The sequence below is a fragment of the Miniopterus natalensis genome, chromosome 9, assembly GCF_054644295.1.
Source record: "Miniopterus natalensis isolate mMinNat1 chromosome 9, mMinNat1.hap1, whole genome shotgun sequence".
NCBI classification, from domain to species: Eukaryota; Metazoa; Chordata; class Mammalia; order Chiroptera; family Miniopteridae; genus Miniopterus; species Miniopterus natalensis.
In genome coordinates, this window is record NC_142089.1 from 16288625 (window position 1) to 16430871 (window position 142247).

The 142247-nt window shown below is 50.8% G+C and overlaps 1 protein-coding gene across 2 annotated transcripts; it reads left to right on the plus strand.

Annotated features, from left to right (window-relative positions):
• The first annotated feature begins 329 nt into the window (after positions 1 to 329).
• Positions 330 to 75623, plus strand: PTPRU (protein tyrosine phosphatase receptor type U). Of its 2 annotated transcripts, none has more exons than XM_087820257.1 (30): positions 330 to 432; positions 15848 to 15979; positions 18775 to 19046; positions 19561 to 19642; positions 19747 to 19862; positions 20198 to 20372; positions 21015 to 21308; positions 31370 to 31678; positions 34788 to 34897; positions 35232 to 35433; positions 35787 to 35889; positions 38408 to 38681; positions 39704 to 39740; positions 40531 to 40669; positions 47729 to 47886; positions 57289 to 57479; positions 58203 to 58278; positions 58729 to 58805; positions 64135 to 64171; positions 64800 to 64897; positions 64984 to 65100; positions 65870 to 66024; positions 67944 to 68079; positions 68592 to 68741; positions 69466 to 69639; positions 71675 to 71815; positions 72593 to 72718; positions 72798 to 73009; positions 74024 to 74159; positions 74416 to 75623. In XM_087820257.1, exons 1-30 carry the CDS (start codon positions 360 to 362, stop codon positions 74476 to 74478), a joined length of 4365 nt encoding a protein of 1454 aa, XP_087676383.1. In that variant the 5' UTR covers positions 330 to 359; the 3' UTR covers positions 74479 to 75623. The 2 variants fall into 2 exon arrangements, with proteins under 2 accessions (XP_087676383.1, XP_087676384.1); XM_087820258.1 differs by having other exon boundaries at positions 72852 to 73009.
• The last annotated feature ends 66624 nt before the right edge of the window (positions 75624 to 142247 follow it).

Genomic DNA, 142247 nt, shown 5'->3' on the forward strand with positions numbered 1-142247 from the left:
AGCGAGCTCACTTGAGAAAGTGGATGCCAGCTCAGGGCAGAGGCCGGCGAGTGGGGTCCAGGCCGGGTCTCCGGTCTCCGGCCTCCTAGAGGTGCAGGAGTGGGGGAGGGGCGCGCCCAAGCAGCTCGAGACCCGACCCGGCGACAACGTGCGCAGCTGCCAGCAGGGGGCGCCTCGAGACCGCGGAACCCGAAGCCGGCCTGACGTCAGCGCCCCGCTTGCTAAGGCTCCCGCTCTCGACTCGGCGCCAGTCCCGCTCCGCGCCGCGCTGCTTCGCTCTGGCTCTAGCTCTTCCAAGGCTCGGCTCGGGCTCCGGCGGCGCCCCCTGCGCCGGGCCCCGGAGCAGGCGGCGGCGCACCATGGCCCGCGCCCAGGCTCTCGTCCTGGCGCTCACCTTCCAGCTCTGTGCGCCGGAGACAGAGACTCCCGCAGGTAAGTGCGCGTCGGTCGGACCCGGCTTGCCCTGCGGAGTCCCCGGGCCGGTGGCGTAGCTCGGAAGAAAGTGTGAGTTTTGGGTGACCGGGCGCTAGGAGCCTGCTCCCTGTGTGTGTGTGAGTGTTGGATGTGCGATCTTGTGCTCACGGTATACTGTGTCTGCCAATGTTGTGTATCCATGAGTTGTGTGTGCAAGAAAAGGTGCTGTGTGTGTTGTGTTTCCGCGAGTTCATTGGGGGTGAATGTTGTGTGCATCGAGGCACTAGGTAGGCGCTGAGGGTCTGTGTGTCTGCCAGTGTGTAGTGTTTGTGCAGCCGAGTAGGTTGTGTGTGCATCAGAGTTTGGTCGTGTGGCTGGAGTTGTATCTGCTATGTGTTGCATTTGTTTGCATTTTGTATGCCTTGGCAGGGAGTGCTGTTTGTTGTGTGTCTGAGAATGTGTTGTGTGTTTGTGTTATGCGTGTGACCGGGAGTGCTCTGTGGATTCTGCCAGCGTGTGGATCAGGGAATGCGTGTGTGGTGTGTGTGCTTGTGAGATCCGTGTACGTGTGCGACGGCGTGAGAACGGGTCCGGAACGTGTGTGTCCGTGCGCTGTGTGAGCGAGATGTACGTGTGAGAGTGTCTGGGGTCGGTGGTGTGCTTCGCTGGGGGCTGCGTGGGTCCGAGTGAGTGCCAAGTGTGCTGGGAATGCGTGTGTAGGAGCGTGTCTGGAGCGGATGTGAGTGTGTGAGTGTGTCCGTGCGTGCTGGCTGCGTGTCCAGGAATGTGGGGAGTGTGGTGCGCGCTGAGTGTGTGCCCGGGGCCCGGGGCCAGGGGCCCAGGGCCGCCCGAGGGGGCGGTGGCAGGATGTGTGTGTGTGTGTGTGTGTGTGTGTGTGTGTGTGTGTTCCCCGCGTGTGTGCGTGTGTGGTGCGCGAGCCCGGAACAAGTTGCCGCGCGCATCTCCCCAGCCCCTCCCGGGCCGGGCCGGGCCGGGCCGGGCCGGGCCGGAGGCTCGGGAGGGAGGGATGGGGCCCCGCGGCCGCCCACTCCGACATGTCGGGCCGTTTGTTGTTTCGCAAGTTCAGCGCGGCGCTGGCGGGCAGCTGATCCGGGCGGCGCCGCGGCCGCGGGGCGCCGGGCGGGTGGTGGGGCGAGCTCGGCGCGGACGGCGGAGGCGAGGGGCGGGCGGGCGCGCGCTCCTGGGGGGGCCGGGCCCGGGCGGGGCTGCGACGGCGGGGCGAGCGCGGGGCCCGGCCCTCGGCCTTGGGACGGCTGCCCCTCCGGCCGCTCGCGGGAGGCGCCGCGGACTCCGGGTCTCCCGGGACGCTGCCTCGGTCGACTCCGCAACTTCGCGCGGCCTCCCAGCCGCCAGGACCGCCGCGTGCGTGAGAGTGTGCACACGGGCCTCTGTGCTGCGTGCGGGAGCGCGCCGCCTCTGGGTGCGTTTTGGAGTCTGGCGTCTTTTGGGGTGTGTGTGTGTGTGTGTGTGTGTGTGTAGGAGTACGTGTGATCGGATATCAACGTATGTGTATCAGCGTGTCTGTGGGTCCGTGTGTGCTGTGGACCGTGTGTCGGCTGGGTGTGTGCGTGTGTCTGTGCCCCCCATCCCACCCGGAGGCCTAGGGCCCCAGGCTGAGGACCCCTTCAGCAGAGTTGTGCCCGACCCCTCCCCTGGGGCAAGGGTGGCCGGTCCTCCTTCCCCGGGCCTCAGCCCCCCCCACTCCCGCCGGTTGGGCGGCTCCAGCCTGGTACCCAGGGCGCCGAGGAACAGGGAGACGCCCCGGGGCGCGGGGTCAGCACCGGGCAGGGGGCAGCACGGAGCCGCCTAGGCCCTGGCCCCGAGAGAGACTAGGGGGAGACTGCCCCTGGCCGGCGGCCTCCGGGAACTGGCCTCCCCGGGGCAGAGTTCGCGGCCCCGCCGTCCTCTGGCCTTTCGAGCGCTGCTCCCCGGCTCCCAGCTGCCGCGGCTCGTCCCGCCTGCGCCTGGCTCAGAGCCGGGGACTAGCCCTGAGGCCAGGGGCGTCCGGTGCAGCTTTAGCTTTGACCTGCTGGTGCCCCAGAGGACGCCACGACGACCTCCCGCCGTCCCCTCCCCCAAACCCGCTCTCATCCCGCAGCAACGCTGCCCCCTCCCCAGCCCTGAGATTAAACCCCAGAGGTGCAATACGCTCCCCCACCCCTATCACCTTCACCTTCACCCCAAGAACCCTCAGGTGCCCCAACTCCTGCCAGCAAGAGCCATTGTCAAGAACGGAGGTTTTGGGAGTGAGACCTTGAGCAAATTACTTCCATTTAGGCCTCAGTTTCCTCATATGCCTCATGGGCATCATAATAATGGTGTATGGTACTTGGTGGTTTGTAAAGTAAAGCTCTATCCGTGAGTGCCAGGGAACAAAAGAAGGTTTTGAGGACTGTTACAGAGTCCCAGGGGCTGTGATTTGAAGCTGGGGGACCTGGTTCAAATTCTGCCTCCACCACTTGCTGTCCTTGTGACCTTGGGCAGGTCACTTCACTGCTCACAAGTTCCTGGCACCCTTGTAGCTATTACTTACTGTTAGAACTTAATTAAGGAGCTCTCAGTAGAAGGCATGAGATCAGCCCTGGGCCCCCAGCTCCCTGAATGCCTTGAGTCTCCCTCCCTTCCTTAGGCTGGGTGTGTGATGTCTCTCAGCCGTGTAAATCTGGCACTAATTTATTCCTCTGCATTCTAGCTGATTTTGTCCTTTTGGTTGCTAGAGTTGTGGACAGCAGGAATGAGGGAGAGGCTGCCCAGTGGTTTCAAGTCGGGCAATAAAGGCTTGTCTGGGCAGCTGGTCCCTCTCCCTGGGCCTAGGGGAGGGGACTCAGCGGGAAGCCCCGAGAGTAGCCACAGTGAGAGTGCTAAGCTTCTGGGCAGCTTCCTGCCCAGCTCAGGTGTCAGGGAAAATCCAGGGTGGGCACCCTGCTTACTCCAGGCATGAAATCCTTCCATGCTTTCATCAGCTAAGCTGGACTCGCAGGGCTGGGTTAGCTAGAGTTGCAGGGGTGCCTATGTTCTCCTCCCTCCCTCCCCCCTCCCCTCCCCTCCCCTCCCCTCCCCTCCCCTCCCCTCCCCTCCCCTCCCCTCCCCTCCCCTCCCCTCCCCTCCCCTCCCCTCCCCTCCCCTCCCCCCTCCCCCCTCCCCCCTCCCCCCTCCTCCCTCCCTCCTTCCTTCCCTTCCCTCCTCCAAGCCCTCTTCCTGCATCCTGATGCACTCTACCCTTACCCTCTCTCAGGATCTCTCTCATCTGTCCCCTTCTCTCCATCTCCAGTCATCCCTCACCTACAAGAAGGCTCCAGCCTCTTTCCTCTATTCCTTCCTCCATGGTGCCAGGGATCTTCCTAAAATGAAAATGCATGTTTGGAACCCCAGTTTGAAACCCTTTGAAGGCTCCCCATTGCCTTCAGGGATAAGCCCCTCTCCCTTGGCCTCATTGCCTGCTCTAGGCCCTGCTTGCCTGTCCAGCCCCTTCGCATTTTGTGCCCCTTGTCCCTCCATTGTTTGCTCTGGCCAGTCTGACCCACTTATCAGCATCCCATAAAGACCCATGGCCCTCCATCTCCTCTTTGGGCCTTTGTGTTTTCTAACTCCATCTCTTTACTTGGTGAGCTCCTGCTCCTTTTTCCGGTCTCAGCTTAGATATCACATCCTCCCTGGTCTTCCTTGGTTACTCCCTGTTCTAGCCTAGGAAGGGAAGGGGGGAGGGGTTGATTGGATTTTTTCATACCATTTGCAATTATTGTAATTACTGTTTATTGGTCCTTTCTCCCTACAGACCATGAGCTCTGTGAGGACAGGGACTGAGTATGTAGTTCACCTCTGAATCCTTAGTGCCAGGCACAAGGCCTGGCCCACTGGTGCTGAGTAAAAGTATATGGCATGAAAGAATGAATGAAGTCCAGTGGGTCAAGTTCTGAGCTGGAGGTGCCAGATGGGGGCGCAGTGATTCCACTGAAAGTAGAGATTAAAGAAATAGATTTCCCTCCAGGAATCTGGAAAATTCTGCTGGGGGATCACATTGTGTGTGAAAAGGCCAGGCAGAGTGTCATCAGGGAGCTGTGAGTTTGGGGAGGTTAAGTCCCTGGCAGAGAGAAAGTGAGCAGGTCTCTGCCTGCCAGCCCCTCCCCCCTGCTCCTGCATTGCCTCCCACCTCTCTCAACCCCACCCCCAGCAGCTGGCCAGGCCTGTCAGTGGACAGGCCTTTGTGCTGGGGGCCTGGCAGTTGGCGAAAGACATTGAGTTCCAACCGTCAGTGAGACTGTCTGGGGAGGGGGCCGGGAAAGAGGGGGCTTGCATCAAGAGAGGGAGACTCTTCCTCAGACCCATGTCTTGGAGTTGGCAGGTGGGGTCTCTGCCTCTGTCCTGGTTCCTTGTGAACCTGAGGGAAGGGAGGAGAGCTGCTCCCTGTGGTGACCCCTGCAGGTGGGGTAAGGCCAGCTGAGTTGTGTGCAGGTGAGATTCTGGCAACTGGACAGAGTGGGGAGTGTGTGTGTGTATGATTGTGGTTGTATGATTATAGCCCGGGGCACAGGATATGTGTCAGAGTGTCTAGCCACCTGGTTACTCTGTGTGGCAGCATCTGAGTTTGGGGTAGGGAGGTGACCAGCTGCTTTGACCCTTGGGGGAGCCTGATGCTAGGGTATCTGGGTATGTAAGTGGTAAATTCCTGGAGTTTGGTTGAGGAGCTGTTTGGGTGGGTTGTGGTTCAGTATGTAGGTGTGGGTCTCCCAGTGCCAGGATATGGAGGATCAGGGTGTGCCAACGTAAGGATATCCTAGCGTCTCTGTAAGCAGAGGTGGGTGTATCCAGGTGTCTGGGAGTCCTCAGATTAATGGGTGTCCAAGTGCAGGGGTGTTTCTGTGTTGTGTCCAGCTGTGGGCTGTCCCAGTGCTTGGGTGTCTGGGTGTGGGGTCTGCAAGTGTCTGGATATCTGAATGTGGGGTATCTCTGTATCCAGCAATGAGGTACCCATGCATTTGACTGCTGGGTGTTTCTGAGTCTGACTATGGGATGCCCTGTGGTGAGTGTGCCTATTTGTATGTTTAGGTGTGTATGTCTCCAGGAAAGGGATGTGCATGTGTTGGGTGGGGAATGTCCTGGTGACTGTGCCCAGCTGTGGACCAGGAACTGGGACTGTGCCAGCTCAGCTTGTGACAACCCCTTCCCCGGGGCTTGCCTTCTGATCTCCCTTTAGACCCCAAGGCCAGGAGCCTCTGGAGGAGGCCCCAATGGCTCTGTTTTTCTGTGGTTAGTCAGTCTAGAGCTGCACATTCCAATAGAACTTTGTTGCAATGATGGAGATGTTCTCTCCCTGCACTCTCTAATATGGTGGCCATTTATTCACATGTAGTTATTAGATTTAAGTTAGTTAAAATTCATTAAAGTAAAAATTCGTCCCTTAGTCTCATCAGCCAGATGTCAAGTCCTCAAGAGTCACAGGTTGCTGGTGGCTGTCATATTGGTCAGTGCGGGTAGAGAACATTTCTAAATGACAGAAAGTTCTATGGACAGTGCTGGTCTAGGGGTGCAAGGCCTGCAGCATCTTCAGTGAGGCCTGGACACCTCAGGGAGGGGAATGGGGCTGGATGGACCATCACGCAGCAGCCATTGAAGAAGCTCTGGTTGAATCTATGACCCCTTCTCCTCAGCTCCATCATTTCTTGCCTGGACTATTGCAGTAGCCCCCTCCTTGGTCTTTATTCTGCCATCAGCATTCCAGTACTTCCATTGCCCTGAGACCTGTGTGACTTCTCTCAGGCAGACATAGGATGCTGCCATGCCGTTGCTTTGAGGCTCTCCAGCACCCAGGGGGCAAAACCCAAGCCCCAGCATGGTAGGTGAGGCCTTGCATGACCCAGTCTCTGCTTTCCATGACAGCTTCAAGCTTATGCCTCTCCTCCCTGACCCCACTCCTCCCTAGCCATACCTTGTGATCCAGGGTCACTAGGCCAGTGCTGATCCCAGAACCTGCCCAGGCCCTTTCACAGCTCTCTACCTTTGCATATACTCTGCTTCCTTACCCCCTGGGGCCTGCCTACTTTTTTCAGCATCTTCAGCATCTAGCTCTGATGTCACTTCCCCATCCCTCCCAACACAGCAGGTCAGAGTTTTCCCAAATGCCGTATGACAGTGTTTGGCAGTTGTTTTCTATCTCCTCTACTAGGCTGGGAGCTCCTGAGGGCTGGGCAAGCCTTTGTCATCTCCTGTCCCCAGGCCTTGCACATGGCAGGTGCCACTCAGTGTTTGCATTGATGTGAGCCCCTGGGTACACAGGGAAGGCTCAGTGGGGGTGGAAGGTGGAGCCGGGGCTCCAGAGGGTGGTCATGGATGGGGACTGGTATGCTCCCTTGGCTGGCTCTTGGCAGGGGCTGCCACTGCCTGCAGAATAGCTAGGGGAGGACCCCTGGTGTGGACACCTCAAAAGAGGCTGTTATGACTCAGGAAATTTTGGGCAGATTCCCAGGGTGCAGAAGGTATGAGGAGAAAGGGAACTTAGAGAGGTCATTGAGGTTTTGGAGTTGATTATAGAAGTGTATGGGGGGAAGGAGTGGGATAGGGAAGTTGGGTGTTGTTGGAGCATACAACATATGAGATGGTCAAGATCACAACTGGGGGATGGGGGACAATTGGGGGATGAGAGATCACTAGGGATGAAGATATCTGGGGGATAAGGACAGCTGGGAGTGAGGGGACAGGTGATATTGGGCAAACAACTGAGGGCTGGGGGACATATGAGGGATAGAGAGAAGGGGGATGTGGGACAGTTGGGGGTAAGAGGTGACAACTGGGAGGTGTCAGAAGCCTATCTGGACAGCATAGGTGGGTCTCATCTGAGAGAGCGGGAAATGAATTTCTCAGAAAGTGTGTGTGTATGTGTGTGTGTACATGTGAGTATGTGTGCACCCTGGTGGTTGTGCATGTGTATAAATATGTGTTTTACCTAGAGTGTGGTGGTTAAGATCATGGGCTTGGGAGCCAGATCATCTGGGCTCTAATCTTATCTCTGATAGCTGTTTAACACTTGCACAAGTTACTTGACCTCTCTGGGCTTTAGTGTTCTCATCCGTGAGATGGGGTAATGATAGAATACACTGCATGGGGTTGCCGTGAGGGTGTATTTTGTATACATATGTATATAGTTTAGAACAGGTCGTGGCCCATAGTAAGTACTGTGTAAGTGTTAGCTGTTATTAAGGGTGTGTTCTTGGCTTCTGATGAAGTCCAGGCCTGGGAGGGGTAATGTGGTGGAAAGGGCAAGAGTGACCAGTCAGATTGGTTGGGTCTGGCTTGCCTCTCACTTCCACCTCGCTGTTTATCCCACTTGCTGCCCACCCTGTACCAGGCCTAATCCGATATGTCTCCCTCTCTGCCTCTCCCCTGCTCAGCCCTACACTGCTCTGCCCTGGGCTGGGGGCCAGGGGATGTGATTTAATTGTCCAAAAGCTTTTTAGCAGAATCTGAATTCATTGTTTGCCTGCCAGTGCATTGGGGCCCTGCTCAGAGATAAGTACCTGGACAATGTGCTCAGTTCTGGCTGCCCGTCCTGTGGGCAGCAGTGGTTTAGTCCAGTGCCCTTGGAGAGTCACTGGAGTGGAAGGTGTTGGGGGTTGGGGGATGGGGCAGAGGATGCCTCAGCTCCTAACCCATGGGGTAGCCAGTTCAGCCTGACGGAGCTTCGGGCACAGGGTTTTCCAGGGCTTTGGGCTCCCTGCTCTCCAGGGCGTCACAGGGAAGCATGTGCAACCCTCCCCACACTTGCAGTGTGCCACATTTTGCCTCACACTAATAACTGTGCTGTGTCATGGCTCTAGACTGCTCTGAGTGTGTGCTGTCTGGAGTTCACAGATCCAGCTCCTCAGGACTGGGCCACAGCGCCCTGCATCTCAGCCCTACATGGCGCGACCCGGCCAGGATTCTGCGCTGCACTGGCTGTGTGTCTGTAGGCTCCGCTTTGCACTGTCCCATGGTACTGCACTTCCACCCTGCAGTTGTACCGCCATTTGTGTCTTTGCAACTGTCTTCTGTGCTATGTTACTCTCCAATGCATTGTTGCATTGGGCTTGTGGACTCTCCTAGGATTTGGACATAGCTCCTAGCTATGCACCACTGTGCTGTGCCAACAGATGGCATGCCACCACAGCACTGCATCTTTGCATCACATGGCATCTCTGCACTGAGCTGCACTGGATGTGTGCCTGCTCCTGGCCCAGCCCTTGTCACTGCACCACTGCCTCTGTAATGCTTCCCTTTTGCAGTATGACTGCTCAGGCGTCCGCTGGTGGCCTTTCCCAGGTTCCTGCTGGCAGTTCCAGTTGAACAACATCTTTGCGTGGGATGCCATCCCTGCATGCACGTCCTTGCACACTGCTCAGGGGGCCTGTACTTATAGTGTAACTTAGGGCCTCCTTGTTGGGCTTGGAGACTGGCCTGGGTTTTCATGGGCAGCACTTTGCACAGTACCCAGCTCTGCATGTGTGCACTGCCAGGGTTACCTCCCAGACTCTACCCTGCACTGTGTCTGCTCATTGTTGGGTCACATGCACTCTACTGGGTCCAGAGCCCTGCACTGAGTTCACTGTTCCACATGCACCTTCACTGAACTCCATGCTGGTGGCGCTTTCTACTCCTGCTCTCGTGTCTCTACCTACTCTGCTCCTTGGGACGGTGCTGAGCCTGCACTCCACACCCAGCAGTTCCTTCTGCACTGCACCCACCCTTCTCTTCCCTGTATTTCTGTGCTGTTCTGCAGGCCTATACTGCACACATTCTTTCTGTGAGGACTCAAGGAATGCCAACTGTGTGCCTGGCCCTGTGCTCGAGTCTGGAGGGAAGAATTAGTAAGGCTTGAACTTAGCACTTGGGCATTCCTCATACACCCGTCACACTGCGCTGGTGCGCTGTGCCTCCGTGAAGTTCTGGGTCATGTCCATGATGGATGTGGCATCTCTACGTTGCATCATGGCACTGACCAGTTGGGCCTTGCTGTTTCAGGTGTCTGTACTGGGCCCTGCATGCTGTGTGCTCTGCTCCACTGCGTTCATGTAACTGCGTTTCGCCTCTGCACAGTGCGGAGCTGCTGCCTCGCACCCTCAGCACACCACACTGTGGCGCTACATAGCCCTCTCCCTCTGCCGGACTGTTAGAAAGTATAGATCTCAGCACTACATGGTCTGTGCACAGCCCTGTGCTTCTCTGCTCTGCACTGTGGGTTTATATGATGCAGGGGTGTGCTCTGCAGGGGTCTGTGTACCCTTTGCCCACTGTGCATCTACGCAGCACAGTCCTCCATTCAGCCCTTTGCCTCTCTGTGGAGTCCTGCCCCATCCTGTGTCTCTCCCTTACACTGCCAATATGGCAGCCCTGTTAACCTTGGGATTTGGGCTACATATCGATCAGGGAGATGGGGAGTGGGCCTGGCCTGCTTCCCTTGCTCTAGTTGGCTTCCTTCTATACTCAGTGGAGACGGAGGATGTTGTATCGCTGATTGCTGGCCTCTGCGTTGGCTGCTGTGGGGGGACCAGCTCAGCTTACTCTCCCTGTGGTCAGCCCTGGGTGATCCTCCTGGCTGCTACTGCACTGAAGCCGGTATAATTAGAAAGTGGACATATTGCTGCCAGCCCTGCCCTTAATTAATTGCTCATCAATTATTCAGGGCTCTGGAGAGCAGCTCCAGAGAGGCCTGGCTGAGTTCTGGATGTGCTGATCTGGACAAGGAGAACAGTGAGGTGGGCTGGGTCAGGTCTCTGGGCTGGAGTCATGGTCTTTGAGCCTGAGTGGGGTTGGTTGGGGTCAGACTTTCTGGAATCATAAATCTAGCCATCTATTCTACACAGGGCTTGGGGATGGTCTTCAAAGGTATAAGAGACAGTCCTTAACCTCAGGAAGGGAGGCGGTAGGGGTTAGATGGGCCTGAGATGGAGGTGCAGTTGGGGTAAAGAGCCTGGGGTAGGGCTGGGCTGGGCAAGAATGTCCAGAGGTGAGGCCATTGTTGGTGTCCAGGGTTGGTCTGGGCTACCTAGAATAGGGGTGTGCCTTCGGATGATGAAATAGACCTGTGTTGTCATTGGGGTTGTACAATTATTTGGGTTCCCCAGGCCTGGGCTGGGGCTGTGCTGGCGGTTGGGTGTGACCTCAGCCTTTAAATTTGTAATCTTGGGAGAAGTTTCATTTCTCTTGGGCCACCCTTGGGAACTGGATGTTCTGTTGACAAACTAAAAGGAACAGAAATCTCACTGCATACAAACTCTGTTTACCTGGGTCTTTAGAAAACACTAGTGCAGCCACAGTTGGCACAGAGCACCGTCCCCTGTCTGGTGAGGAGGAAAGTCTGGTGCTCACATGCTTGTGGTCAAGCTCACATGCACACACATGTACATGCACAACTCCCCTCCACCCCACCATGTAACTCCCCTCCCCTTAGGCACACGCTTATCACTGAATATGCTCCTGTACCTCTGCATAGAAATGTACACCCACACCCACAGCTCCTGCACACCCACAGCTTCACAGCACACTGCCCGGGGACCGCACTTCGAGATACCCATGCTTGCTTTCCCCTTTCCCTCATAGTATCAATCTCTGCCCTCAAGTAATTTGTGCTCACATGCATACTCACACAAATGGAATCAGAATTCTGGAGGTGGAATCCATGGTCACCTGGTTCCCCATTTGCATTTCATAAGTGAGAAAGCAGGGATTCAGAGAGGGTAAGCCACCTGCCCATGGACACACAGGGTGTTAGAGGCTCAGCAGCAGTGAGATCCAGGTCTTCTGCCTCCACTTGAGTACTTATAAGTCAGTACCAGGCTGTCAGTCTCACAGCCATGTGTGTACACACACACACACACACACACACACACACACACACACACACACACAGCATATGGAAACACATGCAATGGAGTGGTGGAGACCCTCACACCAGGGAGACCCCCTCCCACACTCTGGCTCCTCCTGCAGAGGTTGCTTTGCCCCTCATGTCACCCCATCTAGAGCCCAGCCGGATGTGGATAAACCATCCTCTTGCCTTCCCAAATTGTGGCTGACGGTTGCTCAGGCAACCGCCTGCCAGATTGGGGAGATTAGCTGAGGAATGTAGCTGGGCCAGTTTGAGCTGGGGTTGGGGGAGCTCCTGGTGGTCCTGCTTTGATTAAGCCCACCCTCTCAGGGAGGTCCTGGCAGAGACGCCGTACCCAGGGAGGGGCCTGGTTTTCTTCCTGTCCCTAGGCCAGTTGAGACTGTGTCCCTAGGCTGGGGTAAGGGAGTGTGTGCATGAACATTGTGTGTGTGTGTGAACATTTGAGTGTGGGGCTGTGTGTGTGTGAACATTTGAGTGTGTGGCTGTGTGTGTGAACATTTGAGTGTGTGGCTGTGTGTGTGTGAACATTTGAGTGTGGGGCTGTGTGTGTGTGAACATTTGAGAATGTGTGTGAGCATCTGAGTGTGGGGCTGTGTGTGTGTGAACATTTGAGTGTGTGGGTATATGTATGTGTGTGTGAACATTTGAGGGTGGGGGTGTGTATGTATATGTGAACATTTGAGTGTGGGGCTGTGTGTGTGTGTGTGTTGTGCATCTCTCTGAGCAAGAGATTGGAGACTTGAGGCCCCTTTTCTCACTAGTCCCTGACATTTGACTCCCAACCCCTTGGTGGCTTGTCCCACTCCTGATCCTGTAGTGCCCTCTAGAGAAGCCACCTGCCCTCCTCATGGCTTGTAGAGTATATCACTTGTCTCATTGGAATCCAGGTGCTCTCCTGCTCAAACACCCACTGTGGCTTCCCAACTCAAAAGGAGGCCAAACTTTTCACTGTGGCACTCAAGGCCTCCTTGATGTAGCTTTAACCCCCTCCCTCCAGTCTCATCTCTCATTACTTCAGGCAATCTTGGCTCCTTTCTGTGCTCTGAAGAACTGTGTGTTTACTTCCTGCCTGCCTTTGCCACTGCTGGGCCCACTGCCTTAGATGCCCTCCCACCCATCTCTACTGGCCAGAGTGACACCCATCTTTCCAGGCTCTGTTCAGGTGTACCTGCCTCCAGGAACCTTTCCTCTGCACTTCTTTTGGATGCCCCCATGGCCTATTAGTTGTCATTTGTCCCTCACCCCCTACTCATACTGGGAGGTCTGAGGGTAGGGCAGTCTTAACATCCTTGTGCCTCTAATAGCACCAGCCTGGGACCTGCTTTGCTGTGTCGGTTAAGAAATGTCCAGCGAATGGCACTGAACTAACACATGTGGTGGTGATATTCAGGGCCTGACTTTGTTTGTGCCTCACCTTCAATAAGATAGGTGGCTTCAGACCCAGCTTCTGGGACTTAAGGTGTGGCCTTGGGCAAGCCACGTCATCTCTCAGTGCCCCAGTTTCCATCTGTAAATAGGAATAATAATATACTTACCTTCTGAGTTACTGTGAGGGTTCACCAGCATAGGTGGTCATGGTGGTAAGTGGCAGCCCCCTTGTGGTAATGTTGACATGTGTGTACATGTCTGTGTCCACATCTGTGTTGATGGAGCTGAGAGGGATTTCTGGCTACCATTCTTGCTCTGAAACCAAAGTTTGATCTAGTTTTTTCTCCTGGGCTAGTGGCCCCTAGCAGGAGTTGGGTCTCTAGCAGGAGCTGGAACTTGGCTTTGGGGCTCTTGGCTCCTGAGCCATTCAGACTGGAGGTGATGGGGTTTTTCCCAGGGTCCAGAAGGGCAGATTGTTCCCATCCCAAGATGAGCTGGGAAGGAGGTGGGGGTGGGGTTCTCCTTGGGGAGCCTGGCCCCAGAGATATTACCTGCTAAGGGCTGTGGCTGGAATGGGCCTGGCCCAGAGATACAGGACTGGGGATGGGCATGGACCAGGGAGAGGAAGTCATTCTGCCTCAGGGGGCACTCTGGATGGAGTCAGTCAGCTGAGGAGGTCACCTTGGCTCTGGTCAGTTATAGGAGTTATTTGGCAGAGGTCAAAGGTCAGTCAGTTAGTCTGGTGGTCATTCTGGCTGAAGTCAGATGGCCTGATAGCTATCTGGATGACAGTGGGGACACTCTGGTTCAGGTCTGTGTGGAGTCACTGACCTGGGTCAGTCAGTCTGGGGGCTACTCTGGTTAAGGTCCGATAGTCTGGAGGTCTCTCCAACCAGGTCTGTCAGTTTGGGAGTCCTGGCAGTTCATGAAGGAAGGAGCTGGCACTTCAGGCTTGTCCCAGGGCTGTGGGCGAGACATCTGGGGCAGTTGCCTTGTTACTTGGGAAGGAACAGGAAGGGCCTGAGCCCTAGCTGGGGCTCTAAATCCTGCCTTCCCTTTATGGCAATCCCTCTGCCTCATGGAGGCTTTGGTTAAGACCCTCAGGAGCAGACTCAGCTCAGGCTGAATGAAGCCACTTGTCCCTTCCTCCAGGAAGTCCTTCCTGACCATCTCTGCTGGCCATGTCCTCTCTCTGTTCTGTGGATCATTTTCTAGCTGGAAAGCTAAGAACTTCTCGGCACTGATGGGATTAAAACCCACCTCCCACGGGCCACAGGCCAGGATACTGACCAGGGATTTTACACAAAGGGACAAAATGCTCAGCCCAGGTATTGCCCCAGCTCTGGGGAGAGGCTTCTGTTATTTCCTCGCATCCACTTGCTGCCAGCCTCATGCCCACTTCTCATCATTTTACACTATGATAGGGTCCAAGAAGAGGAAAGGAAAACCCCCAACAATGGCGAGCCCCTGTGCGCCTGGCTGTGCTGGGTGTGTTTCCATATGCTACTTTATGTGATCCTCATAACAACCTAGAGAAGTCCCTGCTGCAGGTGAAATGAGGGCTTCCTAAAGCGAAGTCACTGGCTGCATGTGCAAAGTCACCACTGTTCCTGGCACGTGGCACTCACTCCTCAATTACTATTTCTCTTCCCTCCTCTTCTTGAGCCTGGGAAGCAGCTCGGGTTTGCCCCTTTTCATAGTGCAGGCTTTTCTGGAGGCAGATGTGGACTTTGGCAGCTGACCGAGATGGGTTCCAATCCAGCTTGCTACTCATGCGGGCTCACGTGGGGTGTGAGAGGAGCTGCTGTTTCCTGAGCCTCCATGAGGCTCCAATGTGCTAAGTGGGCCCACATTGAATCCTCAACAGTCCATGTGTGGATGGGGAAACTAAGGCTCAGAAAGGAGAAGTGACTTGCCCACAGACAAAAGGGTTGGCAAACTGCAGAGTCAAGATTCACTCCTGAGTCTGTCTGATACCAAAGGCACTCACTTATCTACCGAGTTACGCTGTGGACGAACCTTTTACCCTCTGAGCCTCAGTCACCTTGTCTGTCAAATGCAGGCACCCAGGACAGTGCCAACACGATTTCTGCCTGCTTCCTCGCCACTTGCTCAGGTGTTTTGCAGGTCTCAGATGCTTCAGACTACCCCTCATGGGATTCCAAACACTGAGGTTCGGGAGTGCGGGGACCAGTGTACAGTTACTTTCTGAACCAGTGGCATTTTTATTAGGCGCCCAACTTAGGGCTTTGATGAGCTTGCTAAGATTTATGGGCCTCATTACCAACCAAAGGCCTCACATCTATTTCAATCCCCTCTTCCTTCCTCCTCTTTTCATTGAAACTGTAAATATTTGTTCCAAATCATGATTTGCTTCCTCTACTCATGTGTGTGCCCAATCCACACATGACTGTGCCTTTACATGTCACATTCCTGCAGGCAGAGACTTAAGTTGGGTGACTGGGCAATGACTGAATCTCTCAAGTTCATCTGTCAAGCAGGAATAACAGTGGTACCTGTTCAGAAGGCAAGGCCTAAATGCGAGTCTGCACCCAAAGTGTTTAGCACTGGTCAGGGCTTGTCGTAAGCCTGAGATGATCTGTTGCTAGGGCTGGCTTAGGCCATTCATGACCCTGCCAGTCCAGGGCCCACTGTTTGTCCTCTATGTGAAGATAGAGGGGCAGGTGGTGGGATCCTGACTAGCAGTTGGAAGATCTCGGTTCAAACCTTACCTCTGCCACTAACCAGCTGTGTGACCTTAAGAAAGTCATTCTGCCTCTTTGGGCCTCAGTTTCCTCATCTGTAAAATGGGGATAATTTTAGTCCTGATCTCATGAGTTGTTGTGAGGCTCTAATGATATAGTAGTGACAGTTTTTGTTGAGGAAGTTCTTCGATGGGTGGTTGAACAGTGGGGGGCGGCGGTCCTGGGGAGTCCTGGGGGAGTGGGCAGTGTCTCGAGGTCTGGTATTGGAGGAGGCAATGAAAAGAGGGCCTTGGTAGAGGGAGAGGGTGGAGGAGGGAGAGTTTTGTTGGAGGGAGCAGTGAGGGGAGGGCCTGGGTAGAGGGAGGGGAGTGGGTGGACCTGGGTAGGAGGGGACAGTGTGGAGGCACCTGAAGGTAGCCTAGGAGCCCTCCTGGCCAGCAGCCCTGCCTTAGCCTTGGCTAACCAGCCCCTGTTCTCACAGCTGGCTGCACCTTTGAGGAGGCAAGTGACTCAGCAGTGCCCTGTGAGTACAGCCAGGCCCAGTACGATGACTTCCAGTGGGAGCAGGTGCGGATCCAGCCTGGTACCCGGGCTCCTGCGGACCTGCCCCATGGTGAGTCTACTCTCAGTCACCATTCCCCATTTGTCTCTTTCTAAGGACATTCTACTCCTCTGCTATGTGACCTTGGGTACATTACTTAACCTCTCTGGGCCTCATCTGCTTTGGCATCTGTAATGACATATATGACACTGTGAAGGACAGTGCCTAACTGTGTACATCAGGTAGTTTTCCCTGTAAAATGGGTGCAGGTTCAAGCAATCAAATACCTTATCTTCTCACTGAGAGCCTCTGAATCCTGGTCTCCCAGGACTTGAAGATGCTGAAAGAGCAGTAACATTGGGGGCTGGATGTGTATAAAACCTCCCTTCCTCTGCCCCCTTTTTCCTGCAAGTCCCAGATCCTTCTCAACTTCCACAATGCCTTGCCCCTATTTCAGGATGGGGCACTTTTGGCATTACAAGCCCTGGACTGGGAGTCAGGAGGCCAATTACATGGATTCTAGTACTGGCTTCCTACTCTGACGACGGCCCTAGAGGACTGGTTCCAGAATCATGAAGACTGGGCTTCAAATCCTGGCATTGCCACTTTATCAGCTGTGTGACCCTGGGCAAGTCACTTAACTTCTTTGAGCTTCCATTTTCTTCAGTGTAAAATGGGGAGAATAATTTATTTCATAGGGGTTATTAGATAATGCCTATAAAGTATATAACATGGGGTGGCATGTAGGGGTTCAATTAATGTTTAGTTGCTATTGCTGGAGGTATTTGAGGGGGCCCAATTACTAGCACCCCTCTTCACTCTGTGCAGAATCAACTGGGAGTTAAGAAAAGGATAAGACAGAAGCCAAATTATTAACTTTATTATCAATAAAGCCTGGATAGGAGGAGATAGCATAGTGTGAGAACCACATGGGCTTGCTGAGGGAACCTCAGAATTGGACAGCCTACAGATCCCTTCCTCTTTGTCTTATCACAGTAGTGGGCCAGGGTCTAGCTGCTTAGCTCTCAGCAAGGCCAGGATTGCAATTGCTGTCAAGGGTGAGGGGAAGGGTAGCAAAGATTCTCCGTGGTGGGACCGGGAGTTGAAGCCAGCAGGAGAGGCCCTGGATGACCTTGCATGGGCAGACTCTATATACTCATCTCCTATCACTGACTGCCTCCTGGAGGCTTCCCTGCCTCCCCCTTCTGTGCCTTCCTGGGGCTTTCATCTCTGCCTTTGCAGGGCTCTCAGCTCCTAGTTTGACCTTAGTACTACCAAGTATCAAGGCCTGATTTGTGGGACAGCCATCTATCAAGGTGTCCCCATGGTAGGACACTGTGTAGGCTGTCTCTGTATCCCCAGGGCCCAGTCTCAGTCTGGTACACGGTTGGCACTCAGGTACGAGGTGATTTGAATTCACCTCTAACAGTCCCCACCACCCTGTATGGGCTCTGCCTCTCTCTCTCACACACACAAGCAGAGGCATATCCAGTAAAAGGAGAAAGAAATTTGCAAATAACATGGGCCTTGTGCTGGATCCCAGGGATGCAGTGGCCAGCAAGATAGGCACAGTCTCTGCTTTCTTGGTGCTCTCCTTTTAGGGGAGGGTGTTGGGGGTGGAGAGAGAAGGAAGGAGGGGGATTCACACTCAGTGACAGAGGGCAGGAGAGAGAAGGGAGAGCCACGGGACTGAAGGGGGTGGGGGGTACAGAGTGAGAAAAACCTGGGGAAAAAGAGAGAGGCAGAGGGAGCAGAAGGAAGAGGCAAGAACAAAGTATCAGATTGAAAGGGGGAGAAAGACACACAGCTGCTCACAGGGAGAAAGGAGAACTGGGGAATGGGCCAAGACAGACTGTTGGGGGCTGGGATCTGCCCCTTCCTGAGTGGGGATGGGGACCTGGGGTTTTGTTTACTACCCCACCAGGACTGAACCAGGAGCAGCCTTCACAGACTTTTGGCTCACAGAGATGAATGAGATCCCCTCCTCGGAGTCCCTGGAGTGTCTTCCCAGAGCTGGGAACTGAATGAGCTTGTGTTGGCTGGCAGCCAAGCCCAGGAGGAGGCAGCGCTGGGTGGCTGTGGGCACCCCCTTGGCAGCTGCTGGGGCCTTCTCCCCACAGAAGGGAAGCCATAATCCCTCAGCCAGGTTCTGAGGAGTCCAGCCCACTCCCTCACCCCACCCCCAGGCCAGCACACAGCCTGGATCTCTGGGGAAGGAGCAGGGAGGGCTGCCTTTCTCCAGGTTGGAAATCAAGAGAAGTGTAGACTGAGGAGGTGGGGGCTGGAAGGGAAGTTAGAGTCCTTTCATTCAGTCTATTCTATACATTCAGTTGGCTTGGGTTCAGAGCCTGTGCTGGGGACACAGTGGAGCCCCGAGGCATCACAGGCTGGTGGGAAACAAACACACCTTTATTAATGATCTAAGGGCCAGGATAGAAGCCCATAGAGGGATTGGGGGGGGGGGGGAGGACTTCAGAAGAGGTGGCCTCTGAGAGCTTGTTGTGCTAGACTCTTGACTGCTGAGATGAGTGACATAGCCCCTGCCTCCAAGGACAGCTCAGAACTGGGGAAAGCCTTGGATCAGCATGAGCCTGGATTGTGATCATAGGTGGTGAGAAACAAGAAAGGGCTTTCATAAAGTCAGACTCGTTTTTTGCTGCTCCAACTCTCTCCTTTGGGAGACAGATGTAGGGAAGTGAAGGGACTTACCCAGTGAATCAGAGCTGGGACCAGAACTCAGAACCCGGGTCTCATGGTGGGTCCAAATGCCTGGAGCCCTTTGTTTCTGCCCTCTCCTCTGTGCCCACATGACCCTGGTCCTCCCCCAACGTCTCCTCAGCTCCTGACTCTTCCTCCTCTCTTTCCAGGTTCCTACTTGATGGTCAATGCTTCCCAGCATGCCCCAGGCCAGCGGGCCCATGTCATTTTCCAGAGCCTGAGTGAGAATGACACCCACTGTGTGCAGTTCAGCTACTTCCTGTACAGCCGGGATGGGCACAGCCCAGGCACACTGGGCATCTACGTGCGGGTCAATGGAGGTCCCCTAGGCAGCGCTGTCTGGAATATGACTGGATCCCATGGCCGTCAGTGGCACCAGGCTGAGATGGCTGTCAGCACCTTCTGGCCCAATGAATATCAGGTGGGCTGAGTTCAGTCTGTGGTCAGCTTATGCTTGAGGGCTGGGGCAGAGGGGTGTCAGCTTGTGGCCAGAGTAAGCAAGTGGCTGAGGGTGGAATTAGTTTGTGTTCAGCAGCAGGAGTCGATGTGTGGTCAAGGTCAGGGGCCAGTCTGTGGTCAATATTGGGTCAATATTCAGTGACTGGTTCAGTCTGGGTTCAGCATCAGAGCCAGGGTCAAGGGTAAGTTGGAACTGTGCTGACCTGGAGTCCCTGTCTGGCTGGGAAGAGTTTTGCTACTTGAAGGTAACAGTCCAGCGTTGGGATGGACCCTCTGGCCTTGACCTTGTTAGCTCTGCGTGCTTACACCCCCTCCCACAACTATCTGGCTTGGTTGGGAGGGTCATTGTGAGCTGGGCTGACCTCTCCTGGTTTGAGGATGGGGCTGGAGCAGAGCTGAAAGGGGGCTCTTGTGGACACCTCCCAGGCAGGGCTGGAGGAATGTCAGTATGACAGGGACCCTCCCGCCTCCCCCAGGTGCTGTTTGAGGCCCTCATCTCCCCAGACCGCAGGGGCTACATGGGCCTAGACGACATCCTGCTCCTCAGCTACCCCTGCGGTGAGTCCCAGCCCACTGGGGTGCAAGGTGAGGGGTGTGGGCGGGCAAGGCTCCTGCCTGCAGGGGGCGCAGGCCCAGCTCACGCCGCGGCTACATTCCCGCAGCAAAGGCCCCGCACTTCTCCCGCCTGGGCGACGTGGAGGTCAACGCGGGCCAGAACGCCTCGTTCCAGTGCATGGCGGCGGGCAGAGCGGCGGAGGCGGAACATTTCCTCCTGCAGGTGAGGAGGGCGGGGACCTTGGCCAAAGTTGGGGGCTTCTACGGGGCCCCGGTCCTGCTCTGCCCTCTGGGGTGCCTCCATCCCCCCAGGACAGAGCGCGGCTCCAGGATCCCCCAACCACACTCTCCATCCGAGGCAGAGCGACTCCCTTACTTTAATCAGCTCCGCACCTTCCTGTGGCAGAGCCGGGTCCAGGAACCCCGTGTGTTCCCAGGGGAGTAGGGATGGCTAAATGGGGCCAGGACAGTTACACTGCTCCCTTCGCCCGGGGTGGAGCGAGACTGGGGCGCTCTCTTCCCGGCGCCCCTGATCCTGTCTCCCTTCTCCTCGAGTAGCGGCAGAGCGGGGCGCTGGTGCCCGCGGCCGGCGTGCGGCACATCAGCCACCGTCGCTTCCTGGCCACCTTCCCGCTGGCCGCGGTGGGCCGCGAGGAGCAGGACCTGTACCGCTGTGTGTCCCAGGCGCCCCGCGGCGCCGGCGTCTCCAACTTCGCGGAGCTCATAGTCAAGGGTCAGTGCGCGCGACCCGGCGGAGGGCGGGGCCGACGGGGCGCGGGAGCCGGGTCCTTCCCGCACCGGCCCTGACTGGGAAACGCGCCTGCGGAGGGCGCAGCGTCTCTCCAGAGGAGGGGTCTGATCCAGGGGGCGGAGTCCGACGGAGAGACCCGCCTGCTGGGGGTGGGGGGGTTGGGGGTTGGGGGTGGGGTGGGTGGGGTGGGGGGATTGGGGGGTGGGGGTGGGGTTGGGGGTTGGGGTTGGGGGTGGGGTGGGGGGTTGGGGTTGGGGGTGGGGTGGGGGTGGGGGTGGGGGGCAGGCAGGGTCAAGGTGTGAGCCCCGCGAGGTGATGTCCAGGCTGTAGGAACCCGGGGTTGACCCGAGTTGGCCTGCGATTACCCCCTGGAGGACTTGGGGATTCCCAGGGGAGTGAGGGAGATGTGGGCTGGGAGGTGAGGACCGGTTAGCCTTGGAGTGGGGCGCCCCTAGGGCCTGGGCATTTAATGGGGGCGGGAGAAGTGTTCTGGTTGAGGACCTGGGGACTACAGGGGAGGAGGGCGAGGGCTCTTGGCGATTAGGGTGTGATGGGATGCGGAGCGGGGGCCCAGGGCCTCACAGCAGCACCCGTTGGCTCCGCCTCTACCCCGCGTCCTCGCAGAGCCCCCCACTCCCATCGCGCCCCCGCAGCTGCTGCGCGCAGGCCCCACCTACCTCATCATCCAGCTCAACACCAACTCCATCATTGGCGACGGGCCGATCGTGCGCAAGGAGATTGAGTACCGCATGTCGCGTGGCCCGTGGGCGGAGGTGCACGCTGTCAACCTGCAGACCTACAAGCTGTGGCACTTGGACCCCGACACCGAGTATGAGATCAGCGTGCTGCTCACACGCCCGGGTGACGGTGGCACTGGCCGCCCGGGGCCGCCCCTCGTCAGCCGCACCAAGTGCGCAGGTGGGTTCCTCGCCGCCGCACTCCTTCCCCGGGACACCTCGGTCCGTGGGCTCCGGGCATCCAAGGGGGGAAGTGGCACATTCAGAGAGGCAGTGTGCTCTGCATCTGTGCTTCTAAAACTTTCTAAAACACGACTTTTCCTCAGACCTTGTTATGGTAAAGATAATAATAATAGCTAACATTTTGTGCCAGACACATACATATGTTCTCTCCCTCATTCTCTCTCTCTCTCCCCCCCCCCCGTCTCCCTGTCTCTGTCTCTGTCTCTGTCTCTGTCTCTGTCTCTCTCTCTCTCTCTCATGGATATAAAACTCACAACAACACGCAAAAACCTGTACACGAATATTCATAGCAATACTGTTCATAATAGCCATAATATAGCCATAACTCTTGTCTTACCCATTTTATAGATGAAGTGACTGAGGTACAAAGAGATAAATTACTGGCCCAAAGTCACACAGCTAGTAAAGTGGCAGAGCTGACATTGGAACCCTTGACTGGCTGGCTCCAGAATCTGTGTTCATAATTCTACATTATGTTATCTAGATACAATAAACAACTAAACGCCATCAAATGAAAGTGTGTTATTAAGTTGTAGCTGGATTCTCTTGTCTGTGCGTTTGAGCCTGAGGTCTGCTTTTCCACGTTGAAAGGGTATAGCGTCTGTTGGGAGTGATGGCACGCCTGCACCAGAGGAGACTTTTTTTAATCCGAAGAGAAATTGAGAACAGAACAATTTTCTCACTCTGTGATTTAAGCTTTTTTTTTTTTTTTAAATTGGATTTTTTATTGCAATAATTGTAGGTTTATATGCAGTTGTAAGAAAAAAATACAGAGAGAATTCCCTATACACTCTACCCATTTTCTGCAATGGTAACATTTTGCAAAACTGTAGTATAATATCACAGTCAAGATATTGACATTGATACAATCCACAGATCTTATTCAGACTTCTCCAGTTTCACTTGTTGTCATTTGTGTGTATGTTTAGTTCTATTCAGCTTTATCACATGTGTAGGTTTGTGTATTTACCACCACAGTCAAGATACTGACAGTTCAATCAACTTAAGAATCCTTGAGGTTGATTTATTTAGTTATTTATTATATAAATTAAAAAAAATGTCGTTATTGATTTCAGAAAGAGGAAGGGAGAGGGAGAGAGAGAAATATCAGTGATGAGAGAACCATTGATGGGCTGCCGCCTGCATGCCCCTTTCTGGGGATCGAGCCTGTAACCTAGGGATGTGCCCTGACTGGGAATCGAACTCCGAACTCCTGGATCATAGGTTGATGCTCAACCGCTGAATCACGCTGGCCCGGCCTTGATGTTGGTTTTTTATATTCACACTTACCTCCATTCCTTCCTCCTCTCCAACCCCTGATAAGCACTAATCTGTCCTTCATTTCTAAGATTTTGTCATTTCAGATGTTATATAAATCATGAAGTCATACAGTGCATAACCTTTTGGAATTGATTTTTAAATTTGGTACCATTTTTATTGAGATATAATTCACATCTCATACAATTCACTCATCAGAATGTACAGTTCAGTGGTTTTTAGTATATTCAGAGCTGTGCAACCGTCACCACAACCATTTTAGCACATTTTCATCGCTCCAAAGGAAACCTTGTACCCTTTAGCAGTCCACCCCTCATTTCTTCCCAACACCTCCAGCACTAGGCAAACACTAATTTACTTTGTCTCTATAGATTAACCTCTTTGTGGACATTTCATAGAAATGAAATCTCACAATATATAGTGTTTTTGTGACTGGCTTCTTTCATCTAGGATAATGTTTTTAAGGTTTATCCATGTTGCGGCATTTATTAGTACTTTTTTCCTTCTTAATGCTGAATAATATTCTGTTGTATGGACAAGTACCACAATTTACCCATTCATCAGTTGATGGACATTTGGGTTGTTTATACATTTTAGCTATGATAAACAGTATTGCTGTGAATATTCATGTACAGGGTTTTGCGTGGGCATGTGTTTTCACTTCTGGTTATATAGCATATATATCATATGGTAACTATGTTTAACTTTTGAGGAACTGCTGTTTTACGTTCCCATCAGTAGTGTATGAGGGTTCCAATTTCTCTATATTCTTGTCAACACTTGTTATTATCTGTCTTCTTATTATAACCCTCCTAGTGGGTGTGAAGTATCTCATTGTCATTTTGATTTGCATTTCCTTGATGGTTAATGATATCGAACATTTTTTTCATGTGCTTATTGGCCATTGGTGTGCCTTCTCCGTAGAAATGTTTATTCAGATCCTTTACCCATTTTTAAGTTTTTTTTTCTTGTTATTGATTTGTAGGCGTTCTTCATATATTCTAGATACTAGACCTTTATCAGATGCATTTGCAAACATTTTCTTCCATTTTGCGGGTGTCTTAATTTTCTTGATGATGTCCTTTGAAGCAAAAAAGTTTTAAATCCTGATGAAGCGCAGTTTATGTATTTTTTCTTTTGTCGTTTGTGCTTTTGATGTCCTATCTAAAAAAACCCCCCAAACTATTGCCTAACTCAAAGTCATGAAGATTTACCCCTATTTTTTTCTAAGAGTTTTATAGTTTTAGCTCTCACATTTAGGCCCTTGATCCACTTTGAGTTAATTTTTGTATATGGTGTGAATTAAGGGTCCGGCCTCACTCTTTTGCATGTGGATGTCCAGTTGTCCCAGCACTATTTATCGAAAAGACTATTCTTTTCCCATTGAATTGTCTTGGCACTGAGTTTGGGCTTTTTGCTCAGCACAATTCCCTGGAGATTCACCCAAGTTGTGTATATCAATAGTTCATTCCTTTTGTTGCTGAGCAGTATTCTGTGGTATGGGTATGCTATAGTTTGTTAGTTTTTCACCTCTTGAAGGACATCTGGACTGGTACCACTTTTTGACTGTTACAAGTAAAGCTGCTATGAACATTTGTGTATAGGTTTTTCATGAACATAAACTTTAATGTTTCTGAGATAAATGCCCAAGGGTGCAGCTGATGGGTCATATGGTAAGAGCATACTTAGTTTATCCAAAATTGCCAGAGTGGGTATATTTTTTACAGTTTCACCAGCAATGTATGAGTGATCCGGTCTTTTGCATCCTTGCCAACATTTGGTGGTGTCATAATTTTTGTTATTTTAGCCAGTTTGAGAGGTGTATAGTAATATCCCATCCTGGTCTTAATTTGCATTTCCTTAATGCCTAGTGATGTTGAAGATCTTTTCATATGCTATTTACCATCTGTATTCCTCTTTGGTGAGTCGTTTGTGTCTTTGTACATTTTCTAACTGGATTATTCATATTTGACTGTTGAGTTTTGAGCGTTCTTCACACATTCTAGATGCTAGTCCTTTTGTGGGTATGTAGTTTGTAAATATTTTTCTCCCAGCTTTTAACTTGTCTTTTTATCTCTTTACTTGGTCTTTCACAGAACAACCATTTTTAATTTTGATGAAGGCCAATTTATAAGTATTTTCTTTTATGAATTGTGCTTTTGTTGTCAAGTTTAAGAAATCCTTGCCTAATCCTAGATTTCAAAGATTTTCTCCTGTGTTTTTCCTAAATGTGTAAAATAGTTTCACTTTTTTACACTTAAGTCCATGATCCATTTTGAGTTAATTTAAAAAAAAACTTTATTGATTTCAGAGAGAGGAAGGGAGAGGGAGAGAGAGAAACATAAATGATGAGAGTCATTGATGGGCTGCCTCCTGCATGCCCCCTACTGGGGTTGGAGCCTGCGAGTAACTCAGGCATGTGCCCTGACTGGGAATCGAACCACTATCTCCTGGATCATAGGTCGATGCTCAACTGCTGAGCCACTCTGGCCTGGCTTGAGTTAATTTTTGGATAAGGTACAAGGTTTAAGTTGAGGTTTATTTATTTATTATTATTATTTTAATTTATCTTTATTGTTGAAAGTATTACAGATGGCTCCCCCTTCCCCCCCATTGATCCCCCTCTACCCAGCTCTTGCCCCCTCCCGAGGCCTTCCCCATTCAAGTGTCTATCCATGCGCTATGCATATCTGCATATAAGATCATTGGTTAGTCTCGTCCACCTCCCCCCTTCCCACTGAAATAAGTCAGTCTCTTACATGCTTCAAGTGTCTCTGGATCTTTTTTTTTGTTTGTTTGTGTTTATTTTGTTCATTAGATTCCACATGTAAGTGAGATTGGATGTTTATTTTTTGCCACTCGTATTCTTAAGTGTTTTTAAAAGCTGATCTGGGAACCATCTAAAATCCAGTTTAATGCTACATTTGAGGAGATCCTTGGGTGGTGGGTCCAGTGTTCCCTACTTTCTAGCTGAGGGATCTGAGTCAGGTTACTTAACCTCTTGGAACTTTAGTCCCCTTGTTTTATATAATGGGAATAATAATCTTTACCATCAGAGCATGCAGATTCATTAAAAAAATGTTTATTGTGTCAGGTACTATTATAGCTGCTGGGGGTATAGGACTGGGACCAAGTCAAAGGCCACTAGCATGTGAGTTCTGCATGTGGAACTCACACTCTGGCGAGAAGAGAGTAAACAAGGGAAATACTAGTTTGTCAAATGATGTTAAGTGCTAGGGAGGGGGAGAGGGTGTGGAGGTAGGAGGATTGTTATTTTAAAAAGACTCAAGGGTCTGGTTTACTGAGAAGGTGACATTTTAGCAGAGACCCTGAGGAGGTGAGGACTGGGCCATGCAGGAAGCTGGAGGCATTGCTGGGGGAAGGAGCATTCCAGGCTGACCGAGAATAGTAAGCTCAATATAGGCTGGAGCATGCTTGGCATGTGTGAGGAGCAGCGAGGAGACCAGTATAATTGCAGGCTAGTGAGTGAGGGGGAGATGGCAGGAGGGGAGGTCACAACCACACTGGGGATGTGGCCGTTTCACTCTGAGTGAGCTGGGGAGCCACTGTGGGGTTTGGAGAGCAGGAGTGACCTCACCTGCTTTGTTTAAAAGGATGATTCTGGCCTTTTGGTGGAGAATAGACTCTAGGAGGGCAAGGGGACCTGAGGGGAGACCAGAGAGGAGGCTACTGCAGCAATCCAGCTGAGAGGTGGTAGAGGCTGAGAGCTGGGGGGAAGTGTGGAGGTGGCGAAGAGTGGTTGGAGTCTGGGCTTACTCTGCAGGTAAAGCTAACTGCACTTGCTGATGGATTGGGAATGCAGTGAGAGGGAAGGAAATAGAGAAGTCAAGGATGGCTCCAAGGTGTTGTGCTTGAGCAGCTGGAAGGATGGAGTTGTCATTTCCTGTGAAGGCGCAGACTGTGGGAGGAGCTGTGACGGGGGTTCGTAGGTCAGGAGTTCTGTGTTGGAACTGTTGATGTTGAGATGCCTATTAGACGGTCAGTGGAGATATCCATCAGGCAGCTGGACCTACGAGTGTGGAGTTCAGGGAAGAGGTTCCGGCCGCAGACATAAATTTGAAAGTTGTCGGTACAGACGGTATTTAAAGCCATGAGACTGGATGAGGTCTGTTATGCTGGTGGTTCCCAACTAGGGGTGATCTGTCTCCCAGGAGACATTTGCAGTGTCTGGAGACATACTGGCTGTCACAACTGGGGGTGGGGTTCTAATGGCATCAACGGGTGGAGGAAGCAGGGGAAGCTGCTAAACATCCTACTATGCACGAACAGCCCCCCACAACAAAGAATGATCTAGTCCAAAATGTTGATAATGCTGAGGTTGAGAACCCTAGACTTAGTCCTTAGATTTTAGGAAATAAGTGTAGATGAAAAAGAGAGGACTTGTGAAGCCTGAACACTGGGGCCCTCCAGTGTTTTGGGTTCAATGCACATAAATGTATTAGATGCAGGGGAATATAGTGCCTACCACGCAGTAAGCACTTAATAAATGGCAACAGTTATTGTGTTTTAAACTCTTCAAAGCCAGTTCTGGTCAGGTACTTGGAATAAGCGAAATCAGAGTTGGGGTCCATAACGAATTTCTGTTCCACTCCCCTTATTGTACAGATAGGGGATCGGAAACCCAGAGAGGGGCAGGCATTTACCTGTGATCACACAGTGGGTTAGGAACCTAGGTTTCCTGGTGATAGCTGTTGATCCCATTTTACAGATGAATAAACTGAGATTTGGAGAGTTAGTCACTTGTCCAACTCTATAGAGTGAGTCCATAGCAGGGTCCAAACCAAAGTTTGAATGCCCTGATTTTCAATCCAGCATTTCAAACAACAAAACAGCTGCCATCACGGGCTGAGTGCCCACTTTGTGCCAGGCACTGCTAAACACTTTACACAGGTTGGCCAGGATGGAAACTCGGGCAGGGACCAGACAGGCAGGACCCAAACAGCTCATCCTGCCCCTTTTAATTACATGCTTCTAGTTGCTGACATAACCACCCCCTCCTCGCTTAGGCGCCTTGGTCAGTGACTGTTTTGTTGTTGGCCAGCTGTGTTGTCATCTCCTCTATCCCCCTGACACTTCCCTCCCACAATATTATTTGCCATAAAAACAATAATATAATGTCAGTAGAAGGCATTTTAAAAAATCACTCTCAATCTCACCATCTTAGCCCAACAGCTGTTTTAGTTTTTCTGCCTTCTTCAAATCTCTGCCCATATGTCCACAGCACACATTTTTATATCCTTGTCATTGGGATGTAGAAAGCATTTGTTTCTACTTACTTTGCTTGATGTTGTTACATGGGTTATGTTGTTTATAATTATGTTTATTGGCTATAGAAGCCTGTGGAGTATCTCCATATTACTGGGCTATTTGTTTCTAGATTCCTATTATTATAAATAATACTACATTGAAACACTTAGTGCTTATAGTGCTTTATTTCCTTCCCGAGTTTTCTTTAGGATAAATAGACAGGAGTGGTTTAAGAGAGGGCTTTAACATATATTGCATTAAAAAATGGTTGTACTAATTTATCCTGCTACTGGTATCTCACCTTAGGGCACACATATTTATTAATTCATTAATATGGACTGGGCAGTTCGACTCATCTCACACTTGCTCTTCAGAGTAGGTGTTATTATCTCCATTTTTTTTCAGTTAAGGGCCTCACCTGCAAAGGGAGTTGAGTCACTTGCTTGAAGTCACAGAACTAATAAGGGGCGGACATAGGAATTGAAGTTTGGAGCACCCCACCCCATCCAAAGTCCCTTCCATGAGAAACAGTTGAATGGCTCCGGGTTATTGTATTCTCATTAGCATTATTAAGATAAACATAGTTTGGACTAATTTAACAGATGTTAACTGTTAGCAGGGTTGTTTTCATGTGCATTTTGACCTTTGATCTCTGAGTGACCTACAGCCCTGTGGAATTTAGAGGGATGGATAGGGCTTTGAGGTCCCCAGGTTCTGTTTTGCCAGTGTGTGCTGGCAGCTGAAGAGTGTGTGTCTGGGTGCCAGATGGTTTTTGGAAACACAGAGAGACTCATGGATTCACACCCCTTAATCAACATATCAGTCTGTAGTCAACAAACTACTTGAGCCTCTGGATCTGCCCAGATTTGATCAGGGTGGGGGATGAAGAGAAAAGTGAGCTTTCTTTTCAAAGACCCCCTCAGTCTAGCGAGGAAGGTGGGGGCTAACACAGCTGTTGGAGAACCAGATACCCCAGTAGGAGGGTGGACGGTTCATCTTCCCAGTTAGAGGTTGCTATTTTGTGCCCTGCAAAGTGGTTTTAAAGAACCTGAGCAGGTTGCTAGTGTTTAAAAATCTGGAGGTTTCACATAAAAATCTGAATTTCTGGACTGTCTTAAAAAATGGGAGGATCTGGCAGCCCTGAGCCTGGAGTCCTGCCTGGCAACATCGCCTGGAGCTGGGCAGAGCTGCCCTTTTTGGATGGGGTGCTCATTGTCCTGATTGTCACAGTCCCGGCCCAGTCTGTGTCACCAGTTTACATTTAGCGTTCCATGCCCTTCTCTAAATGCTGCGGGAGGGCAAAGGAAGCAGCACTCCGGCTGAGTTGGAAGGATGGAAAGGAATGTGGGGCAGGTATTCCCGGAGGTACGGATGGTGTGAGCAGAGCTGCAGGGACCAAGACCTGCTCTCGTTAGTGCAAATAAAGCAGTGGTATTTTGGCTCCTATAGACACCTCGGGACAGTGCACATGGGACAGCCAGGACCAGAGCCAGAAAGTCAGGGAATAAACAAGATGGCAGAATGAGTGCACACAGAAGTCCGCCCCCTCCACCCCATACACGTAAGAATGATGGGTTAAAACAAAACCACATAGAAAAGCATCAGGAAGATCTCTGTGGGCCGGGAACGGGAAAGAAAACGTTAAGTGTGGGAAGTGGGCTTGCAGCCAGCAGCCCTCAGGTTGCAGCGAGCGGTGGGAGCCAGCCCTTTCATGTCCTTGTCGGATGGGTCTGCCGTGCTTGTGGGGAGAAGGGAGCCGGACTGTAAGAAGTCAAGAGGTGGGCCTTGCTCCTAGCAGGTGCTGAAATATCTCTTTGGCGGCTGGATATATGACTGAAGACGTGCTATTTGCCTGTGGCTCAGGGAAGAAAGGAGAGCTGCAGGTGGGAACAAAGTTGTATCATGCTGTACTTGGGGCCAGCCTCTAAAGCTGTGCTGTCCGTGTGTCTGAGTAAAGAGCAGCCTGGGCTGATGTTTCCCCTTGCATCTTCTTTGTAAAGTACATCCTGAGCACATTAATCATATAAGAAACTATGACAGGGACATACTTAATCATCTTAAGAGGCCAAGCAGCAGTACCTTCTCACCCGTTCATTAAGGGGTGTCCTGAGATCCTCTAACTGGGGTCACTTAGGTGCTCAAAGAACTCAAGGGTAACAGAACTGCATTTCAGAGTCAGTGTGCTAGAGAGAAAGGGACCCTTACAAGCAATCTTGGCTTCTTCCCTAATTTTACAGGTGAGGAAATTGAGGCCCAGAGATTTGCCTAAGATCACACAGCTGGTCAATGCAGATGCAGGACTGGGGGCTGAGCCCCTGGGGTTCCATCCTGGCTTTGCTTCAGAAGCCTCAGTTTTTTAATTTATAAAATGGGGACAACTTTTTCGCCCCACAGAGTCATCAAGAGGCTGTAACATGTCCCTTTCTCTTGTTGGGGTAGCTGTCTCTCCTGAGGCATTGGTGTTTTTTGTTTTTTGGGTTTTTTTTTTTTTTTTACAGTGACTTCCTCGCAGGGGAGCTAGGTAGTGGTGGTTAAGATCATGGATTCTGGAGGCAGCTGGTCCTCGTTTAGATCTCAGCTTCACCACTTACTGTCTGACTGCGGGCACGTTACTTAATCTCTCTGTGCCTCCATTTCCACATCTTTAAGACAGGGCTAATAGCACGTGTCTATTGGATTACTGTGAGGATTGAATGAAATAAAGCATTTTAAAGGCTCTAAAACAACGCCTGGCACATACAAAGCCCCCAGTAAATGTTAACTGCCATTATTATTATCCCTACATAACATTGTATTTGCCTTTTTGCTTTGGCATCCAGGGAACTCACCACCCAATTTGAATCTTATTTTTAGACACCTGTGCCCCCTCACTCCCCAGGACTTAATAGCATACATTTCTGTTTCCCTAACACGCTCTGGCATTATTTAACTATTTGGCTCTCATTTCCTTTATCATCCCGAGTTCTATATATTATTATATTGTATGTTTCAGAACAACTTTGGAATTAATCACTTAAGAAAAATACAGCAATAGGTTGATTCAGATGTAGTTCAGGAATTAGGAAATGAACTGTGTTATTAAAACAAAGTTATAGCTAATACTTTGTAGGGCCTATTGTGTATTAGCTGTTGTTGCGTGTATTTGCACGCATTACCTTAAACTTCACGACCTTCCCATGAGTTAAGGCTTATTATTATCTCATTTCAAGCTGAGAAAACTAAGGTTCAGAGAAGTGAAGCAACTCAGCTAGTGGTTGCCAGCTGCAAGAGGCAGAGCCAGGATTCGGATGCAGCCCCACCTGAGTCCAAAACACACACTTTTACTTATAGGGGCTCCCTTGAGCTTTTGGGGAAAAAGGAGGGATGATTTCAGCCAGCTGACTGATGTTTTCTTTCTGCTTCCTCTTTTCTTCCCATTTCCTCTGCCTTCTCTCTGTTATCTGGGTGTCCCAGAGCCCATGAGAGCCCCCAAAGGCCTGGCTTTCGCTGAGATCCAGGCCCGCCAGCTGACCCTGCAGTGGGAACCGCTGGGCTACAACGTGACACGCTGCCACACCTACACCGTGTCCCTGTGCTATCACTACACCCTGGGCAGCAGCCACAACCAGACGGTCCGGGACTGTGTGAAGATGGAGCGGGGTGCCAGCCGCTACACCATCAAGAACCTGCTGCCCTACCGGAATGTTCACGTGCGGCTCGTCCTCACTAACCCCGAGGGGCGCAAGGAGGGCAAGGAGGTCACCTTCCAGACCGATGAGGACGGTAAGAGCCCCAGCCCTGATTCCCCGGGCCCTCAGTGCCTCCCACAGACACCCCACGTCTGAGACTGAAAGGTATATAGGAAATTTTTTTGCTTCGGATTAAACTAACTCTATAACAACAAAATAATGATAGCTAATATTTATGTTCCAGAAGCATTTGGGTTAATTGGTATAATTTCTTCCTTAAATGTTTGGAAGAATTCAGCAGTGAAGCCATTGGACCTGGAGGTTTTTTTTTTGGTGGCAGTGTTTTTAAATAACAGTTTTAATTTTTAAAATAGATTTTGGAATATTCAGATTTTCTTTTGTATCAGTTTTGGTGTACTGTTTTAAGGAATCTGTTCATTTCACCTAAGTCGTCAAATTTCTTCACATAAAGTTGGTTATAATATTCTGCTATTATATTTATTTAATGTCCTTAGGGTCTATATATATCCCCCTTTTCATTCTTGATCTTGGTAATTTGTCTTCTGTCTTAGGAGGTGAACTGTTATTAAAACGAAATGATACCAAATATTTTGTAGGGCCTATTGTGGATTAGTTGTTGTTGCATGTGCTTTACACACACTATCTTAAACTTCACAATTATCCTATGAGGTGTAGGGCCTATTATGTTCTCATTTTGAAGCTGAGGAAACTAAGGCTCAGAGAGGTGAAGCAACTCAGCCAGTGGTTCCAGCTTCCACTGGCAGAGCCAGGATTCAGATGTGACTCTACCTGACTCAAAAACTTCTTCACTCTTGCTAGGGGTTTATAAATATTATTAATCTTTTCAAAGAGGCAACTTAGTTGATATTATTGTATATTTTTCTATTCTTTATTTCATTTTTTATACTTTAGATTTGATCAGCTGTTCTTTTAGCTTTTTGAGATCATTGATTTTGAACCTTTCTTCATTTCTGATATATGCATTTAAAGCTATAAATTTCCCTCTAAGCCCTGCTTTACCTGCATTCATGAGTTTTGATATGTCCTATCTTCATTATCATTTGTTCAAAATATTTTCTAAGTTCTGTTATGATTTCTTCTTTGACCCAAGAGTTTTTTAGAATTACGTTGCTTAATTTCTAAGCAATTGAGACTTTTCAAATTATTGTTTTGTTATTGATTTCTAGCTTAATTTCACTGTGGGCATACTCCTAGCTCCGACGGTGGAAGCTGGAACCACTGGCTGAGTCACTTCACCTCTCTGGGCCTTAGTTTTCTCAGCTTCAAAATGAGATCATAATAGGTCCTACACCTCATAGGATGATAGCGAAGTTCAAGATAATGTGTGTAAAGCACATGCAACAACAGCTAATCCACAATAGGCCCTACAAAATATTTGGTATCATTTTGTGTTAGAGTATATTCTAATTTTGGTCTTTTGAAATTTGACCCTCGCTTTGTGGCCCAACATATAGTTAAATTTTCATAAATGTTCCATGTGTACTTGGAAAAATTTCTCTCTCAGTTCAGCTCAAAATAATCCTTAGTCTGAAGTGGCATATTTTGGGGCAACATACCCTGCTATCCTTCACAAACAACCTCAAGTTCAAAATCAGATTACTCTGTTCTTAAAATCTTTTGACCTCTGCCTCTCTCCCCCCTCAAGGTATATTGTTGTGGCTTCACCCACTCTGACCAGGCCTTACTTGGGCTGCTTGGCCTTCTTTCTTCTTTCTCTGCCCCTCCCCTTCCTCCTCCTTCCAGTAACTGCCCATTATTTAATATTTCTTACTTTTCATTTAAGTATTAGTATAATTCTTATAGGAAGTATGCTTATATTAAGTGGTCAGCTCAGTGGACTGGACACATCAGGATATCCGAACACCCATAACATCACCAGCTCCCAGAAGTCCCCCTTCATGAACCATACCACTCACATATCCTGACCTATAATGCCATAGATTAAATTCTGCTCGGTTTTGAATTTTATGTCAATAGAATCATATAGTGTGTATTCTTTTGTACACTGTAAAAAATCTGGCTTCTTTCTCTGACCTTTTTGCTTGAGAGACTCAGCTATATTGTGCGGACAGTTCTATAGAATTTATTTTCATTGCCGAATAGACCATTATGTGAAGATACCACATTTATTTATCCTGTTTACTATTGTTGGGCATTCTAATTGTTTCTAGTCTTCAGCTATTTGAAATTGTGCTGTAAAGAAAAATCCTTGTAGATTTTTTGGGGGTAGATTTACACATTTCTCATGGGTGTGTTCATAACAGGTAGACAGATTCAGTTTTCCCAAGTGGTTGCATCAGTTTACACTCCCACTAGCAGTTGTGTGAAAATTTTGATTGCTCTGCATCCTCACCAACACTTGGAATTGTCTTTTTCATCTTATCATTTTGGCGAGTGGGTGGTGTTGCCTTGGTAACTGCTCCTTTTCACACAGAGCACTTTGGCTTTCAATGATTGTTATCTTGGTTTCTGCTTTTCCCTGCCCTAGGAGCTCAGCTTCCCCACAGTGGTTTATTAAGGTGTTTTCCCAAACAAAGACCATTCTCTTCCTAGAAGAAATTCCTTATGACTGCTGTTAACATGATACATGTGAGCAAAAACAGACAAAACCAAACCAAACCATGCCTAAAAGGGTTTATGCTGAAATGTTAACAGTATTATTTTTGGGGTAATGGAATTGTAGGTGCCATTAATTTTATTTATGCTCATTTTGATTTTCTACATTGAACATATTGTTTGTGTAATTAGAAATTTTTAGACAAGAGAATATCTCTATCCATAATTCCGCCACTAAAGCTTGTTTTCATTTCTCTGGCAAATGTTTATATTTTCTGAAAACCACTTAACTGGATCAAAATAGGACCATCCAAACATTCTTCTCTGCTGAATGCAACCTGTATAGTAATGAAAATGGCAGCTCCCCTTTTTGAGTACTCAGGAATAGGTTGAACCATAGGAAATTGCTTTAAGTACATCACATCATTTAATTTTGGTGAGGGAGGGGTTATTGTCACTCCCAATTCACTGATGAGGAAACTGAAACTCAGAGAGGCCAAGTAGTCCAAGCTTACCAGTTAGAAAATGGTAAGGCTGGAGTCTGAATTCAGGTATCTGACTACAAAGCCGGTTTTCCCCTCTCCCATGACACCTTTCCCTCACAGTGCCTGGTGGGATCGCGGCTGAGTCTCTGACCTTCACTCCACTGGAGGACATGATCTTCCTCAAGTGGGAGGAGCCGCAGGAACCCAATGGCCTCATCACTCAGTATGAGGTGGGTTTGGACCCCATTACAGTGGGGGCCCCTGGTAGAAGGAGGGCACACAGCATGGAAAAGTAGGTACATGGTTGGGGGACAGAAGTGATCACTGAGGTTCCTTCAACTGTGACCAGGGTCTGTGGATTATATGGACAAGGGACCTGAAGGCAGGAGGGAGAGGTGAAGGTTCCCAGAGGCCTGGGCTAAGGGGCATGCACAGTCCCACTGAGCCTCGCCCTTTGCCCAGTCTCATCCCTGCCTCACCTGAACCATGATGGGTGGGAGGCTTCAGGGCCAGTGATGCCCTTCCCCATTCCTGTGTCTGCCTACCTGCCCATCCTGCCCCCAGATCAGCTACCAGAGCATTGAATCATCAGACCCGGTGGTGAACGTGCCGGGCCCACGCCGTACCATCTCCAAGCTCCGCAATGAGACCTACCACGTCTTCTCTAACCTGCACCCAGGCACCACCTACCTCTTCTCCGTGCGGGCCCGCACCGGCAAAGGCTTCGGCCAGGCGGCACTCACAGAGATCACCACCAACATCTCAGGTGAGCTCCTGGCCCTGGCCTGGTCCCTTTGGAGGAGACCCAGAATTCTAGGGCTCCATGGGCAGAGGGGGGAGTGGAGGACCTCCTGGGGGTGGTTATAGTGGGCTCCTGCTGAGATAAATGAACCCTTTAGGGTTTGAGGTCAGAGAGAATTAAGTCAGAGGACTGAGGAGACTGTGGTCAGTGGAATCAGAGGGCTGAGGTCAGGGGTCAGGGAAGTTCAGGAGAGGGGAAACAAGGAGCCTAAAGCTGAAGGGAAAGAGATCTAAGGACAGGGGTCAAGGAGGCTGGAGTTCTGGCCTTCCTGGTCCAGTGGCCAGGCTCCGTGCTTATGTCCCTGTCCCCTCCCCCAGCTCCCAGCTTTGATTATGCTGACATGCCGTCACCCCTGGGGGAGTCTGAGAACACCATCACCGTGCTGCTGAGGCCTGCACAGGGCCGTGGTGCGCCCATCAGGTGGGAAAGCCTGGACGGAGGGGTGGGAGGTCAGGGCCATAGGGAAGAGGCCCCTCCTCTGACCCAGAGTCCCCTCCAGGCCAGCTCACCTCTGTCTTTCCTAAATCTCCCACTCCCAGTTCAGAGTGCCTGGAGAAGGATGATCCGTGATCCGGAGCAGGCAGAATGCCTGTAGCCACTCCCCTCTGAGGCCATGGGTATCTGGTGGTGATTGTCATGAGCTCTCTGTACAGTGTCCAGCCTGGAGAGGTGACTGTCCAGCTTCTCCAGCAGGCCTTCCCTCAGACACCTTGGAGAAGTGAACTCTGGGGCCTTTTTTCTTCCCATCTTATTTCCTGGAGGGCTCTTCCCAGGGAGACACAGGGATGGACTTTCTAGAAGGCCAGGGCAGCCAGCTAGATAGGGCATCTCTCTGGAGTGGCCAAGAACTTGGCTTCTCCACTTCCTTCCCCCCAGAGGAAGCTGGGCTGCTGATGCCATGGTGGCTGCCTCTGCTGGGGAGAAGGTGCTGGAGACAAGTTGGTGTGTGTGAGAGAGAAAAACCTGTGATGTGTGTATGCGATGCGTGGTGTGGAGGTGTGTGTGTGTGCAGGTGAGAGAGCGTGAGGGTGTTTGTGGGGTATGTGCACATGGCCAGATACCATGCCAGGGACTTCACCTGCATGACATCTATCCTCACAGCACCCTGTGGAGTGGGTACTAGTACCCTTATTTTACACATCAGGAAACAGGCTCAGAGCCCAAAGAACTTGCCCCCAAGGTCACACAGCTGGTGAGTGATAGAGCTGGGGTTTGGAACCCAGATCTGTCTGCAAAGCCAGTACCTATTCTTGAAGTCACAGAGCCTCCCTGCCCCTCTGTTGTGTCCCCTCCTTCCACAAAGGTACATGCACTGGGAGAGAGTGATAGCTTGTATTTGGGCATGGGTGGGGCACAGCAAGCCCCCTCAGGAAGGCAGTGGGCTGCTTAGGTGCCCTTGGCACCCCTCACTTCTTCACTTCACCCTCCACTCTTTTCTCCTGCTTTGCCTCCCCCACATTTGCACTGCAAAGCTTGTCATAGGTTGGTTCCCAGACCTTCAGGGGAGACCCAGGAAAGTCAGGGTATCTAAGGGGCATTTTGCATTTTGCAGGAACCTCAGGGCCCTGGTGCACCTGAATCTGGGAGGAATTGGAAAACCTTCTCCTTTCTTTGTCCTTTTGAGGCTTTCTGTGAACCTGCCTGGCCAGCATCCCTCTGGGATGACTATGACAAGGCTGGATGGAGTGGAGGTGGTGGGGAATATGGCGAGAAGGGAGGGGTATGATGGCTGTGCAGCCTTGGGTATGTCCCTTCACCTCTCTGTGCTCCTTTCCTTATCTGCATAATGGAGATCATGCCAGATCAAGATGTGCTTTTTTCATGGCTAACGTTGATTACTATCATCTCCTGGTGGGTCTCAGGGCCAGGGGAGGCCTGAACTGAGCCTGGCAGATGGAGGCTGAGAGGGGCCTGGGCTGGTGTTTGCAGCACGCTGGTGACAAGGAATGAACCTGTGTGGCCCAAATCCTAGGATGCTGGGATGATTACCCCACAACTTGGAAGCTTGAAAGAAACAGCTGGAGAGCGAGGCAAAGGCATTTCTACTTCTCAGAGCACAGGCTGTCAGTATGGGGTGTCACATGCCAAGATGTGATCAAGGCTGTGACTGGAAATATTTAAATTTGTCAGTAGTCATTTAGTTACTCTTGGCTTTGTTCCACAGAGGATTTGGAGGAGCTCACAGCAAAAGGCCATTCAATAAAGTGGTAAAAATAAATAGAAACACGGAAATCGGGACCAGGAGACACATATTAGAGGGAATATAGACCAGGGAACATTATCAGCCATTAGGACCGTGAGACATCGAGCTCAGAGCTGCAAGCTTAGGGCTGCCTCTGGTTGGGAGGATACTCAGGGTGTAGGATTAATGTGTCTTTGTTTGCTTGCTCAGTGGTGGTCTCCCCAACAGGAGGTCACTTCCAGGAAGACTAGATCCTCAAGTGGCTAGTACAGCGCCTAATGTCTGAGCTCAGGAAACACTTTATGAATGAATGAATGCATCTTGTCTAACTAGTTTAAGAGGCTCAGAAGGGAGCCAGTGGTAATGAGAGTGGAGCCTGAGGCTAAGGTTTCCCGGGACCAGTGGCAGGCACTGGAGGACTCACAGAGGAGTCAGGGTGGGGCTTTAGGGCTTGGCTCACCTGAGCAGGGCCCACATTCAGCCTCAGTCACAGTAATAACAGCTGATAGGCACTGGCTGCTTGCTAAACTTGCTTCCTTCCTCACATCTATATCATGGAACAGTCCTGTGATAAATCCCATTCTACAGAGGATGAAACTGAGGCCCAGGGAGGTTAAGTGATTTGCCCTGCTAGCAAGAGGCAGAACCGAGATTAGCCCCCAGCTGGGCCTGGCCCCAAAGCCAATGCCCTTAGCCCCCAGATAGCTCTCCCTGTCCCTGGCCCCGGGATCACTGCGCTCTCCTGTCTCGTTCCAGTGTGTACCAGGTGATTGTGGAGGAGGAGCGGCCACGGAGGCTGCGGCGGGAGCCAGGCGGCCAGGACTGCTTCCCAGTGCCGCTGACCTTCGACGCCGCTCTGGCCCGCGGCCTGGTGCATTACTTCGGGGCCGAACTGGCCGCCAGCAGTCTGCCTGAGGCCATGCCCTTCACCGTGGGTGACAACCACACTTACCGCGGCTTCTGGAACCCACCGCTTGAGCCCAGGAAGGCTTACCTCATCTACTTCCAGGCAACAAGCCACCTGAAGGGGGTGAGGGACAGGCCGGGTCGTGGTGTGGGCGGTTTGGAGGGCAGGCTGGGGACCCCTTGCAGCAGGTTGACACCGAGGCCGGAGACCGGCCCAGGCCCCGCCCCTTCTCCTGACCCCGCCCCTCTGTTGTCCCCCGCCCTCCTATAGCCCCCCCTCCCACCCTGAGCCCCGCCCCCACCCTGAGCCCCGCCCCTCGTCTGAGCCCCGCCCCCTGAGCCCCGCCCTACTGACCCCGGGTTCAGTCCCTCCTGCACTACCTCCTGTCTGAGCCTTTTTTGTATGTTTGTTTGTTTTGTTAATTCTAACCTGAGGATATTTTTTTCCCACGGATTTTTAGAGAGTGGAAGGGAGGGAGAGGGAGGGAGAGAGGGAGACATCAAGGTGAGAGACACATTCATCAGTTGCCTCTAGCATGGGCCGGGGATGGAACCTGCAACCCAGGTACGTGCCCTTGACTGAGAATTGAACCCGAGACCCTTCAATGGGCCGGCCAATGCTCTAACCACTGAGCATGAGCCTTTTTTTTTTTTTTTTTTAACCAGATTTCTTTTTATCCAAGCCCCCAGTCTAGTCCCTGTCCTGTCCCTGAGGCCCTGATCTTCTATCTCAGGCTCCTCTCTCCCGAGAGGGGTCCATATCAGGTTTCTGCTTTCACCAGACCTTGAATCCTACACCCTGCCCTGCCCCCACAAGCCCTTCTTTTCTCCAGGCTTCTCCCTCCTTGGATCTCTCCTTCCCAGGCTTCCCCCTTCCTAACCAGATCCCTGGATCTAGGCCCTACCCTAATTTTGGAGGCCCCGCCTCCTTTCTTTCCCTGTTCCCTCTGATTTCATTCCCCTTTCTTAAGGCATTGCCCTATTTGCAGGCCTCTCCCCCCAGGCCCTCCCGCTGGGTGGGGTGTCTTTAGTTACAGTCCACACCAGATAAGCCCTGACCAGGCCCAGGACATGCTGTTCGAGGTTTCCTCTGGGGAGGGTCAGTCTGGGCTTCGGCAGTACTGAGATCCCCATCTGTGTCTCCAGGAGACCCGGCTGAATTGCATCCGCATCGCCAGGAAAGGTAAGTACTGCTGGGTCGGCTGGTGTCTCACTTGCTGGGCTTTGGGAGGTGGACCCTGAGCACCCAGGGCTGTGGGAGCAGAGGAGGGTGGTCCAGCCTGTCTGGGGTCATTTTCCTTCTTGGCCCTCATGTGCCTACTCCAAGGGCTCCTTCTCTAAGACTGGGCATCAGGGATTACTCCCTCCCTTCTCTGTCCTCTCACGGTCACAGAAGGGGCCTTGGCAGGGGCCTGGAACAAGCCTGTGGATGGGCAGCCGTTATAATTGGGCCATGGGAATGATGGGTGCTGGGTACTAGTTCTGGGTTCTTATCTGCCCCCTTTCCTGTGCTGGGGACAGGGTGGACCCTGCCATGTAGGGATTGTCCCTGCTTCCAAACAGGGAGTGTGGTTGGTTCCCCATCCTGAGATGCTCTAACTACACCCTAGGTACATGATTCTCTCCTTCTATCACCTCCCAGGAGGTCAAGAAGGTGGGTCTGAAGGCCCAAGGCATCCTCCATCCCCCATTCACTGTAGGATGGGAGGATTGGAGAAAGTAGAGAGGAGATGGGAGCTATTCCTGATAGGGGAACGGTGCAAGTAAAGCCTCTGACACGGAGATGTGAAAGGTGTGAGGGGTGGTGAGGAGATGGATCTGATTGAAAGATGGATCTGGACACATGTTGAGGAGGGGGCAGTTGTCTCTGTGCACGTGTGTTTGTGCAGCCCGGTGCCTTCCTAGGGGCTCAGACCAAGGGTAGGTGGTCCCTGTCTCCCCTGTGATCCTTTGTCCTGCTTTATTCTCCCCAGCTGCCTGCAAGGAAAGCAAGCGGCCCCTGGAGGTGTCCCAGAGATCAGAGGAGATGGGGCTCATCTTGGGCATCTGTGCGGGGGGACTGGCTGTCCTCATCCTCCTCTTGGGGGCCATCATTATCATCATCCGCAAGGGGTGAGTGAAGCTGTGCCCTGGCTCACCTGTCTCCTGCCCCTCAGAGGCCGGGTGGGCAGAGAGGAGCCGTGGCTGGAGACTGGTAGGGCTGGGGGCTGGCAGAGCAGCCACCTGGTGAGTGTGTGGAGGGCTGCCAGCCTGGGCATCAGGCCTGTGGATGGACACAGCTGGTGGTGGGAAGCCAGAGGCTCTGCAAGTGGACCTGCCTCTGAGCAGCTTGGCTGGAGCCCGGATCTGGCTGGTGCCAGGTGCCACTATCCAGGAAAGGGCACTCTGCCTGCTCCTAGGGAGCTGTGCTGGAAGTAGGCACAACCCTCCTGTGCCTGCTGGGCTGTTCCAGTGGGGAAAGTGTGGAGGTGACATGATTTTGAATCCCAAGCCCCCTGCAAACCTTCTGCCAACTTGTCTGCCCTGACCACAGGATTGTGGTGTTGACCTCGAGCAGTGGGGGTGGTACTCCCCTTCAAACCAAGGACCCTGAGCCCCACTCTCCCTTGGGCTCAGCTTGCTCTGGGCCCTGTTATATTGATACCTGAGGAGTCTTCTTGGGCCCATGACTCAGAGAAGACCTCCCTCCTGTCCCTGCCATTCCCCAGGGCTCAGAGGTCCAGCCTCGTGTTTGCCAGGGCTGCCTGTCTTAGTGCATTTGGCAGCAGGAATCCCAGCACATCTTAGAATCCAGAACTTAGAAACATGGAGTTTTGGAGTTTCATAGACCCAGGATTTGGGATTCTAAGAATCTCAGAATTTAGAATTGTAGAGGCCAGAAAGTGAGCTGCCAGGCAGTTCAAGGACATCTAGTCTAGTGGGTTTCAAATCTTTTTAAAACAAGAGAACTTGTCTTTAAAACACCAAATAAACCTCCCTTGGGAGCCCAGTACATGGAGTAGCTGAAGGCTGAGCCTCTCTTTGGAGCTCAATGGGGGCTTCTGAGACCCCTCCCCCCACTTAATCCCCCACCAGGCAGCTCCAGGACACCATTGCACATGCATCTTAATTGAGGAATAGAGATGCTGAGGCCCAGAGGGGTCATGAACCTGCCCAAGGTCACCCAGGGAACCAGAGGCAGAGCCCACTCCACTGTCTCTCTACTTGGGTTCTGGCTTCTGCATCCCCTGCTGCTGCCAGGCTGGGCACACATGGACGAGTTGGCGCTGGGTCTCTGAGCTGCCAGGAGCAGATAAGCAGGATCCAGGGAGATGAGGGAGAATTGGCCAGCACCCCCCTTGCCTAAAGCCAGGCACCAGCAGGAGATTCTCCCAGAGAGTCTTGGGGATATGACGTGCCAGCACTGGAGAGGTGGCGTCGGGGTGGGCTGGGTGGCCTGTCCAGGGCATTAGGCTTGACTTTTCCCTGCCCTGCTCTCCACATAGCTTCGAAATACAAAATATTTTAAAGCATCATTTGTGGAGTAATTACTATGTGCCAGGAGCATCACACACATCACATTAGTTCCTGAGCACCTACTGTGTGTCAAGCGCTATCTGGCTCGCGATACATCAGAGAACATATCCTTTTTGGATCCTGATTTATGAAGCAGATCTGACTCCCTTTTCATGATGAGGAAACTGTAGTTGAGTGACTTGCCCATGTCACTTTACTGATAAGTGGCATGGCCTGATTTGAACCCAGGCCTGACTACAAAGCCTGAGCACCTCATTGCCAGGGATGTGAAGGGCTTCACCATGCTGGGCAGAGTAGTTGCGCTAAGTGGCAAGTCCCTATCCTCCCCAGCAGGGGGCCTGGGAGTTCCATCTGGGGGGCTGGGGAGTGAGACAGATGGAGAGGGGTATAAGGGAGGGGTCAGATATTAGGGGGTTGCATGTGGTATTTGAAGCCCTAAACAAATCTATCCTCAAGGAGAGATGGGCAAAGTGGGGGATGTCACCCACTCCTGCAGAGAACATTGGGCCCAGGAGATGAGCCAGAGATGCTACAAGGCCTCACTAGGAAACCCTTAATTATGCAGCTGCTGCCCCATAAACCTTTCAGGCAACTCCAGAAGTCTCCAGGATCCTCCCTTCCTCTAAAAGCCATTCAGTCCCATTCTATAGTGTGTCACTCCGCCCCTCCCCCCCCCCCAATTATACCTAGCCTTCAGGGTGCACTGTGCTCCTCGGGGCTCCTTCAGTCTGTACTGTGGGATGTCATGGGACAGAGCAGTTCTGGCAGCGATGGGGTACTCAGATCACCTTGGGAAACAAATGTAGTGGACAGATTAGGAGGTTGCTCCGGGAGGGCGGTTACTCAGTTACCCCCCTGTGCACCCTTGGGAGAAGGAGGTGGCTGGGGGCAGGGAATTATTGGAGAGAGTCAGGGCCAGCTGGGAGGAGACATCAGGTTCTCTACCTTGTCCTGCCTATGTGGACAGTGAGACTGGCTGAATCTGCCCTGGGACTCCAGGGCTGAGGCTGGGGTGCTGGCCTACTCCAGACCCCAGGCCCCAGACCCCAGGCCCCAGGCCCCAGGGCCCAGGCCCCAGACCTCAGGCCGGGTCAGATTCCCTTGCTCTGCGTCTAGGGCCCCTTCCCCTCCCCTTTGCACCACTTTCTTTTCCTTGCCCTTTTTCATTTACTTACTTGCAGTACTTTGCTCAATGTTCATCTTCCCTGCTGACTGAGAAAGTTCTGGTTTGTTGGCTGTGTATCCCTCAGGGAAGAGCCAAGCTCTGCTTCCCATTGCCTAAACCTCACAACAGCCCCAGGGGTGGGAAGGTGGGGGTGGGGGTATTATTATTACTTGTTTAGATGAGGAATGGAAGCCCACAGAGATGGAGGAGATCTTTTATTTATTTTCCCTTATTTATTGATTATTCATTCAATGAATTATTTATCGAAGGATTATAATGTGCTGGACACTGTCCTGGGCCCCAGGGATCTAGCTGTAGGCAGGATCCTCTTATGCTTTGTAGTTAGTGGGAGCCTTGCATTTAATTAGAAGCACAAATGGATAATTATGAATTGTGAAAAGGACAGGGTGCCTGGGTTAGGGGCAGAGAGAAGGTCAGTGGGGACATAATGTAGTTGGCCATTGTAGGGGAATGGTCAGGGAAAGCCCTTTTGAAGTAATGACCTTTCAGGGAGACGAGAAGAATGTTCTTCCTTCAGCCACCCCCTCCCTTTCAGGGCCTCTGTGACCAGCCACAGGGCCACAGACCCTCCCCTCTGCTCCTGGGATGGATGAAACATGCTGTGTGACCTTGAGCCAAGCTCCTGCCCTTGCTGGGCCTCAGTCTTCCACTGTCCTCTCTCCTTCCCATCCCCCAGTCTGCAGGATTTCCTTGTGAAAGGCCATTTGTTGGGGTTTCTGCTGATGGAGTGACATGGGGGTGGATGAATGGAGGACCCTGGATGTGCCTGGGTAGGGCCTTAGGAGGGAGCTGGCTCTGGCCTCCTGACCCTGCTCTGGACTCCACTAGTGACTGTCAGAGAGTCCCGGGAAGACCATGACTGTCTGAGACTCAGCTTCCTTGGCTGTGAAGTGGGAATCGGACCTGCTCTGCCTCCATACTGTGGGTGCTCTGCCGTCATGTCAGGGCTCTTGACTCGAGTTGTGCTTTGGGTACCCATGAAGGGCGACCTCACTCCTTTAATGGACCCCACACTCAGGGGTATTCTGGGTGGGTGAGGGAGGACCCAGGTTTGCCCTTTAGCCCTCTCCACCCTGCCTCAGCCATTGGAGCCATTCGTTCCCTCCCAGGCACAGGTATATATGCAAAGGGCTGTCCCCTCAGGGGCAGAGGGGCCTGCAGGTGTGAGGGGGATTGGGACTCAGGGTGGGGGGCTGTCTGTAGGGGTAAATGTGAGTGGGGGTGTCATGTGTGTATTTGTGAATATATGTATTTGAGTGTGTCTGTGTTTAAATATGTGTCTGTGCATGTGAGTCTATGTCTGCCTTCGTGAATGCATATAGTGTCTGTGTGTTTCTCTGTGTATACAGAGCGAGTTTGTATCCATCTGAGTGTCTGCCTCTATGTGGGTGTGCAAGTATGTAAATTTCTCTCTATGTCTGCGGATGTGCATGACTGAGAGCTCTGCTTCCCCAGGCCCTTTCCCCACCCCCTTCACACTCCTGTAGTAGACTCAGGGAAGGTTCTGGAAGGGGCTTTGGGTCCTGGTCCTAAATAATTGAGCCTGGCCAGCCCTTGGGACCAGGAAAGCCCATCTGACCTGCCTGGTCCCTGGCCAACCCCCTCCCTGGCCCAGAAAGCACCCGGCTCCTCCCTGATGGCTGGGCGCTGCCCTGGGCCCAGCCTTGTGGAAGGACCTTGGGCCCAACTGTGCTGTTCTCTTTGCACGCTGCCAGGAGAGACCACTATGCCTACTCCTACTACCCGTAAGTAGCTCCACTGGCCTTGGGTCCCAGCCCCTCCTTGGGAGCCCCTGCCCCATCCCCTCCATCTGGGCTTGGGCTCCCACACCCTGGCCTGGTGTTAGCACCTCCTCCATGGCCACCTCTGGCTCTGAGCTTCCCCCTCTGCTCTGACCTTCCTCTCTGTGTTGTCTTCCTCACCTGGAGGTCACAAGCACTGGCTTTGTATTCAGAGCCTTGGGTTCAGACCTGGCTCTGCTGAGTCACTCCAGGCAAGTCATTTACCCACCCTGAGTCTCCTTGGGTTCCTGAGCCATTCCTGCTGGTCAGACCACAGTCTACGTACAGGAAGGTCCACTCTAGGGTCCACAGCCGTGTGCATGTGTGTGCATGTGGGAGCACTCTTGTCCCCACGCTGGCAGCTCTCCACAGAGTGCAGAGAGCATTCAGGTCACTAGGAGCTCCTTCTTTGCCGGGTGGCCCCAGGCTTCTCAAATCCACCGTTTCCTGGGTGCTTCTTCTGGGCTCAGTTCTTTACCCAGAATCCTCACACCAACCCTGAGAAGTAGGAACTAGGATCCCATTTTACTGATGAGTAAACCGAGGCTCAGGGAGGTCACAGGCAGTGCAGAGCTGGGGTTACCACCCAGGCCCCTGTCTGACTCCATGGCCTCCTAATGCTGCTCTGTCTTCTCTGACTCTGCAAGCCTTCTAGAACATTCCCCATATTTGCATCGGCTTTCCAGCAACCACACCCCCATCAACTCTCAGAGCCTCCAGCTCAGCTTTTAGAGGAACTGCTAACAAGGCAGCTCTCTCCTCCCTCTACTTGTACAGTTAATTTTTCAGCCTAAATGCAGGACTTTCTTGAATATCTGTATTATATTCCACCTGCTTAATCCCACCCTGAGATCAGTGGGGGGCCGGCCGTGTTCGGTGTCCCTCCCAGGTTCTGTCCCCTGTGGACCTGGTTGGTTGGTGTTGGTAGTTCTTCCAGGTGGGCCAGAGGGGTGGGCACAGAGCCCGTGGCCACCGCTGGAGGCTGCCTTCTAGGCCGGGCCCACTCTGGATGGGCCTTCTTGGGCACCACTGTTCAGCCAGGTTGACCAGCTGTCTGTCCACGGTCCTCTGTCTGTCTTCCCTGTGGTCTGCTGGTGTCTGACCTGTCCCTCCCTCTCTCTGTCCCCTTCCCTCTCTCCTTGTCATTATCCCTTTACTCTCTTCCCTACCCTCTCCTCCCCTTTTCTTTTGTATCTTCTCTTGTCCTCTCTCTTCCCCTCTTCACTTCTTCCCTTCCTGTCTTCCTCTTCCACCTTCTCCCTTAGGTTGGTGGTCAAGGTCACAGGCACAGAGGCTTCTCTTCACCTGCCCCCAAATTGGTCTTTGGCTGTGCCCTGGGCCACAGTGAGGGCAATGCCCAGAGCCTTCGAGTGAGGCTGGGCATAGGAGGCCTGGGCTCACTGAGCTGCCTCTAGTCCAGGCTGAGAAGGCTGTGCCTCCCTCATTGCACAGTAGTATTGGTTCCCCAGTGTGAACACAGAGCCTCTTCTTAGCACAGGAAGGACATTGAAGTCCTGGCAGAAGGGGCATCCAGAGGTCCTCCTGTCCTCCCCCTGCCCTGGAAGCTCTTGAGCCAGGACAGGCTCAGTGGAATTAGCCTGTCTGGGATGACTTCATCATTGGTCTCTATCTTCATGATGATCAGTGTCCCCAAGTTTTCATAACCTGAAAGTCCGTTCTGAGGTCTACTCCACGTCCTGAATGCTGTAGGGTCAAGCAAGTGAATAGTTCTCTCGTCTTGAGCCTTCCCTATGATTGGGTCTCTGTTCTGCTTCAGTCTCAAATGGGTTGCCAGTCACTTCCCCATGGCCTGTTGCTTGGCTCCTTGGTCATGGAGCTGTGTTCCCTGCCTCCATACTCCCTTTCCTCCTCCCCACTCTCCTCTGACTTTCCTGAGTCACTAAGTGCCTTCCTCATCTGGCTGGAGGACTGGGCCCTGCGGGGCACTTGCCCAGGGCCCACTCCAGGAGCTCTGCTATCTCGGGAGGCCTCTTGCCTTTTCCCTGTGCTGCTTCTAGCAGTTGGATGGACTGGTGGTTAGTGGCGGGCACATGGACCCAGTGTGGGTCTCTTTACAAGTCTAGTGTGGCCCGTGCTGGGACCATCCTGGGAGTCTGGGGGTAGGAAGCAGCCCTGATTGGAGTTCATTCTGGGCCCAGGGGAGGACTCCTGAGCACTGACTGAGCACTAGCCAGACCGTCTGCCGGGAAGGAGGAGTGTGGTCCATCCCATTACATGAGAGAAAGGAGTCCCCAGGGCAGGTGTCTGGTGAGGGCAGGGGGAAGGAGGATGGGTGTGGGGCATGCTGGGCCTGGAGTTCGAACAGCTGTCTTCCTAGTTTAGGGGGCAGGGGATGTGCGTGACTGTCTGCTGTGACACCAAAATAGGCCCAGAGTGATTTTTCCTCCTACTTCCAGAGCCCTTGGGGTCAGGTCCCCACTGCTGCTCCATCCATTGCTCTCAGCAAAGGTCCCCAGGAGAGAGTCCCTGCCAGGTCCCTTTTGCAGGGAGGCAGAGCTCTCTGGGTCTGGTGAGTGAAGGATGGAGACAGAGTCCCCTCTGCATCCAGAGATGCTTCTAGAATGACTCCTGGCTTCCAGGTCCCTGACTGCTGGACTTCCTTATCATCTTCTGGGCACTGTCCTGCCCAGCTCAGCACCCATGTCTCCCATCAACGCCCCTCTGCAGGAAGCCGGTGAACATGACCAAGGCCACCGTCAACTACCGCCAGGAGAAGACGCACATGATGAGCGCTGTGGACCGGAGCTTCACAGACCAGAGCACCCTGCAGGAGGATGAGCGGCTGGGCCTCTCCTTCATGGATGCCCATGGCTACAGCCCTCGGGGTGAGTGCCCACTTCTAGGGCCCCTTCCTCATGGCTCTGGGGCTCCTCACACCAGATAGGTTCTGTAATATCCCCAATCAGAATTGAAGCATCTATTGTGCTCTTGCTGGGTTCTCCGGAGGGAGTGATGGTCTGTAATCAGAGGGGATCGGAGCAGTCTCCTGGCTTATGGAGCATCTGCTGTGTGAGAGGCTGGAGACCAGTGGCTAAGAGGGATTGCTCTGAAGTCAGACAAACCTGGATTTGCATCTCAGATCCCAGAAGCTGTGTGATCTCGGGCAAGTTGCTTAACCTCTGTGGATGTCTGCTTCCTCATGTTCTCTGCTGGTAGGGCTGCTTGAAGACTAAATGAGGTAATGTGTATACATCATTAGTGCTGTCCCTGGCATGCAAGAAGAGGAGAGAGAATCAGTTGTATGTGCTAGGAGCTTGTCATAACTCACTTCATCACACATCTTTTTATTCTATTAAGTGCTGATTTGTACAAAAGAAAATATATAATGTTTATGAAGATCATAAAGTCAATAATATGACAAATACCAGTGAACACCACTGATGGATTAGAACCCATATCCCCTACCTCCCCCTTACATGGAGCTATTCCCCTGAAATTTGCGTTTATAACTTTCTTGCCTTTTGGGGGGTAGTTTTACCATGTGTGCAAGTATCCCCAAACAGAGCATTGTAGAATTTTGCTTGCTCTTGAGCTTTATAAAAATGAACTCCCAGTCTACTTTTCAACTCCACATCATGTTTCTAATATTGACCCAGATGGATGTTTCACTGTAGTTTATTTATTTTCTCTGATGTGTAGTTTTCCATTGTTTGAATCTACTGCAATTTATTTCTCTATTCTGCCATCCATGGACATTTGCTTTGTCTCCAGTTTCCTGTTATTACAAACGAGGCTGCTGTGAACGCTCTGAAATGAATCTTCAGATGCACCTGCATGGGAGACTTTAGAGCTGCTGGGTTATATGGAGTGTGTGCTTGTTCCACTTGATAAGACAGTGCCAGATTGTTTCCCAAAGTGGCTTTGCCTGGGTTCGCTCCCGGCAGCAGTGCATGCAAGTTCCATTGCTTTACATCAAGATAACATTTGCCAGCCTTCTTCACTTTTGCCAAACTGGTTCGCATAAAATGGTAATTCTCCATAGTCTTAATTTGCATTTCTCTGATTACTAATGAGGTTGAACATATTTATATCATTATTGGCCATTCAGGTTTCTTCTTCCATGAAATGCTTGTTCATGTCTTTTACCTAATTTTCTGTTGGCTTTTCTGTTGCTTTCTTAGTGGTTTTTAAAAGTTCTTTATATATTTAGGATGATAATCATTTGTGACTTATGAATTGCAAATATCTTCTCCCAATTTGTGACTCATCTTTGCGGGTTATTTATAGTGTCTTTGGAGGAACAGCTTTTTCTTTCAGTTTAGTCAAGTTCAAAACATCCATCTTTTTAGAGTTCTACTTTTTGTGTTTTCTTAAATAATTCTTCCTTATGAAGGGTCATAAAATATTTTTTCCCTTTTGTAAAACTTTTAATAATTTTCATTTCACATTTAAATCTTTATCTATCTATAATTGATATTTGTGTGTGATATGAATTAAGGATTTTATTTTATGTTTTTCCTATGGGGAAAACCAACTGTCCCAGCATTCGTTACTATAGTTCATTCTTTCACTACTGATTTGCAATGTGCCTCTTATCATATATCACGTTTCCATATATGTGTGGATTGTGTTTTGGCTGCCTGTTCTCTTTCACTGGCCAATTTGGTGATTCCTGTGCCAATACCACATTTTCTAACTTCTGTATTATCTAAGTCTTGATATCTGAAACACCAAGCCCTACTGACTTTGTTCTATATCAGGATGTCTTGGCTATATTTGTTTTCATTCTCTGTCTTACAAATTTTACAATTATCTTTTCAAGTTCCTTGGGAACCTGTGTTGGATGGATTTGTATTGAATCTATAGATCAATTTGGGGGGAAACTGACATGAAATTGTCTTTCCATTTATGAATAACATATATATCTGAATGTCTTTCAGTTGTTTTCTTCGTAAAACCTTGTACATTATTTGTTAGGTATACCTCCAGGTCTCTTATATCTTTGTTTCTATTGCAAATGGTACATTTTGTGTGTGTGTGGTAAAATGCACATAACATAAAATTGACCATCTTAACCTTTTTTAAGTGTACAGTGCCGTGGTATTAAATTCATTCACCATGTTGTGCAACCATCACCGCCATACACCTTCCTAGCGCTTTTCATCTTATAAATAAATGGAAACTGTGTGCTCCGTAAACAGTAACTTCTCACTCCCTCTTCCCAGCCTCGAGCAACCACTATTCTTCCTCCACTGCTAGGAATTTGACTACTCTGATTATCTCATATAAGTGCAGTCATACAGTATTTGTGTTGTTCTGACTGGCTTATTTCAATTAGCATAGTGTCCTCAAGGTTTCTCCATCTTGAAGCATATTTCAAAATCCTCCCCCGCCCTTTTTAAAAAAAAATGTTGAGTAATATTCCATCCTATGCGTATACCACATTTAAAAAATCCATTTATCTGTCAATAGATACTTGGGTGGCTTCTGTATTTTAACTATTGTGAGTAGTGCTGTTGTGAACACGGATGTCTTCGAGACCCTGCTTTCAGTTTTTGTTGTTTTTTGATATATACCCAGGAGTGGAATTGCTGGATCATACGGTAATCCTATGTTTAATTTTTTTGAGAAACTGCCATGTTTTCCACAGCAGCTGTACCATTTTACCTTCCCGCCAGCAGCGTACAAGGGTTCCGATTTCTCCCCATTCTGGCCAGGACTTGTTATTTTCTGTTTTTTGGATAGAGGCCATCCTAAGGAGTGTGGTGGGATCTCATAGATTTGATTTGTGTGTCCCTAACGTCGAATGATGTGATGTTGCGCATGTGCTGTTTGTGCGTCTTCTTTGGAGAAACGACTATTCAAGCCCTTTGCCCATTTTTTAATCAGGCGGTTTGTATTTTTGTTGTTGAGTTTTAGGCATTCTCTCTGTGTATATTCTGGATATTAATCCCTTATCAGATATCTGATTTGCATATATTCTCTTCCATTCTGTGGGTTGCCTTTTTTTTTTATGGATAGTATATTTTGGTGCAGAGAAATTTAAAATTTTCATGAAGTCCAATTTGTCTTTTTTGTGTGTCTTTTGTTGCCTGTGCCTTTGGTGTTATAGCCAAGAAATCGTCGCCATCCTATACTTTCTTTTACGAGCTTTATAACGAAGTTTTGGTCCATTTGGAGTTAATTTTTGTATATGGTCCAACTTCATTCTTTTGTATGTGGATATTCAGTGTTCCCTATATAAATGGTATACTTTTAAAATATTACATGTCTCATTGTTGCTCATATAAAGCTATATAGTTGATTTCTGTATGTATGTAGATCTCATATCCATACTTTCTTTTTTTTTCAATCTTCACCTGAGGGTATTTTTTTCCCATTGATATTGAGACAGTGGACAGAGTGAGAGAGAGAAAGAAACATCGACGTGAGAGAGACACATTGATTGGTTGCCTCTTGCATGATCCCCAGTGGTTTGGGGATCGAACCTCCCACCAAGGTATGTACCCTTGACCAGGAATCGAACCACAACCCTTTGGTCCACGGGCTGATGCTCTAAACACTGTGCCAAACCAGACAGGGCTCATATCCATACTTCTTGATAAACTTTCCTATTCTAGTTTGTCTGTAGAATCTTTCAGATTTTCTGAGTATAATCAAAAGATCTGCAAATACTGACAGTTCTCTTCCTTTTTAAAAATTTCTTATCCTTTCTTTCCTTGTCTTTTCGAGTGGCCCTGGCTGAGAACTCTAGTCCTGTGTTGAATGGAAATGGTTATAGCTGGTATCCTTGTCAGGCTGTCCTGATTTTAAAAAGAGTACTAGCAAACACTGAGAATGATGTTGACTATAGTTTTTGGTAGAAATGTTCTATCAGATTAACAAAGTTCTTTTGGTTTTCAGTTTGTTAAGACATTTTATTTTAAATGGGCATTAAACTTACCAAATCCTTTTTTCTGCCTTTTCCTCATATTTTTTCCCTTTAGCTTATTAATGAGGCAAGTGACATTTAGCTTTTCGAATGTTAAAGTAACCTTGGTGTCCTGAGGAAAGTTCAACTTGGCCATGAGGCATTAGATTTTTTATGTATTGTTGGATTCAGTACGATTATAATATTCTTCAGGATTTTCAAGCTGTATTTCTGAGTGGGATTGGCCTGTAATTTTTCTTTTTTGTACTCTTCTTGCTTGGTTTCTGATATCAAAATTTTATTAGCCTCATGAAATGCATTGAGGTCTCTTTTCTTTTTTCCTTATCATGGAAGATTGGAATAATTAGCTCCTTGAAAGTCTGATGGAACTTACCTGTAAAACCATCCTCTTTCTGTATTTTTCTCTATGGAAAAAAATCAAACTTTTAATTCAATTTATTTAAAGGAGTAAAGGATTATTGAAGTTTTCTATTTTTTCCCCCCCAAGCCACTTTTCGTCAGTTAATTGTGTTTAGGAATTGGTCCATTTCATTTGTTTTCACATTCATCGACATGTACTTTACCTTGTTCTCTTTGTGATCTCCTGCATTAAATTTTCACTGCAGTGGTGCATGGGAGCTGTTATCAACCCGTCATGTTACAAATGAGGAAACAGAGGCTCAAAGAGGCAAAGCACTTGTCCGGGTCAAACAGCCAGGAAGTGGCATAGCCAGGCTTTAAATGCAGGTCTTTCTGCCCTAGCCAGTTTGGCTAAGTGGTTAAGAGTATCGGTCTGCAGATTGAAGGGTCCCGGGTTCGATTCAGGCCAAGGGCAGGTACCTCGGTTGCAGACTCTATCCCTGGCCTGGGACGCCTGTGGGAGGCAACCAATCGATATGTCTCCCTCACATCGATGTTTCTCTCTCTCTCTCTGTCCCTTCCACCCTTTCTGAAAAGCAATGGAAAAAATATCCTCAGGTAAGGATTAAAAATAAATAAATAAATAAATAATTAAATAATAAATAAATGCAGGTCTTTCTGAGTTGCAAATTGCTGTTTCTACTGTATCACGCTAGGCTTTGAGGAATGGGTAGGATTCGGACAGGTAGAGATGGGAAAGAAAGAGCATTTGTTGATGAGGAACAGCAAGTGCAAGTGCAAGTGCAAGTGCAGGGAGGTGGGCACATAGGAAAACGCAGAGAGGTCTGATCAGGATGAAAACTCCAGTGGGTGTTGGGGAGGGTGGGAGGTGAGAGAATGGGGGTGCACAACTTGCTGCTGTGTCCTGTTGAGGGACACAGAGAGGCAGGAAACCCGGGCTCTGCTCCCAAGGAACTCACTGACGGCCTGGGGAGACAGGACCCATCCAGGGAAGTCAGCACCAGGCTAATGGCCATGTGATGTGGACGGTGGGGACAATTAGTGCTGCCAGGGTTTTGAGAAGATACACCTTTGGGCAAGGGTGGCCAGGTTTTCATCTGAGATGGATAAGATTTGACTGATGGTGAGGAGGGAGTGGGCACTGAAGGTGGGATTCAGGACATGGGTGAAGAGGTGGCAGCAGGGGAATTCAAGGTATTCTCCGGAGACCAGAGCTGAGTCTCAGAGCCTTCTCTCTATTTCTCCAGGCCCCACACTGGCCTAGCCTCCACTTTCTTCTTTTCTTTCCCAAATAGTGTAGGCCAGGTTTTTGGGGTTTAGAACAGAAAGCCGTGTTGATTTGGATGCATCCTCAGTATGAAAATTTTAAAATGGACTTGTCATGCTGAGTAAATGGCGGCAGGCTGGCTGTGGCGAAGCCAGCTGGGATGGTCCCAAGATGTTGGAATGTGCCCTGTTGTCTCTGAAATCCAGCCTGTGAAAACCCTCACACCCTCTGGGCCCTGACCATTTGGAGCTCTTGACCCCTGTGGGTGCCAGTGAGTTCTGACCAAATGGTTTATCAAATAAGTGCCAGGTTCTTTCTTCACCACAAATGCCCTTTTATCAGGAAGAGGGAAACAGAGAAAGCGGGGTGGACAACAGGGCCACAGAGTCAGGCGGGCCTGAGTTTGAATCCAGGTGCTGCCCCTCACTGAGCAAGTAACTTGACCCTTCTGGGCCTCAGTTTCCTCATTTGGATAGGGGGATAAGAACAATGCCTACATCATAGAGATATTCTGAGGATTAAATGACTTTAAGAATCATGCCAGGCACATGAAGGCACTCAATATGTTAGCTATCATTAGCTATTATTACAGACTGTTTCTTTAAAGTCTATGCTAATTGAGAACAGTGAAGGAAGAGTAGAGCCTGCTCTTAGATTGTATAGCTGGGAGCCTGTCTTTGTTGGCAGGTGGATGGCAGGAGGGGAAAGGGCCCATCTTCGAGGAGGGTCTGAGGATCCTCATTTTCAGGTGAAGAAACTGAAGCCCAGAGGGGTCAAGTGATTTGAATTTGAATTCGGGTCTCTCTGATTCCAGACCCAGTGTTTATTTCTCTGGGTCTCAGTCCTCCCAGGGTGTCCCACAATCATCATAGAGCTAGGGAGAGCCTGGAGAACCCGTGGGTGGCAACCTTGAAGCTGAGGGCTGGCTCTCCCATTCCTTCCTCTCTTCTTCCCTTTTAGGCACTGCCAGTTGTGGGCAAGCTGTTCCTTGGGGTGGAGGTTGTGGGGAGGGAGGGAGAGAGGGAGGAAGAGGGAGAAAAAGAGGGGGGGAGAGAGAGAAAGAGAGAGAGAGAGAGAGAGAGTGTGTGTGTGTGTGTGTGTGTGTGTGCGTGCGTGCGTGTGTGTGTGTGTGTGTGTGTGTGTGTGTGTGTGTGTGTGTAATCCCATGGGAATTCATAGGCAAGGGGAGCAGGGACCTATCTTCTCTGGATCCAGGAGATGGCTGGTCCCCTTGGCAGTGTCATCATTTATCTTCCTGTTGTTTCTGGAAGCTGCCCAGATTTGACTCTGGCTTCCAGTCAGGATCTCAGCTGGGTGGATTTTTGCTTGTCTTCAGCCATTGCAAGCCAGTCCATGCCTACCAGTGAGGCTGCGTCAGGGCTGCCCACCCCTCAGGGTCTCTGGGATGAGCTGCTGGATTCCCCATCTCCTTCTTTACTCTTTTCTCCACCTGGAGCATCCTCTGTAGAGCTGCCAGCATGGTTTCCACAAGGAGCACTAGGACCCCTCTGTCTCTGAGTTTTTCAAGCCAGCAGAAATCCTTTGTCTTGAAAGCTTTGTACTTGCGTGTTTGTTGTAGATGCTGTTTAGAATTATCAGGTCCTGGACCAAGATCCTGCAGTGGAGAGAGACTAAGACAGAAAGGCCTCCTCAGGTCATCCAGCTGCCTTGGCTCTCTGAGACTCAAGGGGTTCCTCCCTTTTCTGGAAATTACTCATATGTCAATAGCTGCCATCTGCAGGTGCTCCCTATGTGCCAGGCGCCGGGCCACATGCTTTATACACATTCTTTTATTTAATATCTACATCATCATATTGGACAGTAACAGGTTTTGTTTTTTTCATTTGACATGTGAAAATGAAAATTTAGAGAGAGTCAGTAACATCCCCAAGGTCACATGCAGAGCTGGGATTTGATTTGAGGCTCGACTCCAGAGCCTGTTTCTTAATCACTACATTACACTGTGTTCCCTGAGGATGTTTCGTGAAACAAACAAAAAAGCTCTCCATGGTGCAAGATGGTGGTGAAAATCGCTATTTCCACCCATCTCTTGGAGATTTAAAATGCACACTACCATGTTGGAAGCCCTACCAGGTCTTACAGCAAAAAAATATACTTTTTTTTTTTTTTTAAGCTAGAATTCCAAAGATTTCCTTAAAACATAGAATTCCTTTTCGTCTTCCTTCTCATATTCTTTTTAATGGGATACCACTTAGTCATGTGGCGTGACTAGTATTTTCTGGAACACACTTTGGCAACCACTGCACTGGGCAAGTCTCTCATCTCTGGACTTCAGTTTCCTCATCTGTGAAATGAAACGTTTGGGGCATCTGGCCACGATGGTGTAACTGGTGCTTGGCTTGTTCGCCAGCTGTAAGCAACTAGAAATCTGGTTAAAAGATGTGAAATAATTGTTTTCAGACATTGAGTAACAGCAGTTCAGGACTTTGATTCTTGAGAGAAGAGAAATGAATGAGGTGAGCCCTGCCTTGTACTAGCCTTGCTACTTGGAGCCTCTGGAGCCAGTTTTCAAACCCTGGCACAGGAAGGGGGGACCCAAGCAGGACCGGGCAGTCTTCTGATTTGAAGGGACAGGGATAGGAGTTTGGGGAAGTTGAGCTGTGCAGGGGTCTGCCCTGGTGGTCATGCATTCATTCTATCAGTGAGTCATAAGTAGGAATCAGAGGCCAGGCACCATTTTTGCTGAGACCTGAAGGATGAGTATGAGTTCGCCAGGCAAAAACAGGAGGGGAAGGGTGTTGGAGGTAGAGGGAACAGCATGGGTAAAGGCAGAGGGAAGGGTGGAGGCTGGCATGTAAGCCCCACTGGGAGTTCTCCACTCTCCCCTGCCAGCTCAGACCTGGACAGAGAACAGCTGTTAGAAATGCGAGGGGCTGGCCTAGAGTAATATCCGCCCCCTCCCCGGCCCCAGACCCAGGACAGGAGAGAAAGGAGTGTTAAGTAAATGTGTGGGAGTGAGTATCCGAAGGTGGGAGGTACTGAGTGGGCTGTTTTCTCAATCCCAGGCCCTGATATCAGGGTGGAACATCCTTGGAGGGGGTGACCAGAAGAGCCAGGGAGTGGGTTGGTCTGGGGGGAGGGTATAGTTTTTTTTTGGGAGGCACTGTGAGCCTGATTGGCTGAGGCTGCTGCACAAGCTGACAATGGAAATGCTTGCACAGGAAAAACGCCTCTATTCAGGTGCCTGCATTAATCTGCAGAGGCAGTGGCCTCAACAGCTAATTTCAGGATTTGCTTGTCTTTGGATTTTGGGGTTTGCTTCTCTTTGAATGGGGGTAATTGCTGGGAGTTGCCAGTGTTGCAGATTGTTTCTGGAAGAGGAAGAGGAAGGAAGGGGCTGTCATGGGCTCTGCTCCCTGCAGGAAGCATGGAGAAGTCACCATGAAGTCTGGTCCTGGGAGGGAGCAGAAGGATGGAGTGAGGGGACCATAGGATCACAGGGGCAGGGCTGAACCAGGAGGGCCCTCAGAGGTCAGGTGATCTGCCCTGCTCATTTTACAGATGGGAAAACTAAGATACAATAGGGAAGGGACTTGCCCAGGGTCACACGGGAGGGCCCAGCTAGGCAGCTTGGCTCCAGTGAACAATCCAGCCGTCCTCCTCGTTGCCTGTGCTCCCTTCCTTCCTTCGTTCTTTTAGTCCATCTGGGGTTCCCCAGGCTGGGGCCTGTGTGTGTCAGGAACCCACTTTCCCTTTCTCCAACTGCAGGGGACCAGCGTGGCGGTGGGGTCACTGAGGCCAGCAGCCTGCTGGGGGGCTCACCGCGGCGTCCGTGTGGCCGGAAGGGCTCCCCGTATCACACGGGGCAGCTGCATCCTGCGGTGCGTGTGGCCGACCTCCTGCAGCACATCAACCAGATGAAGACGGCCGAGGGCTATGGCTTCAAGCAGGAGTATGAGGTGCAGGGCCCCAGTCCAGCCAGGACCCTCGCCAGGACCTCGCCTGGGTCCTCACGGTGCACCCTGGCCCTGCCGACCCTCAGCCCAGTCCCAATGGACCCTTGTGCTGACAGTCCCCAACTTAATCCAATTTTTTACCTTGACCTTGACCCTAATCTCAGACTTAATCTGGTTTCTCACTCGTATCCTAACCTTGACTTGAAATCTGACCTTAAATTTTATCTTAACTTCCATCTGGACCCTGACCATGCTCCTTATCCTATTCCTAGGATGAACCTGACCACCAACACTGACCTGACCTCACACCTGACCCTCAGGCTGATTTTGACCCTGACTTTCACCCTCAGCTCCATTCGAACTCTACCAGGACTCCCATCCTGCCTCTCTCTGGACTCTGACACCACCCTTATCCTAATTTTCATTTGATTCTCACTTTTACCTTCTTCTCAGCTCAAACCCAGACTTAACCTAAACCTGGTTCTCATTCTAAAATGGCTCTGAGCTTTGTCCCTCTTCTTCCCTCTTTTCTCCCCTCCACCACCCCACTGCTGGGTTTTGAGCCAAGCTGATAAAGGTATTCACGGTGACTTTATCTCGGGCTCCCAGTTTAACTGGGAACCTGGCCCTTATCATGGTCCCACCAACATCCTGTTGAGAGGATAGGGGTCTTATGAGTGGGAGGAGGTTCTCTCCCCCACTGATTTCCACTTTCCCTTCTGGCAGAGCTTCTTTGAAGGCTGGGATGCCACAAAGAAGAAAGAGAAGGTCAAGGGTGGCCGGCAGGAGCCCTTGCCTGCCTGTGAGTCCTGGGGAAGGGTCTGGGGCGATGGGTGAGAGGGGAGAGCAGCCAGAGTGAGCCACTTATTGAAGGTCTACCATGTGTCCAGCCATGTGCTGAGCATTACACCTATTATTTCACTCCTCTCAACCCTGTGAAGTGGGATGTATTATAACCCCACTTTACAGGTAAAGAAACTGAGGCTTGGGAGGTTAAGGCCCTTGCCCAAGGTGACACAGCTAATACTTGTCTGAGCAGCACACGACCTCTGGCCTTCATGATGCTGTAGCCCAGACTCTAACCACTGGCCTGTCGTGCCCCTCATGGTCCCCAGAGACTACTGGTCAGTTCCCTGGCTGCCCTGCCTGTGCCCCACATCTGGCCTCCAGGAAGCCTTTCCCCCCAGCCCCAGCTCTGGGCTCCCCAGTTCAGCCCCTGCCCACCCCATGGCCACCTGTTCTGTGTTTCCAGATGATCGGCACCGAGTGAAGCTCCACCCGATGCTGGGAGACCCTGATGCTGACTACATTAACGCCAACTATATAGACGTGAGTGCCTTGCCCCTGTCATCTCTGCTAACCTGGTCCTGCCCTCTCCAGGCTCCCTGTCCAGGCAGGGCAGGAATCTGTTGGGGTAAATGGGGACTCAAATGGCTGGGTTCTAAGCACCCCCATCTCCTGCAAGGTCTGGCTGAGCCAGGGAGCTCAGAGCAGGGGGGGACAGAGTGGGCACAGTCATCAGGAAGGTTTCCTACAGGCTTTTGGGGTTGGCCTGAGAGATGGGGGGCTTCAGAGAAACCGAATAAAGGGAGGAGGGTAGACAGTGAGGAAGGACCTCCCCTCGGTGAGGGGCCAAGAGGCTTGGAGCTGGGATTCTCATGACACGCAGTGAGGGTGAAGGTAGGCAGGGGCTGCAGTGTAAAGGCCTCGAATGGCAGTTTAAGGAATTTGGGCTTTTCCCTAGCAGCACCAGGGAGTTGTTAAAAGTGTTTTGACCTTGATCAGAGTGGTATTTAAGGATCATAACTCATATTTATTCAGTATGTACGGTATGCCAAGCACTGTGCTAAGCACTTTATACCAAATATTTAATTTTATATAATCCCTACAACCACCCTGTGAAGTAATTATCATCATGACCTCCCTTTACAGGTGAGGAAACTGGGGCTCAGAGAGGTGAAGCTACTTCCCCTAGGTCACACAGCTAGTGCCTGTCAAGAAGGGACTCAAATCTCAGCCTGTCTGTCTCCAAAGCTTTCGCTGCTAACATGAGGCTCTCCTGCCATCCCTGCAGCAACAGGGTCTGGCTGGGCCAGAGGGAGGGGCCAGAGACAGAGCAGGCAGCCAGGAGGCCTAGGCTGGGGTGTGAGGAAGAGGTGATGAGTCTGCTCCCGAAGTATAGAGGACGGTGAGGCAAGACATTGGCCGGACTCCTTCACCCTGCAGCAGGCCAGGTTTGGGAATCACTTACTTAGCAGATGTATCTTGAGCACCTGCAATATACCAGGCATTGTGCTGGGCACCAGGGATACTGGAGTGAACAAGACAGACACCGTCCCTGCTTTCCTCGAACATATAAATTTTAGTGGGGGAGACACATTAATATTTCCACATGCAAAGGCATTTCAGATCAGATGGGAAAGTACAAGCCAGGAAGGAGGAAGGACTTTCCCAGTGTCACGCGGCAAGTTAGTGGTAGGGCCACGGTTAGCCGTGGCCCACTGTGGAGGAAGGAGGGCTTGGGCCGGCTTTGGGTGGCTGGAGAGGAAAGGGAAGGGCGTTCCAGGTAGGGAGGAGCCTGAGCGGAGGCCTGAGATGTGTAGGGGAGGAAGGAGTGCATTTGGGAGGCGGGGTGGTTGGAGATTCTGGAGATGACCTTCTCCCTCTTCTTCAGCCCTCCTGGGGGCAGGACAAGTGAACCACTATTTCCCAGAATTCCTTGCCTCCTCCCCCACCTCCCATCGTCTCTCCTGGCTGGGATATGGGCTAGGCCTGGCATCTCAGACTGAAGCAGCTTTGGTGACAGGGGAGCTCTCTTCGGCCTCCTCAAGGTCCCAACTGGCTTCTTCTTGGGCCCCAGCAAGGGCATGCACTGCCCCTCCCCGCCCACCCGGCCCTCCCGCCTCCCCTGCTCGCATCGCCCATTCTGGCCGCTCCTGTGCCCCGTCCACCTCCATCTGCCTCCGGCCTAACATCTGTCTCTTTTGCTTTGTACTGTTCCCTCACTGGAATCATTAAGATTCGGATAAACCGTGAAGTAAGTATCTCTCTCCCCTTCCCCGCCTCCTCCTCCTCCTCCTGCTGTCTGTCTATCTGGCTGTATCTCAGATTCTCTCTGTCTGTCCTCTCTCCCCTTCACTTGTGTGGCCAACACCAACCGTCCATTTCAGCAGCCTGGCCAGGGGCCGCCCGGGGCTGACGGTTTGGCACCGTCCCTGTTGGAAGCAGGCCCCTTCCACCCTCCGCTGCCCTGCGGTGGGCAGCAGTGTCCGGGTGCTTCCCCAGGCCCCGTTAGGCACCACCTACCACCTTTTGTCACCTTTGTCTTCCAGTCCCTGTGCCCTCCGAGTCCTCTCACTAGCCACAGCTTCTTGGGGGCCCTGGGAAAGGTGGGTGGCGGAAGCTGCCCTGCGTGCCCTGTCTCAGCTGCTTGAGGGTCAGGGTTTTTTTTTTATTTTTTTATTTTATTTCATGGAAGCAAGGACAGCCATGGCTAGTCCCCTTAAAACTAGTTTCCCTTGTGTTCAGATCCCTTCGTGAGGAGTTTGCTTGGAACACAACCCCAACCACTTTGCCGTCAATTTAGCCCTAATTTGAATGTTTTATTTGGGGAGAGCAGTTTGGGTATCCTATTTTTTAAACATTGTGTCATTTTTGAGCCTTTTAAGGCTATAAAAAACCCCGAATTCATCTAGTGGTCTTCTGATTTGATTTTTATGTATATTACTTTCATAATATTTGATGCCTAATGTGCTTGTTTGCTATTTTGTGGATACCTTTCCTATTTTAATCTTTTTCTTAAAAAATTTTTTTCTTGCTTTTTTATGATTGCCAAAATATGGTTCATTATCAGACTATCAGACAACATGGACACCCCTAACGTAAAGTGAAAGCCCCTGCAGTCACATCTGTTGGAGGTGACCAGTTACCGCAGATGTGCTTCCAGACGTGCCCTTGTTTTGGGTGTGGTTAAGCAGGTGGTTTTTGAGGTTCCCATATTTAAATGGAGCATCAGACCCACGAAGTGCAGCAGCTACACTCAGCCCTAGTGCCTCCATGCAGAGGTGATGAATTGGTCGTATAATCCACACGACACGCAGTCCCACCCTTTTGGTTCTTTGTTGTCAGCCTCTTAAGAAACAGCCTCAGAAGCCTTAGCTTCATATGTTTTCAGATGCCAATCAACATGAGTGTCACTGGCTGAGCACCTGCCCCATGCTGGCACTCTAGGCACCTCACATCATCTTTACTGCACTCTGCAAGGTGGGGACCCATTTGGCAGATGAGAAAATTGAGACTTAGAAAAGTTAAGGGACTTGTTCATGACCGTATGGAGCTGGGCCTCTACTCCAGCCTGAGCCCTCAGTCCTAACACTGGACTGTGGTTCTTTCCCTTTGGGGAGCATCAGGATGCCTGGGGGTATCACCCATGATGCAACTGGTCAGTCCCCCAGTTCCACCCACTTGGAGGCTGCAGGGAGGGGTGGGGAAAGGGTCAGGACCTTAGGACATGCTGATGCCCTAGAGTGTGAAGACCAGAGCTCTCTAATGCTGGTCTCTACAGTGGTTTTGCTCAAGGTGAATCCCTTATCTCCCTTTAAATCTGATAATTTTAAGCTTTCTACTTCACTGTCCTGTATGTAATATAATTGTGCAGTAATGCATATATGCAATTAAAAAGGTAATATGCAGATATTGAGTATTATCTTTTTAATAACTTGTATTTGCTGACTAGCACATGGGTGGGTGCTGGGCCCTGCAGAAAAATAGACGGATGAATCAGAAGAGGCTCTTGCTCTCATGTGGGATTCTCAAGCAAATGGGTTTTAGGTAGAGTAGCCTGTTCCCAGCTTGACCAGCACTGGGGGTGGGAGGGCAGCCCTGGTAGCACCTTTGCTGGCCCCTCCCCTCTGACCCCAGTTGCCCAGCAGTTCTGTTGAGGACTTGAAGCAGAGGCAATGGCTAGGGAGACAGCAGTAGGGAAATAGGCCAAACTTGGAGAAGTTCCAGTAGTGAGGGCTGAGTGAGTCTGGGAGGCTTTTCATTATTGGTATCTTTGACTACACTTTGATCATTTTCACGAGAATGGTGTGTAGGTATAGAGCATACTCTCTGAGGTGTATGTCTTGCTATTATCCTCATAAGCTGAGGAGAACAGAGGCTTAGAGAGGCTGAGAGACTGGCTACTCAAAGTGTGTTTTGAGGCCCAGCATCAGCACCACCTGGGAAGTGGTTGGAAATGCATAGTTCCAGGCCCTACTCCAGACCTTCTGCATCAGAATCTGCCTTTTAACTGGATCCCCAGGAGATTCATGTGCACAGGAGAGGCTGAGAAGCACCCTCTTAGTACCTAGAGTCACATAGTTACTACTTGACAGAGCTGTGACAAGAACCCAGGTCACTTGACTCAACGATAAGATTCTTAACCTCTATAGTAAAGCACCTTCTGCCCCAGAAATTCTTGACATTCACACTATTTGATCTTGAAGGATACTCTTTGACCTTTGAAGTAGTCCTAATAATAATAGCTACTATAGATTAAGCATGGACATTGTGCTTGCCACAGTGCCAAACCCCTGACATATGTTACTTTACTCTTCACAATAGCCCAAGGAGGTAAATACCATAATCTTGTCCATTTTATGGATGTGAACATCGAGCAAAGAGAAGTGAAGCGATTTGCCTAAGGGCATATAGTTAGAGGTCTGTAGAGCTGGGGTTTGAACCCTGGCAGTCTGACTCCAGGGCTCCTTGGGCCTGGGGCAGAGAAGCTCAGGGAGCTGTGTTGAGGGCATGAACTTGAGGCAAGTGGCTGACCTTGGTGGTTTTCTCTTGCACCAGTCCTGCAGTACTTTTTATCTGTAATCCCCGGTTGCCCTTGTGATGCCCTGGGCATCTCTTTTGGGAAGGATCTCATGGGCAGCTGTGGACCTGGGGCAGAGGTGGGGTTTGGCCAGTGCCTCTTCTCTGCCTGAGGGCTCTGGGCATGGAGGGCGAAGTAGCTCTTGGCCTCTCTTTTGTGGAAGATGATTCAGGTAAAGTGCTTAGCACAGTACGTGGCCATAATAGGGTCTCAACATTTATTAGTATTATTGTTATTATTGATTTTAAGGATTTAAAACATATTTATCGCTAGTAACCCATGTGCTCCCAACCTGAAGCCTTCACCTGGGCCCCCAAGCTCTGGGTGACTGAGGTAGTGGGGTGCTGTCCGTTCTGGCTGCCCTGAGTGAGGCTGGTCTAGCTGACAAGACCCAGCCTAGGATCTGGGGTTGCTTAGGGCTCCTGGGGCTTTGGGGACAGGGTAGAGTCACCCTGGGCTTTATTTTTCTCCAAACAACAGCTGGGTTGTCAGCAGATTGTGGGTAATTATTTCCAATTTGTGGGTGGGGAGACCCTCCAGGCATAAAGGAGTCGTGTCCTCCCTGGGGTCACAGCAAAGATGGGTTTAGACCCAAGACACTGGTGTCCCAGGTGCTCTCTCCTTCTTGCTTGGGGACTTGCAGGACAGGGTCACCTGTTAGGAGGCCCTGGGAAAGAGGGTGGGGCAGTTCTGGGGGTGGAGGTATGCTCCTTCCAGGAGAAAAGGACAGAGGAGGCCTAAGTGAGCAAGGGGCTCCTCCCGGGGCTCTCACTGCTCTTTCTTCTTCTGTTCCAGGGTTATCACAGGTCAAACCACTTCATAGCCACTCAAGGTACCTGGCACTTGTGCCCACGTGCCCCCGTGTGCTCCAGTGGGCTGGATGCCCTCTGCACCTTTTTGCCTTCCCTACCGATCTGCTTGACTCCCTGTCACTTTTGTTTCTGCCTGTCTGTCTATCTGAGCCCCAGTCTGGCTGCATCTCCTGGAATCTGGCTGTCAGTCTCTACCCTCCTTGCGCTGTGTTTCCCTGATGTGCCCAGTCCCTCTGTAGCTGCTGTCCATCTGTCTGTCCCCGAGGTAGTGCATGCAGAGGTGCTCAGTTCTCATGGCTGTGGATTGTGCCTTAGTCTGGGGACCGCCTGGGTCGCTCTGGCTGTGTCTTTTCCCTTTGACTGTCCATTTGTCCGTCCTTTCTGGAGACTTGTGCCATGGCCCTCCAGCTCTGCCTCCGGTGTTCCACTCAAGATGACCAAGGTCCCCAGCCAGGCCCTCCCTGATACTGCCCACCCCCAGGGCCCTCCAGGCATGAGTTGGCAATTGGTGGGGGTGAGGGTGGTGTGTGCATGAAGCCCCCATTGGGACTCGGAGACTCCTGGCCTGGGTTGGTGATGCTGGGCAGTGGGGGTGCTGGCCCTGGACGGAGACCTTGCCTCAGGGACAAGTAACCTCTGTGCCTCCAGGGCCGAAGCCCGAGATGGTCTATGACTTCTGGCGCTTGGTGTGGCAGGAGCACTGTTCTAGCATTGTCATGATCACCAAGCTGGTGGAAGTGGGCAGGGTAAGCAGGGCTGTGGGGTGAGGGGGGCATGGCAGGCCAAGGGGGGCAGCGAAGAACCCACTGAGCCCGCCCCCTGGGGACTCCAGGTGAAGTGCTCGCGGTACTGGCCAGAAGACTCAGACATGTATGGGGACATCAAGATCACGCTGGTGAAGACGGAGACTCTAGCCGAATATGTTGTGCGCACCTTTGCCCTAGAGCGGGTGAGTCTCCTGTCCCCTGGTGACTCAGGGGTGTCTGAGGGGGTGGGGCAGAGCCCATCTTCCCACCTCCCCCAGCCCAGGAGCAGGAGGGGGGAGGAGGGCACTACTGCCTCCATACCAGGCAACTGCTTGGTAACTGCTGGGAGCACCGTGATAGGATGGGAAGCTAACATTCTTTGCTGTAGACTCCAAAAGGAAGTCAAGATGCTGAAGATGATGATGGTAGTTGCTCAGTGTTGGTCTTACTCTGTGCTGGACACTGCCGAGTCCGATACACATAATGTTTCAGCCCGAAAAGCTCTGTAAGATTAGGCATTTACCATAGCCCCATTTTACAGATAGGGAAAGTGAGAATCAGAGTGGTTACATGACTCATGAGGCGATAGGCCCATGAACAAGTCCTCCCATCCATGATCCCATTTGATCCTCTGTAAGCTCCTCAGAGGAAAGACATTTTCCCCCTTTAGACTAACACCAGAGAGTCAGAATGATCTCCTAGAGTTAACGACAACCTGGTGTGAGAGGTAGGTGTTCAATAGTGCAGGTGCAGGCGTCAGACCCTGCCCAAGTCCTGGGTAACTTGGGCAAGGGCTTTCTCCTCTGTGAGCCCCAGTTTTCTCTCTTGTACAGGGAACATTAACACCCACTCCTAAGTTTATTATTGAGACTAATTGAGATCCTGCTGTGAGATGCTTACCACAGGGCCTGGCACACAGCAGGTGTCTAATAGATGCCAGCAGTGACTGACTAGTTACTGTTGTCTCCCCAGAGAGGCTACTCTGCCCGGCATGAGGTCCGCCAGTTCCACTTCACTGCGTGGCCTGAGCACGGCGTCCCATACCACGCCACAGGGCTGCTGGCCTTCATCCGACGTGTGAAGGCCTCCACCCCGCCTGATGCTGGGCCCATTGTCATCCACTGCAGGTGGGGTGCTGGAATCCACAGGAGAAGAGAGGCTGGGAAGGGGGTTGGCTCAAGGTCCCTATAGGGGACTGGGTTTGCATTTATCCTACTTAGAGAAAGAGGAGTGAATGACCCCCAAGGGCCTTTGCCCTTTGAACTTTAGCTCTAAGGTTGGCACCCTCATGTACTTCCTAAGACCTGGGGAGGCCCTTGGCCCAGACACTGGAGACATAGAGGAGTTGAGGTTGGTGGCACTGGGGAGGGTCAAGTTCTGTTGGCTTCCATTCAGCAAGTGTCACCACATGCCTGGCGCTAGGTTTGGCTCAGGTGCTGGAAGGACTTTGCTTTCTCTTCTTTTCTCCAAACCCAGGGACTTTCCTTACCCCTTGGCCTTCTCACCTCCTGCAGCGTTGACCTTCACTCCTTCCTCTCCTGACTCCTGCCTTGGTTGGGTCCCGTGACCCCAATTGCCCTTTCTCTGCTCTGCTTCCTCCTCGGCTCCACCTCTTCCTTTTACCTCCTTGGTAGAGGCCCAGTGCTCTGTCTGGTGCCTTCCCCCACCATCCCCTTGGAGAGCTGCACCTCTGACCCTGTGGCTTTGTGAAGTCCCCTGAGCCCACACGTGCTCGGCCACTGCCTTATCCTGACTCCGCTGCTTGACTTCTTATCAGCTCTGCAAATACCACAAAGCAGACTCATTCCGCTGCCTGCCCTGCCACCCCCACACCAGCTTCTCTTTGATTTTTTAGGCCCCTTTAAGATGCCGTCTTTTTAGAATAAAACTTCACCCATGAATAATATACTTAAAGCAAAGTGCACCAATAAGTGTGTATATAAGTTTATGAATTTTCACAAATTGAACGCACCTGTGAAATAACCAGCACTACTCAGATAAGAAACAGAACATTAACAGCACCCAGAAGGCCCCTTGAGTGCCACCCCCACCCCGCTCCCAGAGCAGTCACCGTCCTGACTTCCGAAACATAGGTTGGCGTTTCTGAGCTTTGTGAAAATGGAATCATACGGCAGGTGCTCTTCATATCTGACTTCCTTCCCTCAACCTTACGTTCCTAAGGTCCATTCATATCACATCTTATTCCACTGGATGACTAAACCAGCGTGTTTACCGGTTCTGCTGATAGGCGTTGGGCGGTTTCCAGTTTTGAGCTATATGAATAGTGCTGCTAGGGACATTCTCTTGCATGTCTTTTGGCCAGCAGACACACGCACTTCTGTGGGCTGTGTGTGTGGGAGCAGAATTGCTGTCTGCAAACATTCAGCTGCCAGTTTTCCAAAGTGGTGGTACTAATTTAAGCTCTTGCCAGCAGTGTATGGGGGATCCAGTTGCTATATGTCCTTGACAACACTTCAATACTACTATTTTCAAGGTTGAAATCTTGGTGTCATCTTTGTCCACTCTCCCCCCCCCCCCCACCTGCTCTACCTGGTGCTCAGCACGAAGATCCCAATGACCACATAGCAGGAAGAGTGTTTTAATTAAAGCTGGTCCAAATTGCTCAGGGAGCTCAAAAGAATGCTGTCTGCTGGAAGGGTTGTGAGTGGGTACGAGTGTGTGGGGCTTTGAGGGATGTGCAGGAGATCGAATATCTAGGACCAAGAACAGTCTTGGATTAAGCTCTGAGCGTCACTTTTGTCCCTCTCCCCTGGTTGAAGTTGCTGTTTCACCTCTGTGTTCTCACTATCATTTTCCTACTCTCTTTCCCAAGGCCTATCCCCAGCTCTGTCCTCTATCACATTTCACCAGAACTCTTCCAGCAGCCTTCTTTCTGGCTCTTCCTTGCCCGGGGAGGGGGTCTGTTTGTGTCTCCATTCCCTGTGTGGTGTAGAATGGCCAGGTGCCTCAGGGCTCTCTTTTCTTCCCCTTGGATCCAAGCTCCCTCCTCAAGGCCCTGACCTGGCCTGGGCCATTCTCTCCCCAGTGCGGGCACTGGCCGCACAGGTTGCTACATCGTTTTGGATGTGATGCTGGACATGGCTGAGTGTGAGGGTGTCGTGGACATTTACAACTGCGTGAAGACCCTCTGCTCCCGGCGCGTCAACATGATCCAGACCGAGGTAGGGGATGCAGCCCTCTCCCTGCCCCCTGCTCCAGGACTCGAGTCCCACATGTAGGAGCTCAAAGCTGGTATCAGAAGGGTGTCCTTAGGCATTTCCCCTCCCTAGGATGTCCCCTTGTTCTTTGCCATCCATGAACTTGGTCTGCCAACCTCTAAGGGTCTCCCAAATTCAGCTGCACTGTGTTCTGTTGGGTGAGGTCAGATAGCAGCGGGCCAAGGTCATAGGTTCTGCAGTCAAGATATGGCCAGGTCTGTATCCTCACTAGATGTGACCCTGGGCTGTCCCCTCACTCTCAGAGCTTCTCACAGGGTCGTTATAAGGATGAAATATAAGTGACACCCATGAAGGTTGTTTCAAGCAGGGTTGGTCCAACCTGTAGTAACACGTGGCTGAACTCCACATCAGAACACCCATGCCTCAACCTTGAGCTTGCTTCCTCCTGCCACAACCCCCAAACTCCTAGCTTCTAGTCCCCTCCTGGTTCTTCATATTCTTACCTCCCATTCCAGGAGCAGTATATCTTCATCCATGATGCAATCCTGGAGGCCTGCCTGTGTGGGGAGACCACCATCCCTGTCAGTGAATTCAAGGCTACCTATAAGGAGATGATCCGTATTGACCCTCAAAGTAATTCCTCCCAGCTGCGGGAAGAGTTCCAGGTGGGGCATGAGTTTGTGTGAATAGGTGTATGTAGGTACGGTTTGTGAGTGTGTGTGTGTGTGTGTGTGTGTGTGTGTGTGTGTGTGTTTCGGAGGTCCTCAGTGCTGTAGGAGTCAGAGTGGAGCTACTAGGAAGGACTTTGAGACAGTGGAGAAGGTGCATCAAAGTGCTTAGGAGCCCAGACTCTGAAGTCTGATACACCTGGGTTCGAATCCTGGCTTATCTAATTAAGAGCTGGGAGCGGCCTCGAACACTCACTTTACCTCTCTAAACCTCACTTTTCTCATCCAGAAAAGAAGAATAGGTAATGTTGCCCTTGTAGTGTTTGTATTCATCAGTATTCTTTTGGTAGTAAGTAACAAAAATTCAGCTCAATGGCTCTTGTAACTGAAAAGTCTGAGTATGGTGCAGCTTCAGTTATGACTGGATCCAGGTACTCGAATGATTATGTCAAGACCTAGTCTCTGTCTATTTTTGGTTCTGTTCTCTGTTTTTAACTTTATTCTCAGACCCACACTCTGCCCCCCAACAGTGCTAGGCTCACATCATCTTTACATGACTTGGAAACAGTGAGCCTGGATCCCTGCCCTCTCCCCCTTCTCTCTAGACCTCGGTGTTTCCATCCATAAAATGGGTGGAAAGAGGCCCAGCTTCCTTCATGGGGCTGTGAGGAGGCCCAGTAAGCACTGGATGTCACCCCCATTCCTTCTTCACTCCCTGTAGACACTGAACTCGGTCACGCCACCGCTGGACGTGGAGGAGTGCAGTATTGCCCTGCTGCCCCGCAACCGAGACAAGAACCGCAGCATGGACGTCCTACCCCCCGACCGCTGCCTACCCTTCCTCATCTCCACCGACGGGGACCCCAACAACTATATCAACGCAGCCTTGACTGATGTGAGGGCCCGGGTGTGGGGTGGGCTCTGGGGAGGCCCAGGAGTCAGGGAGCAGAGCTGAGCATTCTGGTTCTGAGACCCTCTGCCCTTTCTGGGGTGACCCTTCTATCCCCAATGAGTGGCCATTCAGGGCATCAAAGCCAGTGCTTTCCCTCAGGTATTACTCTTGGCCTGAGTAGCAGTTTGGGTGGTAGAGTTTAGGCAGGGCTGTCCTGGGATTGGGCCAAGCAGATCCTGGGATAGGAGTAATTTGGGGCTTCGCCTGGGAGGGTTTGAGATTGGGACTTGAGACCTGATGTCTGGAGCCAGGGAGCTTATCCTGGGGTGATGGAGCTGGAGCCTGCCTCAGGTCATGGCTTGGGACAGTTACTTGTTCCCTGGCCTCGCCCTGGCATGGTCTGACAGCTCAGAAGCCATTTAGAAGCCCCTCCCCTGCTCCCAGCTCCAGGGGCTCCCCCTCCTTTGGGTGCTGCAAGCAGAACAGGGGCTTAGGCCCCATGAATAACTCCAAGATGCTGCTCTCTGAGGGGGAAGAGTCTGTGAGCATCGCCCCGTTCCTCTCCTAAACTGGAGCCAGTTGAGAAATGGGTACAGGAGACAGAAAGGTGGAGACCAATTGTTACCTTTAAACAAACCCTGACAAAACTGGAGAATGGAACTTCCCATATATGGCTAAGTGGATTGACTACTCTTTGGCTCCCGAATCAGGCAGACTTGTCCTGGGTACAGCTGTACAGCCACAGGCCACCCTTCCCATCAGGGACAGGCCTTTATACATGGCAGGAGCAGGAGCAGTTGAATGCACACTTTCTGAGGACAGGTTAGCCTGGGAAAAGAGGAAGGGGCGAGCTGAGCACTCCTTGTCTCAAACTGACCATGGGAGGAGTGCATGAAGGTGGGTCAATGCCAGGTTTGTCAGCCACTGGATGTCCCTCCACATGGAGATTAAAGACCTGGAGAGGGAAGTTTTTTTCATAGCAGGTATGAGGGAGATGGGGCCTGGTTCCTGGTCAGAGCCACTTTGCAGGTCAGTGCAGGGGACAGGGGGGTTACTTTAAAGAGGGAAAGCCCCCATGCCTGCTTCTCAAGGGCTTCCTGGTGTGAGCCGAAGGCAAGGGGAGGAGTAGCCCCAGCTACTGAAGGGAGCAACTGGAGAGGGGCTCACCAGTCACTGTCACTCAGCCTGGTGGGATGCATGAGTAGGGGTGCATGTGCCTGCTGACGGGGCCAGGGGCCTGGGTTGGTGGCATGGGTACTGGAGAGTTTTGGATGGGAACTTAGGAATCTGGGACCTCCCCCCCAGCCCACTCTTTGGCCTCAGTGTGCCCATCGGCACACTGGGCTTGACAGTGGGCTCTCTGAGGGTCCTGAGAGTCTGAGCTGGGGAGGGTCGCATTGGGGCTCCCTGGCTCCTGGTGGGAGTGGGCCACTGGGTACAGGCCACACTCTGAAATCTTTGATCTCTTGAACTTTGCATTTGGGGAATTGGGTTGAGACAATTATTAGACAATTATTAAACAAATATATAGCGGAATGCCAGATACTGGTAATTTCTACAAAAATCAACCAGGCAGAAGAAATATTTAATGTGGGGTTTAGGGGCATGCGTGTGTGGCTATTTTTGATGGGTTAAGGAGGGCCTCTTTGAGGCAGTGACAGTTAAGCAAAGACTAGCAAGAAGTGAGGGAGAAAGCCATGTAAACACTTGGGAAATTTGTTCTAGGCAACAGGAATAGCAGATGCAAAGGCTCTGAGGCAGAGAGCAATCTTGGCCAGCCTCTGCCTACTGGGCCTGAGCTTCCATTGCCACACATTTGGGAACTTTTTGCTGTTTAGTTCCTGGGAGCCATGGCCTTGGGCCCTAAAGAGGCTGGGGGCTCACTCTGCCCACTCAGGCCTGTGTACAGGCCAACCTGTGAAATGGGCCAGTGGCAGCAGCCTGGTCCTATGGGGCACAGCTGTATTGGTGGGGTGGGAGAGGATTGGGCTACGCCATGGTGGCAAACAGGCCCTGCTGAGTCCTGGTTTCCTTGCAGAGCTACACACGGAGCGCAGCCTTCATTGTGACCCTGCACCCGCTGCAGAGCACCACGCCTGACTTCTGGCGGCTGGTCTACGACTATGGGTGCACCTCCATCGTTATGCTCAACCAGCTGCACCAGTCCAACTCCGCCTGGGTGAGGGCCTTGCTGGCCTGGCGGGCTGGCTGCCTGCTGCCCAGGGCTCCCGTGTGTTCAAGGGCACATCTCAAAAGTCAGGGGTTGGATCCTAGCTCTGCCACCTACTTGTCTGGGAGAAGCTAGGGGCCATTTCACAGATGGAGAAACTGGGGCTCAGATAAAGGAAGAGCTGAGACTAGGAGCTGGGGCCTGGGACCAACTAGCCTAGAGGACTTGTGTATGTATGTGTGTGGGGGCCATGCCTCCTCTGTCCCTCTGCTGTTTTGAGTCTGTGGCCTGGAGGGGAATATACTTAGGACCCTGACTTCACAGAGTGGTCTTGGAGCAGGTGCTGAGCTGTGTCACAGTATCAGGGATACCCTACCTCTGAGCTGATGCAGGAAGGCAGAAGTAGTGAGAGAGACCAGGGGATGGGGGTGCTGGATGGTGGGATGCTGAGGCCTGTGCCTGGGAGAAGGCAGCCTGGTGCAGGTGTGTGTGCTGGTGAGAGTGAGCGTGTTGGGTGTATGGTGGCTTGGCAGTGAGTGTTAGTGCACCCCCTCTGAAGGGTTTGCCTCAGCTGCCCTGAGTGTCTGTAGAAGGCACCAGGCGGGTGTGCACTGCAGTCTCACGGGTGAGTGGTGGAGAGTGTGGGAACTCTGAGGAGAAGTCCGGAGTGAGTGCGCGGGCCAGGGTGTGTGGGAGTCCCAGGGCCGGTGTGGAGGTTTGGGGTGGGTGCGAGCGGCAGCGGCCGGAGGCCCTGCTCAGCTCCCCTGTCTGTGCTCGTGCCACCAGCCGTGCCTGCAGTACTGGCCAGAGCCAGGCCGGCAGCAGTACGGCCTCATGGAGGTGGAGTTTGTGTCAGGCACAGCAGATGAAGACTTGGTGGCCCGTGTATTCCGGGTGCAGAACATCTCTAGGGTGAGTGATCTGGGAGCCCCGGGGTGTGAACTGGGGTGGTAGTTGGTATGGCCTGTAATGACCTTCTTTAGGCCATCAGGGGCCTTGTAACCCTGGTGCTCATGTCCCCCTGGCTGGCTGCCCACGCCCCCAGCTGCAGGAGGGGCACCTGCTGGTGCGGCATTTCCAGTTCCTGCGCTGGTCTGCATACCGGGACACACCTGACTCCAAGAAGGCCTTCCTGCACCTGCTGGCCGAGGTGGACAAGTGGCAGGCGGAGAGCGGGGACGGGCGCACTGTCGTGCATTGCCTGTGAGTGCTGGTCCTGCCTCAGGGCCGGAGGAGGGGCTGGGGAGCCCAGAGGCCAGGGGAAAGGTCCAGTGTGAGAGAGGGCCTCAAAACTGGCACCAAAGCCCCTGGGCTCCCACAGTGCCTGTCCCTGCCTTCCCTGGATCCTAGTCAGTTTACAGGGTGTAGACTTAACCCTGAAGAACTCCCAGTACTTTGTGTGTGATGTTTCATTCTGGTTCCTTTCAGAGTCCCACGATACTCATTCATTCATTCATTCACATGCCCCATTCGTAATTCATTTATTCACGTGTGTCTGGTGCAGTCACTTCTTTGTCCCTCACTTTTCATGCTTTCAGACTTACTGGCCCTTCCCGGTGCCCTGCTGGGCATGCTGGATGCAGGGACAGGCAGCTGAGTCGGCAAGGTCTGGCTCTCAGGGGCTTTCAGTTCTAGTGGGAGGGACCCCGAGAGACAGGGGCTGAGGGCCTGCCTAGTCCCTCATCTCCCAAGAGATACCTCACACCCTGAGTTACAGGAAACGGAGGGAGAGGGATGGGACAGGCTGCCGTTTGACTCAGAGCGTGCTGCGTTTGTACCCGTGTCTGCGTTGCTGGGCTGAAGGGTATTCTCAGTCTTCATTTTCCATCCTGCTGTCTGGGTTTTGCCTGCTGCCCCATTTCCCTCCTCCGTTGCTGTCTGTCTCACTTCTTTCTCTTGGGTATGCCTTCCTGCTTTCTCTCAGAACCTGCCGTTTCTCCCGGAGGCTGTCTTCCTAGATACCTTCAGCTTTGGATGCCAGCCTTAGCGCCTGACTCCGCCCCCTTATCCAGTCTTGGGTGCACCTGTGGGCTCACGGCCCCGCCCTTCTGGGTTCCTTGGCCACGCCCCTCACCTCTGGGCTCACGGCCCCTTCCTTCTGTTTCCTTGGCCACGCCCCTCACCTGTGGGCTCCCTGACTGTCCGCCCTGTCCTTTACTTTGGAGTTCGCCCACCTTCCCCAAGCCCTGCCCCAAAACTTTTGTGTCTTTCATTTAGAAATGGGGGTGGCCGCAGTGGCACCTTCTGCGCCTGTGCCACTGTCCTGGAGATGATTCGCTGCCACAACCTGGTGGACGTTTTCTTTGCTGCCAAAACGCTTAGGAACTACAAGCCCAATATGGTGGAGACCCTGGTGAGGTGCCACGTCGCCTGTGCCCAGCCACTTCCAGCCTCCTGGTTCATGCCCGGCCATGCTCCTCAGTACCCCCTCTCCCATATCTGGTCCCCGCAATTGGGCCATGGGTTCCCCAGAATTAGTCTTCTGGTGCCAGACCGTTACCTCCATTTCCCCCCTTCTCCCCAAAGATGGGTCAGGTCTCATGCTTGCTCTCTGTCCCCCAGTACTAGGGAGGGGCCAGGCTCATGATTCCTTCTCTCCGTCTCCCCAGGATCAGTACCACTTTTGCTATGATATGGCCCTGGAGTACCTGGAGAGGCTGGAGTCAAGATAGCGGGGGCCTCTGGCTGGGAGCACCCACTGTGCACTCAGGGCCAGGCCCATCATCCTGGACTGACAAGGAAGACCTGTATCCCCAACTCTGCTCAACTACAGCCCCAACAGGGGAGGCACTGGAGTGGGTGATGGGCCATCTTGGTGCTGCCTTCCACTGTGGGCAGGGCCTTTTGCCATGTACCGTGGGCAGGCTGGGGTTCAAGGAGGAGCTTAGCAAGACTGCAGCCCAGCCTACCTCTGTAGGGTCCTGCTGGCCTGTGCTGAGAGGCCTGGCACTGCCTGACAGAGTGACAGGAGCTCAGAGCTGCCTGCTCTCGGGGACCTAGGCTCGAGCCCTTGACTGTATCCCAGCCCTTGGTGGAGTGTATACCAGGCCAAGGTTCCGCCCAGCATGGCTCGACATGAGTAGGGAGTGCACTGGGCCTCATCTAGAATCCCATCTGGCTCAGTCTCTGAGGGTCCTGGGGAGACTGGGCTCTGCCCTGATTTGCCAGTGGACACATCAGACTGAGGCTCCCCAGGGGGAACTGCAGCCCCCTCCTCCACCTGCTGCCCCCTGCAGCCCTGGGATATTTTGCTCATGATCCTTCCCACATTTTCCTCCCTGACATGTGCTCTGAGCTTCCCTGAAACAGGATCTGCCCATTCCTACCCTGCCCGATGTGAAGTCCCTTCCCTGCCTGACCCAATGTCTTCAGAATGAGACATAACCTCAGGCTCCCCTGCCTATAAGTTTCCAGCCTCGTTGGCCTGGTCTTGCTCAGCCTGGGCCAGTGACAGTCTGAACAACAAAGCTGAACAGCAGACCCAGGGGTTGAGGTTCCTGTGGCTCCTGGTCAGGCTGCTAACTGGGGGGGTGGGGGGGAGGGCACTGTTAGATCAGGGGTGCTAGCAACCCTTAGAGTTCAGAGGAAGAAGGTATATTTTGGGATGGAGGATCAATGCTTTTTGTTATTTTATTTTTTGATGGGTGGGTGGGAAGATCTCTTTAAAATGGGGCAGGCCACACCCCCATTCCGTGCCTCTATTTCCCCATCTGTAAACTGTAGATATGACTACTGACCTACCTCGCAGGGGGCTGTGGGGAGGCATATGCTGATGTTTGTAAAGCGCTTTGTAAATAAATGTGCTCTCTGAATGCCACAGAGCGGCTTTGTGTTTGTCTGACCAGCCTGACTAGGGCTTGCTCACTTCCTCCAGTGTCCCAGTGCAGTGGGAGGGCCCTGGACTGGGAATCAGAGGCCTGGGTGCTGGTCTACCATTTGTTTTCCCATAAAATGGTATGGTGGCGGTGTCAACCAGAGCATCACTCAGTGTCCTTCCATTTGCAGAGGTCGTTCCAAAGGACTCTGGCTTATTGCTGCCTCCTCCCAGGCCTCTGAGGTACTTTGTTGGGCAGTGGGCTTTATTTTGAGACCTCCAAGGGTCACAGAGCTGTCTCTCACCCGTGGGGGCCTGAATCCGGGTTGAGCTCTTTTGGGGCAAGCATGGGAGGCTCAGGCTTTGGTGTCAGGCAAACGGGCCTCACCAGCTGTGAGACCCTGGGTGGCAAGTCAATTGCCCTCTCTGGGTCTTGATTTCCCATCTGTAAAATGGGGACAATCCTGTTAGGATCAGAAGACATTGTGATTAAGTCTTGCATGGTGCCAGATGTGCTGAAAGGGCTATTTATGGACACATAGCAGAAGAAAAAGAGGACACACACCTGGGGATGGTTGTCCTGCTGCCCAAGTTCAGCCCATTCCCAACCTGAGGCTTCCTTAGGGGGTGGAGTGGGAGAAGGAGTGGGCTGGCTGCGAGGGACCTGAGCCACTCTTGCCTCTTACAAACTTGCTATCTTACTTTGGGCAAGATGCCTCCTATTTCTTTCTTTTTTTAAAATATATCTTTATTGATTTCAGAGAGAGGAAGGGAGAGGGAGAGAGAGAGATAGAAACATCAGTGATTAGAGAGTCATTGATCGGCTGCAGCCCGCAACCCGGGCATGTGCCCTGACCGGGAATCGAACCCTGATCGCCTGGATCCTAGGTCGACGTTTAACAGCTGAGCCACGCCCGGCCGGGCGCCTCCTATTTCTGATCCTCAATTTCTTCGTATGAAGATGGGCTCTATGATGTATTTATTCTGTTTGCACACTGGCTGACTCTGTGCTTCAGTTTTTTTATTGGTTAAAGGATATGACCCATTCTAGCAACCACACAATTCAATATCCTTTAACCTGAATTAAAAATGTATTAGTTAGGATCTCACTTAGCTAGACTGACCTGCTCACACTCATTCTGAACTGACTGCTGAGCCTTATGTAATAGGTCATAAATGTATGTCAGATACTGGCTAAGCAGTAGAATGTGATTTGCTTTGACCAATAGAATGTAGCATAAGTGACGTCAAGTGAGTTTTGGATTCTAGACCTCAAGGAGCATTGTAGCTTTTGCTTTGCCCTCCTGGAACTCTGCTATGGAAGGAAGCTTGTTTAGCCTCCCTGAAGATTTGAGGGCACATGGAGAAGAACCAATACAATCTGTGAATGGCACATAACAGCTGTCAGGCCTGCAAACAAGGCCATCTTGGGCCTTCCAGCCTGGCGACCTATCAGGTGAGTGTAGCTGCATAGTTAAGCTCAGCAGAAACTAACTAGCCATCCCCCAGAACTGGGAGAGATAATAAATTGTTCTTTCTTTTAAACCAATACATTTTTGGGATCATTTATTATGCAGCAAAAGCTAACTGATACATGTATTCTGGGCAGTGTGGATATAGCTTTACTCTTTGCCCCATCAGGTATTGAGCTCCTCAAGGGCAGGAAGTGTTTCTTTGTTCATCTTATTGTGTCCATTGGCCAGCAAAGGGCTGGTCTTGAAGCTGGTGCTCAAGAAATGTTGCCATGAGGGAGGGAAGGAAAGGAGTGTAGTTGTGTCAGTCTGTGTGACCAGTGGCCTTTCAGAAGAGCTGGGAAGGTAGGCTGTGTATTAGGAGGAGCACCAGCTCCAGAGCCAACAAGCCAGCATCCCACCCCCAGCTCCACATCCCACTAGCTGGTGACCTTACTCAAGTGCCCTAACCAACCTGCTTCTGAATCTAGAAAAATCAACATAACAATACCTACTTGAAGGATTGGTGGTGAAGTTTAGAGATAGTTCTTTAAAAAGAACTAGGATAGTTAAAAAAAAGAACTAGCACAGTAACTGCCTCTCCATAAATGCCATCTCATATCATAATACCAAAGTCCTTGGAAAATAAAGATGGTCACCATGACTTTTTCTTAAATCCTCACCGGAGGATATTTTTTCCATTGCTTTTCAGAGAGAGTGGAAGGGAGAGAGAGAAACATCGATACGACAGAGACACATCAATTGATTGCCTCTAGGGATCAAACTTACAACCAAGGTATGTGCCCTTGATCAGAATTGAACCTGAGACCCTACCCTTCAGTTCGTGGGCTGATGCTCTAACCACTGACCAAGACTGGGTAGGGCAGTCAACATCACGTTTGTTTAGCACCTATTACTGTGTTAGATGCCTTATACCCTTTATCTCTCTTTTTAAAAAAAAAGATTTTTATTGATTTCAGAGAGAGGGAGAGAGAGAGAGAAACATCAATGACAAGAGAGTCATTGATCAGCTGCCTCCTGCATGCCCCAGACTGGGGATTGAGCCCACAACCTGGGCATGTGCCCTGACTGGGAATTGAACCGTGACCTCCTGGTTCATAGGTCGTTGCTCAACCACTGAGCCACGCCGGCCAAGGTATACCCTTTATCTCTTAATTCATAACAACAGCTCTTTAAAGTAGGCATCACTCCTCCCTCATTTAGTGGTGAGGAAATGGAGTCTCAGAGAGGTGATTTACTCATCCAAAGTCACAGCCAGTACATGACAGAGCCTGGACTTGAATTTGAACCCACGTTTAGGCTGACTCCACAGCCTGGGCCTTCAACCACCTTGCTCTATGGATGATCTGGGTGGTGTCACAAGCCAGAGAATCACTTGGTGAAACACCAAATGAGTAATCTGTGGCCAGGGTACTGAATTTCAAAAGCTGTGAAATGTGTCAGAGGTGGTAGCCTCTTGGACAAGGCGGCCTAGAGCACAAGAAGACGAATGGGCCAGTCTGGCTCTGTCCAGGGCCACGGGCCCAGCAGGAATGGGGTAGAGCTCCTAGCCACCCAACCCCAGCAAATAGGGTTTCTACAGGCATGGACAGGCCAGCTGCCTAGTACTGCCAGGAGCTAAATTTGTTTCTTTATGTCATAATAAATCTGGCTGCAGGAACCTGCCAAGGCAATTATTACTCTTATGGCCTCTCTGCCAGCCTCTGATTGGGACATGTTATATATCCTGGGCACCCAGGAGATGGAGCCGTGACTTTGATAGATGCTAAGGCCGTTTGCAAGGCCCTAATTGAGAGCAGGCCCTGGCTGCCTCCCTGTCACTGGGATCCTGCTGATCACCCTTGGCTGACCTCTGATGGACAAGAGCTTAATAGACACTCCCATGGTTGAGGGCAGTGCAGAAATAATGGTGTCATTGCATAGGCAGAACCTCCCTTGCCAGGTGGTGGAGAGAACAGGGACTCTGGGGGCTGAGGCCCTTAGTCTGAAGGCCTTCTCTTCTTGGGGGCACTGAGGCTGGTACTGGCTGTCAGCGAGCCTTGGTGCCTCATCTGAGATGGAAGAAGGAAAAACCATGGACTGTGGTGCTCTCAGGGCAGTGGGAGGCGGGGCTGTGTGGATTGGGTTAGAAGGACCTATGGTCTCAACAGGTTCAGGCCCAGCTATGTCCTGCTGGTGGAGAATGAGGGCTTTAGACACAGTGGTGGGAAATAGCAAAGCTTTATTTGGCACTTAATACATCGGGCATGGTGCTAAGTGCTCTGTGTGTGTTGTCATCTTAGCCTCCAATGAAACCTGGGAGGTGGGTTCTGTTATGCCCATTTTATAGAGGAGATCAAGGCTCAGAGAGCTTAAGCAACTTGCCTGAGGTCACAGAGCCACCAAATGTCCAACACACAGTAGCCGCCAGAGTGATCATTCAAAAAAAATAAGTCAGTAACATCATTCGCCTGCCCCAACCCTACAGTGACCTCCTACTGCTGTTTGAGTAAAAGCTGGGCTCCTGGCCCTGACCTTGGAGGCCTTTCCTGATATGGCCTTTGCCCTTTCTCTGACCATGTCCCTCTGGCCTCATTTCTTCTCATCACTTCCAGCTCCTGGATGCCCTTCACCAGTCTCTGCATGACTGATCCTTCTTGGTATTGAGGTCTCAGCACAGATGGCCCCTCCTTGAGAGGCCCTCCCTGACTGCTCTGAGGTGCCTCCCTGCCCTACTGTCCCTGCCACTCTCAGGGCCTCTAGTTGCCTTCTCACAGTGGGTGATCAATTTACTATTCATTGGTTGTTTGTCCACTGTCTCTCCCACGAGATTGTGAGAGAGCTGGGGCCCCAAGGGCCTGGTCCCTCTGTGCCCCCTGCACTGAGATGGCTCCTAGCACAGAATCAATGAGTATTTGTTGAATGAATGAAAGGTGCAGGGCCAGGACACAAACCATCTGTCTTCCTCTAAAGCCCATACTTTAAGCACATTATTTTTAGTCTTCCAGATGGTCAGATGGCTTGATGCCATGAGACTGGGTTCCAATGCTGGCGCAGTCACCACTGTGCTGTGTGGCCTTGAGCAAATAGCTGCTGCCTTTGGGGCTCAGTCTCCTGATCTGCCCAGTGAGAAGGTGGGACTAGGTGCTCTTTAGGAGCCCATTCCAAGGAGGGTGCCATTGGTTCAACATCAGTGACAATGGCAGGCATGTAAAGTACAGCAGGGGGAATATAGTCAATAATGTTGTTATAACTATGGTGTCAGCTGGGTATGGTACTAGAATTATCTGGGTGATCACTTTATAAGTTATTTAATGTCTAATACCTGAAGCCAATATAATATTATATATCAACTGTAATTGAAAAAACAACAACAAACAAAAACCCACATCCATGACAATGGGGTTGATGTGGCTCAGTGGTGCCAGGCCACTGGCCTAAGCATCTGCTTTCTGAGTCTGGTGAAACCTTGGGTGTGTTTTGGGCTTTGGTCTGATGGGCCTGGGCACTCACCCTGGTAGGTTTCTGCATTATACTTAATGTAGACACTGTCCCTGATCTTCCCAGAAATCCTGAAAGGTACTTATTACCAAAACCATTTGATATATAAAGAAACAGGCTCAGAGAGGTGAGGAGAATTGCTCAAGGTTACACAGCTAGCAAAGAACGAAGATAAGATTAGAACTCATGTCATCTGACTCCAAAGCCTTTGCTCCTGGAATCATCACAGAAGTACTGGAAAATATGAACCTGAACCACATTTACTGCTTGCAATTTCTTTTTTGTCCACGAATCAGTTGGCCCTCTTAACACTGTCTCCAGCCAGGCTCAGCACAGACAGTGGTGGACAGACTTAGCTGAGGCCTGCAGTCAAACGGCTTCCTAGACTCAGCGCTCAAAGCCCAGTAAGCCTGCTGGAAATGCTGGTGAATGAGTCAGCATTTAATATCAGGTGAGTCTACCAATGGTGGGGTGGCCTGAGTTGAATATCAGGTGAGTCTACCAATGGTGGGGTGGCCTGAGTTAGCAGGAGACCAGGGACTGAGAAAGCCTCTTCAAGAAAAATGAAATGCATCTCAACTTACATCCTACTGACTCCCAGGGGTGGGAAGAGAGAGCCTGTCCAGGGATTTCATTTTACATTCAATTGAAAACAACAATGTGGCTTTCTTGAGCTGTGTTTATTATGTGACTGCTTTTTCTCTTTTTTTAGATTTTTTATTTATCTTTATTGTTGAGAGTATTACAGGTGTCCCATTCCCCCCCCCCCCAATTGACCCCCTCCACTTCGCTCCCACCCCCTCCCCAGGCCTTCACCCTGTTATTAACTGTGTCCATGGGTTATGCATATATGCATATAACTTCTTTGGTTAATCTCTTCCCACCCTCCACCCCCCTTCCCTCTTTCCTCTGAAATATGATCGTCTGTTCCATGCGTGAATGTCCCTTGATCTATTTAGTTCGTCAGATTCTTTTGTTCATTAGCTTCTTCTTAAAGAAGACCCTTCAGCTTTTCCTATAGTGCTGGTCTGGTGGTGATGAACTCCTTTAGCTATTCCTTGTCTGAGAAGCTCTTTATCTGACCTTCAGTTCTAAATGATAGCTTTGCTGGGTAGAGCAATCTTGGTTGTAGTTCCATGTTTTTCATCACTTTGAATATTCCTTGCCACTCCCTTCTGGCCTGCAAAGTTTCTGTTGAGATATCAGCTGACAGTTGTATGGGTGCTCCCTTGTAGTTAACTAATTGCTTTTCTCTTGCTGCTTTTAAGATTCTCTCTTTGTCTTTAACCTTTGGCATTTTAATTATGATGTGTCTTGCTGTGGGCTTCTTTGGGGTCCTCTTGTTTGGGACCCTCTGTGCTTCATGGACTTGTAAGTCAATTTCTTTCCCCAGGTAGGGGAAGTTTTCTGTAATTATTTTTTCAAATAGGTTTTCAATTTCTTGGTCTCTTTCTTCACCTTCTGGCACCCCAATAATACAAATGTTGGGCCTCTTGAAGTTGTCCCAGAGGCTCCTTATACTATTTTCATATTTCTGGATTCTTTTTTCTTTTTGCTATTCTCGTTGGGTGTTTTTTGTTTCCTCATGTTCCAAATCGCTGATTTGATTCTCAGCGTCCTCTACTCTACTGTTGATTCCCTGTAAATTATTCTTCATTTCAGTTCCTGTAGCCTTCATTTCAAATTGGTACTTTATTATGTTATCGATTTTCTCATTTATTTCCTTAATAGTCTGCTTAAACATCCTTATAAACAAAATTCTGAACTCTGTATCTGTTAGCTTGCTTAGATCTATTTCAGTTAGTTCCTTTTCTGGAGATTTCTTCTGTTCTTTCCTTTGTGACATGTTTCTTTGCCTCCCTATTTTGGCTGCTTCCAGGTGTTTGTTTCTATGTATTAGGTAGAGCTGCTATGTCTCCTGGAATTTGTAGAGTGGCTTTGTGTAGTAGGTGTCCTGTAGGGTTCAGTGGGTCAGCCTCCCCAGCCACCTGAGCTGGGCCTTCTAGGTGCTCCCCTGTGTGGGCTATGTGCTCTGGCCTCTTGTAGTTGAGCCTTGGTTGCTGTTGGCATCACTGGGAGGAATTGACCCCCAGGCCAATTGGCTGTGAGGACCAGCTGCAACTACAGCCAAAGAGCTGCTGTGCTGGAGACATCCCTATGGAGCAGGATTTACTTCAGTGGAGCTTTGGTGTTCACCAAGTGCGCCCCTTGAATGTCACTTGTGGATGTGGTAGGGTTGTAATCCAGCGTGGTTGAGTTTGACCATCGGGTGCACTGTCTCTGGGGACTCCCGGGAGGTACAAAGTCAGCCTCTGCCAGTGCCTTGCCCAGGGCCACCCAGCATGAGCTACACAGCAAACCCTAGTTGGCTGCTACTTGTGCTGGGCTTGGGGGTGTCCAGGAGAGGCCAAGCTATGAACCAATGCAGGCTGCCGCTGGTGCCAGGCCTGGGGCTGCTTATCAAGCCGTATGGGGCAGCTGTTGCTTGTTTGGGAGATTTTAGGAAAGTCCTAAGCATGAAGCTCGAGAGGCCACTTGCATAGAAAAGCCCCTGGAATTGGCTTAAATGAGCCTGCAGGTGGGGAGGGGCGGGGCCTCCGGGAATCACGGGGCGGGGCCAACGGTGCGAGTCAGGTGCTGGCGATTCAAATAGGGCGCCTGCCTGCCGGCTGTGTGTGGGGAGGACTCGCCAAAGGAGCAACGGCCTCTGCCAGCTCTTCTGCCTGGGAGGAAGCCGCCCTCCAGCTCTCGCCCGGATTCCAGGCAGGTCAGTTCCTCCCCGAGTGTCCCAGGTCCTTTCAGGCTGCTGCCCGGCGCTGGGCTCAGAGGGAGCGTCCGAGTGAGTCCGTGCGCGGGCCCTTTAAGAGGAAAACCTGGGGCTCCTCCGGCCTCTGCGACCCTCAGCGACAGTCCCTGCTGATTTCACAGCCCGGAGTTGTGGGGACTTCTCTTCCCGGCCCTGGAGTCCTGGGCTGGGGGCCTGCTGTGGGGCTGGGACCCCTCGCTCCTCCAGGAAACCTCCACCGCGAGAGTCCCTCCTGGGTTTAAACCGCAGCACCGGATGTGGGCCTGCAGCTGCATCTCCACAATTCAGCCCCGATCCGCCCTCGTCTCCGCCCCTCCTCTGGGTCTCTGTGCTTCTTCAGGTCCCTGGTTGTAGGGCTTCTGTGCAGCCAGATCTCAGGAGGCTCTGAGTGACGGTGGTTCTGTATTTTAGTTGTAATTTTGGTGTGGTTGCGGGAGGCGGCGGGTGCAGCCGCTACCTACACCGCCAGCTTGTTTCTCCCCCTGCTTTCTCTTTTTGAGGAGGGCTGGGGACAGTTCCCTAGGGCTCCAGCCCATGACTGCCCCTCCCCCACAAAAGGCAGAGCCCCTTTCCCTAGTGATCCCTTTGCTCCCTTCCTGTCCTCCTCTCCCCCATGCCAGTTATTGATTTATTGTCTCCGAGCTCCAAATACACCCTTCTTTGCCTTGCTTGGTGATAATGGAGCTGGACCCTGGAAACAGTTCTCTTTTGCCTGCTGGAGTAATGATAGACTTTGCCAGTAGAGGGCGCTAGAGGGACACTGTAAGGTGATGCCAGGAGGAAGCCACTTCTTTTCCAGGTTCTAGTACTTCTTCCATTTATTTTTCTGAAAAAAACAAACAAAAAACAAAAACAAAAACCCCAGTACAGGAGCCAAAACCTCAGTGTCTCTTGTAAAGCAGCTCCAGATGTACCCTCAGGCCTCACTTTCCAGAGGGCCGCTTCTGCAGACCAGTGCTAGCGCACACTCCCTGGCAGGCTTCTTAGCCACTAGAGGCTACATGTTCTTGCGGTCATCCCGCTCTCATGAAGGGGCCTGGATCTCAGTCTCCAGGGAGGACCTTCTCCTCAGTCCTTAGTTCCTTCATTATGCACTCTTCCTCAGCCTAGACATAGTAGCTGCTTTATTATTATTATTATTATTATTATTATTATTATTATTATTATTATTTGCAGAACACTTTTTCTTCTAGGTGCCTTTTTCTTCTAGCTTCTGGTTTCCTGAGTGTCCTTTCTTACCCCTGTTAGTAATTAAGTACCCTTTGCTAGTTAACAGTTCTTTATACTAAAATTTTCATGTTCAAATTATGGGTTATGGACTCTGTTTCCTGACTGGATTCTAATTGATAGAGAATTGGGAGCAGGGGTGGTCTTAGGAAAGAGACCCTCGAAAGTGTGACTCTGATTGATTTTGTTGCCCATGGGCCTGGGCACAGCGCTGAGCTCCCTGCCAATGAGACATGGGATGCTGGTGACTCACAGCATAGTGTCGTCGTAATTATCCTACCACCTGTGATGGATTTTGATGTGATGCCAAATGCAGCAAGTGCCTTGGGAGCCTGAGCGATGACTACATGCAGCCATCACATTAGTGGTTATTGCTGCGAGGACTGTGGTGTGGGATGGGTCCTTGAACGCTCTGAGGCACTCAAGGAAAAACAGGTAAGTTCAGGCCACTTAACTCTCAGCTTGAAGCACCGTTGGGGAGCCACAGTGCTTCCACGACAGAGTATCTCATGTCATGTAGCCATAGAGCTAATATTGATGAAAATAAAACATTTACTTGTGAGGGTCACAGGATTTAAACATCAGTCTAATTTACAGCATTGCCAAGTTATTCACAGGAGAGTTGGGATATAAGTTAGGAAAGAATGGGACCCTGAAATTTGGAAGAGAGATATCTGGTTGGACTCAGATGAGGTGGAGAGTCATCCTGAGCTTCCCTTTACCATTGGAAGGAACTTGGCCTCTTGTACCTAGAGAGACTAGTTTTCCTCTGTTTGAAAACCCTGTGATAATGGTATGTGAGGCAAATGCCTTGAAGCAGATGACTGTCCTCCTCATGACATGCCTCAGGCACCCTTTGTTGCCATTACATTCATAAGGAGGGCAGATCTCAGCGTGCTAAGGGCTCAGGTACCCTGTGGTCCAGGAGGAGATAGCTGACACACAGAAGAAGAAAGCAAGGTTTTTGCTAGTGGCAAGGGTTTTGCTAGTGGCAAGGGTTTTGCTAGTGGCAAGACTTGACATAATCCTGGGGAATATATATGGGAGTTGATTCTAAGGGTGGAAGATAATATTAAATCATTCTGAATTCGTGAATTTGGATTTGAGATTTAATATGTTAACTTGTGTAGCTGAAGGTGGCTCTAAGCAGTTTACTTGATTGGCTGACTGAAACTTGGACTTGAAGGTGGCTTATGTTTGATGAGTGGAAAAACCAGAGCTTCCATGGAATTATGTGGAAGAGGGAATCCACAGGCTTAAGGGTGTAGGATGTTGGAGTTAATTTATCATGTATGACCTACACAGCCACACCCAGACTATGTTCCATGGAAATTCCCAGAAGACACTTTCCTAACTGAGGCATTGAGAAATATATCAGTGAGGTGAGAACCTATGTCCTTAATAGTCTGTGGATGTTCACTTTTGTAGGCTAGATATTACCAGGAGTATGCTGTCATTCAGATGGGCTCCCTAATTTCATGGGGATGATAGGACCCTGGAGAGGTAGAGGCTAAGTGGCAGTGCCTAATAGTCAAAGGCAAATTAAGTGCCTTTACCATAAAGAGCATCAGGGATGTACTAGTAATAACGGTGTCTTGATCCATAGGGTGCCTTAGTCACCTTTGGTGGTGACTAATAGATCATTGTGTTCCTAGGAAGGAAAAAGATGGAGAGCTTACTAGAGTATTGCTTGATTTACATAACAGAAAAGCCAACCAACCAACCAACCAACCAACCAACCTCTGGGCCTGGTTGCCAAAACCTGAGCTGATCACTACATTGGAGAGCTGTGGCTTCTCATCAGTTTCCAGACTTAAGCCAGCTCACAGATTAGAGCCCCTTGTTGAAGAAGAGGCTAAGCCCCTTGAAGAGAGTTCCTGCACCAGCACTATCACTATGTACCATACATCTTCCTCCAAGCCTTCATCAGAAGGTCCTGTGTCCATTTACTAGAATGATTGTACATTGTACATGGTAACCCCCCCCCAAAAAAAAAACCCCCCACACCAGGTATCCAGGCCTTTGGACATTACTAGACACTGTTCTGAATTTATGGTAATTCTTGGGTACAAAAAATGTCACTGTGGCTCACCAGTCAAGTGACAAACAACTAACATAGTCAGGTGATCAATACTTACTTAGCCCAAGTGTACCTAGTGGGCCATTTCCCCAGTTCCTGAATGTATAACTGAGGTAGGCTTACTTGGCAACTGGAAGAATCCCCATATTGGGTCCCTGACTCATGAAGTGAGGGCAATTATGGAAGGAATTCTGGGGGAAAAAATGGAAGTTCCTGGAACTTCCTTTCTCTACCATGATAGTAAACTGGGAAATTCTCTATCCCGAGGTAAATTTCAGGGGGTAATTCCTTTTTATCCCCACTGAAATTGCCTGTTTGGTCTGTGCAGAGAGGTCCGATGGGTTTTGGAGAATGACCAGAATATTGTGTGCCTCATTGGGCGGTGACTCCAATTGCAGCTTCTGTCCCAGACATAGTCTTTACTGGAGCAACTCAGTAGAGCACTTGGTATATAACCATTGACATAGCTGCTACCTTTTTGTCCATTCAAACTTGTGAGGCTGACCAAAAACAGTTTGCTTTTACCTGAAGGGGTCAACAGTGCACCTTCACAGTCTTGCCTCAGAGCTAAGTCACTCTCTTGCTTTTTGCTGTTATACGGTCCACAGATGACGTGACCATCTTGACATTATGCAAAACGTCACCCTGGTGCACCGCACCGATGACAAGCTGGTTGTGTGTGATGAACAGGAAGTACCACATATGGGAAGAGGGTGGGAAGGAAAGACCACAGCATTTCAGAGGTTCGCCATCTCAGTGAGGCTCTGAGGGTTCGATGGCACGAAACATGATGGGCTATCCCCTCAGAGGTGAAAGTCACATTGCTGCACCCTACACTACCTACCTCAAAAAAAGAGGGTGGCCCTTGACAGGCTTTCAGATTTTGGAAGAAACGTATTACATTTGTGTGTGCTGCTTTGACCCAATGACACAATCCTCATTGGACTGCCAGCTTTGAGTGGGGCCATAGCGAAAGCAGGCTCTGCAGCAAGTCAAGAAGTCCCTCTACCACTTTGTCCTTGTAATCCAGTAGATCCAATGATTCTCAGAGGTTTTATAGTAAGTATGGATGCCGTATGGAGTCTCAGGCAAGCCCCAAAGGGCCATCTCAGAGCAGACCTCTAGGATTTGAGTAAATCTATTTGTTCTTATGCAGATAACACGTGTTCTTCTGAGAAATAACTTCTAGCTTGCTACTGGACTGTGGCAGAGACTGGATGCCTAACTATGGGGCAGCAGGTGGCCATGCAGTCTGAGATTCCCGTTTAGGATTCCCTTGACACAACTAGCTGTAGCCGGAGCTTTGTGAAGCAGCAATCTGCCATCAGGCGGGAGTGGCGCTTGGGCAAGTCTGGAAGTTATGAAGCTCTAGGAGTCAGTGATTCCGACCCCTGCTTCATTGCCTCCCATTTCTCAAACATACCTCTGGCTTCCTGAGGAGTTCCTTATGACCAGCTGACTGAGAAATAAAAACTCAAGCCTGGTTTACAGCTGGTGCTACACAATAGGTTAGTACCACCCAAAACAGAGGACTGCAGGTTACAGCCCCATCCAGAGAGACCCTGGACAGTGGTGAAGGAAGGTTTTTTTCAGTGGGTAGAACTTTAAGCGGTATATGTGGTTGCCCATTTTGGAATCAGAGGTGGCTAGGAGTAGGGATCTACAGTGATTTATGAGCAGTTGTTGATGGTATAGTTTGGCTGGGTGGCCAGATACTTGGGAGGAACAGAATTGGAAGACTGGTGGCAAGGACTTCTGGGGAGAATGTATGTGGATGGACTCTTCAGAATGAGCAGACTGATTTGTGTCTCATGAGTGCTCACTAAAGGGAATCTACTGCAAGGGAGGCTCCCAGTAACCAGATGAACATGATGACACGCTTTGTGGTTATCAGCCTCCTTACCCAGCTGTCCCTGAGCTTGCCCAATTGGCCCATGAATAAAGTTGCCATAGTGGCAGGGATAGGGGATGTGCATGGACTCGAAAACATCAACTTCCCCTTACTAAGGGCTGCCTTGGATGCCAGCGCTACTGGGTGCTCGTAAGCTCACCATGTGGCACAACGTAAGGACACAATATGGCACCATTCTCTGGGTGGGCCAGCCACCTACCTGGTGACAGGTTGATTTCATTGTACCTCTTCCGTCATGTGGGAGGAAGCGAGTTTTCCTCACTGGAACAGGATAATTTTCTGGATGTGGATTTAGCGTCCCTGCCTGTAGTGCTTTGTCTATACCTCCGCCCATGGCTTATAGGATGCCTCATGCGCCCCATCATGGTGTTCTACCCAGAATTGCCTCTTCTCAAGGAGCTCATTTCATTACAAAGGAAGAGCTGCAGCAGGCTCATTCCCATGGAATTAACTGGTCTTACTATATAACCCATCACCTGCAAGTAGATGGGTTAACCGAGAGCTGGAATGGCTTATTGAAGGCTCAAGTGTGGTGCCAGCGGAGACACAAACCTTGAAAGGCTGCAATAGATGCTTTGGTTCAGGCAGCGTTGTTTCGTGCTTTCTCCCTCATCCCTGGAATACGGGGTCCGTTAATCAAGCTGTAGAAGTGAGAGTGGCTTTTTGTCAGTCAAGGTTCAATCAGGGGACAGAAACCACATCAAATTAACTGAAGGAATAAAAGAGAAATCTAAAGAAAACCGCCGAGACTGAAGGAGAGTGCTCAAGGAATGAAACTTGGGGGGGAGTGAGGGATCCCCACAGCTGGGATTCCCGCCACTGGAGAGGGTGTGGATGCAGCCCATGGGGTGGCGGAAAAGCTCACTGGGTTGTCCCAGCCAGAGGTGGTCTGATGGTGGGCCAAGGTCAGTGGGCAGAGAACCACTTGCTGAGGTGCTGATGAAACTGGGGAGCTGCCTGTGGGGGTTGCTGTTGAATGTGCTGGAAGCCACCTGGGGCACTGGCTGCCAAGATTTCCCGCAGAGTTGGGGGCAGGAAATAGGGAGCCATCGCTGGGAAGATGCTTGGAAGTGAGCTGGGGCCCCCATCAATCTCGCCTTTGGGAAGCCAGCTGTGGGGGTACCTCGGATGCCACTAGGATCGTGCTCCTTGAGTGTCCTGCACACCAAGAAGCAAAGTCCACTGGAATCAGACAGAGTCTCGTGTCCTGCCAGTGCCATCAGTTGGCAAAAGTTAACATCATGCTCGCCGGGGAAAATGCTCTAGTACCACAAGCAGGCCCTCAAGGGTGGATGTGAAACCGAGAAGCAATAAATGACGACAGACACCGGCTCTGCTCACTGTCATCCTAGGTCACCCACTTGCAGAATCTTTGCTTCTCACCTTAGGAGAATTGAGCTCTGCTGGCTTGGAGATCGTTGTTCCCAAGGGGCCACACCAGAGGACACAGCGATGGTTCCGACCAGTGGAAGGATGGGACTGCCATCTAGCCATGTGAGATCCTTGTGTCACTCAATAAACACTGAAGCAGAGTGCTTCCCCCCCTTTTTTCCTTTCTTTGCTTAACCACAGAGAAGGGTTACTCTGCTGGGCGGGGGGACTGAGTGAGCCTGATTACCAACGTGAAAAGGAGTTGCTGCTACACGATGGGGCACAGAGGACCGTCTGGAACCAGGGGATTCCCTGGAGCACCTCTTAGTACTTCCATGTCCAATTGTAAAGGTTAATAGAAAACTTTGTCAGCCCCCAAGAGCAGGATAATTGAGGACTCTTTCCATTCAGGAATGAAATGTTGATTCATTTCTTTCTGGTAAAAATCTCCAGCTAGCTGAGGCTCTGGTTGAGGCTGGGGGAAAGTGGGGTGGGCAGTGGAAGGAGGAAGTCACGGACATAAACTCTGGCTTTGTGATCAGTTACAGAAATGAGGGCCTTAGTAGCTTTGCTGGTTATATTTGTAAGTTTACATCTAGATGTCGACCGTTTTCTTCTCTCTCCTCATTAATATTTATACACAGGTTATTGGAGGTTAATTTTATAATTCAGTTTTTAGGAAACAGAATAGCCAGCGTGACTGTAGTGAATTTGGGGAGTCATTCACACAGCCAGTGATGGACACAGCGACACTGGAACTGTGTGTCTCCTCATTTGGAGGCAAGTGTCCGAGTTTTATTTGTACAAAGGGCAAGTATCTTATTAGGTAGAAACGTAGAATTATTTTGTTGTGAATGGAAGTTCAAAAGCACGTGGAAGATGTATGTGGAAGCTGATTAGCCAAAGGCAAGGACTATGGCAATTGTCACTTTATTGTCCCTCCGTTCCAAGTCTTCCCTCTTTCCCTGCTTTGTGATACTGGAGCTGGGCCCTGGAAACATTTCTTCTTTGCCAGCTGGTGCAATGTGACTATCTGTCAACTGGGGGCTGGAGCGATATTGCAAGGTGATAGCATCAAAGGCACCTTGCTTCTCCTGCTGGATCTCCTGTTTTCTTTTATCCAGTGTAGGGGCTCTTTGGTGGCCAGCTCAGCAGCCACCAGGGCCACCTCCGCTGCACCCTCAGGCTGTTCTCTCCTCCGCTGGCAGCCACATTTACAGACCGGCTTCAGCCACACCTAGTCATTGCTAGAGGTAGTCCATTCCCCCTACATTTCCCATTCCTGTGTTCCCCAGAGTCCCCGTTTAACCCTTTTAGTAGTTAACCCCCTTCACCTGGCACATCACCCCTACACGCCACTAGCTAAGGGGTGTTTGTCGAGTGAGTGAGTGAGGTGAATGGATAAGTGATGAGATGAATCTGCGGGGCACCTATGCTGGGTGACAGACATTGTGAAGCAAATTATCCCACTGGTGTGGCCCTCTCAGCCCCAGGGTCTCCTCTCTTGCCCCCGCACAGGCCCAGCTACCCCTCAATGTCTACCTCTGTCATTGACACCCATTTCCCTCTATAACTCAGCTTCCAGTATGCCTCTTGCCAGGAAAAGTCCCCAGACAGGGAAGCGGGTCATTCTATTCTGACTTATAGGAACCAAATAAAATGCTCTTCTAATATAACGTAATTCAATGCCACCGTCCAGCAGATGTTTGGAGGGATGGATTTGTCCCAGCTGGACTCGGGGGCTCATTCAGAAGCACTTGGAAAAGCCTCCTGCTGCTTCTGATGTGAGCAGCCCCAGGAAATGGTAATATCTACAAATCAACTTATTCAGCCCGAATACGTGGAGCTGAGTTTCCAGCAGGAGGAATTGGAGTCGTTGCTGGGGAAGTGAAGCAGCTGCTGCCAAGCAAACCGCTGCGCAGGCCACATCCAGTGCTGAGGTCCTTGGGGGAAAGCGATGCTCTGAGCACCTCCAGAATGCCAGGCGACTCAAACTCAGAGCCCTGGCCTTGGGACAGGTCACTCTGCAGTTGAGAAAGAGGCCTGTAGAGGCCAAGGAGAGGCTGCTCAAGGTCCCACACACTGAGTCAGTGGCAGACCTGGGAGGCTAAGTCTGAATTCAGACAGCTCTGTGCTTCCTGCATCCCCAAGTTCTCAGAAGAGCAGGCAGGGTGGGAATCGTACTGAAACTAAAAACAAAGCGAAGTGAAAGGAAACAAAACCTAACATCCTGGACTAACTACAGGTGGTGCCTGTCATTTTGTTATAGACAAAGGCTGGAGGTGTAGGGGCCCTGGGGTCTGACGCTGATTCTGCTCCTCCCTCTCTGGGTGCCCCTCTCTGGGTTCCAGCTCCTTTACCTGTAAAATGAGATGAGACGAAGGTTTCCCCTTTCAGAGTGCCCTCCATTCTGATGCATTACTGTACTTAATTTAGTCTAGGCCGAACATTTAATTTTAATATGCTCCTCATTTGCTGGGCCATCCTGTATGTCCATATATTTAAAAGTAATAAAGTCCACGAGGAATCTTTGTGGTATTAAAGATATTTAGCGTCTTGATTGTGGTAGAAAATGTATGAACTTATGCAGGTGATAAAATGTATAGAACTTAATACATATCATAGACTACAAGTAAAGTGGGGAAATCAATAGGACCTTTGGATTGTATAAGTGCCAATGTCTTGGTTGTGATATTATGATATAGTTTTGCAAAATGTTACCACTGGGGGCAGCTAGGCATAATCTTTTAAAATAATGGTCAGTCAAGCTAACATTCTGATAAATAAAATATATTCTATCCCCTATCTTAAAAAATCAAAAACAAACAAAATCACTCTGAGCCTCAGTTTCCCCATTTGAGGGGCATAATGCTTTACTTCCTAGGATGCTATAAGGATCACATGAGGCCAAGAAGAAGCTCCTCAACACCACTGTGTGAAAGCCACCCTGTAGCAAGGTGATCCTGAGAGTAAAGCTAGTTCCACACCTGAGCTTCTAGAAAGAGTGAAGGGAACTCCAATTTGTCACCTCCCAGCCAGGTGGCTCTGGGGCCAGTAGAGGAGCTTCAGGGTGAGTTTCAGTCTGGAAGCCTGAGACCTCCTCCCCATAAGGTGAGGGTCCCTGAAGCCATATCTTTCCTGCTGTACCAGCAGGTGACATGGAATGTCATATCTCAGGTTGCCTCTCCAAAGGGTCCTTGGCAGTGCTGAGCTGTGGGCAAGAGCTGAGGAAGGGAAAGGAAACAAGATGATTTACAAAGGGTTGGGAGGAAGAAAAAGAGATGAGAGGAAGAAGAGAGGAAAGGAGGAGAAGGAACACCTGGAGGGGGGGGGCAGGGATGATGATCTTCATTCTGTGGTGAAAAATACAAGCAGAAAGTGTGGGCTCTAAAATTAGGAAGACCTGAGATCAAAGGCTGGCTCATCACTCAGCATGGGGGTACTTTGGGTTAACCATTCAGCTATTCTAAACTCAGTTTCCACATCTGTAAAATAGGGATAAGAATGGTGCCCCTTTCTTAGGGATAATCTTGTCAAAATGCTTAGCACCACACCTGGCCCAGAGTAAGTTCTCAATACATGGTAACTAGAGTGTGAGAAGAAGCAGGAAAAGTAGCTATAAATCTACAAATTAGTGTGCTGTGGGTGAGCAGTGGTCAGAATGCAACCACTGACAAGAGGAGCAGGTAGGTTTGTCCAAGTTGAGAGAAGCCTGAAGAGGCACAGAAACCCAGATCACACATGCAAAGGAATATAGTTAACAAATTCTTATTGTGTTGATTATAGCAGGGATTATTCTTGTCTGGCTAACAGAAATTATGTTAGCGAGGCCAACAATTCATGTGCTGATGGTGGCTAAATTGATTTAAAGATAAAGTAAATTTCATGTCATCAGATCAGTCATGGAGACATGCCAATGCAAGCAATGATCAAATGACTGTCACATATGTAAACAATGGATGTGACATTATTAGAGAGACAGGAGAGGGAGTACTGGCCATGTGCAGCCACCCTGGGCACTCACTAGGGTCAGCATTTGATATTAACGAGGCACAGCAAGTAAAACAATGTTCGCCAAATGCCACAGTGGACAACTGGAGCCTGGATTCAGTCATCTGAAGCTGAGGCTCTGACTGCTCATCAAAGTTGGCCAACACCGTGCATTCAGGCTGATCTTCCAAGGCCTACCAGGCCCAGCAAGAGAGGAAGATAAAGCATCCAGAGTCAGAGGGGTACGCACAGCTGAGTGAGGAGACCTTCCCTGCAGTCCTGATGGGCTGGACATGGCAAGTACCATGTCTGCAAGGCCAGAGGGTGGAAGTGCCAAGCTGTGGGTTTTCCAGTTTCCTGAGATTATTAAATCCTTGCAGGCTTTCCCCCCACCATCCAAGAGAGGCACATCCCCCATCATGGTGCCAGAACTTTCTCTTCTTGGTGGATCTACCTGGGTAGCCCTGATCACAACAAAGCTGTGGGTGGAGATAAAAAAATTCAGGATGCGCACATTTTTGATTTGGGATGAAACACCAGTTAAATATTTGTCATAGATTTTCCCTCTTGAGTAATTGAATTAGGAGATGCCAGTTGTTTGTATGTGAGAGACATATCATCTCATATGCGTGTGTGAACACACACACACACACACACACACACACACACAATTTTCTACTTCAAGAACCATGAATGGTTCTTAGGAAGCAGAAAAAATATCTAAACTCAAGAAAATATTTTCCCTGTGAATGCTGCATGCAATAATTGTCCTAACCTAGCTTCCCTCCTTACCCTCCAGCTCTGCCTGGCCCTGAGGATTCTGTCCCTTGAACTAAAGGGAAAGTGCTAAGGAACATTCAAGCCCTGGCTATCCAAGTTGCTCAACTTTTGGGGCCTTCTGTGAGCCTTCGCTATCATTTCCTTCCAAGAGATGGACACAAGATAGAAACTTTTAGGTCTGAACTCACCTGTTGAAATGAGTCAATCCTGTTTCAGCACCACGGACAGATCCACCACCCAGAGGAAGCCGAGAGGTCTGATTTTGACAAGTTCAGGAAGGAGAAACTGGGAGCTTCCTGCTAATGGTGTAAGGACATGGGGACACCCAGGTTACCAAAAAGTCTACATCTAGACAGTGGTTCATTAAGACCCCAGCCACAAGCTCACAGGTTCCTTTAATTCTCAAATTTAGTATTTCAAATCCATGCAAATTTTGCCCTCTATGATATACCCATGATTGTTTTAATATAAAATACAAAACAATGGACATTTTCTGTAATATTAGAGTAAAACTGACAGAGAGGGAAGATGCCTCATGCTTCTCCTATGGCTCCCTCCAGTGTGTGTGTGTGTGTGTGTGTGTGTGTGTGTGTGTGTGTGTGTGTGTGTGTGGTGGGATACACTGTCTACAGGGCAAAGTTCAAGATCCTTAGCTTGGAATTCATATCATCATCAACTACTTCCTTCTTTTCCTCCCCAACTTTTACCCCTGCCCACCTTCACATCTCATGCAAGGACTATTCCCCCCCCCCCCCCCGCCATAGATCCCTTTGAGCCCCAGACTCAACCTTTAGTGTCTTTCAGGTTATATCCTTTCTCCATGGGAGAAGGTGGGTCCCTCCATTACTGTCTCTGTTCACTCCTGTGAATACAGGCATGTGTCCTGCGAGGCAGCCCATGCCACCCAGCAGGGCAGGGCAGTGGCTCTGCTGTTTTTAAGGAACAAACCCAGGCTCACCCCCTTTGATTTATTTTGCTCTGTGAGGCTTGTCCCCTGGAATGGGGTCTTCAACATTGCCCGCAATGAGCAGACTGTGGAGAGATTTCTAGAGGTTGACTGTCCAGGTCAGCTGCAGTTGGAAAGGAAATGGTTGAACTTTGGGGGCATTTTCCCTCCACCCTACAGTCTAATTGTGGCTCAGTGAGCCTTCAACAGCATTAAAAGTTCTGTGGGAGCTGAGGCCTTCTCCATGCAGCTTACATGTTAAATCTCTCCCAGTGAAATTTCTTCCTGTTGCTCTAATATGGGGCTGGATCCCCAGGAGGCTCTCTGGATGGACAGAGGACCAGCAGTCAGTCCCCATCAGCATCACACATGGCCCTGACCCTGGGAGGTGAAGGTGAAGCACCCACACTGATTGGGCAACAGCCCCACTGACGCCTGCTCTGTGCCAGGCCTGTCTTGGGCTCTGGGACTGCAGGGATGGCTTGGACATCACCTCTGCCCTTGGGAAGCTCATTCTGATGGCTGGTGCATGAATCACAAATGGAAAACCATGGAGGGTGTGGGACTCCATTGTGTCTCACAGTCAGGTAAGGGGTTGGATTAGGATAAAACACGGGCTGCTCAACCAGGACTTGCCATTCAGGTGCCTGGGCAGTGTAAGGGGTCAGGGGATGTTTTCTGGGGAAAGATCTTAACTCATAAGAACTGTACACCTCACCCCATGCCAGGTCCAGGCACCTGCTGGCTGCTACTTTTCAAGCTCTATGCAATTCTGTCCTCCAGAAATGCACTGTACCAGTTAAGAACCTTCTACTTGAAAATAACAAACAGGCTAGACAAACGTGGGAAATCTGCCTCAGCTGAGAGCTGCAGAGGCAGGTCTAGCCAGGCTCCACTTCTCTGACCTTCTCTCCTCTCTGCTCTCCTCCAGTGCTGTCTTCATCTCTGGACCCCACACCCTCACTGCATGGAGCCAGACGAAAAGTGTAGATCCCTCCTGGAAGTTCTCTGGGAAAAGAGGGGTGGGTCCTCTTTCCCAGAAACTCCAGTAAACATCTTGGCCTGAGCTGATTCCTGTGCCCATCCCTGAACCAACAGCATCCCAGCAGGATGGGTTAGGCTGCCAGCTTAAACCAGTCAGGCCCACCCTGGAGCTGAGGGGGTGTCATTCAGACCACTTGACTGAGAGAGCGGATGGACGGGATCGTTCTCCAAAGGAGATTCTGTTGGGCTTGGTGGGAGGAGGTGAGATGAAAGCTGGGGAGACAGCAAAGAACTGTAACAGACACCATCATCTGAGGCGATAAATAACATTCAACCAACTAGAATCCCTCCCTGCAGCTCTAGCCCCATCTCCTATGTCTTGCCTTATGGCCAAGCCTTCTGAGTGGCATGAAGTTCCCTGTCCCCCACCATACTAGCTCATGACTCCATTCATTTGCCTGACTGTGCCCTCCATCTGGAATTTTCTGCCAGCCCTCCCCCCCACTCCCTTTCATCCTGTAGGCTGCAGCTTAGGCTTCACCGTTTGCAACTATGAAATGAGTCACCTTTGCTGGAGCTTCCCACAGCCCCTTCTCCCACCACCACTGCTGTGCCATTACAGGGTTCCCAGTGTCCCCTGCCCCACCCCCGGTACACACAGAGCCTGCCAGTTCCTTGAAGGGGTTGAACTAAATTTCTAGGCCCAAGATGGAGCTGCTCCTGCCCAGGGTGCCACATCAGCAAACCAAAACCCAGATAACTTTCATGTCTTTGTAAATGTTCCAGTTTGACCAGAAATGCAGTATATCTTATCAGCCAGCCCCTAAATATCATGACAACTCTGGGCTCTATGCTTATTTATTTTCTGTTTTTTCCTGGTTCCTTAATCATTTTCGGTTTGGCTTCTTTTGTTCCTCATTTCTTCTATAAAAGCTTCTTGCCTCTGCCCCATTTTGCAGTTCCCTGAACCTTTGGGAACACCTGGCTTCACAGTGTTAAATAAGTTTGTTTCTTTCACTTAAATTGTCTTCTGTAATCATTGAACCTGGCCAAGTCTTAATTAATCTATTTGCTCCCAGCTTCTAGGCACTGCCTGCTATCTAGAAGTCAACAAATATTTGTTAAATTAATGAAAATAAGTCTGTGTTGAAGACATGACTCTGAAGGTGTTTGTATTTTAACAAAGAACAGAGCCTCAGGCCACAGGAACTAAGCTCCAAGGGCGGGATTTCAGGCACCGGGAATCTGAGGCCAGAGCTTCCCCTATTGTTTAGTGTCTGGAGGAGGCAGGTGGAATTTTCCACACACTTCTTTCCAGTGCAAAAAGCAATCACCTGGTCTCCTGAAAAATAGGAATGTGTCACGAAAACAAATGTGTTTCCCTTTGGCCTTTTTGTGGGAGGAAACATCTCTGTCTTGTCAGCTTTCCTGGGCTGGTTCAAGTTGACAGCATGTTCCTTCCTGACATCCCCATGAACTGGGAAGATCATGCCCAGATTGACCCTCTTCAGCTCTCTGACCCCACAGTCACCGAGCCCTACCTGTCAGCCCAGCTCCACCTGGTGGGGGAGGTTCACTCTGCAGTTCAGACATTTCCATAGCAAGCCCATTGGCCTGGCTGCTTCTCCCCAGCTGACCTGGGGCCTGACCTCACCACTGGGCCCCTCTCTGGTCCTCCAGCCAAGCCCCACTGTGCCCCAGCTCTATGCACACACAACCTCTGCCCTCCTGCCAACCCTCCACTGTGCACAGCACCACTCAGCTGATGGGGTTCCTCCCTGCTGGAAACCCTTCCCAGGCTCCACCAAGGCACAAACTTTAGCCAGGCCCGAATCCTAGTGACCTCCTGGACTCCGTTTCCCCATCTGACAGTGGAGGAATTGGACCAGATGATCTCTAAGGTAAATGCTGCCCTAGATTGAATAACACATAGAAAAGAATGAATCTCAGGCTGGAAAAGGTAGATTGAGCCTTGTCTTGGGGACTCAAGGTCCAGACAGGGAAGAATGTGAGAATAGGGACCAGTTCCCTGGGGATGAGCTCCTGCTCTGAGAGAACCCGCAGAGGGGATGGTGGGAAAATAAGGGGGCACAGTGTTGGGGCTCATGAGGAACTCAGACATCCTTTATGTGTCTGAGTCCCCACCATGCCTGGGACATTTGGGACAATGACCCCATTGCACATGAGGAAAGAAACCTGAGGGTGAGAGCAGCTCCCAAGGGATGCAGGGCCCAGACTTGAACCTGAGCCTCTGCCCAGCACTCCACTTCTTTCCCATCCCCATGTGCAGACTCAGGACTCAGGGGACCAGCAGGGCCTGTCCTGGGCCTGGAGAACTCGAGCAGGCGTGTTGAGTTGTTTCCCTTCGCATAGAACCAGTGTGAAACGTGCCAGTTTGCACCCTGTGGGGTACACAGTGGTGCCCCACTTCACGTGGGAGCAAGCCGAGGCTCCCAGAGGTGAAGTGAAGTACCCAGGCTCCCTCAGCTTGGGAACAGCAGATCTAGCCCAGGGCCGCCTGGCCCTGAAGCCGCCAGTCAGCCCCTCTGAGGTCTCATTTCGGGAAGGCAGCGAGATTGATGCCTGTGTCTGTAGCCGGCGCTGCTGTTCCCAGCTCCCCGGACCTCGACCAGCAAGTGTTTTATTACTTAAATCACATCCAATAAGTATTACCCCTTTGGCTGGACATTGAGAAATTGCCTCAGCCACCAAGGTGGAAGGTGAAAGAGGAATTGCTGGGGAAGAGGGAAAATGGTCACCTGGGCAGAGGCTGGGGGCGGACCGGGAGGCAGAGAAAGATCCGAGGCCAGGGAGGCTGGCCAGGGGGCCGGGGCAGTGGCTTCCAGCGCAGCCATCCCATCCCCGCCTCCCGGGGACTCGGGCAGGCTGTTAGCCTCTCCGAGCCTTGGCTTCCTTCTGGGTGAAACAGTTCTGGCTGGGGCCAGCCTTTGGGCAGCTTAATTCCTAGAATTTTCATTGACTCCGACTCTGCTGGACCCTTCACATCCTCTGTCCTCCCAGCCTTTGCTTGGCTGGTGGTTCCACCAGGACCCTCTTCCCTTGCTGTGGCCTGGCTGTCCCCACTCATCCTCCAGATCCTGGCTGAGACACCACTTCCTCCAGGAAGTCCTCCCCCCCCATGCCCTGCTCTGCATGCAGCCCATGCCCCCTTCCCAGGGTATTGAATCTGTCCTGCTCAGTGCTGCACCCCAAGTGCCCAGGACAGGGCCTGGAACACAGTAAGTGCCTAATAAATGAATGATATTTATTCAAGAACTATGCATTGAGCACCAACTGCATTCCAGGCTCTACCTGGGTGCTGGGGAGCCTGTGGGCGAGGGGGAGCAGGACACTTGGAGGTTCTGGGCAGCACCAGCCCTTCTCCCTCTACCTGAAGGCTGTCCTGGCTTCTGTGTGCGTCACCCCTACCCCACCCCACATCCCCTGGGGCTTATTACCAGTCACTGCAGTCTACAACACAGAGCCGGCAGAGACTGGCTGATGGGCTCTGGGCCAGGCAGGGCGTCTGAAGGGCCTGTTGAACCTGGATGGGCAGATCCTAGGCCTAGAGGACAAGTCAGAGCTCCAAGGGAGGACTGCATATTGGCAAGGCACATACCAGCTCCTCTCTGCCCTCAGAAGCCCCAGTGTCTGCACCCTTGTGATGGGGTGACCTGAGTATAACTGGGGTCCCTGAGGTCCAGTCTCCACTCAGTGTAATAGCCAAAGAAACAGTCCAGCAAACAACACTCATTTAACAAAGAAATTCCTTCTTTACTTCCATTTCCTGAAGGAAATGAAAGGACATGCAATTTCTACCCCTGACCCTGTGGTCAAGGCCCCACCCCTTGCATGGGGAACTGCAGAGCCTCTCGCAGCCCACGCTCCAGTCCCCCAGATCACAGGTTTGGGGAGCTGTTCTCCCTGCCTCCCCTCTCCCCCACCTCCTTCCGTCATATATGGAATGACCACCTTAGTCTCCTGGCTCTGGTTTCTCCTTTGTTTTTCTCTCCATTGCACATTCCCCTGGCTCAGAATCGTGAGCAGGCACACACACATCAGAAACCGTCTTGCAAAGGTAATATTTTCGTTTAGAGGGCTGGGAAGGGGAGAAGCTGGCTGGGTAGAGATAAAATTCTCCTGCGTGTGTAAAGGGTTGCAATCACGCGCACGATCATAATCCCGTTCCCGCCATGAGGGTTATCACTACGTGCCTACAGGGCCCCTGCGCACGGAGGTGCTGCAATCCCATGAATTTGAAGATGTCAGACCTCAAGGGGAAGGGGTGAGCTGAAGCCTTCACCCTACCAGTGCCTCTCAGATACTAAGCAACTCCGCAGCCGTGGTAGAGCCCGACCACGGGACAGCAGTCTCGGGGTGCCGATGCCTGCTGCTTTTCAGGGAGACACGGGGGCCTGGCTCACTGAGGCTCTTGTCCCAAAGGCCCCACTTCCAGACTCAGCTACAGGGAGCCCTCTCGTTTCCTGTATCATCCTACAGGGCCTCTGAGGGCTACAGCCAAATCTGTGCCCTGGACACGTGTGTGTGTGTGTGTGTGTGTGTGTGTGTGTGTGTGTGTGTGTGTGACAGGGAGGACAATCAGCAGCCCTGCCACAGAGCAAAGGGCCATCACCTTTACCCCTGAGTAGAGCCAGGTGTTTTCCAGGCGTTTTCCTTCTCTTGACTGTCATTAATTCAACAACCCTGGTCCTGTCCCAGCCCTGGTCCTGCCCTGGAGTAGGCACTGGGGCCCTAGGGAATCCTACCTTCAGAGCCCTTGGTCTGGATGGAGTGGCAGGTGGGACGGGGTGAACTCAGGGGACAGGAACCTCAAAGATGATGCCAGGTTGAGTCTGGGGATCAGAGAAAGTTGATGGGGGTGGTGCTGGAGGAAGTTCCAAGCTGCAGTCACAGACTCAGCTCGGATCTCATCCTCTCATTTATCTATTCTGTGTTTCTTGCACAGTGATTGTGACTCTGGAGAGACAGGTGGCCAGGACCTGGCCGCTGCTCTCTCGAAGTCTGCAGCCTGTGGAGGAGTGATGCGCTGAACAAGTCACTGCCCACATCAGTAATTCGCCACACCTGGGACAGAGTCACCTGGGGCAGAGCCACCTGGGGAGGGCTTTAATGCTCCAAAAGAGACACAGGACAAAACTCAAAAAGAACCAAACGGAAGAGACGTGTAGGGCCAGGTACAGGGAAAGGGCTTGGAGCTTTCATGCTCCCTCCCACTCTCCCTGAATTTGCACATGTTCAGCAGCTCTTTGTACTCAGCTTTTTGGGATTTTTATGGGGGCTTCATGACACAGGCATGACTGATTAAATCATTGGCCACTGGCTATTGATTCGACTCCTCTCCCCTCTCCAGAGGTCAGGGGTGTGGAACTGAAAGTCCCTCTAATCACATGGTTGGTTCTCCTGGCAACTAGCTCCATCCTTAGGTAGGGTCCAAAGGTCATCTGATTTACAAACGGCACCTTCACTGCTCTCATCATCACTTATGAAATTCCAAAAGTTTTAGGAGCTCGGTGCCAGGAAGGGGAGGAAGACTGAATAGACATTTCTTATCATAAATTACATTGTCTCACAGCTCTTGCCATCGTAACGCTGTGCAAACGCCACCTGAAGCGCAGGAGCTCACATCAGCGGGCATCTGCTTTTCTTGTTCATGGGTCTGTGGACTGGCTGGGGCAGCCCGTCCAGGATATAGGTGGGCTGGGCTGGGCTCCAGGGTTTGGCTTGGGTTTTGATCCGCTCCGTGTGTCCCATCCTCTGCGGATCAGTGGCTCCTGAAGACACGTTCTGCTCATGGAAAACAGCACAAGAGGGTGAGCAGAAATGCAAGATGCTTCTTGAAGACTTGGCTCAGAATTGGAAACTGTCATCCATTCACATTCTCTTGGCCAAAACAAGTCATGTGCGCGAACTCTACCTCTCTAGGGTGGAGGAATACACTGCCTCAAGGGGGAGGGCTGTGAGTATTTGCTAGAAGAATCCAAACTATTACAGAGACTTTGTAATTCACTTCCCCTCTTTAGACCGTGGAATTCCTTAGGTGCAGTTATGGGTTGGGGTATTTCCAAGAGCTTTCCTATCCCCCTTTCTATGATTCTCTGACCCCGAGACAGTGGGGTTTCATTACATTCTGAGGAGTCATAAAGCCCAACAGTGAGCAGGGATTGGGGGCTAAGAGCCAGGCTCCTGTTCCTTTAGCTGTTGGGTCCCTAGCACCTGGAGCCTCACCTACCTGCTCACGGTCTTACCCTGAGCCTTTTGCTCTGACCCTCCCTCTCCCCTCAGTCCCTCCTGCTCCTGCGCCCTGAAACCCTCCCACTCAGCCACATGCCCTCCGTGACCCCCCGCCTGCTACAGCCGCCCCAGCCCCAGATCCCTTTCACCTTTGGTGTGGCTCCGCCTTCTCCATACCCAGAAAACTTCCAGCCCTATCTGACCCAGATCCCAGGGTCATCCCAGCCCAAGGCCCAACACCGGCTGTCTTCATTTTAGACTCCATACAAACGCACATTAAAACCCAGCCCACCGATCCTCGGCCACTGTGGGGGTTTGCTTCTCCCTGCCACCAGCGGGCAAGGCACCTGCATGTGGGTCCTTCATTCCCGTGTGCAGAAGCCCGGGTCCCCAGCACATGTGCTCAAGCTTTGGTTGCTTTGAAATTGCTCTTCCACAGTCAGCTCCCCCCTTTCGTTGCCGAGGCTCCTGGCTCTGTCTCTAATGCCTCCTTTTGTGTTGCTGCAGATTGTTTCCAGTTCCAGCAAAGTAGGTCTCGGCTTTGCATAAAGTCCAAACTCCTTGGAGGACAGCTTTCCACCTGCTTTCCCTCCCTCCCAGCTAGGCACCACGGTCTCGTAGTTTGAGCCACTAAGGAAGGTGGCACGGCACCTTGGAGGTGACAGAAAGCTCTCTCCCTGTGGCCATAGATGCCACTGCCTGTGAAGTGCATGATCCAGAGCAGTGGGTCCTCTCCCCACATTCACCGATGGGCACATACCCACGTTCACCCAGGAAACAGCCGCGTGAGCCTCACGGTAATGACATGGATAGTAACCGTGATCACAGGGCCCTTCCTGTGGCCGGGTGCTGAGCTGGGCTCTTTCCGGGCACTGTCTGTCAGTCCTCACCAGAACCCTATAAAGCGGGTGCTCTTACTGTCCCCATTCCTCACATGAAGCCACCGGAGCTTAGAGAGGAAATTGTCCAGGTCATGCCGCTAGTTAGCAGTGGGGCAGGGAATGACCTGCAGGGATGTCTGAACACAGGTGCTTCTAACTAGGTCACCCCCATGTGCACAGTGTTGAACCAGCCCCTGGGGATCCCTAAATGCCGTCGCACCAGTGAGTACCCCAACTTGTATCTGAAAATGCTTGTTGCTTTGCTGCTGGGTAACACCGCTGTGGGCACCCATGCCTCTGTGCGCACTGATGAAAGCCTCCCGTGCCCAGGGTGGTGAACGCCCCTGTACGTTCTGGCGATGCCACCCCTGTGAACACAGCTGCTGCTGCTCCCATGTTCTGGGTCCCGCTGGGCCCAGCTGCCTGTTGTTGGGCTCAGTGATGGACGCACTTGTAGGTAGACCCACAAACAGCTTCCAGGAGTACTGGACTCCAAGCCCTGGGGCTTATTCACGAACTTCTAACTAATAAACATGTTTTCTAAGTGCCCCGCTCTGACCCCAAAGGTGACCTTTGAACTCCAGAGGGGTCCACAGCCCCTGTTCCCTCCTTTCTCCCTTTAATATCATTTGCCCATTGATAACCCCCTCACGCCCACAACCTGGCCCAGCCACAGAGGAAGATAATTAACTGCAATCATTCTGGCTTAATCAGCTCCAGTGTGGGGAAGGCAGTGGTGATGGAAGGAGCCGGGTATCGGGATGTGAATTATGTGCTCCCAGTGCTTCATCACCCTCTGTTACTCTTATCTCTATTCATTCTGGCAAATTAAATTAGCACTGTCTTTCCAGTCTTTGTTCCCCAGGAGGAATTTAACAATAGTAGCAAAGAGAAAACTGGCCATAATGGGGATGTTTGCATACTTTTGAGCACCCTATGTCTTAAGGGTCCACTGACCTGTAAAATACCAGACAACCAGATATACTGGGGATGGAGTTTGGGCGACTTGGGGTTAGACATTTGGCTTTCCTCATATTAGACATGGACTGGGGTCAGCAATCGCAGGTCCAGTTCAGCATTCTGTTCCTCAGCTATCCCATCAGCAAAATGGGCCCAATCTTAGTGTTGGTATGAGAAGCCCAGGTGTGGGTTCTGGAATTCTGCATGTTGGCTGGCATCAATCTTGACAGAGGGCTTTGTAATTCCATTTGGGCAACATGAATGACGTGGGGAGAGAACAGCAGGCTGGGTGGAGGGGCTCTTTTATATTCTAACTCAGTTGCCTCTGAGGTAACTCCTAGCCCTGTGGTCAGAGGACCCTCTACTCCAGGGGTTGCCAAAGCTATTCTGCAGATTTACCTGTAAACTTGTTAAAAATACAGATTCCTAGACCTTGGAATATAATTCTCTAAGACTATATAGCCTGAGATCTGTACTTCCTCAAAGCTTTCAGGGTACTATCTGAAAAAGGTAGTCTCTAAATCAGAGTTTGGGACACACTGCTCTAACCCTAATGTTCCTAAATTTTTGGGGGGTCCCAGACATAATCAGTACTCATCAATATCCTGTTCTCCTCCCCTTCCAGGGGGCATGGAAGTCTTTTCAGCTTCCCTTGAAGTGAGGTGCACTATATGACTAGCTAGGCTAATGAACAGTGAGTAGAAATGACACGTGTCACTTCTGGGCAGTGAAAAGCGCCTGCGAGATGTTACAGCTCTTCCTGGAGGCAGCATGATGAGATGGTTGGGACATAAGCTCAGCCTGGATCTCTGGGTCAACACACGGAGGACAGCAGACTCGGAGAGTCACCCAGCCCACAGTGGAGTTGAAGAGAGATAAAGAGATAAACTCTTAGCCAGTGACATTGGGGCTGTTTGTTACTGAGCACAATTCTACCCTATCCTGACAAATACAGACCCGTTTGAGAATCTGGTAAAACTATGGATCTTCTCCCTAGGAAAATGTGCACTTGTATAGAATCATAAAATTTGGGGTACCTTCTGGGGGTCCCTTTATCTCCCTCAGTTCTAAGAATTATTAGCTCAAATCATTGCTAATTTCATACTTTCTGACCTAGCTTGTGACAATGGTGGCATTCCCCTCCTATCACTGCTCCTTTCCGTGCTACCCTTCACTGATGGCCCTTGGGAGCTCCAAGCCCTTCTCTCTTACTCCTGCAGAGCAATCCAGCCCTCTGCATCTACTCCACCTGTGTAGGTCCAAACCCATCCTGGCAGTCAGGGAAGGCCTTACTTATCACACCTACCCTCCTTAGAAAGTATATGGGAATATAATTGGAGTTAAGTAATTAGGAATTGTATGTGTATTTATTTGTACTCTTAAGTTTGATCAAATATCAGGGAGCTTTGGTCTCATTGAATCTCACCCTCTCATTCATAAACCACAGATTAATGTTCCTAGGTCTCCCTTAAGACCAGACAACTCCCAGGGGCTCAAGGGAAATTCTCCAGGACCTCACACATGTTTAATGCAGGTTACGGAGAGGATGTCTCAGTCAGAGGCTGAGCCCCACCTTTGAAGGGTGGCCTGATGAGACCCCCCATACCCACTCCACTGGCACCTAGAGCTCAAGCTTACGCTTGGCAGGCTGGCTCTCCACGTGTTCCTCCTGTAGACATTGATGCTGGCAGTCAGGAACTGCCACTTACTCTCCTATCTGAGGCTTGGTTTCTGGGACTTCAGCTGTTAGAAAAACACCAAACTTCTGGAGACCCAAGATCCCTTCAGCTCGCGTCTCTGCTGTCACCTGAAAGGGGCTGACCTGCAGGTGGCAAAGGAGGACTGCCCAAGTCTCTCAGGCCTGGAGTAAAATGCTGGGTCTGCTTCTTGCCAGCTATGAGAGCTTGAACAAGTCATTAACATCCATGGGCCTCAGTTTCCCCACTGATGAAATGTAACTATTGGACTAGATGGTCCCTTTCTTGCCCTGCACATGTCCTGCACTCAAGCCAAACTGGGTGGGTCTCTACTCTGGAGACAATCCCTGTCTCCCCACCTTTGCCCATGCCATCCCTTCTGCCAAGACTGCCAATCGCGCATCTCTCTCTCATTTATCTATCTATTTATTTATTTATTTATTTAAAATGAGCAGATGGATGCAGATTTTTTTTTTAAATATCTTTATTGATTTCAGAGAGAGGAAAGGAGAGGGAGAGAGAGAGAGAGAGAGAGAGAGAGAGAGAGAGATAGAAACATCAATGATGAGCGAGCCGTTGATCGAGCCTGCAACCCGGGCATGTGCCCTGACCGGGAATCGAACCCTGATCGCCTGGATCCTAGGTTGAGGCTTAACCGCTGAGCCACACCCGGCTGGGCCTCTCTCTCGCTTTTAAATGTTCCCTTACTGGACGGCCTGGCTCAAATGCTACCAAAGTCTCCCCTGACCCAACTAGAATGACTGCTCCCTTCCCAGAACCCCCTAACTCTTGTTGGTTCTGCCTTACTCCCTGCCTTTATCTTTGCATTTTTCAGACTTTCTCAGTGAGAGAAAGCCAGTGTTGATTGGCTGCCTACTATATGCCAGATTTTTAAAAATGACATGACATGAAGTGCTTAGAATAGCTCTTGGCACATCGTTAACAGTTAATAATGGTTGGCTGATCTTGTTATCTGTGTCCCCTATTTTACTGCCATTATTACCATACCATCATGGTTACACATGTAGACTCTGGAGCCAGAATGGTTTGAATGCCAACATTGTCACTTAACAACTGTATGATCTTGGGCAAGTTTCTTAATCTTTCTGTGCCTTCGTTTTCTCACCTACAAAATGGGGATACTATTGATAGCAACTTTTTAGAGTTGTTGGGAAGAATAGATGCATTAGGATTCTTGAACAAGCTGGCGGCGTAGGTAACCGCGTGCAAGGAGTGCGGGAAGTCACCAGAGGAGGAGGGCTCATAGGAGTCCTGAACATCCTGTGTTGACTGCGGGGGAACAGCCTCCCTTCCATCCCTCCTCACTGTCATCTTGCAGGGATGTTAGCAAGGCCACAGCCAAGCTCACCTTCTGTCCTGCAGGCTTGCTCAGCTCAACAGATAAAATAAAACAGCGGGAAGCTGTGGTGTCGTGGGCAGATCTGTCCTAGAAAGTGAGTCAGTGAGAGGGGCCAGATAGCGAGCCCCCTCCTGCTGCGTCACTGCATCTCCTGACGGGGAAGCAGAGGGCTCTGTCCTATCCTTACAGCAGGGACTGTCACCTCCTGGTTTTTCATCACTGTTACTGCTGGCAGGGCGGGTGAGCAGCTGAGAGAGTGGGCTCTTGGGGAAGGCTGCCTGGGTTCTAATTGGGCTCCACAATTTGCCACTGTGGGGCCATGGGCAAGTCGCTGCTTATCTCCGACCTGCAAAATGGGGGGAGTCTGCACCTGCCTGGTTGGGGCCATTGGACGGATCCAGGGAGATAATAGCCTTGTAAAGCGCTTTGTTCATCACAAGTATGAGCTCATAGGGTTATTAACCAGCCAATCCACCAAATGCCTTCCACCTGGGCCTGGCTCCAGGCCCCCCCATGGAGAAGGGGGACCAGAAACCCCTCTGTAGCAGTGCCTGGGGCGAGTTCAGTGGGAAAGGGGTGGGAACCACATACACTGGGTCCTGATTGGTTCCAGGAGGGGATGGCTCTCACACTGTCATTTATTCCTCACAGGGCCCCGTGAAATGGTATCACCCAGGTAAAGGGTCAAAGGTTCAGGGAGAATCACAAGGTGTGGAGGGGAGTGATTGCCCAAGCTGGGGGCCCAGATTCCTCTCCCCAGGGTTCTTTTCACTGATGACATTCTCGGGGCAACCAGGGAATGACATTTGGTGTTGATGGGCTCTAAGTCTGTGCTGAATGCTCTGCAGTGCCCGTCCCCTGGGTCACTGCCTCTTACAACCAGCCTCTGGTGGGTACCGTTACCATTCCATTTACAGATGAGGACACTGAGGCTCAAGAGGTTACATGGCTTGCCCAGGGCACAGCTGCTCAGGTCAGAGCAAATATTTGAAGGGCATCTGATTCTAGAACCTCCCCTGCCTCAGGCCTTCAGCAAATAACCCAGCCCACTCAGCTCCCTGGAGACCACAGGCTGGTGGGGGAGCAGCCAGTGAATCCTGGAGGCAAGACTGGAACCTGGGCCTGTCGGACCCTGAGCTCATCCCTTAACCCCAATAATCCCGCCTCAGGGAGCAAGCCTAGGGCATGGCCAGGCAGGGCCAGAGCCTAAGCTGAGCCTAAGGCCAAGCCAAGGGGAGCCCTTGTCTGGCCACCGGGGCCTATTCCTGGGCGGGGCCATCTAGTCACTCCAGTCTTGGCTTCTTGTCCACTGACCCAGTGGAGGCCCAAACAGTGGCTGAGCTCTGGGGTCAGAGACCTGTGTGAGCCTGGACAAGTCGCTGAGTCAGGAATCCCTTCCCCATGGGGTTGCCGGAATGTGCCTGAAGGTGCCCCACAAGCCCCCCATCAGGTGGGTAATGATTCCATCCTGCAGAACCGTGGTGAGGGCAATTCCTTACTGCACATGGGGAAGGCTGCCAGGGCCTGGCACCCAGTAAGAGGGCATGAATGGATGGATGAAAAAAGTTACAATGGCTACCTTTAAGTAAACATTTTATGAACGAATGAGTGGCTATGATCATTCTTTCACATATTTAAAGAGCTGCCATGGGAAAAAGGGATTCAGTCTGCGTGCCTCAAGAGTTGTGTGTAGGACAGAATAGTGTGGCAGTTTAGTCTAAGGAAATCATTTCTTGGTGTGTTGGGTGACTTTCCCTGAGCTGGGGGATCTAAGGGCCACAAATACTCAATACCTACTGACCAGGAGCCGGGGTGGGAGTGAGGGGGTGGAGTGAGGACAGGGCAGACAGGAATCAGGGAGGAGGGAGGGCCCCAGGCAAAGACTAGAGATTCACAGTTAATTCTACCCCCCCTCTGTCTCACACACACACACACACACACACACACACACACTCTCTCTCTCTCTCTCTCTCTCTCTCTCTCTCTCTCTCTCTCTCTCTCTCTCTCTCTCTCTCTCTCTCTCTCGGGTACACTCCGTCTTCCTTGCTGTGCTGGCTCTGGCCTCTCTCCCGGCTCCTTCCCGCTGCCTGGGACCTCAGCCAGGCTCCGGGCAGCAGCTCAGTGCTGGCCAGGCTCCAGGCGTCTGTTGCGCTCTGGCCCCCGCATAGAAGCAAAGCAGGAGCCCCCAGTGCGGGAGGAGCGGGCAGAGAGCCAGGACGCCGCAGGAGGGGCCCAGCAGGAGGGGCCTGGACCTGAACCTGGAGGGAAGGTTGGCTTGCAAAGCTTAGGCATGCGGAGGGTTTAACTTTTAAATGTTTTCTTGTTCCTTTGCACTGGCTGGTACCTCCCTCCCTTCCCAGGGCATGAAAGGACATTCCATCTAGAGAAAGAAAAAACATTCCATCAAGAGCAAAGAGAAAAGACATTCTATCAAGAGCAAAGAGAAAATACATTTTATTAAGAGCAAAGAGGTGATGGAACAGTTGTACTTGTCAAACCTCACCCACGTGATCATATTTAATCTTTTCCACAGACTGTGACATTGGTCACTGTTCCCATTAACAGCCAAGAGAACTGAGGCTCAGAGGTGGGATGTGAATTGTTTGAGGCCACAAGTTCATTCCACTAGAAAGTGACCTGGACTTGCCTAACCCCCAGCTACTACTCTTTCCCTTCTATCCCATGACAGCTCTGAAATAAACCCTGTGTTTTTTTAATTCTTTTTAAAGACAGTAATAATCTTTGAAGCAAGTTGGGGAGGTCCCAGGGGACTGGCTAGGTACAGGGAAGGAAGCCAGTCCCTTCCGTAGTCACTTCCTGAACGTGGTGGTGACCAGCATTGGGGTTGGTGACCCTCCTGAAAATGACAGGCAAGATAGAAAGTTGACATCTAACTTCCCTGGGTTCAGCCAGAGATGCCTCCAGCCTCCTGGAAGGTGGCCAAGCTCCGGGACTCCCTCTTGCCCAGAGAGCGCCGGCAGCTCCCTGTGCCACGGGCAGGAAATCTCTGAACCTCCCAGGGCCTTTCCTTCTCAGGGTCACGAAATCTTCAGGCTGCTTCTGGTTCAGCCCCACTTGGTACAGAACCTGCTTCCACACGTGTGGGTGAGTTCAGCACCCACCCGCAAGACTGCCCAGCGCCAAGGGCCCCACTATCCGTAAAGACCTCATCTTGCTTTCCACCGCCCCTCGGTGGGCCTTCGGGGAGCTTCTGTGAACAGTGCTGCTCTGAGCATGGCTGCGCAGACGTCCCTTCCAGACCCTGCTTCCAGTTCTTCGGTGGCACCGCTTTAGAAGCGCAGGCTGCGGGATCATAGCTCTGGGAAGGAGTAGATAGGGCTTCTGGTTTTCATCTTTAACACGTTTAAGTTTGGGGCTTGGAGCAGAAGGGGACTTGCCATCTGGAGGGACAGTCTCTGTTCTGTGGATCTGACTGAGATGAACTGAAATATTTCCATTGGCATCTGGAGAGCGGGAAAGAGGTTGGTGCCATCTGGGGTCCTCAGAGATAAGGGAAGGAGGTGGAGGGACTCGGAGGAGCAGCACCAGCAGGGTGAGGCGGCAGGCAGCTGGGTGGAGAGGCCCCATCCAAGCCACCCACCCCTTCCTCCCATTGAGTGGAGCAGCCTGCCGTAGATCCCAGAACCCAGGGCACTGGAGGGACATTGGCGTCCAGCGTGTTTCTCACTTTCCACACGAGGCCCTGTGATGTACGGTTTTTCCCACACCACCAACCAATGAACCCAATTAGGACACTGTTACCTGGAGACAGTGTTGGATCCCACAGGTTGAGGACCTAGTCCTACAAGACTGAGGATTACTTGAGATACCAATCCCAAGTTCACACTGTCACCTGTGTTTCTTACTGACCAGTTATAGATCAGAAGTTCCCAAGACCTCCTCTTTGGATGTGATTAATTTGCTAGGGCAGCTCACAGAACTCAGGGAAATACTAGATTACTGGTTTCTTAAAGGGCTATAACTCAGGAATAGCTAGGTGGGGAAGGTGCACAGGGCAAGGTATGTGGGAAGGGGCTTCCACGCCCTCTCTGAGCACACCACTCTCCAAATCTCCATGTGTTTACCAATCCGGCAGCTCCCCAAACCCCCTTCCTTTTGTGTGTGTGTGGAGGCTTCATTACATAGGTATGATTGATCAAATCATTGGCTGACTTTCCAGCCCCTCAACCCTCCTCGAAGGTCAGGGGGGAGGGATGGGACTGAAAATTTCAACCCTCTAATCACATGGTAGGTTCTCCTGGCAACCAGCCCTCACCCTTAGGTTAACCTAGGGACTTTCCAAAAGTCACTTCATTAATATCACAAAAGATACCGCTCAACACTTAGGAAATTCCAAGGGTTTTAGGAGCTCTGTGCCAGAAACAGTGGAGGCAGACCAAATATATGTCATAAATCACAGTATCTTAGGCCCCAAGAGAGGAAGATCTTTGTCCAAGGACATAGCAAATTGTTTTCCAAACTGGGTTGAGGCCCCAGGTTTCCTGACTCCCTGTTCAGTGCTCCTGCCCTTCAGAGAGGCAGGGGGAAAAGAGAGGAAGCTGAGTGGGGCAGGGCTGACCCCCAGTGTTCCTCAAAGGCCATCAGCCAAAGGGTCTGTGGCTAGAGCTTCTTTCTGAGCTGGACCTCCTCAGTTTTCATCACAGCTGGGTAGGTGGACCGCCCGCTGAATGACAGTGAGGAGGCTGAGGCCCAGAGAGGGCCTGGTTGGCCTCAGGTGGCACAGCCTATAAGCCACAGTACAGGGACATAAGTCAAGTGCCCTTGTTTCCAAGCCTGGCATGTACTCTGAGCTGATCTTTTCATTTAAAATCTCACCTAGAGCTTTGGAGCAAAAGCCAATTTTATTACAGTTTTTGTGTCTTGCACAGACCTTGCCCACACACCCATCATCCTGTGATAGTCTCATATCTCTCTTTGTCTCCAGGGCCTCAAGGCTCATCCAGGCTCTCCAGCCTCTCCTCCCACTGCCGAGCTCCCTGTGCCGGCCGCGGTGTGGCACAAAGTGCCCACGCTATTTATTTCCTAATAAAAAGACAGCCTGGGTGGCCCAGGGGAGATTAAAACAGAGATTTACTACAAGATGATTAACCATAAAACCACAGGTTAAATCAACATTAGACAGGGAGAGGGAGGGGAGAAAGGACAGGAGCTTCGGGAAATGTTAGCCACATGGGTTCCCATCTGCATAGGTGACCAGGATGGCTGTTGTCTCCAGGCTTCTGCCCAGAGAAGGCTGGGGGGGGGGGGGGCTGATTCTGGCCCCTCTCACTGTGTGACTCGTCTCTTCCACTCTCTGGATCTCAGTTTCCCCATTATCTAATAGGCAGGGACTGGGCTAGGGGCTTCTTGCTCGATATAGGTGAAAAGAACATGGATTTTGGCTCCAGATGGACTAGAGCTTGAATCCAGTGTTGCTGTGTGGCCGGGTGGCCTTAGGAAGGTCACTTTGCTAAGGCTCAGTTTTCTCCTCATGGGGATAGTAGTAAGAGATGATGATGATGATGATGGCAAGAATAACAGTGACAGCGAACATTTATTGAGGGCTGGTTTATACTTGAGAACACTTAGAAAAACACCATTTGTTCTAAGCCTTTCACTTGTGTTGCATTGTTGAATCCTTGCAACAGTGGGTACCGTTGTTACCTCCCTCTTGCTGGGGAGGTGGATTTCCCAGCAAGATTTCAGGGCACCTCAGACAGCAGGGTCCTGGCAGGTTTGTTTGGCCCCACAGTGGGCTGTGCCCTCAGCCTCCGCCTGTGGGGCCTCAGCAGTCTTCAGCCTTCAGTGGTTCCAGACCCCCTCTCCAGTGAGGTCTGAATCCCAGCATTTCAGGGAGTGGTTCCTTCAATCTTGTTTCCTTTCTGAGTACACTGTCTCAACTCCATATATTGGCTATTTCTGTTTAATTTAGAGCTCTCTAGGCTTCTCTATAGTTAATCCCATTACTAGATGATAATTCTTTTTGTTAAACTTTCCCTGACCACATCCTGACTGATACAGAATTGGTACTGGAACTGGTCCCAGGATATACATCAGCAAAGATGACATCTATATACACATATATCCCTATAAAAATATAAAAACGATTTTTAGGTCATGGGCTATACAAAGATAGACCATAAATCAGACTTGGCACATGGGCACGGCTTGTCAATCCCTGTCCTAGAGAGACTGTCCACTGGAGGAAAGGAAAGACTCAGACCTTTTATGGATCACTAGATACTGACTATGAAGTGATGCTCAATCCTGGGGTCCCAACATGCCACTGTGGCCCACCATCCAAGTGGGGATTTACAATGGCCAGGTGATAGGGGGAGTCTTATTTCAAGTTCATCTCATAATGGGCCAAATCGGTTACTTCCCTAGTTTCTGAAAATGTAACTGAAGTAGACATACAAAGCAACTGGTAGACTTCCCACTTTGGCCCTCTCCCTAGAACTTCCCCTCCCTAGGAAGGTAGTAAACCCTCGCTGATTATGCTTTCAGGGGAGGGGGAACAGATTGCAAAGATTAATGCCACCTTCTCAACTTGAATGAGCATGCTAAGCAATCTGATGAACTCATTCTGAAGTTAGATGGATCTTGGAGTCTGGCTGTGGGTTATTGTAAGCAGAGTTAGGCGGTTACTCTAATTGCAGCTATTTTCCCAGATGTACTATTTTCTATGGAGCAAATCAACATGGCCCCTGGCAACTGGAATATAATCATTGACCTGGCTGATGCCTTTTTCTCTATATCAGTTTTGTGAGGACCATAAGAGGCAGTTTTCTTTGACCTGGCAGGACCAAGAGCACGCTGTCTGAATCTTGCCAAGGGGTATTTCAAATCTCCTGCTAATGTGGTCTTGGCTATCTTGACATTCCACAAAATGCCACATTGGTTCACTTCTACCCAACAAGAGAGTCATCCAGAAAGCTTCTGGTTTTGAGTAGGAACCTAGGAGGTCTCTGCAGTTAGTCCAGGCTGCAGGGCAAACTGCTCTACCGCTTTGGCCTTAGGTTACAGCAGATGCAATGATACTGAAGTATCTGTGGCAAAAAGGATGCTGTTTGAAGACTCTGGCCAGCACCCATTGGAGAATCACAGTGCAGATTCCAGGGCTTCGTAGCAACCTGTGCCCCTTAGCTGAGGTGGCTGCTTCGGACTCCCTCCTATGTACCTTGTGGGGTCAGGGAGCCTTTGCTTGTTTGTGTGAACTTGACATCCTTTGTGAGGACCTAACAAGCAGGGAGGCACTATTACCCCCACTCTCAGGTGGGCACATTGGGCACACAATGGTTAGGTAACGTCCCCTGGGTTTGAGCCCAGACTAGATGGATCCAGAATCTCTGATCTTAAATACTGGGTTATAAAATGTCCGTATAGAACTGAGGATGGGGCCAGGACCACCCTAAGCCAATGTTTCTCTGAAGGCGATCTGCACGCACACGATCTGCCAGAGCACTGAGGTGAGGGACAGGTGCTGGCCCCACCCCCACTAAATCAGTCTCTTGGTGGGGCCTGGGAACATGCATTTTAAACAGACACACCTGCCCCCAGGTGATTCTTCAGCAACCTAAAGACTGAGAACCAGGGACTAAGAGTGCAGTGAAATTGATTATGTCTTGATTTCATGCATTTTTAGCTGAAAAGCTAGAGTTCCAGGCTTTCGAATAAGCCCTGCTGGAAACGAACCGCTGAACCTCAGGCCCCCCCTGTTGCCTTGTCTCAGTTTTCCCATCTGTGTAATGGAGGCCCTGCTCCACAGTGCCGGCCTCTCAGGACACATGAGAACATGAAGGTGACAGGGGCTGCAGATGACAGGGCAGTCACCAGAGTCACTCTGACCTGAGCCTAACGTCGGCTCTGCTGCTAATGTGACTTGACAATGTCATGTCCCCTCTGAGCCTTGGTTTCTCATCTTTGTAATTAATAAGATAATAATTCCTACCCTATCCGGTTATGGTGAGATTAAATGAGGCAGCAGATACGAGAGCACAGGCTACATAAATCCCCCACCCTCCAAAACATAAACTATTACACACTTTATCTGCTCTAGTTTTAAAACCTCTAGGGACATCGAAGACTGACAGGTGACTCTCACTCCAGAGATTTTGCTGACACTAGGGTTGAGTGAGGAGGGGCCCTTCATCTGTCCCTCTCCTAACTCAGTGAGAGCAGACGGGGCGGGCGCTGGAAGAGCTGGGGAGACGTGGCCGGGTGGAAGCCACAGCCCAATGAAGCAGTGGCCTGGCCATTAAGGTCACACAGCACCGGAGCGAGCTGAGCTGCTTTCAGCCTGTGTCACGCAGTGAAACGAAGGTGCGAACCCTGGCCCTCTTCATCCCCACCCACTGCAGCCTGGCCCTGGTGGCCTCTGTCTCCATGCTCCCTGCTCGCTGAGTTTACTACAAGTCCCAGTCCCTGTCTGCTCGCCAGGCGGTCACAGGGCTCCACTGGGGCGCGCCGCCTTGGCTGTCCCCCCAAGGTGGGCTTCGGAAGGGCAAGGAGGGAACGGCTCAGCTGACACGCGAAGTCACAAAATTGTCCCTGCCGCCCTGGAACTTCCACTCGTGTGTGTGTGTGTGTGTGTGTGTGTGTGTGTTACAGACAACAAACTCTAAACACAATCAATCAGTAAATGACACTGTATGCTCAGAGATGATGAGAGCAGGATAAGGGGGCTGGAAGCGCTGGGGGGCTGCCTTTGAGGGGCTGAGGGGCGGCTCACTGAGGACACGGGGGGCCGTGCGGGGGCTGTCCGCTCCCAGTTGGGCCTGCGCCTGCGCGTCTCTGTGCGGGGAGCTTCATGCACCTGAATTCAGGCCCCCGTCTCCTCTCAGCCCCTGCCTGTCCTCTCCTCCGCTGCTTTCCTCCCCTCTGACCCATTCTCCCCACGGGAGCCAGAGGGAAGATCCCACACGAATCTGACCACTTCACTGATTAAAACCTCCCGTGACTCTCCATTACCTTCAGAATAAAGTCCATAATTTGGATAATTTGCTACTCCGAGCTGCCCATTACCTGGCCCAGCCTTGGCCCAGCTCACTGCTACTCAGTGCTGAGCTCAGCCTCCTCCAGCAAGTCCTTCTTGCCCCTCTGCTCACCCCACCTCCTGGCCTTTGGGAGTCTTCCCAGGGAGCCCTGCCCCCCCCCCAGCGTGGCACTTAGTCCTGAGTGGTAGCTGCTTGTTGAAGGTCTGAGTGCCCTCTGGTCAGAGGATCCACGAGGAAGGGGTGGTGTCTGATCAGTTGTTCCCAGATTCTTTGCACCAAGCACTGGGCTGGGCATACAGTAGGAGCACAATAAATCCCCATGGAGGTGCTGGGTGGTCAGAGGGACCGGTGGGGAGCAAACACCTGGCAAGCCCCTTAATCATCCCCTCCCTAGGGTTGAACGGAAAGTGTCTATGGACGGAGAGAAACGATTCTGCATCCAGAAACTCATTTGATTTAATTTCACGATTGTTTAGGTCTTTTTTCTTCTTTGACAGCTATAGATTGGGAAATAATCTGAAAATCAATCTTTCTCTCTTCCTTCAAGTTCACCCTGGCCCCATGCTTGGCTCCATTGATTGCCCACGGGAGCCGATGGAGCGTTCTCACTGTCCTGTTGGTGGTGACAGATGTTTTTCAGGACAGTGGAGCAGGGAGCCTTGTCCCCCACCAGCCTGGAGCTCCTGGTGGGAGCTCAGAGAAGGCCTGGGCAGAGAATCCAGGAGGCAGAGAGGTCCTGGGTGTGAGGACAGGGGAGGTGATATCCTCATAGTCACATTATGCCACCCCAAGATACTGGTGGGTCCTCCAGGGCCTCTGCCCCTTTTGGATCAGTTTCTCTATTCCAGGGCCCTGGTGGTTTCCATGCCACCTGAGGATAAACATGTGGGCTGGTGAGGGTCCCCCGGATGCAGGCAGGCACGGACTGAGGGCAGAATCCAGGTTGGAACTCATATTGAGAACTGTCTGGCCTGGATACTTCTGATCCATATCAGAGTCCTGTTCCTTTTCAGCCCAACACTTGGAGTGCAGGTGTCACAAGCTCTAATGACTGGGGCAGGTAGACAGGTCAGTCATGTAAATGAGTGATGGGGAGAAAGCAGTGGGATAATAGGCAGAGAGGGGAACTGTGGGCAGCAGGAGAGAGCAGGTCCTATCAGGGGAGAACCGGAGTGAACACAATAACAGCTCTTACTGTGAACCCACCTGTTTACACATGTTAAATTCATTTATTGCTCTTGAGCACCCTCAAGGTAGGAACTAGAGATACACCCATTATATAGATGATGTAAGTGGGGTCCAGGGAGGTATGTGACTTGTCCAAGGTCACCCAGGCATCTGACCCCAAAGTCTGTGCTACTGTTGAAGATGAGCTTGGCTCCGGGTAATTGTTGCTATGTGGGACTTTTGGAATGCAGTGTCCTGATTTCCTACTTTTTCAAAAGAAATCAGAGACCTTGTGAATTTTTTTTCCCTATGAAACTTCCAGATTTTTATTACACTGTGGGTATCAAAAAAATTCCATCTGGGAGCAGGATTCTGCTCAAGGCTGCTGACTGGCAATCTCTGGACAAGTGGAAAGAGCCCTGGTTGGATTTCTAATCAAAAGGCCAAGACAGGCTCAAGCTCAAACATTCTTTTTTTATCCCTAGTTTGTTGAGAGTTTTTCTTTTTTAACCATGAGCAGGTATTACATTTTGTCAAATATCTTACCTGCTTCAACTGATATGAAGTGTTTTTCCTTCTTTGTCTATTGATACGATAGATTATAGTGATTGATTCTCGGATTTCAATCAGTCTTACATCCCTGGAATAAACAAGATTGGCCATGATGTATTATTCTTATTATATATTCTTGGGTTTGATTTGCTAATATTTTGGTAAGGATTTTTGCATCTATGTTCATAAGGAACTTAATCTTTGTTTTTCTTTTCTTACATGGTCTTTGTCTGGTTTTGCTGTCATGGCGATGCTGACCTCATAAAATGTGTTGGGGAGTGTTCCCTCCTCTTCTATATTCTGGAAGAGACTGTGTAGAATTATGTTCCTTAAATGTTGATAGAATTTGCCAGTGAAACCATCTGTGCCTGGAATTTTCTTTTTTGGAAGGTTTTCTAACTCCAAATTTAATTTCTTCATAGATATAGGGCTAATCAGGTTATCAATCTCCTCTTGTGTGAGCTTTGGTAGTTTGTGTCTTTTAAGGAATTGGTCCATTTCCTCAAAGCTGTCAGGTGTGTGGGCATAGAATTGTTCATAGTATTTGTTTAATCTCATATTGATGTCCATGGGACTAACAGTAAAGTCCCTGCTTTCATTTATGTTGTTCAGACAGGACAACTTCTATTGATGTATCCTGATGTTAACTGACTCGTCGCAGTCATATTAATTCCTTTAATGAGCCCATCCAGTGACATTTTAAATGTCAAGTATTTTTTTTCAGATCTAAAATTTCCATTTTTCCTCCCCATTTTTTTTTTTTTTTACTGTGGCAAAGTACACATAACTTAAAACTTACCATCTTAACCATTTTAAATGTACAGTTTAGTGGTATTAAATACATTCATATGTTGTGCAACCATTACTGTTATCCATCTCCATAGCTCTTGACATCTTATAAAACTATATACTCATTACAGAATAACTCTCATTTCTCCCTCCTTCCAGCCCCTGCCAGCCACTATTCTACTTTCTGTCTCTATGATATCAACTACTCTAAGTAACTCCTATAAGTAGAATTGTACAGTATTTGTCTTTTTGTGACTGGTTTATTTCACTTTGCATAATGTCCTCAAGGTTCATCTATGTTGTAGCATATGTCATATTTTTCTTCATGTGTTAGGTTGAATGATACAGTTTGGTTATTTTTATAGCTTCTATTTCCTTGCTGAGAATTTCTATCATATACATACATCTGTCTATCTATCAATCTATCATCTGTCTCTATATCTATATCTATATCTATTTATCTATCACCTGTATCTATCTATATCTCATCTATTATCTATCTATCACGTCTTCTTTATCCAGTCACCCATCATTGGCTATTGTAAGTAACGCTGCACTGAATATAGGAGCACATATATCTTTTTGAATCAGTGTCTTAGTATTCTTCAGATTAATACCCAGAAGAGGAATTGGTGGATCATATTGTAATTCTGTTCTTAATTTTTAAAGGAACCTACGTACTATTTTCCATAGGGGCTGCACCAATTTACAATCTCACCAACAGTATATGAGGTTTCCCTTTTCTCCATATCCTCTCAAATACTTGTTATTTCTTGTCTTTTTTTGATAATAGCCACTCTAACAGGTGTGAGGTGATATCTCATCATGGTTTTGATTTGCATTTTCCTAATAATTAGTGATGTTGAGCATCTTTACATATGCCTGTTGGTCATCTGTATATCTTCCTTGGAAAAATGTCTATTCAGATTCTGCCCCTTTAAAATCAGAAGGCCCAGAGAGTCCCAAGCAAGAAAAACCCAGGCTGAGGTTATATGTCCACCTCCAGGAACCCAACCACCATGAAAGGATCTAGGAGGTGGTAGCAGTGGGTCACCAAAGGAAAACAGAGGAGAAGGTATTCTAGAGAAAGAGGGAGTAGGTTTCAATCAAGTGAAAATATCCTCCTGAGTAGGGGTAAGATAGAAAATATTTACCAACTAGTGGACCCACAGCACCCACCAATAGGGGTTGGAGGCTGCCAGAGCTGGGCAGGACCCTGAAACCCAGGGCTAGATAGCAACTTTTAAGTTTTTGGATGATTTGGAGGTGGGAGGGCACCTGGAGAGGGTCTAGGGCAGTATGAGAGTACCCGGGGGCTCGGGATGGCAATTAATACCTACCAATAAAAACATGTTTCTGAATTTTACCAATTGCTCTGACTGTTGCAGTGAGTCCTGGTGAACATTCCCCGCTGGCTGCTGCCCTGCCCAGCCCACCACCCTTATTTTCTCGGGTTGACATCTGCATTCAGAGTTAGCAGTGTCCTCAGCCTTATCCGTCACACTTTCTCTTTAGATCTTTACTAACAAGTGTGCACCACTGTTCAGAGCAGCCTGGCCCCACAGGCCACCACCCTGGGAGATGGGCATGAGTGTGGGGCGAGTGGGCAGTGGGTGGTATGCCCAGCATCCCCACATCTTCTCGAGCAGTGTTGGTACTGCCTCAGGCTTCCTTAGCTGTGCCAACCTCAAAATAGCTAGCAGTTGTTTGGCACTTATTGGTGTCTACATTTGACCCAGTGATCCCACTTGTAGGAATATATCCTAAGAAACCCAAAACACCAATCAGAAAGAAAATATGCACTCCTATGTTCATAGCAGCTCTATTTACAATAGCTAAGATTTGGAAACAGCCCAAGTGCCCATCAGTAGATAAGTGGGTAAAAAAACTATGGTACATTTACGCCATGGAATACTATGCAGCTATAAAAAAGAAGGATCTCTTACCCTTTGGGACAGCATGGAAGGACCTGGAGAGTATTATGCTAAGTGAAATAAGCCAGTTAGAGAAACACAAGTATCTCATGATCTCATTATTTGTGGAATCTAATGAACAAAATAAACTGATAAGCCAAATAGATCCAGAGACATGGAAGCATGAAGCAGACTGAAGGATCTCAGAGGGAAGGGGGGTGGGAAGAGATTAACCAAAGAACTTATATGCATATGTGCATAGCCTTCGGACATAGACAATGGTGTGGTAGGCCTGGGGGTGGGGCGGGTTCGGGGCGGAGGGGTCAATGGGTGGGGGGGGAAGAGCCGCCTGTAATACTTTGACTCATTGATGTTTGAGTCCAGAGATGGTGGCAACAAATGTGCCATAGCCAGTCTTGATCCAGTAGATGCCACCAGTGCCACTGGGTCATTCCGATGATCACTTGTTTCTAAATCTATCATCAGGCTCAAGCTTTGTGTCTCCAAGTGCGCCTCCTAGACTAGCCACTATAGGACCCTTTCTAAAGTCAAAACTGATCCCTTCCTCTATTGCTGAAGAGCAGTGTGGTGGCTTAGAACGTGGGTTCCAGAACCCGAGTACCTTGGTTCAAATCCCTCTTCCTCCACTTAATGGCTGTGTGGCTTCTGATAATTTACCTAACTCCTTTTGGCCTCAGTTTCCACAATTGCTAATTGGAAAACTTGGATTGGGAGGAAGCCTCTCCCAATTCTAAATAGTGAAATAATAGCGAGACAGCTCACTGAGCATCATTCTGTGCTCAAGGCACGGCTCTCACCACCGGAGGTTTAGAAAATCCACTCACTCATCCGGATCCCTGGGAAGCGGGGCTCGGGGAATGGGCCCAAATCAGCCACGGCCCCTGCTCTCCACACGTCCACAGTGACCCACCAGGCCTGGACCCTGCTGGCCTCGCCCTCCAGCCTCCTGGGGCTCGCTCACTGGGTGCCGGTGCCAGCCGGCTCTGGCCCTCAGAAGGGGCCTCTTCCCTTTGAGTCCCAGCCTGCCTCCTGCAGGTTTCTGCCACTGGTCCTTGTTCTGCCCCCTGGAGCCACACAGTGAGTTTAATCTCCTCAGTAACTGCAAAATAAACTTAATAAATTCCATTAGAGTGTGCAATCTCATAGACAGGGTGCAGAATTTCTTGCTTCAGACGGTTTTTAGTAATTACTAGCACCGTGGAAATTGCAGGGATTAGAGACTCAACTGGAGATGGGGACAGAGTGTGTCACCAAGAAAGTGCAAATGAACAGAACTCCCGCACTAAGGCTGGCTGGGATTTGCATTAAATTGGAGTCAGATCAGTGCCCGTTAACTCCATGGGGACTGACAGTGACCTTCTAGGGTTTGATCAGGAACCTGGGAAGGGGGGAAGCAGGGGTAAGATCAAGTGTGTGATTTGGTGGCAGCCCATGTATAACAAACTGACTCACCCTGCATCTCAGAGTTCATCTGGGCTAACCCCTTTCCAGGGCAGACGGCATTCCTCCACCATCCCTTCCTACTACCGACCATCCCCAGAGGGACTTGACCACTGTCACACAGCTGGGCCATGGGAATCTGGGCCATAATACAGGTTTTTTGATGCTACTTCCACTGACCTTCCCATTTGTCCTGGCCCCTGTCAGCTTTGGTGAAAAAATATGTGTGCTACCAAATTGTCATCAGGTCAGCAGAAAATGCCATACCGTCGAAAGAAGACTCTTCTTTTCATGCAGCTGTGTGATCCCCAGAAACCACGGGGGGGGGGGGGGGGGGCGGGATGGAGCAGAGCCGGCTCCCGAAGCTCTAGTCTCAGGGGCCTGCACACACAGCCGCACGCACACCGCCTCCCATTGTGTCCGCACCGCAGGCAGTGTTGATGGATTTCAGCGCTGCTCCCACTAAGTGTGCACCTTCAGTCTTATCCAATCCTGGAGTTAACTCCTGAGATGGAAGCTATTTGCTATACTTGGTCTTTATAAGCTCCACCAACCAAGAGAAAAAGTACACAATATGTGACTTTTTATTTTCTCCCCCTGAAACTCACTATTTTCTCATCAACCGTGACCATTAGTGTGTGACGTGCGGTGGTGGACTCATTGCAAGAATGGCTCCAGTTTCCCAGCCCTCCCTGTAATCAAGTCTTTTGCAATATGACTTTGCAGCTCCTTCCATCAGGTGCAGGAGTTCATTTCCCCTTGTACCTGGCTTGGCTTTGTGACTTCCTTTGCTTAATAGAATGGGATGGAAATGACGGTATGACCGTTCAGAGCCTGGGCCCCAAGAGGCCCTGTGTTCTTCTAGCCAATTTCTTGGAATCCTACTGCTGCCGTGGGAACAAGCCCGGGCTAGCCTGCTGGAAGGTGAGAGGCCCCAAGGCCTAATCACCTCCATTACCCCAGATACAGCTAGATAACTGTCATTCATTTCAGTAAGGCCATCAAAGACCAACCAGTTCCAGTTGACCTGATGGCCTGCCACAGACCAGCGAGTAAGTTCAAGTGGAGTTGGCCAACCCTGTCCATACAAAAGCATCCTCCAGCTATGTTGCAGGCTCAAGAACTAAATAAGTGCTCATTGTTTTAAAACAGTAGGCTTTGAAGTTTTCTTTAAATGCAGCCACAACTAACATGCACTACCTAACATATTTCTCCCAATAACTTTATGTGATAACAATGACCCCTATTTTACAGATGGGAAAGTTGAGGCTCAGAGAAGTGAAGACTTATTTGATAAGTAATCACAGAGCTAAAATTCAACCCTGGTTTTTCTGCCCCCTTTGTCAATGTTTGATGCAGCTGAAGAATCTCTAATACTCGAGTGGTAAAAATGTTTCATTTCGCTTGCCAGTTTCAGTTAGTTGGTAATGTCTACCTGTAATGTAGTGTTGAAAAGACACAGGGAAAATAAGAGAATACTGTGATTGATTAGTGATGTCTGCCATGAGTGGTGAAAGTAGAAGCAGGAGTGTGAGTGCTACATATTTGCTGTGCTAGTCTTATGTTTACCAAAACCCACAGTATGAGTGAATTTTGGCTGACATATTGGGATTTATTACTGAGGCAGAGCAGGGTACCTGTGAGTGTCACTTGCTCTAACCTAAGAGGACCATGCACACTTGCTTTATGTATAGACCCTGGGCTCCCTAGTGTCAGTCTTGCTGCCACCACGATCTGGCCCAGGGTGACATAGTATTGTTTACCTCTTAGGGCTGGTGTTAGGGTTGAGAGATAACGGGTGAGAAAACATTTAATTTCCAGGTAAAAATGATGACAGAGGACAGTTGAATCCCACTCCTTTCCCCAAATCAACTAGAGACAATAAAAAAATGGAATGCAGGAGAAGTTGATTTCCCCCCCTGAATTTTTATAGAAATCAGAAATGACCACAGACCAAAACCACAAACTCTGAAGCCTTTCTGCCCCAAAACTGTGACATTACACAGAGGAAACTGTGGATCCATGCAACATTCTGAGTGTATTTTGTGGATAGGAAAGCTGAGGCTTTATAAGATATATCCCAAATCTGAAAACTTTATCCAAAAATCCTTGGCTTAGAGCACTGAGACCCAGACACAGTCTCCCCAGAGTCTTGGCTGGGGCCACATTGACCGCTGAGTGTCAAACACTGAGCTGTGTTCCCACAGCAAAGGAAACCACTGATGTGGTGAGGGAGTCTAAGAGGATAAACCCAAATGGAAGCTATAGTCTGCCCAAGGCCATCCCTCCAACCTCTTCCCACACTTCCCTCCCACAAACAGCTGGCCCCATTCAAAAATGAGTTAAGAAGAAACCAACACAGGAACTGTGCATAGATACTGCAAAAAAGGAGAGGGGAACATAAACAAAGGCAGATGAGAAATGTATGCCACAGAGGAATGGCGCAAGAAATGGGGGAAAACAGTTGTTCTTCGTAGTCTCCATCAATTTCAAGTGACACAATGTTTCTTTAAAGAGACTCAAATAAGAAATATGAGAATTGAAAGAAATGATTATAAAGTAACAGCATGTGATGAAAATCAAGCTGGCTGTTCTCAGGAATGAAATAGAGAGGAAAAAAAAAGAAACAGAAGAGATTAAAACCACATTAGAAACACCAATGAATAAAATGTGTGTGACAAACTACAATGAGGAACATTGTGGATAAGCTATAGAAAGTCATATAACATTAAACAGAAAAGAAGAGCCCTTTTGGGGTCAAAGATTAGAGTGATAAAAGAAGCTTAAAAGACAGACAGAGGTTATCTAACAAACAAACCTTGCATAGGACAAATGGTATAAAAATATTCAAATTATACAAAAATAAAAGTCTGGAAAAGTCATGAATCTGTGGGTCCAAATTGCACATAATTGCCCAGGAAAAACTGCTGAAGAAATATCAGCTCTAAGACATATCTGAATGAAATAATTGAGCTTCAAAATAAAAGATTTATCTGGCAAAAAGGTCAAATCACAATGGAGGAGGAAATCAGGTTGGCATGAATATCTCTGTAATAATGCTGGAAGACAGAGTGGGATAATGTCTACAAAGTTTTGAAGGAAAGAGACTACACCCTGCAAATTTTATACCCAGCCAAGTTGTCTTTCAAGTAAAAAAGCAGCACATTCTCCAGTGTGCAGAGTTCAGAAAACAATATTCTGAGTCTTTCTAGAAAAAATATTCTGTTAAAAAATCCGAAATGAAAAAAGAACAAAGGAAAGGCAAAGATATAGTTAAAAATTAAAATAAAAAAGAAAGCCAGGCAGGTAGGCAGGAAGCACTGGTGCTGAGAACAGACTATTTAAATGCAGAGCTCACTCTAAATTGCCATGAGAATTGTGCTTCCATACCAGCATGAAATGTTATAAACTCTGACAAGGTAATAATAATGTTTTAAGGAACAGTATAAGTGTGCTAATTTCCTAAACTTTATTACCAAGAGTCAATACATTCAGTCTAAAATCAAAACATAAAGTTGTGGTTTTTTTTTTAAAGCATGACCAGAACATCTTAAAATTTTACAGCCTTTCTTTTTAACCATAAAAGTATTTTAGGAAAAAATATCTCTTGTGAAACAAAATTGATCTGAAGTTAATATTTATTTCAGTTTAACCTCAATTAAAATTTCTTCTGTTAAATTTAAGTTAAATTATATTTAATATGCTTTTATTAAAAATAGCATGTATAATTTTTCCTCATTTATCTTTCTTTCTATTCAAATACGTGCATGGAGAATGCTTACAGTAAGATTCACCAAATATTGAACTTATTTCTTTTTTGGTAATACTTAGTAGTATTGCTTGGATGTTTTACACTCTACATTTGCTATTTTTACAAAATGAAAATTTATTTAAAAATAATTTTGGTGTCATCAGTCAGATCTCAGATTGTGTCTTGCTCAGTGAACTCAAAGCTAGTGTTTTTTTTTTTTATAGAAAGATTTTTGTTTTTAAAAAAATACATATCTTTATTGACTTCAGAGGGAGGAAGGGAGAGAGAAAGAGATAGAAACATCAATGATGAGAAAGTTGTCATTAATCGGCTGCCTACTGCACTCCCTTGACTGGGGACCGAGCCCACAACCCAGGCATATGCCCTGACCAGGAATCGAACTGCGGTCTCCTGGATCCCAGGTCGATGCTCAACCACTGAGCCACGCCCAGCCAGGCTCAAAGCTAGTGTTTTGACAGCCTCCCCTCAGACCCATGAAGCAGGGACTCTTATTAATGTCCACTTTACAGGTGAGGAGACTGAAGCACAGAGAGGTTGAGTCACTGGTCCCAGGTCCCACTGCTTTGGACCAGGCTGCGTAGCTCTAACACATTCTTAGCCACGAATACTATGGCGATGCCCCTCACCCTCTGCCCAGCCTCCTCCCACCGCCCAGGTCCCTGATAGGTCATGTAGTGACCGCGGGGAGATTCCACCCAGCAGCTGGGTATGGTCGTCTTTAGACAGCCACCATTAGCTTAGCCACATTCTACCACCTGAGTCGGGGGACAGCAGAGCTTTCTGGGGAAATTGAAGATTGAGCTTTTGGAAATGAGGTCAAGCCCTGGCTTATGTCTGTGAGGGCCAGCCTGTTAACCTCTCTGGGCTGTTTTTTCCTCCTGGGCTTTGCTCCCTGCCTGGTGCAATAGAGAGGTTCAAGTGGATAAAAACACATTTTACAAACCTGAGAGGCGAGAGGGATTATCATGAGCCTGTGGGTATCAGTGTCACCATGGGGGCCTCGTCCCATTCTGCAGCAATCCCAGGGCACAGTAAGAAGCTCTCCTTTCCTCCCCTGGCACTGTCCCCCGCCCCCAACCAAATCCCCCGGCAGGTGAGCAAGTGAAAGCTGTGACTGAGTTGTCTTTATCAATATCCCTCCCACCGTTTGCTGTCCTTCCTGTGGACTGAGCAAGAAAAATCCATCCTGTCTCTGGAAAGCCCGAGCCTTGCCAGGCCCTCAGAGCTGGACCCCAGGATGCCATCAGCTCAACCCTTTCACTGTGCAGATGGGGAAACTGAGGTCTGAGGGTAAATAATAATAACAACAATGTCTCTGGCAATGCTTTCAGTTGCACATGACGGGATGAAAATCCACATTGAGCTGACTTCAGCACATAGGGGAGGTATTGGCAAAAGCCAGACATTTTCAACCTTTTCATCTCATGGCACACATAAACTAATTACTAAAATTCTGCGGCACATCAAAAAATATATTTTTTGCTGATCTGAGGGGAAAAAAAGGTATACTTTTCATTCATTCCCACAGGACGGCTATTGTGTTGGCTGCTGTCATTTTTTTATTTGACAATCTAAGGGAAAAGTGGCCAGTGCCCCTGACTAAATAGATAAGTATTGCATTTTTAAAAAATTCTTATGGCACACTGCTGTGCCTCTTGTGGCAAACCGGTTGTAAAACGATGGCACAGGTAACTGAAAAGTCAGTGTAGGGCTTCAGGAATGGCTTGATCAAGAGCTCGAGCAATGTCACTAGGTCCGAGTCTCACTCTCTCTCTGCTCTGGCTCTGCCCCACTGGCTCCATCCTCAGACCCTTCGTGATGGCAGGATGGCTGCAGTAGCCTTTTTGTCCCTTCAGGTTCAATTTCAGAGGCCAAGAGAATTTCAGGTGCCTCAGTACCAACACTCCCAGCCAATGTTTGCTCTTATTGGCCCATATGACCATCCCTGAGCCCATAGCTGTGGCTGAGTTAGCGTCAGCCCTGACTAGCTGGGGCCTGGGGTGAAGCCACAAGCTGGAGCCTTTCTTGTCTGCTTCCTGCTGCTACCGGATGGAGGGCAGATGTAGCAGGACCCGCCTCTTCTTTCCCATTTTGTTCAAAAAACTCACTAAGTGGCTGAGTTAGGCCAAAGGCTGCAAGATCGGCCCTGTGGCTCCCCCTTCCCATCTCAAACTTCCTTCCTCCTTGAGGTCAGCCAAAGGCGAGCCAATCTCAAAACTCATAGAGGAGCAAGGTCGGAGGATCCACCTAAGCTTGGAGCCCAAGCTGGAAACATCTACGCAGGAGTGGGTAGAAGAGGCGCAGCCGGGGCGTGGGGAGCGCAGCCCACACAGAGCGACCAGAGCAGAGGGCAAGACAGACTGCGCGGCAAAACGTCAACAGGGTCCTGCCACCGCGCAGATTGTCCTCACGGTTGGGTTGTTGGGGCACCTTCGGGTGGGCTGCCAAAAATTCCAGGGTGCTGTGAGCCCCAAATATTGAGAACCATCTTGACCTTGGAAGGTGGGCAGCCGCCCCTTCGCTCCTCTGCTCAGGGCGGCCCGGCCTCCCCGGCTGGAGGGGGCCGGGGGTCCTCAAGGACAAAGTGACCCTGCGAGTGCCCCTCCCGTGCTGGGCGCGCTCCTGTCCCCCTTCCTTGTCCCCTCGCAGGTCAGGGCGGGCTCTGGGCTGGGAGGTTAGTGGGAAGCGGGAAGGCGCGAGCAGGGGACACTGCTGGAATGTTCTCTCTCTTTCCTCCTGCTCCGCGGTCCTCTGCTCGCACCAGACACTGCGGGCGCCCGGGCTCATACCTTCAAGGTCCTTTTCACTTTCTAGGTCAGGGTTTTATTGTTTTGGGCCCAGCGCGGCCTTCAGGGTAAGGTCGGGTCAGGCGGCCGGGTCCCATCTGGTGGCTCTGAAGCGCCTGTCACGGGGCTCGGCCAGCAGCCAGCCCAGGCCGCAGATCCGTCTGCACCGCGCAGGGGGACGCGGCTCCTCTTCCCCAGGTGTCCCGCGATCGCCCAGGAGCTGCGGTGGCTCCCGGGCCTGGCAGAGCGGGCGCCAGAGGACAGGCCTCGGGGTGAGGCCACTGCCTGCTTTGCACCCGGGGTGGCCGCGGGTGGTTGTGGCCAAGACCCGGACTCTCAGTCCCTCAGTTCCCTCATCCGCACCTAGGGTGAGTGACAGTACCCCGTAGGGTGCAGGGAGGTGACACAGATGAAGTCTGTGTGCCTGGGACAAAGTCAGCTCTCAGGGACCATGAACTCAGGGGTTCCAGAACTTTCCATCAGACCCCAGTCCCCTGGTAATGGAAAGTGAGGAGGTGAATGATGGCAGGTAATTTTGTCTCCCACTGAACCCCAAACCAGACCTGGCGCCCTGAGGTGAGGTGGGGAAGTGTCCTGGCAGGAAGAGCCCCCCCTCCTAGTCTGGCCGTGACTAAGGGGCTCCCGCAGGTCTGCTGGGGCCGCAGGGGCTGGGGCTGGACAGGGAGGGGCTGCAGGTGAGTCATCACTGTGGGGGCAGCTGAGTGACAGACACCTGAGGGGTGTCCAGATTCTTCTTGTGGCTGCAGGACTGAAGCTGAAGGCCCAGGCTCAGGGCCTGCGGTCCAGCCCCTCAGTTCCCCTGGGGAGCCGGGTGAGGGTCTGCACACCCCAGGGGCCGCGCCCAGCTGCGCTCTCTGGTGGGGGTGCTGGGGTTCGACAAAGGGGTGGAGATGCAGCCAGAGCCGAGGGCAGAGACTGGACAAGTCGTTCCACTCTGAGCCTCACCTGGCGCCCCGCAGAGGCCAGTGGGGGTTCTGGCCGCAGCGCTGATGGGAGGATGGCACCGGGCAGGCAGGGCGGAGGGCAGCCCGGTGGGCACAGAGTCAGACTCCAGGGTGCCTAGAAGCCACTGCCAGGTCAAGGTTCAGCTCTGCCACCCTGCAACCATGCTGCCTCGGTCAAGGGACTTAAGCCACCTGTAAGAGGGAGCTAATAATAGTGGCCACCTTGTGGGGCTTTGTGAGGATTAAGTGGTCGGTTTACTTGAAGCCCTGCTGGCGCACGGCTCTAATACATGCCAGCTATGGTCATCACCCCATTGTCACCCCTACGACTGTAGTGGGGGTTAAATGAGAGTCTGTGTCAACCGGGCCCCTGGTGAGCCTTCCTGTGTGTGTGCTGGTGTTATTGGGATGCACACATTGATTGAGCACCTACTATGTACCAGGCACTGCTCTAGGAGCTTGGGGCACATCAGGAACAAAACAAACGAAGATGTGGGGAGAGCAAGGGGCAGGATGAAAGGGAGTGGGTGGGACTGTGAACTGGTGAAGACCCCCGTGCAGGTATGTGCCTTTGCAGACCACAAGGAAAACAGGGCAGAGGCGAGGCAGTTACCAAGGCGAACTGCCCTGAGGTCCTGGGAGAACGTGGCTCTCCCAGCAGACGTGTCCTGTGCCCTGAGTGAGAGGACCTGATGCCCAGCCCTGCCCACCCACCGCCCTCTCAGAGCCTGCAGGAGGCAGGGCAAGGGTCAGCCAGCCCACCCCAGGTGGTGTCCTCGAAAAGAAACCATTTTCCTGGTGACCCAAATGAAAAATGTATTGTTTGGAAAGTGCTGTTCAAACAGAATTACCTGAACCTTTTATCACCAGAGTGGGCTTCCCACGGCAGACATCTGGCGAGGGTGTCAGTTACCGTAATTAATTAGACCTTCCCCAGGCTCCTGACAGGACGGTCTGTCGGTCTGTCGGCAGGTGCTGCCTGCCGAGTCTGCGAGGATGGGGGACAGGGAGGTGCACCCCCAGCCGTGGGAGCTCAGGGCTCAGTCCCTCAACAGCCCCATCCAGGGCAGGCCTCACCCCACACACCCTGGGGACAGTTCCTGAGACTCAGAACAGGGGAATGGGAAGCACTTGTGTGTGTGACAGAGTGTGACAGTAATAGTGATGATGATGTCACAGTTCTCAATATACAGACTGCCTACTCTGTGTTGGGATGAGATCAGATTTTATAGACATGAGCTTGTTTAACCCTAATGACAAAGGTGACATGATTTATGGTCTCATTGGGACTCTTTGAAGAGTGAAGGGGGCTCTGTTAATAATAACACCCTGCTTTGGGCTCCTGGAGAGGTTGACTCTACCACTTCAGGTCTCAGCTAAGATGTCACCGACCCTGAGCCTCAGCTGACCACTCTCTGAAGTCTCAGCCCCACTTCTAGTCACATACTGTCCCCCACCCTGTGGGCCCACGAGGGGAGGGGCCGGGTCTCTTCCGTCCTTTGCTGCACCCGGCGCCTAGAGCAGCGCTGGGCCAAGAGGCTGCTCATCAAATGGTGGGAGATGGGAGGATGGGTGGCGAGTGGATGAAAAGTTGTGAAATAGAGGAACTGCGATATAAGCTCTCATCTTCTCTCTATAGGCTCGCTGCGGCAAAAGCTCTCCTGGGGAAACTTCTGTAACCTCTGTCACTTCGCTGGCCTGGGGACGGGGGCAGCTGGGGCCCGAGGATGAGCTGCTCAGTCTGAGAGGCAGGCTGGTGGACAGGCAGAGCGCCCTGCAGGGTGGCGGGGAGGGTGGGAGCACTCAGGGACTTCTAAAGCCTAGTTTGATCAACCAGCTGCAGAGCAGGGGAGGAAAATGAAAGATGTGGCTTGCATCAGAGAGGGGAGCACTGAGCAGCTGCGTGACCTTGGGCCTGTCACCTCCCTCCCTGTCCTCTTCTTGTGTAAATAGCAGCCTGCCCCAGGGCTGCTTTGATGATGAAGGGAGGCGAGGATGTGAGGGCACCGTGAACCAGTGCCCGGGCCTCTGGGAAGGGCCTCACTTTGACTCTCCCGAGTGCACAGGCCTCCTGAGAGGGTCCCCCCCCCCATCCTTCAGCAGCCCGCTGTCCCTGCCCAAGGCTTAATTAAGGGGCTCAGCCAACCAGGCAGGCAGGGAATCCTGCGACTGGGCTGTTAACTCCTTCGGAGCCAGCCAGTCCCTTAGTGACAGATGTGGACAAATGGGGGCTGGGAGGCAGTGACAGCAGGAGCCAGGGGTCGGTGTCTGCCTGATGCCAGGGTCAGGACAGGGCGGGGACACGATTCCTCTGGGAGACCTGGTTTCCCCCAGAGTTCTCACTGTACCCTCTCATCAGTCTTTAGTGAGTGCCTGGTACATGATGGGCACGGTGCTGGTGTCATGGTGAGCGGCACAGACACGGCCATGGCCACCGGGAGGTCAGAGGCCTGCAGGAAGGGTGGATGTGAGTAAAAGAATCACCCATCACACAAAAACGCCCACGGGGGAAAATGCTGCGGGGGGACTGGCGGGGCTGCGGTGGGAGTGAACTTGGACCAGCCCCATCTCTCTCCGAGCCTGTTTCCTTGCCTGTCAAATGGGGCCAGTCGTGCATCCACCCCCAGGGGAGGTTGTGGGGGGAAATAAATCTCACCCGTAAAGTGCTCGGCGCGTGCCTGGCGAGGCCCTTTCATCACCATTATCATGATTATTATTTCAAGTTTCTCCCTCAGAAGCATGTGCATCAGTGGGAACCAGTCATTGCCAGTTTGCTGTGTGGTCTCGGGCAGGCTGCTTTCCTCACTGTCCTCAGTTTCCCTCCTGAACACAGAGAGTAAGGAGGCTCCCTGCTCAGACATGGGGTCAGGCTCCAAGTCAATGGTGGGCTCCTTCCCCAGCTGGGGCTCCCAGAGGATGACGAGGTCACAGCAGCCACTGACCAGGAGGTCACAGTGGAGCAAAAGAGCTGGTGGTGGTTGGGGGGCATGTGCCCACCTTCTCTGGAAACTCCCACTTGTCCTGCCCAGCACTGTCCAGTCTCTTCTCAACCCACTGCCCCCAGTCTGGCCTTGGGGAGTCATTCTAGACGAGGCCCTCAGGTTGTCCAGGTGACCCCCTGTCTCACAGACGAGGAGTCCCAGGGTCCGGGTCTGGCTCTACTCACCATGGTGTCCTAGCCCCTTGCACAAAGCATGGCCCACAGTAGGTGCTTAGATTATTTTAAAATGGGCTGGAGAATTTATAACTAATGGGGAGGAGCTTGACTAATCTAGTGACCTCATCCTGCCTCCCCACCAACCATACCCCTGATGTGGGCACAGCACAGGACAGTTTGCAAAGCCCTTTCTCTATTGGTATTGATATTATATTAATAGGAGTTTGTTGTGTCTTTTCCCCTCATGTTTCTTCAGCCTCAGAACAAGCGTCACTGAGCCGTTTTACAGATGAGGGAAGAGTCTTAGAGGAGGGTCTGACCCACCAGGCCACAGCCGGGGCCGAGGAGGGTGGGAAGGGCTCTCTGAGAAGTTCCTCTTGGTTACAAATGGTGAAGCCAAGTCCTCAAGAAAGACAGCCCCCTGCCTGGGGTGACAGGACAGGCCCAGCCACCTGTCTTGCCCAATAGACATCAGGGTGGGAAGGTGGCAGGAGCCCTTAGCCTCCTGCAGAAGCCCCTGCTGCTGGGGGATAAGGGGCTGGTGACCCCTGAGTCTGCCTGATGGGGAAGGTGACCTTGGGCAAGACTCTTTTCCCTGCCTCCCCACAGGAAAGGACAAGGGTGCTGGGTCAGGCGACTCCAGTGAGGCTTTGAGTGGCAGCTTCCAGAGATGCCCCAGAGCCTCCAGCCTCCCTGTGGGGCCTCAGCGGGAGCGGAAGGGTTAATGCCTGGGATGTTCTGAGCCCTGCCTGCTGCCCCTCCTCACCCGTGATTAATTCAGTTTGGTAAAGCTGTATTTATGCTGCAAATTTAATCGTCATTTCTGATGGTAGAGGAATTGAAAAATAAATTGAAAGTGTCAGACGATGCATTAGGGTGGGTGATGGAGTGGAAGCAGGCGCCCACCTGGCCTCCCCATTGGGCTGTTTATGGGCCCAAGAAATTAGCCAGGTTTCTGTTTCCACAATTGCAGGGTCACGAACCAGGGTGACAGGGTGAGAGGGGTGGGGCAAAAGGATGATATGAGAGAGGAAAGACATCCGGTGAGTAAGTGGTGGCAGCAGAGCTGTCACCCGGGCCAGCCGTGGGTCACAGGTGAGGAGACAGGCCTGGAGAGGGACAGGGGTCTGTCCATGATGACACAGGATGCTGGGGGCACAGTGGGGTTCCGATCCAGGCCCTGCCCTTCCCCCACCAGACCAGGGGAGGATACTGATGGGTCTGTGTCCCTGGAGGGAGCTCTGCTTGGGGCCCAGGCCCTGGCTCTTCATCCATAGTCTACCCCTGTGCCCCATGCCCAGAGTTCAGGGAGGGGGTGCCCACCTGCGAGAGGGGCTGCCTCACCAGTGGTCTCTGTCGGGACAATGTGAGCTCACCTCCGTGTGAGTCTGCAGGGACCGGGCCTCCTCAGCAGGGCCTGGTCTCTCCCAGAGGGCTCCTGACCCCAGAGAGGACTAGGACTTCCCCTTCAGACTGGATGTTTCTAAGGCAGGACTGTCCTCTCCAGCAGGCCAGCATCTTGTAAGGACAGGCTCCTGACTCCCCTCTGAGACTGGGGACTCCTTAGGGCAGCTCTGAATCTCCCTCCAGGTTGGTGTCTCCTCCCTCAGCCTCAGGTCACCTGAAGTCAGGAGTGCCCTTCCCCCCAGCCTGAGGGGACAGCCTCCCCCATCAGACATCCTCTCTGTAAGCCTCTTAACAGACCTGGGGTGGACAGGACTTGCTGAGGTCCCAGTGGTCAGGCTGGCTCTGTCCAGGCTTGGCCTACATGTAGGGGGGGTGTAGGCAGCAAGCTGGAAATAGAGGGGAGGCCACCTGCTGACTCTCCAACCCCTTGGATGCTAGAGAAGGCCCTTGTCAGGAGGACCAGGGGCCACGGGATCATGAGGACAGGCTCCCACTGTAATCTCCAGGTTGGGAGGACCAGCCCCTGGCCATACTTAAAACCCTTCCTCCCTGTGGAACAGGGAGATCCTAGCAGAGGAGGCAGGGGGTCTGGACTTCAGCCCAGGACATCCATCCATCCATCCATCCATCCATCCATCCATCCATCCATCCATCCATCCATCCATCCATCCAATTGTCTCTTGAGCACCTACTAGTGCCTGGCACCCTGCAGGGCACTGGAGATGCAGCAGGGCACAAAGCAGATAAGGTCCCTGCCCCGTGGAGCCTGCAGCCTTGTGGGAGGGGTGATCGTGAACACACCAGTGAACGAAGAGCAGGATAATTTCCAAAAGCACTGAATGCCATGAAAGAAATGGAGCAAGATGATGTGGTGCCGAGTGCCTGGGGTACGGGCCCTTTCCCACGGGGAATGGGAAGGCTTTAAGGCTCTGGGCTGGATCTGTGGAGGAGCCACGGGAAGGGCATCCCAGGAACAGGGCCGGTGGACACAGAGGTCTTGGCGCCGTCTAGGAGAAACTGAAGTCTGGGCTGCAGAGCCCTGTCACAGGAAGGACAGTGGGATAGGATGGAGAGCTGTCGGTCCCTGCACAACCCGGTGGCCATGCTGCTTCCACTCACAGCTCCCTAAGGCAAGCTCTGATGTCACTCCTGTGCTCAAGGACCATCCATGGCTTCCTTCACCTACAGAATAATGCCCAACCTCCTCGCCCTGGCACTCAGGGCCTCCTTTCCTCTCTCCCACACAGCAGCAAACTGATGGATATGCTGTCCCTTAAACAAGTCTTTTAATCCCCTGTCAGAGTGGCCTAAATAACCCTGCATGAGGGTTCATCTGAGTTCTAGCCCCTGCCTTGCAACTAATTTGTAGTGTGACCTTGGGGAAGTTTCTTGCCCTCTCTGGGCCTCAGTTTCCCCATCCAAGAAATGGAGGGGAGAGGGAATGCTGAAATCAATCATCTCAATGCTTCATCATAAAGCAAACATCCCGCCTGTGGGAGCCAAGCCGCTACCTCCTTCCTAGCGCTGCTCGGCTGTCCCACCCCCATCGCTCCCCCCACCCCCTCCTGCAGTGGGAGGGAAGTGGGCCAGGTGAGGAGGGAGAGCCCTGCAGTTGCCAGACCCAGAGGTCTCACTAATTAAACCTCAGGGAGGCAGCGTCTGATCAGCCAGGGCTGGAGCACAGTTTAGACTGAAATTGCCCCTTGTTTCTAGGATGCAGAGTGCGGGTGCTGGGAGGAGGTGGCAGAGTTCTGAGCACTGGGGTGTGGGTGGTGGGCAGGGAGTGAGGGGGGAGAGTGACATTCACTGAGTTTCGTCCTGAATAAAATGCTCACCACCATCGTATCTTTTTTTATGTGCCATATTAGTGTCAGCTATTATTGTTATGCTTAACCTTCCTAATTACCCATCATTATATTAAAATAGCTCCCATTTATTGAGCATTTACCTTACGCTGGGCCCTGCTTTAACTTCTTTAAGGCTCCTGACTTACCTAATCTTAATGATACCTCTACAAGACACTATTATTTTATTACCATCCCCCCGCTTTATGGATAATAAAATTGCATGATTAAGCAGTTTTTCCAGGCTTACAGGTGCGGAGAGCTATCTGAATCCAGGCCGTGGGGGCTGGGCTTGAGTTGTGCCCTGCACCGTCCATGTAGACCCCTCCTCCTCCCCATACTCCCTTGTCCTCATTTGACTGGTGAGGAGACTAAGGCTCAGAGGAGTGGAGGGACCTGTCTAAGGTCACACTGGAAAGTCCTATGGTGGAATCTGCACCCTGGGTGGATGCCTGCCCTTCTTGTACTTTCTCTGTTACCCTGACCCTTTAGAGTGGGGGAGCTCATGGGCTCACCCCAAGACCTTGAGTGAGTGGTCAGTGGAGGGACCCTGGAACAGGAGCAGGCCCTGTTCTCCCAAAGACTCAGGCTATGTCCCCTTACCTGCCACTCAGTGGTTTGTGGCCCTGGACCAGTCACTCAACTGCTCTGAACCTCAGTTTTCTCCTCTGGAAAATGGGGCAGTGGCATCTCATTGGGAGGATGGGAGCTGGGGCAGGCATGGTGTTTGGTGCACAGTGGTTGCTCAGGAAAGGCTGTGCCTTCCCATCCCCTTTGGGGCTGAGGCTTCTGTAGGCTGGACTCTGTGTTGGGGCCTGATGGTCCTCTGTGTGGGGTCCTAGGCTCCCTCTGGGGGACACTGGGAATGGGAGAAGAGACTGGGTTAGCCATAGCTTGCAAACCACCTCTTGGGAGCATGGACACATCTCTCTCGAGAGGGCAGCTGGAACGCCCAGCTGATGCAAGCCTACTTCTTATCACCCATGGTCATTCCCTGACACACGAGTATTCATTACACTGTCCCTCCATCCTGCCAAAAATACTAATAACCCTCTTTGAGTGCTCACCTGAGAGAACAGCCCATCTGAGTTAATTCTAATGACTAACGGTCCTATGTGGGAGGGACAGTCACTGTGCCCAGTGGAGTTGAGGAAAGAGACCCTTGGAGAGGGGACATTAACAACTAGGAAGCAGGCATATGGGCTCACCTGCCTCCAGGGCCCTGGTGGTTACATCTAGGGACAGACTTGCACCTGCACCCCATCACCCACTCCCTAGGTAGCTTCATGCCACCCTTCATGCAACTTGACCCCACCTCCTGTGCCCTGCCCCTGACAGGGTGCTGCCTGCCCCCTGCCACCCCTAGTCATTGCCCATGGACATAAGCACATGCTCCCATACTCACACACTCAGGCACACACAGGGGCCCTTGTCCCCAGATGTGTCCCCACATCCACACTCACACCCACTACTCCAGGCTCCGTCCTGCACGAAGTCCCCCTTAGGGGCCTCCACTCACCAACTCCTGTTTCTGGGTATATTATAAAAGTCTCCATCTGATATGAAGCTGAAGGGAGAGATAGGCAAAGAGGAGCCAAATCTCATTTTATTTATTAGTGCCAGCAACACAACGTTTTAAATGGTGATTATAATAATTAAAAATTCTGCTATCATCTGTTCAGTGCTGCTCACCCAGTGGCTGGATTGCTGAATAGACCAAATGTTGTGATAACAAGATCCAGCTCCAAACTTCCCCAAGTCCAAAGTAAGACTCCTGGACATCCTGAGCTCGTGGACAGGTGACAGTGAGTTCAGGAAGGGGAAGCTGAGGGTCATTCTTCCAGGGGACACACATAACCGGGTGACCCTCACCTGTACGGCCCATGAAGCTTTCTCTGGGCTCGAGGTGACAAGGGGACCCAGGAGCTTTCAGCTTCTAACATGAGCTAAAGCTAGGAGGTGACCTCCCTTGGTTGCAGGTCTGGAAACCCACATGGTGGGTCCCATCACAGGGTTTGTCACATGTCTGCTCTGCAGCCAGCTTGGCCCAGGCTCTGCTTGCCTCAGCTCTTAGCCACTTACAAGTGCCTTCCCAGCCAACTCCTCCCCACAGTCACTTGACAACCTACCATGATAGAAGCTCCAAGAGAGCAGGGCCTTGTCTCCACTGCCCACCTTTCTGTCCTCACTGTCCAGAGGTTCCCAAGAAATGTTTGTTTGAGGACTACAAAAATGTGTAAATACACAGGACAAATCCATAAAGTAGGCATCTTATCCCCATTTAACAGAGGAGGAGACTGAGGCTCAGAGAGGTGAAGTAACTTATTCAAAGTCATACAGCTGGTGAGGGGGGCAGGGATGGGGAAGGGGAGGGTCAGTGGTAGGGCTGGGGAGCAGTTGGGTCCTGGGAAGAGACAGCCAGAGCCGATGTGCATTTAGACAGTAAATCCAATGTGTTCCAGAATCGAGCCATTCCTGGGGAAACTCAAGCCAGCACGTGTGAGGAGGTCCCAGGGATGGTGACCTTAGAGGAGGAGGGGGGAGGGAGGAAGGGAGCAGTCTCATTTGCATAAAGGCCCTGCTTCCCCCAATCAGGTGGGCTTTCAGGGGCAGGGATGCCAGGGCCTGGCCAATCACCAGGAGTCTGGGAGCAGAGTCAGGTGGAGCGAGACCCATTTCAACCTGCTTCCCCTTAGTCTTCGCAACAGCCCCGCATCCAGGGCTGGAACAATTGTCTCCACTGTGCAGACGGGGCAGCTGAAGCCCAGAGAGGCCATGAGACGGGCTCCGTCACACAACCAGCCAGCAGCAGGCCCAGGCCCTGACTCCCAGCCCAGGGTGCTGAGTCCTGCCCCCCTGGCTTTCTGACAGCTTCCCTAGCCCAGGGCCCCTGTAGGCACCCCCACCCTGGGCCTGTCCTCTGTGACCACCAGCCCCCTCTTCCCACCAGTTGCCTCCACCCAGGGCTTAGCTCAGAGCTGCTGCCACCTCCCAAGCCCCCTCTCCAGCTTCTTCCCTGAGCCTAACCCCTTTGCTCCAGCTGCCCCGAGACACCCGGGTCAGGGACCCACAGAATGTCAGGGCTGGCAGGGACCCCAGGAAGCATATGGAACATTCCCCTGGGGGTGCAGGTGGGAGCAATGGCCCCACACCATGCCCCTCCCCTCTATCCTAGAAGCCCCCCCTCCGGGGCCTGACTTGGGGTGCTGCTCTTCTCCCCGCCCTCCTCCCCCTGCTTCCTGCCACACTTGCCCCTCCGCAGATGCTGTAATCCAGGCCTAAGTTCAGACTGACAAGCTTCCTGGGGAGGAGGGCTGCGCCTGCACCTGCAGCGGCGAAGAGGCTGTGATTAACCTGCAGGGATGTTTGCTTCCCAAGAGGCATCCTCTTGGCCCCTCCTCATGGAAGGCTGGGATTTACTGTAGCTTCCCTTTCCCAAGGACCTCTGGGGGGACAACAGAGGTGGAGGAGCGATGGAGACCCTCACAGGGAGAGGAAGGGACGAAGAAGAAGGACTTAAGGGTCACCAGGGGCCTGGGTTTGAATTCCTGCCCCAACAGGTACCTTCTGGGGCTTCAATTACGCACGTACAATAGAGTCTGAATTTGTCCCACAACTCACTGCTGCTCTATTTAAAAAAATTCTTTTTCTCTTTGTGTTTCAGTTTGAATAGTTTCTATTGCTATGGCACCCTATTCATTAGTCTTTTCTTCTGCAATTTCTAATCTGCTGTCAATTCCATCCAGTGTATATATCACCTCACACATTGTAGTTTTCACCTGTCGATGTTCCATGGATCTTTTTGGTACCTTCCATGTCTCTACTTCACTTTGAGAACACATGAAAGACAGTTGTATTAACTTTTAAAGTCCTTGCCTGTGAATGCCATCGCTTTGTCACTCCTGAGTTGGTTTAGATGGATTCATTTATCTCCTCATTATGGGTTGCATTTTCCTGCTTCCTTGAATGCCTGCTAATTTTTAATTGAATCCAAGGCATCGTGAATTCTATCTTGTCAGATGCTGGGTAGTTTAGTACTTCTATAAAATTTCTTAAGCTCTATTCTCGGGTGTATTTAAGTTACTTGTTAATAGTTTAATCCTCTTGGTCTTGTTTTTAAGAACTGTTAGGCGGACGTGAAGTAGTGCTTAATCTAGGGGTATTTACTTCCCATGATCTAGGCAAGACCTTCTGTGTACTTTACTCAAATCCCTGTGACCCCTGGGATTCCCCATCTGCTAGGGGAACAGGCTCGATTCCCAGCCCGTGGGAGTGCTGGATCTGTTACCTCCCATCCTTTCGGGTGGCTCTTTGTTCAGAGTTTCCTCGAAAGGGGGGGCTCATCAGTACTCAGTGGAATACTTGAGAGGGACCCTCTGCAGATCTTCCAGTTCTATTTCCTTCTTTCTCCTCTTGGCGCTGTGAACCCCACCTGTCCTGCCTCCCTCTTTCTCAGCAGTGTCTCTAGCTCAGCTCCACCTCGCTCCTCTTTCCTGCATCATGGCCTGGAAATTCTCTCAAGGCTGCAAGCTGGGGGGTCCCTGGTCTCACCTCTTTGTGTCCCCTCTCTCAGGAATCCCTCTCCTCCATTGTCTAATGCTCAGTGGCTTGGTCCTGGGCACTTTACTTCTGAGGCTGCCTTTCTATTCTCAAAAGGGCAATATAACAATAACTACCCTCCCTTCCCCGAGGTGCTGCAAAGATGAAGCGAGATAATCTACTATACCGCCAAGCCCTAGGCCTAGTATACAATAAGCGCTCAATGGATGGTGGCTGCTATTATTGTATCACTACGACAACCACTGCTATTCAGTCCCAATGACTGAGGAAATGCGTAATGGGCAAAAGCCACCAGGAACTCGGAAATGCCATTATAATCACAGCAGCACATACGTTTAATAAAATTGTGGTCTGTTATGTGCTAAGCGAGTTATTCCAGGTACACTCAGTGCTTGGTGCTGTTAGGTGCTGGGTGTGCAGCTGACAAATTTGACAGCCCCTTGCGACAACCATCCCTGGAGTTTAATGACTACACTCTGACCCAGATGTGGCCAAAGCCAAGGGGCAGTCCTGATTGCATAGTTGTGGCAGTGCTGCAGTCACAGGAGCCCGGGAATCACCGGGGACCAGCCTCACCTGCTCCCTTCCTCCCCTGCTCCTCACCCAAGTGGAGCACTCAGCAGCACGGGCCCTTTCTGGATGCAGAGCTGGGCTCTCCTCCCCTCCCCACCCTTGTCTCAAGCACTTGTGGCTGAGGTTGGTGGTTCTTTTCTCTCACTCAATGAATACATAATTGTCTCATAGGATGAGCCAAGATGATGGCTGTAATAAAACCGGTTCATTACATCCCTCTACACAGAGCTGTTTAATGAACACATGGCTGCCAGCCCTCCTTGGCCCCTGAGTCAAATGAAAATGAAATGCATTGCACAGTAACATTTAATTAGTTAGGGGTGGGGTGGGGAGAGGGAGGAGATAGTATGGGGCAGAGACAGAGAAAAGAGAGAGCATGAGGGTAGGTTGAGAGGGGTAGGGGAGAGGCAGAGAGGACGAGGGAGGGCAGGAAGGAGGAAAGGGTGAGGGAAGGGAAGAAGTGAGCCAGGAAGGGAGGAGGTGAGAG

Excerpts from the sequence above, each read along its gene's own strand:
- PTPRU (XM_087820257.1), top strand. The coding sequence starts at position 360 with ATGGCCCGCGCCCAGGCTCTCGTCCTGGCGCTCACCTTCCAGCTCTGT. Across the intron at positions 38,682-39,703 it reads CAACAAGCCACCTGAAGGGG|GAGACCCGGCTGAATTGCAT; the intron begins GTGAGGGACAGG and ends CTGTGTCTCCAG. Across the intron at positions 66,025-67,943 it reads CCCATTGTCATCCACTGCAG|TGCGGGCACTGGCCGCACAG; the intron begins GTGGGGTGCTGG and ends TTCTCTCCCCAG.